The 140,840-nt window shown below is 43.1% G+C and overlaps 1 protein-coding gene across 1 annotated transcript; it reads left to right on the forward strand.

The window, feature by feature from the left end:
• The first annotated feature begins 31,693 nt into the window (after positions 1–31,693).
• Positions 31,694–74,282, forward strand: TNFSF11 (TNF superfamily member 11). Its single transcript, XM_061133067.1, has 5 exons — positions 31,694–31,909; positions 39,046–39,213; positions 65,751–65,796; positions 65,877–65,975; positions 72,795–74,282. The coding sequence occupies exons 1-5, from the start codon at positions 31,694–31,696 to the stop codon at positions 73,214–73,216; spliced, it is 951 nt and encodes a 316-aa protein (XP_060989050.1). The 3' UTR covers positions 73,217–74,282.
• The last annotated feature ends 66,558 nt before the right edge of the window (positions 74,283–140,840 follow it).

The raw sequence follows: 140,840 nt of genomic DNA on the forward strand, positions 1-140,840 counted from the left end.
AATCACTGTCTCCTTAAGAGTGGAAAGGAAACAAATATTTCTCTGAAATTTCTTAGAGGAAAGTCAATCTTCTACCCATTACATTAAGGTAGAAAAATCAATCAGTGCCAAATCCAAGTCCTTTTCTTTTTTAGTTTTTCATGTGGAAGACTCATCAATAAATCTTCCAGAGGCGTCATTGTTCTTACAAAGGTAAAATCACACACTTTCAGAAATGGCAGAACAATGATAATGTAAGGGCAAGGTGGACTTTGGAAAAGAAATGAACCTGTGATGTGATAAAACATCAAATGCTTCTGGTTTCTACAATGCAGACCATTATTATGGCAATGATACTTCCTCAGCATGAAAATGTAGAGAATTGGTATTCACTGATGGAACATAGTTATTGTAGCTCTTTTTTATGGTTGGTGTTCTGACAATCACTTATCCTCACCTGTTCTTGCCCACTCGCCTGCTCTCTCCTCCTGTTTCTGGTCTGCTTTGTGAGATCACGGATCTCCTATTCTTTAAGAAGCCGATGTGGTGAATCTTATCTCAAAACAAGTAAAGCAAGCAACCTTCTCCATGAAAATGAGAAAGAAAGTCTGCAAAAGAGGAACAAGTGGTAGAGAAATATTAAGGAAGGTTTACTGCCTGGGGACCGTGACTCAAGTCACCCTTACCCTAGAGGTGCTTAACAGTTAACTTTTTGGAGAAGCTAACTTTTTTTGAGAAGGCTTGACTAACCCTAGAGCTGACTGGGAGGTAACTTGTCTGGGAGCCACTGGGAGAAGGTGAATGTTGGTAAGGGAGAGGTGAAGTAGGAGCAAAAGGGAAAAGTGAAAAGGACTGGGGGTCTAGTCTTCAATTTGATTGATGTAAGGTATCACCAAGTGCCACGGGGCCCACAAAGAAAGAGTAACTGTTGTTTGATTAGAAGTAATATGAAAGGTAAACCGTTGATTTGAAATACTACTTTGGGATAATTATGCAAAGGACTGATTAGTAAGTTTCTCCCATATTTCTGCACTTCAAAAATCCCTTAGCTTATCTCCTGAATGCTCCCCAAGCCTGAAGGTAGAGTTATTTATGGGCCACCCACGGGGACAGCAGAAACGAGTCTACACACACTGGGCAGAAGCGAAGGAGAGACGAGTGTTTGGAAGCCAAGGGCAGGATGAGTCTTGAAGCCCTCACAGACTTCGGGACAGATTCTTGCAGTCAGGAAGGGGAGGAGGAGGGAAGAGAGGGAGGGAAGGGAAGACGGGAGGATGGTGCAGATCGCCCTCACCCACAACAAGGAGCTTCCTTTGAGCCAACTGGGAGCTTGCTGGATGCTGAATGGCCCCCGAGTGGTCCTTCCCGCTGCTTTCCGATGGACAATGCTCTTGCCATGACTCAGTTATCTTCAGGGTGATGTGAGTGGGACTGAAAAGGGACAAGGCGAATCTAGACGAGGCTTTCTAAATTGGGGTTTTATTCCAGTTTGGGGTTGAATAAATTTTTGTTGCACCGCTGTTCCGTGCATTGTAGGATATTTAGCAATACTTCAGAACTCTAGCGGCTAGATGCCATTTGCACCCCCAATTTCAGGTGAAATAACCCTGCGTATCACTAGATATTGCCCCGTGTTCATTGGGGGGCATCAGTGACTGCCAGCTGAGAACCCTGGTCGCCACTGAACCAGTCTGAAATCTCCCTCTGAGCCACCATGGTATATACATATTTTTTTCAAGTATAAGGTTCTTTTTTAGTAAATTGGAGTTTAATGGCTTTGCAATGTTGTGTTCATTTCTGCTGTACAATGACTCGAATCAGCTGTGTATAAATATGCATCCCCTCCCTCCCGGAGCTCCCGTCACACTCCCCATCCCACGCCTCTAGGTCATCCCAGCGCAGAGCCGAGCTCCCTGTCCCCCCCGTGCAGTGCCTCCCCACTAGTGATCTGTTTACATACGGTGGTGTGTTTATGTTGAGGCTCATCTCCCAGTGCTTGCCACCCTGCCCTTCCCCGCTGTGTCCACACGTCAGTTCTCTAGGTCTGCATCTCTCTTCCTGCCCTAGAACTAAATGCATCTGTGCTATTTTTCTAGATTCTACCTACATGTATTAATATACGATATCAAATTCTTTCTCTTCATTCTCCCTCTCTCTTTTTTTCTCTCTTGCTCTCCATCTCTTTCTCTCCTCCTGTCCTCCCCCCGCCACCTCCTCTCCATCTCCGCTGCCTTAGTCTAAGATGTAGTCTAGTTCAGCCTGCACAGCTGCTATAGCTTCCATCCTAACTGGTCTTCCGTATCCCCTTCACTCTCCAAAAATCAGTCTACACCCTGAAGTCATGGTGATTAAAAAAAAAAAATCTCTGTCCTGTGCTTAAAACCCTGTGGGCCTTCCCATCTCCTTAGCTTCCTTAGGATGAAGACCAAAGCCTTTGCCATTTGACCCGAGTCTATGCAATCAGGATTCTCTGCAGACTCCTCACTCCCTCGTCCTCTGGGCTTCAACAACCCTGCTCTTTCACTTTTTAGGTGGACCATGATTCATTTAATCACAGGGCCTTTGCACACACTGTTCTTCTGCCTGAGACCCTCTCTCTCAATGTAGCCTCCTGATTAACAGGCAGTGTTTCTCTATCAGCTCAAGCATCGCTTCCTTGGGGAAGCCTCTGCGAATGCTCAGAAGGAATCAGGCTCCTCCTGCTGAATGTCCTCTTATCGGTATGGAAAGCGCTCTGTAGCAGTTATCACAGTTGTGATTTTACACTAGAGGGTTGTAACCTCGTGAATCCTATCTCCTCCTCTGAGCTGTAAGATGTAGGAGACTAGTGCTGACTGACTTCCTTCCTGTCTCCCTCTCATCTTCATTCCTTCTTTGCATCTCCCTTCACTTTTTGTGAACACAAGTCCACATGGGTCTACTGAGCCCCAGTCTGTAGCCCCCACACTGAACTCTCTAGAACTCTACATCTGTTCTTTCTGTTATTTATGTTTCGACCAATTTCTAGCGACCTACCATCAACTCTCTGCTTTTTTTGTGGGCTAAGTTTTGTGAAGGAATATTAAGTTGCTTAAAAGATGCCACTCAAGCTGTCTTTGTGGGTCCCCTCCAAGGCACCCGCCAGTCTTTTGTTCAAAGCAAAAGGAATCCTGCGCCTTCCAGTCATGTCTCAGCCATAGTACTGCCCAAGCCTCTAGCCTATGCAGCTGATAATAAAAACGTTAAATCCATGGCTGATTCATATCAATGTATGACAAAACCCACTGGAAAAAAAAATAAATAAAAGCTCATGGAAGAATGCAAAAAAAAAAAAAAAAATCAGAGAAAGGCAGAAAAAGGACTCATTATATTTGTCAGGCAACTCTGCTTTAGCCAGGCTTTTGACAGTAGGCAAGAGAAAGCATAGTTAATGGCAATGACTGATAGCAGTAATGCAATGGGTCGTGAACTTGTCTGGCTCCTTTGTTTCTGGTTTGTGGTTCTATCCCAAGTCTGTAATGACATATAAAATAATAGACTGCTTATCCTCGTCTTTCTCCTTCATCGCAAATCACGTGTCTGAAGACAGTACGTGGGATTTCCAGGATGTGAACTTGTCACTAAGCATGTGCATCATTCAATAGGTTGCTACTGAATCAGGACATCACACCTCATGTTTAACTTAAACCTATTTCCTCCACTGGTTCTGCTAGAAACAAGCTTTCCTTGTTTCCCTTTCGTCTTTCCTCCTCCTCTTTAGGCTGTTGAAATTCACTATTTCCGGGAGAAAAGGGCATTACTCTTTAGAGTAATGAGGCTGTGAACTCTTCCAGTCTTAACAAGACAGTGCTGGATATCTAGTAATCATAAGGCAGGGATATCAATGGGGATTGTTACAGGTCTTGACAGGGAGGAGGCACTTTTCACGTCCCTTATTGCATTGCAATGGTACTGGCAGGATCCTAAGAGAAAACTCAAGGCCCCAGGCAGAGACGGGAGAGATGTTCACCTCAGTCGGAAATTCCGTCTTACTAGGATTTCTACTGTAAACACCTGGGGCCACAGTCACGTTTGCTTTACAAACTCCAGGAGAAAGGCTCACTGAGAAAATTCACAGAAGAGCTAGAGGGGAGCATTGGGCTGCTGTCCTGGTAATTGGTCTAAGCTCCATAATTGCAGTGACTGTCTGTTTTCTTCAACATCACATCCCTAGAGCCTAGCAGAGGTAATGTTTCCAGCAAATACCTGTCGATCTTCTGTGTGTGTAATACAACAGGGAGATGGGTGGGAAGCTTCCAGTGTTAACGGGAAGCAGGGAAGGAGAAAATGTGGAGAAAGAGGGGAAATGACAACAAATAAGCTTACATTTGTGTAAGCTTTATTTTCTTTAAAAATATTTTTTCTAGTGTTATATTTTCCTGAGAATGTCTTTAAGATGCCTTCTTATATGATGGTTAGTATTTCCATTTTTTTTTTTTTATAGCTTGAGAAGGAAAAACACAAAGTGTAGATTCCCTTGGGTCATGTGGTGAATCTATTTAATCCTTTTTCTGTTTTAAAATATGCTTGTAAAAAAAAAAAATAAAAAAAAAAAAATAAAATATGCTTGTTTCCTGTTTGATCTTAAGTAGGTTCATGTCTGTCTAAAATGATTTGTGTTGTGAGACAGGGACAACACCATGCTACTGAAAAGTTTAGTGTAGTTTCATGTACCACAAGGTTACTGAGATTTAAGAAGAGTCAAGAGTTATTTGCATAAAAGAGGCAGCTATGATTACAGGAGTGGTCATTTCTCAACTCGTGTGAACAAGTTAAAATTCTCTTTCTGACTTTCCATGACACAGAGGTCCTTGTTCTACTGCAAGAATTTTTCTGACGTTTGGGGATAAAGGTTTATCCACCTTTTGTTTGCCTTTTCCCTAGCATATGGTAGACATCATAGCAGGAATATATTGTAAGGTTTTTCTTAAGAAAGGAGGTGAAGGGCTTTCCTGGTCACTTAGTGAAGAATCCACCCTGCCATTGCAGGAGACACGGGTTTGATCCCTGTTCCAAGAAGATCTCACATGCCACAAAGCAACTACGGTCACGTGCCACAACTACTGAGCCTGTCCTCTGGAGCCCACGTGCCGCCACTGCTGAAGCCCACGTGCCTTAGGGCCTGTGCTCCACAACCAGGCAAGCCGCCCCGAGGAGAAGCCCCCGGGCTGCAAGGAAGAGGAGCCGCCACTCACGGGAAAGTGAGAAAGCCCGTGTGTAGCACCAAAGACCCGGCACAGCCAGAAAGAAATAAAATTATTCAAAAAAGAAAAGAGGTGAGACAAAGACAGATATGATAGGATATCACTTATATGTGGAATCTAACGATACAAAGGAAATTATTTACAAAATAGAAGTAGACTCAGACATAGAAAACGAACTGACGGTCACCAAAGGGGAAGGTGGGAAGCTAAATTAGAAGTTTGCAATTATACTTATTACTATATATAAAATAAACAAGGACTTACTATATAACACACAGAACTACACTCGATATTTTACACTAACCTATAAGGAAAAAGAATCTGAAAGAGCTATATGTGTGTGTGCATGTGTGTGTGTGTGGCCGAATCATGTTCCTGTGCACCTAAAACGAACACAACATTGTAAATCAACTATAGTTTAATGGGAAAAAAAAGAAGGAAGGTGTTTGTTAAGCAACTAACTGGATGCCCAGGATATAAAAAATTGTAAATGCATGGTTCCATTTTGGAGCTGAAATGTGGATATGAAGCTAAGTATCTAGCTGGGGACAAGATATTTGCATAATAACAATGTTGAGGACTGATTCTACTTTCTGTCTACTCAGCGTCTCGCTGATGGTCTCGGCCACTCAAACTTTTTATTTCTGTCACTTATATTGCTTCAGCTTCCTTCTCTTTTCCAATTCCCAGGCTACGTCATGGCACTAAAGATACAAACTCCCACTCACGAGTAGACACACAAGCAGTTCCATGGCTATTCTTTTAAGATCTCACATTTTTTATTGCATGACCTAGCAGTAGTTATTACACTATTTTTGAGTCTGAATTACTCATGGTGACTTTGCAGGGTGATATCATTTAGATCGTTAATCTCTCTGTGTCCATTTTTTTACATTTGCACCTTGAGAATGTTCTTATTTACCCCCACAGTATGGGGCTAGAAGGATTCCCTGGTGGCTCAGATGGTAAAGAATCTGCCTGCAGTGCAGGAGACCAAGGTTTGATTCCTGAGTTTGGAAGATCCCCTGAAGAAGGTAATGGCTACCCACTCCAGTGTTCTTGCCCGGAGAGTCCCATGCACAGAGGAGCCTGGTGGGCACAGTCCATGGGTCACAAAGAGTCAGACCCGACTGAGCGACTAAGCATACAGATGTCGGTCTAGAGGAAGAAATACAAGGAGATATAAAGAGGATGAAGCTAGTCATGTTTCTATTCCCAAAGGAAATCCAAATAAGTTTTCAATCTCTACCATATTTCTTTGAATCTTCCAGCCTTAATTTTTCGCTGAGCAGTATTTCTGTATCACTAAGAAAAAAAAAAAAAAAAAAAAAACCAGGGCTTCCCTGGTAGCTCAGCTGGTAAAGAATCCATCTGCAATGCAGGAGACCCTGATTTGACTCCTGCAGGAAGATCCCCTGGAGAAGGGATAGGGTACCACTTCAGTTCAGTTTTTTGGGGCTTCCCTGGGGGCTCAGATAGTAAAGAATCTGCCTGCAATATGGGAGACCTGGGTTCAGTCACTGGGTTGGGAAGATTCCCTGGAAGAGGGCATGGGAACTCACTCAGTATTCTTGCCTGGAGAATCCCCGTGGACCGAGGAGCCTGGTGGGCTACAGTCCATGGGGTTGCGAAGAGTCGGACACGACCGAGTAACTAAGCATGGCACAGCGGGAAAGAGCGAGAAATGTTGTCGATTGAACTATGACCCATGTTTTCTTAAAACATCAATTTTAAGATATGTATCAATGTTGGAGATGTTAAAGCATGAAAAAAATCAACAAAACATGCATGTTTGGCTTATATCATTAGAGCCAGTGGTATGCCATGACCAACCCAAGCTACATTTCAAAAATTATAAGGTAGGCATTATCAACTATGTGTGTTTTTATTTTAGAAGCCTTTTTTTTTTTTAACTACAATTATTGTCATGTGAATCCTGAAAGAACTGAAAACACAGAACTGGTGAGAGCTGTTTTCATGGGCAGTGGATGGACACTGTCTAATGCTCAGTATTTGACTTACATTACAGTTTTATTCAGCTTCTATGACCCATTTATTTATTTTAAATCCAACATTCTTTCTCTGAGAATTTCTTTTAAAATAATAGCCACTCTTCGGTGCCTCCCACAAATAACCATCCTTGCACGCTTGCTGCTGACTCTGCACTGGCAGTTAAACACAGTCTGTTTCCCAGGGCTGTGCCGGCTCTCCCATCCAGCAGGGGGACGCTGAGACAGCCTGGGCCACGGCACTGTGACTCCAATTGGCCTCGGTTGTACAAGCTCATCAATCAGACTGCTGTCAGTCTGCACTGAAAAGTACTGGGAGGTTTATACTTTCCAAGAGAAAAATCTAAACGTGTTGCCTCGTCCTTTTTTCATTTTATAACAGGAATCTTTGCTCAGTGAAGAATACACACATTCAAAACTGTGAAAGGTGACTTAGGAACCACTCTGACCATCTTCATAGTGAACTATAATACAATTTTGATGCGATGCTTACACATCAATCAGTCCAACGTTGCTTTGAAAGCAAGGCAAGAGTGATCAAGACAGATGGGAAGGGTTAGAGAACATTCTATATTCCTTTGTTAATATGTGCAACACTAGCTATGATTTTCTAAATACTTACTATGTGCCAAGCACTGCTGAAAGGAAATTAATAAGCTCTGGTGACTTATTTCTTGTAACACGTATAAGAGGTAGGTGATACTATCAGGGACATCTCACAAAGAAAGAAACTGAATGTTGTGTATCGATTTGCATCCCTTCAAAATTCATATGATGAAGTCCAAACCCATGGTGTGACCATATTTAGAGACAGTCTTTAAAGAGGTACAGTACAGCGCATGCATTCCAATCCAAAATTCCAACCCCCAAAAAAGGCAATGCAAAAGAATGTTCAAACTATGGCACAATTGTACTCATCTCACACGCTAGCAAAGTAATGCTCAAAATTCTCCAAGCCAGGCTTCAACAGTATATGAACCATGAACTTCCAGATGTTCAAGCTGGTTTTAGAAAAGGCAGAGGAACCAGAGATCAAATTCCCAACATCCACTGGATCATCAAAAAAAGCAAGAGAGTTCCAGAAAAACATCTACTTCTGCTTTATAGACTACACCAAAGCCTTTGACTGTGTGAATCACAGCAAACTGTGGAAAATTCTCCAAGAGATGGGAATACCAGATCACCTGACCTGCCTCCTAAGAAATCTGTATTTAGGTCAAGAAGCAACAGATAGAACTGGACGGGGAACAACAGACTGGTTCCAAATCGGGAAAAGAGTATGTCAAGGCTGTATATTGTCACCCTGCTTATTTAACTTATATGCAGAGTACATCATGAGAAACGCTGGGCTTGAGGAAGCACAAACTGGAATTAAGATTGCTGGGAGAAATATCAATAACCTCAGATATGCAGATGACACCACCCTTATGGCAGAAAGTGAAGAGGAACTAAAGAGCCTCTTGATGAAAATGAAAGAGGAGAGTGAAAAAGTTGGCTTAAAACTCAGCATTCAGAAAACTAAGATCATGGCATCTGGTCCCATCACTTCATGGCAAATAAATGGGGAAACAATGGAAACAGTGAGAGACTTTATGTTTTGGGCTCCAAAATCACTGCAGATGTTGACTGCAGCCATGAAATTAAAAGATGCTTACTCCTTAGAAGAAAAGCTATGACCAACTTAGAAAATTAAAAAGCAAAGACATTACTTTGCCAACAAAGGTCCGTCTAGTCAAGGCTATGGTTTTTCCAGTAGTCATGTATGGATGTGAGAGTTGGACTGTGAAGAAAGCTGAGGGCCGAAAAATTGATGCTTTTGAACCGTGGTGTTAGAGAAGACTCTTGACAGTCCCCTGGACTGCAAGGAGATCCAACCGGTCCATCCTAGAGGAGATCAGTCCTGGGTGTTCATTGGAAGGACTGATGCTGAAGCTGAAACCTTGGCCAATATCTTGGCCATCTGATGCAAAGAACTGACTCATTGGAAAAGACCCTGATGATGGGAAAGATTGAAGGCGGGAGGAAAAGGGGATGACAGAAGGTGAGATGGTTGGATGGCATCACCGACTTGATGGACATGAGTTTGAGCAAGCTCTGGGAGTTGGTGATAGACAGGGAAGCCTGGTGTGCTGCAGTCTATGGGATCACAAAGAGTCAGATACAACTGAGCGACTGAACTGAACTGAACATAACAGTGCATGCATGCTCAGTCAAGTCCAACTTTTCAACCCCAGGGGCTATAGTCTGCCGGGCTCTTCTGTCCATTGGATTTCCCAAGCAAGAATAATGGAGTGGGTTGCCATTTCCTTCTCCAGGGGATTTTCCCAACCCAGGGATGAAACCCATGTCTCCTGCATTGCAGGCGGATTCTTTACCAACTGCGCCATCTGGGAAGAGGTAATCAAGTTAAAATGGGACCTCTAAGCATGGCGCCTAGTCTAATAAACTGGTGTCCTCATGAGAAAGGAAATTTGGACTCAGAGACAGGCATGAAGGGAGAGCCCCATGTGAACATGAAGACAGCCATCTACAAACCAAGGAGAGAGGCTTGAAATTGACCCTTCCCTCACAACCCTCAGAAGAACCAACCCTGCAGACACCTTGATTCTGGAGTTTCAGCCTCCCAAGCCGTGAAACAATAAATTTCTGTTGTTTAAGCCACATTCATGGTACTTTATTATGGCAGCCTTAGCAAACCAGTCAAACCAAACTAATGGAGGTTATGCAGTTTACCAAAGATGGCCCAGAGAACAGGGTCTGTAGCTCACACTTGCATTTCCGTGCCTGAGTCTACAGCCTTGGCTCCCCTTCACACCACTCCCTACAGCCTCTACTGAGGCAGAGTGGACTCTCTTCCCTAGGCTACATGCTCTGCAAAAATGGATGAGCCCATCAGTGAGAGGCTGGTGGTTCCTGTAAAAATTTAAATATCACACTGCCATTATTGACCTGCCATGCCATACTACTGGTGAAATACTCCCCAGGGAAAAGTGAGAGCCAAAGTGACCCCATCCATCTGTCCTACAGTCTGACAGTGGGGCCAGAAACAGTCTTCAGGGACACTCTTGCCCAAGTCATCTCCTGAGTCTGATCGTTAGGGTCTGCAACCCAGGGACACTGCCTGAAGATATATCAAATCTCAAAGTCCTGATCAGGTCATTCAACTGCTCAGAAACCTGGATGACCATCTACTGCCAAGCCGTGTGGAATAAAGTCACTAATCCTCCAGCTCATATAGGCATTACCCTGGCCTATGTGTGCAGACCTCATTAGAGCTCTGACCCCATTCCTCCCCACATGTGGCATGTGCAGGTGTGTGCACACACAGAAACACACCTGGGCCCACCCGCTCCCTTCAGGGTTCTCCATGCACTCTCTCACACCTGGGCTCTCAATCCAGGAACTTCCTTGATCTAAAGTTTCCTTCCTTTCCTTTGTTCATCTATTGACACTCTGCTCACGACTTGCAAAGTCCAGTTCAAACCTCACACTCGCCAAAGACATTTCTTCTAGCCCTTCAAATAGAATTATTTCCCCTCTAATTCAAAGTCCCAGGCCTATTTCCCAGTCTGTCTTCAAATGGGGATAATTATGAGTCTGTAATCCCATGAAATCTTAGGGGAGAGAGACTTTGTTGTTTTGATTTTTCTGTGTCCTCCACAATACCTAGAAAGGATGTCTTTACACAGTAGGTACTCAATTAGTTTTTGCTGGATTTTCTGTAGTCTCCCAGGTTATCTCCATAAGACTTCTAAACTAGCTCCAAAAACTTCACCAACCTTCAGGAACAAAAAGCAAAACCCTGGAGTCTTGCCCTTGGCTTTCATTTTAAGTAGAGCCAGCTCATAGGGGCAGAGAAACTCTTTCTCATGTTTTTCCTGGAAGACAAAGTATGGGCCTGTGATCACTAAGTATGCTTTGTGGTCTCAAGTTCATTGTCTACCAACTCACATCATTTTATTTTGTTCCTAGACTTAACTACTTCGAACTCCAGGAGTTGGTAGTACAATATACTCAACAATTCCTTCCATTTAGGTCAGGTGACAAAATGACAACTCAGATAACATGGTGGCCCTAAACAGAAATGACATGCAGTGTCAGAGTGGACGCTGCATGTGGTCCAAGTCTATGTCATTTCTCTAGGTTGCTTTCTTCTTAAGAAATGTGAAGAGAGCACAAGATAAATCTGTTTCCCAGCTCACAGGCCTCATTGAGGCTGACTGTCCAGTTTAAAACCACACTAATTACAATTGCAACAACTTCATGAGCAGCATGATCAAAAACTTAAGTCTCTTTTTCCTGCAATATGTTGCTTTTGAACTTGACAGCAAGTATTCAGCTCTCAATGGCGCTCGTGCGTGTTCAGTTCCTCAGTCGTGTCTGACTCTTGGTGACCCCATTGACTGTAGTCCACCAGGCTCCTCTGTCCGTAGGGATTCTCCAGGCAAGAATACCGAAGTGGGTTGCCATGCCCTCCTCCAGGGGATCTTCTTGACTCAGGGATCGAACCTACGTCTCCTGTGTCTTCTGCTGCGGCAGATTCTTCACCACTGTACCACCTGGGAGGCTCTCATCGGTAGCTGGGTATAATTGTTAATTTCATGGAAACTGTAACCATCTGCCTCCAAACAAATCCTGGTAGTAGCACTAACTAAATCTTAGGGATCTTTGACTTTCTGGGCCTCAGTTTCATTATCTTTAAAATGGAAGCAGAGGACTGTTTTAAAGGAAAGAATGATGGCTTATTAACTGAGTCAATAAAGAGTGAGTCAATAAAGAGAAAGTACACTGACTAGTAGCCAGAACACAGTCAGTGTCGGATTTAATGTTCACTGTTATGATTTCAAAATGTTCCCTTCACCAGAGACAGGAAGCAGCAGAGAATGTTATTGGCTTCTGTTATGGATGCCATCTCAAACTTCTTCTGCTTTTTTTTTCTTTCCAGAATATGTTGGAAATTATAAGCAAACATGCAAGTGATGCATGTATATTTAGTTTCACATACAACCTCATTGTTACTTCCTGGCGTGCTTCCAAGGTATCTTACAAGTTATCAATCTCACCAGCACAGAGTGTGTTTTCTGACCACTTCCCCTTTGCAATTAAGGACTCTGACCACTCGCTTACGCAGACTGAGACCAGCATCCGTAACCCCAAAGGAGGTCAGAAACCCCCAGCTCTTGCCGCCGAGGGGGCTAGCTGAGAACCCGACACCGTGTGTTTCAGGGCTGTGGCTACAACTGTGACCATAGGAACTGGGAACACCCACCAACACCCCGTTTCCCCCAGCCCCACTTCCTTCGCTTCAGTGCCATTAAGTATGGTTGCAGTGCCTTTGTGAATGTTTTGAGTGGAGTTAGGTTTCTGGTGTTTATTATTGAATTGCTAAAGATCTGGAGAGAAGACAAACAGACAAATGGACCAGCAAAGCGGGAGACAGAAGACACCCTTGGCGGATGAGCACCAAGTGTGTATCTGGGGTCCATGAAGGTCTGGGCTCTCACCAGAGCCTCAGGCTTTTGTCAGCTGCTCTGCAAATAAAACCTGCCCTAGACACACAGACAGGAGGCTCTGTTTGACTAGGAAACCTGCCACTCTGGCCCTGAAGATAGCAGGTCATAATCAGGGGGGTGGTGAGTTTTCCTGTTTACCTTCCACCTTCACGCAAGTATTGAAGGCAGGGCCTGGGGAGGGCCTGGGAGGGCCAGCTCTTCTCCTCTTTTCCAGACTGGGGTCTCGATTAAATCTCAGCCATTGCCTGTTTGCTCTCTGTATCGCCTGTCCTCAGCAGCATGTTGAACACAGAGAAGATAAGCTCACAGAGACTTCTCTTCTGAGTTTGTGGGAGGGCTTGAGAGTCGGGCTGGTCAGGCTAGCAGCTGAAAGGCCAGGCTGCACTGTGTCGTCCACAGGCTCTCCCAGCTGGGCAGGAAGGCTTCCCCATCTGACTTCTTGGTGCCTCTTACATAAACTCACTCAGCCACAGGAACTAAATCCACGTAGGTGGAGGCTGTGTCTATGCTCTTTGCCATTTGCAATCCCAACATCTACCACATATGTGCCTGATGCATATCAGATTCTTCGTGCATGCTCGTTGAATAATAAATGAATGTCTATTTTTTAACTTTTTATTTCATATTGGAATATAGCTGACTGACAATGTGATGATAGTTTCAGGTGTCCAGCAAAGTGATTCAGTTATACACGTACACATATCTATTCTTTTTCAAAGTCTTTTCCTATTTAGGTTGTCACATAATATTGAGCTGAGTTCCCTGCGCTATACACTAAGTCCTTGTTGGTTATCCACTTTAAATATAGCAGTGTGTACATGTCAATCTCAAACTCCCTAACTATCCCTTCCCCTCTGGTAAGCATAAGTTCTTCTCTAAGTTTGTGAGTCTCTTTCTGTAAGTTCATTTGTATCATTTATTTTTAGATTCTACTTAAAAGTGATATCGATAGCAATATTATGCAATATTTCTCTTTCTCTGTCTGACTGACTTCACTCAGTATGACTATCTCTAGTTCCATTCATGTTGAACAAATGTCTACTAATAGACACATTTGGGCCATCTGCTGCAAAGAACTGGCTCATTTGAAAAAATCCTGATGCTGGGAAAGATTGAAGGCAGAAGGAGAAGGGGACGACAGAGGATGAGATGGTTGGATGACATCACCAACTCAATGGACATGAGTTTGAGTAAACTATGGGAGCTGGTGATGGACAGGGAGGCCTGGTGTGCTGCAGTCCATGGGGTTGCAAAGAGTTGGACACAACTGAGGGACTGAACTGAACTGAACTGAATAGACACATACACAACAATCAATATAGTTTAGACTTAAAATATCCAGTCCCACTGTCTTCATATTTATATACAATCATGCTAGAGTTTTTGGTTTAGTCAGTATAGTCACTGTGCCTGTTTTCTCTTGTTTATTGTTGAAACAGGGATGACAACCTTCCAAGGACTGGGGAGAGAATACGTTTGAGAGCATCTCATGATTTCCTGGGAGAATGGACTCCAAAGGCTTTCCATCATAGTTGAAAAATCTTGAAGTGTGCAGGCTTCTGCATCTAAGACAGACTATATATTCCTTGGGAGTCTAGAATCTTATCACTCCTTTGAGAGGGTATTAATGTTTAAAGAAACTGAAGTCACTGGATCTGGTGGGGGGAAACTGAGTGGCACACTTTAAGATTATGAAAGATCATGCTCTTTGAGAATGATGTTGGCTGCAAGAGTATAAATTATAGCTTAAACAGCCTTAAAATTTTATCTTTTCATCTCAGAATTCTTCTAGGAATATAGCCTAAAGATATAATATGGAAATCAGCAAAAGATCCATACCCAGTAAAGTTCATCACATCATGACATATGAGAGCCAAAAGCTGGAAACAATTTTAAAGTCCAGCAAGGGGCAATGGCTATGTAAATTATGGGGTGTAATCATTAAAGTGGATGATAGAGCACTTCTTTGTGGCCATGGATATTTTCTGTCCCTAAAGAACAAACTACTCAATTCATAAGTTTAAAAAAAAAAAGTGATGTACTTAACACGTGTTCCATCTCTGGAACACTACATCTTCCTACTCTGACCCTAACCCTAGGACTTTAGGGATTAGGTGGATTTTAGAGATAAGATGAGTCTATTTGATGCACAAATAATCTGTAATTTAAAATCAAAACTTAAGGATTTATTTTTAGTGTCACCAAATAGCTGTGGATGTTAAACATGACAGCCAAAAAAAAAAAAAAAAAAAATAGGGCCCAACTTTTACTTATCAGGGTAATATTTATTTATGAAGAGTATTTTTTCATTTGGGCTTCCCAAGTATCTCCAGGGCTTCCCTGGTAGCTCAGATGGTAAAGAGTTGGCCTGCAATGCCGGAGACCTAGGTTTGATCCCTGGGTTGGGAAGATCCCCTGGGGAAGGAAATGACAGCCCACCCCAGTATTCTAGCCTAGGAAATCCCATGGACAGAGGAGCCTGGTGGGTTACAATCAGTCCATGGGGTTGCAGAGTTGGATATGACTGAGCAATCAAGCATGCATGTATTTATTTGTGGAAAGGAATACTTAAAACAATTTCAAGAAAAAAGCAAGACACACATATTCTCATACAATGCAATCTAAACAATGCAGATATTTATATGAATATACAGATAGTCACATGCTAAATTATTTACGTGAATTTCATCAGTGAGATACGATGAGTGATTCAGTTCAGTTCAGTTCAGTCGCTCAGTCGTGTCCGACTCTTTGTGACCCCATGAATCGCAGCACGCCAGGCCTCCCTGTCCATCACCAACTCCCGGAGTTTACTCAAACTCATGCCCATCAAGTTGGTGATGCCATCCAGCCATCTCATCCTCTGTCGTCCCCTTCTCCTCCTGCCCCCAATCCCTCCCAGCATCAGGGACTTTTCCAATGAGTCAACTCTTCGCATGAGGTGGCCAAAGTATTGGAGCTTCAGCTTCAGCATCAGTCCTTCCAATGAACACCCAGGACTGATTTCCTTTAGGATGGTTGGATCTCCTTGCAGTCCAAGGGACTCTCTAGAGTCTTCTCCAACACCACAGTTCAAAAGCATCAATTTTTCGGCCCTCAGTTTTCTTCACAGTCCAACTCTCACATCCATACATGACCACTGGAAAAACAATAACCTTGACCAGACGTACCTTTGTTGGCAAAGTAATGTCTTTGCTTTTTAATATGCTATTTAGGTTGGTCATAACTTTCCTTCCAAGGAGTAAGCGTCTTTTAATTTCATGGCTGCAGTCACCATCTGCAGTGATTTTGGAGTCCAAAAAAATAAAGTCTGACACTGTTTCGTCTCCCCATCTATTTCCCATGAGGCGATGGGACCAGATGCCATGATCTTAGTTTTCTGAATGTTAAGCTTTAAGCCAACTTTTTCACTCTCCTCTTTCACTTTCATCAAGAGAGTTTTTAGTTCCTCTTCACTTTCTGCCATAAGGGTGGTGTCATCTGCATATCTGAGGTTACTGATATTTCTCCTGGCAATCCTGATTCCAGCTTGTGCTTCTTCCAGCCCAGCATTTCTCATGATGTACTCTGCATAGAAGTTAAATAAGCAGGGTGACAACATATAGCCTTGACCTACTCCTTTTCCTATTTGGAACCAGTCTGCTGTTCCATGTCCAGTTCTAACTGTTGCTTCCTGACCTGCATACAGGTTTCTCAAGAGGCAGGTCAGGTGGTCTGGTATTCCCATCTCCTTCAGAATTTTCCACAGTTTATTGTGATTCACACAGTTGAAGGCTTTGGCGTAGTCAATAGAACAGAAATAGATGTTTTTCTGGAACTCTCTTGCTTTTTCGATGATCCAGTGGATATTGGCAATTTGATCTCTGGTTCCTCTGCCTTTTCTAAAATCAGCTTGAACATCTGGAAGTTCTCGGTTCACGTATTGCTGAAGCCTGGCTTGGAGAATTTTGAGCATTACTAGCGTGTGAGATGAGTGCAATTGTGCAGTAGTTTGAGCATTTCTTCTTAATATTTTAATATATTTTTTCATAGAGGGGCATATAGCTTTTTAAGTTAAAAATTTATAGTAAAAGTATTAAAATGACATTGTGCTGGATTGGGTTAACTACCAAGGAGAACATATTGATGGAAAATGCTTTTAAATACTTGAAATGAGATCCTTGGGTAAAATGTGTGGCTACTTGCTCCCGAGGGTTATGGAAAAAGGATACCCACTTTTTTCCCTGAAAGTTTAGTGAATCTGAGGGGTGGGCAATCTAGATCATTGATACCTCTTGTGTTCTAAATATCTGTTAAATTATGGAGACAGAGCAAGTATAATTTAGTGTTGCAGCATGCAATGATCATGTTTTTTCTCTTGACCATGGTTTTTCTGGCAAGTGCTTTACTACTGACATGGCTTGAAAATTTATCCCAAGGACAGAGCTCTGTTGGTAAGTGCTCTATTGTTTACCACGTTTCTACATTCAAGTCCCCTTTCAGTATAAGCCCCTGTTAGAGATGGTGGAACCCTTGAGGGCTGAGTTCATCTACTTCTCCCAAGGCTTCCTCTGCATTGTGCAATGTGAGGTGCTAATGGATTAGATGACAGCTTTAGATAACAAAGCCAGAAGCAGCTTAAGCTGAATGTTTTCTTACCTTGCAATTGGCTGTGACCTCTACTCTCAAACCCTGAGGTCCAGCTTTCTCAGGAATATAGACCCAGACTAGGATAGGCATCAGAAGAGGACAGGAGAGTCTCCTAAGGTTTTCAGTTGCCTTTGAGGTTCTCAAAATATGGCCAGCTCTCTTTGTGACCCTGTGGACTGTAACTCTCCAAGCTCTTCTGTCCATGGGATTCTCCAGGCAAGAATACTGGAGTGGGTTGCCATTCCCTCCTCCAGGGGATCTACCCGGCCCAGGGATGGAACCCACGTCTCCCACACTGCAGGCAGATTTCTTTACCATCTGAACCACCAGGGAAGCCCAATATGGCAACACTAAATAACAAATGGAATCACATACTTGGGCAAGAAAATACATATCTCCTGAATAAAGTTAAAGGCAATATCATTCATTTCATTAATAATTTCAATTATTTGGGGGCAGGAAATGGAAGAGAGTGTGTTATAGAGCAGGAATTTTATTCCCTGGGATCCTGACAAACTAACACTTGGACCAGAAGCAGCCCATGGCAGTCTTCATTTTCCTAAAGCCAACTTTGGGAGAATTGGCTTGGATGCTGGGGACCCCTCAGAGCCTTCCTGGCCTCTCCTGGGACAGTCTGGATCCTGAAGATGCTTACTAATTTATTCTGTGCAATGGGAAAAGAGGGAGCCAAGAGAGAGAAGTAGCAAATGAATTGTTATAACTTACTTGGCGACATTTTGGGTAAAGGTGTCCAGGGGAGGAAAAACAGCGCCTTAGTGTTTCTTCTGGCTGTGTGTTCAGGATAGTAAAAGGAAGATGGGCGGTAAAGAGGTCAGATCCCTACCAAGAAGTTTATGGCCCTATACAGAGATGGAGCTGGAAAAGGTCTGTGATCATTTACTGGGGCTGCCGTAGCAAGGTCATGGACTAGGGGCTTAAACAACAGAAATCCATTTTCTCACAGTTACAGAGGCCAGAAGTCTGAGATCAAGGTGTCAGGAGGGTCTGTTCTTCCTGAGGGCAGTGAGGGAAGGATCTGTTTCAGGCCTCTGGCTTTGGCTTCATGCCATATGCCCTTTGTATGTATTTATATCCAAATTGCCTCTTCTTATAAGGACCCCAGTTACATCAGATTAGGGCCTACCCTAATAATTTCATTTTAACTTAATTACCTCTCTTCAGACCTTATCTCTAAATATGATCACATTTTGAAGTACTGGGGGTTAGAGCTTCAAAAAATACGAATTTTGATTTGGTTTCTACGGCATTCTCTTCCATTGTAAGTAAGGTGCTTTTATGTATAAGAGACTCATTGGAAAGTACCCTGATGCTGGGAAAGATTGAGGGCAGGAGGAGAAGGGGGCGACAGAGGATGAGATGGTTGGATGGCATCACCGACTCAATGGACAGGAGTTTGAATAAACTCCAAGAGGTAGTGAGGGACAGGGAAGCCTGGTATGCTACAGTCTATGGGGTCCCAAGGAGTGGGACATGACTCAGTGACTCAGCAACAACTTGTAAATAGGCTAGAGTAGACAGCCTTAGAAATATTCCACAGTGCCTTAGAAATACTGGTGTTTTTTAATGAAAACATCTTTATTTTTCCCAAGACATAAGAGTTTGCCAAATTGAATAAAATTAGTTCTAATCTCAAAAAAATATAAATTTGGGAGGATATACAATTCGAGCCATAACAAAGCCCATTCATTTCTGGCTGTGGTAGACTCTGGCAGAGGAGTATTTCTCAGTCTTTAGAGTCTATAGGTCTGGGGTTCTCCACTCTTTATACTAGTGGGAGAGGGGTGGAGAAAACCAACCAGCAAACACATTGCATGCAAAACTTCAGTCTTACAACAGGCACTGCGTGAACCACCCACTCAACCCCAGCCTAGACTGGGGACCTGCTCTCCTTCTAAATGGAGCAGTTGCAGAAAAAGCAAAGTTCTATGGTGAATCCAAAATAGTCCGAAACTATGAAGCTGGGCAGTTTGGCTGTGTGGTGGAGCCCATTAATTATAGTGTGTCCTGATCCTGTTTATTTGTCTAAACTCTTCTTGGTGTGGCAGAACCGCCCCGCTCAGGCATTAAGCAACAAGAAAGCGAGAGCCCGTGCAGCGATAGTCGTCCGCCTGAGGCTGCAGGTCTCGGTGGGGAGGAGCGGGAAGGCACGCCGCATCTCACTGGGCTGGGGCCCTGGGTGACAGAAGTTCAAGGGTCCCCTGGAGAGAGACGTTCCTGAGGGCCGTGGTGGGTTGCCCGGAGTGGTCGCCAAGACCAGCTGCCATCTTGTTTATCATCAGTCAAATGCTTTTCGAGCAGAAGTGATGGGTTGTGAGCCAGGGGGTTGGGTGACGAGGTGAAAGGAGCACAAATCCTTTCCTAAAATGCCTTTTGTCCCTGTCCCAGACTGCGGTAAAAGAGAGCAAGGACCAGCTGGTCAGACTTGTTTGTTTAAGCTGTTGACTAATCTCTGAGTTCATGGGCTGAGTTGGTTCATGAAGTTCTTGAACTTTTATTATCCTTGGACCTTCCGTGCAGTAAAAATGAAATAAGAAACTGGTGCTTTTCTTTAAAAGAAATGTATGGGATGGAGTGAATGAGATGTTTGAATTCAGAGACTCAAGGGATTAAAAGAAAATTTGTGTGATGTTTTTTGACAGATACCCTGTGTCAGGCACCGTGCTAGGATATGGAACTGGAGTCAAGTTGAATTTTCTTCTCAACTCTGTCGAGAACTCTACTCATGTGGGCTGGCTCTAGAGTTATCGGGTCATAGTGATGCTGAGTTTCTGTGAAATGATGTTTTAAATGCAAAATACTAAGAAGCATTTCTAAATCAGCGTTAAAGAAAAATGAATATAGATCTGTACTTTCCAATATGGTAGCCACCTATCTCAATGGCTGACGAGGGGCTGAGAAAACTAATTTCCTCAGTTTTGCTAGCCACACTTCAAACGCTTCCTAGCTATACTTGCCTAATGGCCACCATATTGGATGACACAAATCAAGAACATTCTCATCACAGTAGAATGCTCTGTTGGGCAGCACTGGTGTAGACAATGAACAAAGAAATATAGATTCATGTGGAATATTTATCACTTCAAAACATTTTGCCAACTGCTGCCTATGACATCTGGAAAGGCCAGGTAAGATTTTACATTTATATCTCAAGACTAGAAATAACTTCAAAGATTACCTAGATTATCTACCTAGCTGACGATTAATCCACTCTGCAACAATCCTCTGTCTATTTTGGGGTTGAAAATTCTGAGAACTGCTTTACAAGGCATTGGATTTTGTTCTGTGAATTCCCCCTAGTCCAAAATGGCTGGTATAATTCAGTACAAGGCCCTTAGAAATGTTAGTTTTTTTCTTTGAAAATATTAAAGAAGTCCATATTCTTATTATACCTTTTATAGATGCCTCGCACAATATTATTATAATAGTGTATAGGAAGAATAAATGTCAAATGCAAATACGAATGTCAGTAATAAAATGAGGTTATGCGTCAACAAGGACCCACTGTAGAGCACATGGAAATCTGCTCCATGTCAGGTGGCAGCCTGGATGGGAGGGGGGTTTGGGGGAGAATGGCTATGTGTGTATGTATGGCTGATCCTTCCACTGTTCACCTGACATTATGACAACATTATTTGGTAATTGGCTATTCCCCTATGCAAAATTAAAAAAAAATTTTTTTTTTTAAATGAGGTTATGCAATTGTCTGCTCTGTGTCCTATGGTATGCTTACAACAATTTAAAATTAGGTTTGGACATACTTACACAGAACGCCAAACAGATGACTTAACCACTAATACTGATCTTACACATTTCTCAATGATTTTCTTTCTCAAAAATATTTCACTATTGAAAAATGAAGGGATTTTCCAAAGAAAAAGTTAAGTTTACTTTTTACAACTCCCATGTCATCAGAATGAAGAATTCAAGCATGATGGAAATATGTCCATAGAAGTCTAGGCTTAATGAAGCAGGGCATGCCGACACAGCCAGCCGTCGATGAAGGTCTTGTCCTCAGCCCTGGAGTACTGACCCTGGTCATCGCGCCCCGAGGCTTACCGGCTGGGCAGCTCTGCAGCCACTGTGCTGTGCAACCCTTACCTGTTCAATCGTTCTTCCAACTCATCCACTGCTCTCGCTGACCATTTCTCACTGCGGCTGGCTATCCTGTCCTATAAGGGCGATTTTCTTGATTCAATGCTTCTGTTTCTTAGGCACAGAATTTATGTTTAAAGATAAGAACCTGAAACAACTATTCTTCTCAGATTCCTAATTACTTCCACTAAATACAGTGCAGAGACTTTGGGACAGATCTCTTTCTTAGTGCCTTTCCTCTTATTTCCAGTCCTGACTGATGATGACAGAAAATCTCCCTGGCTGATAAATGATGCTGCATGGTACTCACAATAATAATATCAAAAAGAAGAAGAGGAGGAGTTAGGAGGAGAAGAAAGAGAAGGGGGAGCAGGGGAGGGATGAGGAGGAGCAGGAGGAAAGAAGAAAAATGAGAAAAACCGCCACATGCATGGCACCACTCACTGGCAGGAGACTGAAACCTGTGGGAATCTTTGACTTGGTCCCTATTCCACACTGTCCACAGCCAGCCAGTCACCAAATCCAATGCTTCCCATTTCCTAAATGGCTCTGGAACCCATCACTTCTTTCTACTCCTCTTGCCATCACCTGTGGACCCAAGTGGGCGATCAGAGAGGAGACCATCTGAAGACAGTATTAAATGGACTCCATCCATGTAGATATAGAGAACACACTTATGCACAAGGGCGGGGGAGAGGAGAGAAAGGGTGAGATAAATGGAAAGAGCAGAATGGATGCATCTACACCAAAATACGTAAACAGACAGCCAATGGGAATTTGCAGTATGACTCAGGGAACTCACGCTGCGGCTCTGTAACAACTTGGAGGGGTGGGAGAGAACGGGAGGTCAGGGGGAGATTCAAGAGGGAGGGAGTGTATGTTCACCTATGGCTAATTCATGTTGATGCATGACAGAAATCAAACCGATATTATAAACCTATCATCAATCAATTAAAAATAGATAAATATTTTTTAACAGTAAAGTCAAAAAAGTAGCATCAAAAAATTAAATAAATAAAAGGACTCCATCTGAAAAAGGGCTTTCAGCCAGAGACAGACTGTGGTCAGAAGACAATGGGATGTGGTTATTAGTTGTAGAAACTGAGAGGGAGATTATAAATATTTAGCCAGTGGAGGGGGAACAATGGAGACAGTGAAGGGGAGATAATGCACTTTTTTTTTCTTTTTGCATTTATTAGGTTTCTGTTCTTTCAATGTAACTGTGACATCTGTCTTAGAATGTAAGCTCTATGGGGACAACATCATACCTCCTAGGCCCACCACAGTGCCAGGCTCATCGCTGGTGTTCAGTAAATGCTTTTTGCATGAATAATTATCAGCATGAACAAAAATGCAGGGGTTTGAAATAAATGGCACAGTGTATAGGGAAATTATAACTTATTCTTCATGTTCTAAAACTAGAACTTCAAGTCCAAGGTAGAGAGAGGGGAGATGAGGCTAAAGGTACAAGTGGGAAAAAATTAAGAAGGCGTTTGTAAAGAGCTTGGATTTTATCTGAAGTGATCATAGGCCACTGACCAGTTTCAGATGGGAGAACGACACAGCCAGCTGCACATGATAATTAGATTCTTCTGGAAGCAGGCTTAAGTAGCAGAAGGTTGGCGGCCAAAAGGACAGCAGGGAAGCCATTTTAGTACGATAGGCAAGAAATGACAAAAGGCTGATTTAGAGACAAATAGCAGGGAACAATAACTTTGGGACGATGGCAGCGTCAGCAAATACCTTTGTCACCGTCTGACTCTCAATAAAACAGATAATATGCAGGAGGTTTACCTGAAATTTCACATCCTGAGGACTCAGTAGAGAAACAGAAAAGCACAGATTAATTTCTGGACAAAATTACTCATGGCAATGTGTAGATCTAAGAATTAACAGATTCTATAAAATCTTAAAAAATAAATCCATGGCTGATTCATATCAATGTATGACAAAACCCACTGAAATGTTGTGAAGTGATTGGCCTCCAACTAATAAAAAAAAAAAAATTAAAAAAAAATAATAATAATCCCATAGCTTACTGAGAGATTCTGGCCAGGTGATACCCATGTATCCTGAAACGCACTGGGAATTACCTGAATCCCACCAGCCCTTCCTAAGTCAGCATCCTGGTGAGGAAACAACTTTTTTAAACAACAACAACATTGGAGTATAATTGCTTGACAATGCTGTGTTGGATTCTGCCGTACAAAGAAGTGAATCAGCCGCATGTATACAGACAGCCCCGCCCCCTTGAGCCTCCCTTCCGACCTGGCCGGTTCCACCCCTCCAGGTCAGCACAGAGAACCCAGCTGAGCCCCCTGCACTATACGGCTCCCCTTTCATCCCCACTTCCTGTGTGTCCACCACTGCCTAAGACGCCTCCAGTAACCAATACACACAGGTCAAAACGCCACTGAAAGGACCTCAGAAACTTGAAAGAGGAAGCAGCCCAAGTAAACAAAAGAACTGCCTTGCAGAGAAGAGATGAATGTAAAAATGGTTGTAAGGAGAATTCTTAAAGAGACGTAAGAAAGTCTTGCAAAAGATCAATCAGAGAGGGAAAAAAGACTTCTTAAAATAAAATTTCATTCCGAGTTTAAAAATTCAACAGATGACCTGAAGAATAGAATTGAAACTGCTGAAAAATGAAAACAAAGACCTAGAAGATCAAAAGAAAGTGCATGTTCATGATGAAAAGTAAAAATAAAACAAAAGAATATTACAAGTTAAATGATCATGAGATCATTACAAGCGATCATGAGAGATACATCTGAGAGACCCAATGTAGTGAAAATAGGATTTCCAAAGGGGAGGAAAGGAGAAATAATAATTACTTTCTGAGCAAAACTGAGGAGCGGAAAGATTCAGAAAACGTTTAGGAGATAAATACAGTGAGGTTCTTCACTATCATTAATCCCATTTGATGATGTTTTCAGAAACAGCTACAATCCCTTTAATTTCTGTATTTCCCAAACCTTTAGTTAAGAAGTCTAATACTCTAGATGATTTCATCTTAAGAATAAGTCTGAGATGATGTTAATTAGTTAAAAGCCTATCAAACACAAACAACAGGTCCCACTGCACAGCATACGGAAATGTATTCAATATCCTGTGAGAAATCTTAATGGGAAAGAATATGAAAAAGAACAGATAGATAGAAAGATAGATAGATAGATAGATCTCAGTCACTTTGTTATAGAGAAGAAATTAACACATTATAAATCAACTATACTTCAATAAAAAATTGTTTTAAAAAGCCCTATCAAACACTGTTGCTTCCTAAAAAGCTGGAGCTAAAATTAATTTAGATAGTTCCAGCATTGTGCATCAAGGAAACACACTGCTGCAGGCCAGTATACTTCCTTTGTACATGATCAAGATATTTTTTCACCTCCGCTTTGCCATTCAAGATTCCTTAGAGTCTCATAATTTACCATTAGCCATGCACTCCTGGACTTTCCTGGTGGCGCAATGGATGGGAATCTACCTGCTGATGCAGGGGACACGGGTTTGATCCCTGGTCTGGGAAGATTCCACATGCCGAGGGAAAACTAAGCCTGCATACCACAACTACTGAACGCTGCACACTCAAGAGCCCGTGCTCCGCAACCAGAGAAGCCACCACAATGAGAAGCCCATGCACCGCAACTAGAGAGTAGGGCCTCTCTCTGCAACTAGAGAAAGCCCACAGACAGCAATGAAGACCCAGGGCAGCCAAAAATAAATAAATAAAGTTTTTTGAAAAAGAAATGAACTCCTTTAGGGATACGGCAGTAAATTTCAAGACTGCATGCAAACACAAAAGCTTAATTCAATTGCCTTTCGGCACAAATCAATGTTAACTTGTTAGTTTATTAGTTCATTTGTTATCACAAGGGAACTTGATGAGAACAGATTGCTTATAAAGGGTAATGGAAATGATGGGTTAGATTTTTTAGGAAGGTCAGACCCAGATGGGGGATTTTAATGGCTCCTCAGAGAATCATTGAACAGCTTGGACCTGAGATCAGAAGAGACAGAGAGGCTCAGGGGAGAAAGAAGAGCGCGTCCAAAATAAAACTCACCATTTCTTTTTGCCCCAATTTACCTAACACCTAATTTTTCTCTTGTGTTCTCTTTCTTTAAGATTCACAATGACTTGGGAGTTCCCTGGTGGCCCAGCAGCTAGGATTCTGGACTTTTACTGCCTTGGCCCAGGTCCAATCCCTGGTCTGCACAATACAACAAAAAAAGAAGATTCACAATGTCTGACTTCATCACTAAAAGTTCTATATTCTTTATCTGGGTTTAGGGCACATCCACCCTGCTACCCCAGCCAATAGTCCTGCAAGCCACCTTTCATGTTCAGCCATCGAGTTCTGTTTTCTCTCTTACATATTTAAAAATGTCTCCAAGACCTTTTGATCAAGTGTTCGCCATATCTAACAGAACTAGGCTGTACTGTGTACAAAGTGCCAAGGTGTGCCTCTATCCAATGGATTAGTGGTTCTCTAAATGTGGTCCTCAGACCCCTGAGGTCTCCAAGACCTTTACAAGGGCTCCTCAAGATGTAAGCTACCTTCACAGTCATACTAAGATCATAATTTGCTTTTCTAGTCTGTAGGCATTTGCGCTGATGCGTAAGATGATGGAGCCATGGCATAAAGTAGTACAGTTGATGTGGAAACGGTGTTATCGGTCATGTGTTCTTTACTGCTACACACTTCAGAGTTGTTTTTTTGACAGTTTCACTTAAGAATATCCTTGATGGAATAAAAACTATTATTTTTACTGTCTTAATACTTGAATACACATCTTTTTATATTACATGGAACAAAATGGGAGGTGTGCCGTTAAGCACTTCTGCTGCATAACCATGGCTGTCGTGAGAAAGAGCACTCAAGTGATTGGTTCAGGTTGCAAGATGAATTAATGACAATCATTATGCTTTTCAGACTAGGGTATTTGGCAGATGTTGTCTGAAAAATGAACAAAGTGAGTCTGCCAATCTAAGAAAAGCAACTGGCAGTATTTTTTGCCAAGACCATGCAAGCTTTCAAGGACAAATTAGAATTTCAAAAAACTCCTATTTGCCTCTCTGAACTTAACAGCTTCCCAATACTAAAGACTTTTCTGATAAACTCAGTGGTGATATTAGTGAATGCAGGTTTTGATATTGTATAATGAAGTAGGTCAATACTTAGAAAATCTGTGGAACTCAGTGAATGAATATTTTCCAAATGACCAATGCCAAATGTTACAAAATCATTCCTGGGTAAAAGATTTATTCAAATAAAAATAGAGATAAAGACAGTCTTGAAATAGAGGAGGAAAGTTTCACTGAAGGTTTTAGATTCCATAGTACAGATAATGGCTAAGAAGTGACCAGTTGTTGAGTTTGGCGGTAATAGAAAAGGAAAACACCTTGTATAATTGTATCATGAAAAGCAACTAAAATATTCCTCTTTTTTCTAATTATATGTTTGTGTGAGGCTGTATTTTCTTCATACACATTGAGGAAAAAAACGTGCCACATCAGAGTACAGAAGCACTTAAGAAAATATAGGTGTCTTCTATTAAAGAGACTTGCAAGCATAAACAATCCTATTTACCTTTATTTTTATTTTGAAAGTGATACACATTTCATAAACAATGTTATATATTGTTATCACAAATGAGTAGACACTTCTCTGAATTTTTAATATGGTAAATATTGACAGCTATAGCCCACATTTTTTAAAAAATGCTTTTGGAAGTTTGCATTGTAAGAAAGTAAATTCTGAGACCAAAAAGTTTGAAAGCTGCTACAGTATAGATAATTAGATAAAACTGAAAGTCACCCAAGTTCAAATTTTCTTAAGTTCTATAAGCTTGATATTAAAATTTTACAGAATTAGCATTAAAATTTCTATATTTATGCCTCCTTATTGTCCAGGTATGATAGACCCTCACATTTGCTGTGTGTTTCCCCAGTTAAATTAGGTTATCAGTATAATTAGAGAGTGATGTTATTTGAGGCAGTTTCCTATTTAATACTTGGTGTTCAGCCCTCTGTTATCAGAATGTCAAACATATTATATTCTTTTACTTATTCATTCATCCCACAAACCTTCATGAAGCACTGTGAGAAGGCAGAAGGAATACAAAGGACATGACTTCCCTCACGCAGCCTGCAGTCTAGTGGGTGAGGCAGAGACAGAGAAGAAAACAAAAGATCATGAAAAGAAGTTTCACAACTATGATAAACATATGCACATCGTGTCATAAAGAATCAGAAGTAGTGCTCATCCTGGGGGTGGTGGGCTAGCAGGAAAAGCTTCATAAGGACAAGGGACCTTAACTGAATGTTTGAAAATAAGGCCATAACCAGGTGAAAAAGTCAGGGAAGATCAATCCTGGCAGATGACATTGAATGAGCCAAAGATATAAAGGCATGAGGGACTTTCCATGTGGCTCAGTGGTACAGAATTCGCCTGCCAATGCAGGAGATGCAGGTTCGATCCCTGGGTCGGGAAGATCCCCTGGAGGAGGAAATGGGAACTCACTCCAGTATTCTTGCCTGGAGAATCCTAAGGACAGAGGAGCCTGGCGGGCTACAGTCCCAGGAGGTTGCAAAGAGTCAGGCTTGACTGAGTGACTGAGCACACACAAAGGGAAGAAAATGCGAGGGTGCAAGCAGTCCTGTGTCGCTGGGGCATAAAATGTGAGGCTGGAGGGGAAAACATGAAGCAGGAAAGCAGTAGGAACCAGAAGATGATCTAAGACACGGTAAGCAGCTTGAGAGTTCACCTGATGGGCCAGTGGGGTTTCAGGGTGCTCCAAGAGGCCCTGGCGAGAACAGAAAACTGCAGGCCTGTGGCGATAATTTGGACAGCCAGTGTGATGCTTTAAGAAGGATTAGTATTGTACAGCACAGAGAACTCTGCTTGATACTCTGCAATAACCTAAGTGGGAAAAGAATTTGAAAAAGAACAGAGACATGTGGATGTATAACTGAATCATTTTGCTATACACCTGAAACTAACACAACATTGTCAATCACTATACTCCAATACAAAATTAATAAAAATAAATGGATCTGAATGGTTTTCTCCAGTTTGACACAATCTTAAGCATCCTCTGTGGCCTCATTCAGGTCCCTCCTCTTCCTGTTCCTTCAGTCCCTCTCAGTTCCCCTGGCTACTGACTGTTTGACCGACATTCAGGCCATTTGTGTTGCACTGTCCATTCGTGTCCTATAGATGTTTCTCACCCTTTTTTTTTTTTTTTGACCCAACTTTGTTTCTTAAACCCTTGGTATGTGAAGCCTCCCTCCCCCTGGAAAAAAGATGAGAACTCTTTGGAAAACAGAGAATTCCAAATCCCCTTATTGTAGATTTACAAAATACATGTGTACATTAATGCCGCTGATAAGATCTGTGTTAAACAAAGAGCAACTACTGTAATTTTGTTCAATGCAGGATTTTCCAAACGAAGGCAACCATGGGGCCACCCCATTCATTAGACGAATGTCAAGTAATTAGGGAGTGAAATGTTGCCAAATGAACACATAAATTAATAGGTCGGAAAGTTTCATTACCATTGAAGAAGCAACATGTGGATTGACAGTGGACTTTCCAATCCAGCCTGTGGATGTGGGAACATCGTGGGATGGCATCTTGGGGATAAGAAAGGAAAATAACTGCCATGCAGTTAAGAGTGTCACATGAAGAATTCTGTAGGAATGTAATTTATGGGCCTATACATGAAGCTATTGGGTCAAACGTTGTTGCTGCTGTTTAGATGCTCAATTGTGTCCAACTCTTTTGTGAACCCACGTTCACAGGGTTCACAGGACTGTAGCCCGCCAGACTCCTCTGTCCATGGGATTTCCCAGGCAAGAATACTGGAGTGGGTTGCCATTTCCTCCTCCAGGGGATCTTGCCAACCCAGGGACTGAACCTGAGTCTCCTGCACTGGTAGGCAAATTCCTTACCGCTTAGCCACCAGGGAAGTGTGGGCCAAACACGATTCAGAGAGTTGCGGGAACTCCTTGTAATCTGAAGAGCAAGATGCCAAGGAATAAAAGACTTGTATAAAGCACTGAAAAAATGGGACTTCCCTGGTGCTCCAGTGGTTAGGAATCTGTCTTCCACTGCAATGGACACAGGTTCCATCCCCGGCCCGGAACCTAAGATCCACACGCCCAGGGCATCTAAGCCTGCACACGGTAACTACTCAGCCAGCCAGCAGGGCAACGAAAGATCTCACACGCCCCAACTGAGAGACCCGAGGCAGCCAAAAAGAAAGAAAGATTTTTAAAAACACTGAAAAAGAATGGATAGGGCTATACATTAAAATCACTGCGGGTTTAGTAGTTATCACACATTTTAAAATTCTTTGAACTCAATAAAGATATGCAAAAAGGATGAAATAAAGACTTGTTTCCCAAAAGAAGAAAAATAATGAAGAGGAAGAGAGGAGAAACAACCCTGATCTCCCAAAGTGAACAAACGAGTAGGAAGAAACCCAGGACCTCGTGAAACAGACCCATGTTTGCTGTTTCTCCACCGGAGTTTGAAAGCTGTTTTCCCGTTTACCCCATCAAACTTGAGATGCATACACATATAAATGCGAAACGCAATTTTAAAAATTTACTTATTTTTAATTGGAGGACAATTGTTTTCCAATATTGTGTTGGTCTCTGCCATACATCAACATGAATCAGTCACAGGTATGCATACGTCCCCTCCCTCTTGAACTTCCCTCCCATTTCCCACCCCATCCCACCCCTCTAGGTTGCCACGGAGCACTGGGTTTGATCTGAATTTGAACAAATCATTTCATTTGTTTGGGTCCTTTTCCACCCATCCTGGTTGCTCTTCTTCAAAGCGTGCTGAGTTCTAAGTGACCAATTGAGAACACAAACTTTGGTGACTCAGAGATGTGCCATTGTGAAAAATCTCCCCTCTTGGAAGTGCCCTTTAGAAAACTGTGCAAAAAGAGGACACAAACTTAAAACACACGGACACAAAGTGAAAACATCCGAACTTTTTAACCGTGTTTATGTTGGCCAGCACTTCCATTCTCGCCTACTGAAAAAGTATCAAAATCTGTGAGCAATGTTCATATATTCATTTTCTCACCAAGGGGCACAATTCTGAAGAGAGACTTTTAAAAAGCCCCAGAAAGTTTTCCTTAGAAAGGAAACCCAACATTTAAGGCCACCTCAGCTTTGTTCAACATTCTCCTTTCGTGATTGGCAGCAGGATGGGCCCGCCTGGGTGGCCCACCTCTGGAGTGTATACTCTTATTTTTAGGACATTGAAGGAAAATAACTGCTAAGCGGTAGGAATGGCACATGACCCAACTCTCTTAACAGCTATGGTCCTATATGTGACGTTACTGGATCCTCTCTCTGTACCGTTTCTTTCTTCTTCTTTTTTTTTTTAAGTCTGACTTGGTTTCTATAAGCTTCCTGCTGCCAGATTCAAAATCTGGCTCATTTAAAGCCACTTTGAGGGTGCAGAAACCGGGGTTTGGGGGAGAGGGTTCTGGTTTCCTAAGCTTGCCAAAATACATAATCAGAATCTATATTTGGAACCTGTATGCTAGAGGCTGCACCCTCAGTATTCCTGAGGATGCTTCCTGCAGAAAAAAAAATTGGGGGGGGGGGGGGTCGTGGGAGGGAAGAGGAGGTGAGACAGACAGGAAGGGCCTTCAGACATCACCAAGTCCGACTTTTTAAATCCTGTAGGGGAAACTGAGGTTCAGGGATGCGGACGGACTCAGGAACGTCTGTAATGTCACCTTCATCCTTGACCAAGGCATTCCCTCGCCTCTCCCCCTACCCAGCTCTTGGACTTTCAGAAAGCCCATCTCCTCGACGTTCAGACGACGGGAACCGCTGGACCAACCCACAGCCTCCACCCACGAGGGCCCCGACGGGGAGGGAGGAGGCCTGTCAGTGAGAGAGGCAGGGAGGGAGGGCGAAAGGAAGGAAGGCGAGCCCGGGGTGGGAGTGGAAGAGGCAGCTTCGCCCGGGGCGGGCTGGCTCGCGGGGCCAGCCCTCCCGAGGCGGTTTATAAGAGTTGGGGCGGCCGGGAGCCCTCCCCGCCGGTCCGCGCGCCCCCGGAGCAGCGCCCGGTTCTGAGCGCCCCGCGTCGAGGCCCGCCTGGCCGCGCGCCGGCTCCGCGCCGCCTTCGGACTTGAGCGCGCGGCAGCCCAGCCCGGGAGGGAGGCGAGCGCCCGAGCCAGGGGGCCGAGCGCCATGCGCCGCGCCAGCCGAGACTACACCAAATACCTGCGCGGCTCGGAGGAGATGGGCGGCGCGGGCGCCCCGCACGAGGGGCCGCTGCACGCCCCGCCGCCGCCCGCCACCCCCGCGGCCGCCGCCGCCTCCCGCTCCACCTTCGTGGCCCTCCTGGGGCTGGGGCTGGGCCAGGTCGTCTGCAGCGTCGCCCTGTTCCTCTACTTCCGAGCGCAGGTGAGTGCTCGCCCCCCAGGGGCGCGCACACGGGGAGCGCCCACCTCGACCCTCCAGCACTTGGCAGGCGGTGGAGTTTGGTTCCCCCCGGCCGGGCTTCCCCGGATCTTGCATATTCCGGAGGGGAAAGGGACTTTTCAAAAAGAGAGAACGTGGGACTGGGGGGCAGCCGGGCGCGGGGCCCGAGCGCTGGCCTCAATCCCCGCGCGCGCAGCCTAGCCAGGCTGGTGCGCCCAGGCTGGGCTCGCCCGGCGTGGTGCGTTTGAATTTCCCCCGGCGAGACCGCATTGGTCGCTCACCTCTTTTGGAAACGATTACGCACTTTTCTCCCCTTCTGTATCCTCCTTGGAGCAAAGATTAAACTTATTGATGTTCACTTAGGAACAAAATGGAGCGTCTCCAGTTAGGCGTCACCGACCGTTTCCCTTCCCACCCACCCCGGGGAGGTTGTGGGGTCCTGGGGCTGGTTGCCTTACACCGTGCCGGGCTGCGCGCGGAGCCGAAGGCCGCAGTGCGTGCGCTGGGGCAGCCTCTGGAGCATCGGGTGGCGATGCCCAAGGCAGCAGATGGACCGAAAGCCACAGCGCGGCCAGGGACGCCTTGTCTTAGGAGACGGGCTCCTCTCGCTCGGGGTGAACAGAGAGAAGGGCCCACGTGTCTTCCCACGAAGGTGGGCGGAGGAAGGAAGCGAGACGTGTGTGGAGGTGGTGAAGTTCTCTGCCCTGGCACAGCCTGGCGACGATCTAGCGAGTAACCAAGCTTTTCAAAGATGGGGAAACCGGCTAGGGACTGCAGAGAGATAGTAGAAAGGAAGGGGTAAATTTGAAGGGGTAAATTTGTAACATTATGCTTTCTGGTGGTTTCTGCTCTTGTGTTTTCTTGGAAATTGCTGTGCAGTTGCTTGGATTCATTCAAATATTCTTGTCTGGTGCTGTGAACTCTTTCTCAAAGGAAGTGGGGGGCTGACTGTGCATTTTTTTTTTTTTTTATGGGAAAAGAGAGTTGAGTTTGGACTTCATTGGTTTTCAGATTCAAAGGTGATTACTAAACCAAATTGGATGCATTGAAACATGGCATTGCCTGGGTTGTACAGGTTTTTGACATGTGCCAGAGTCCTGAACTTGTAATCACAGACTTTTTGCCAAGTATTCAGTATCCACTCATTTGCATTTTGTAGAACTAGTTTATGAACTGAGACAGAAGTAGACATACTATGCACAGTATTTTAGAAAATGTGTATTTGTATATTAATAAAAATATTTTCTGGTTGAGAAAGTTACTTGCAACTCAGTCCTGTCCCACTCTTTGAGACCCCACGGACAGCAGCATGCCAGGCTTCCCTGTCCTTCACTGTCTCCCTCCCAGAGTTTGCTCAGACTCAAGTCCATAGAGTCAGTGATGCCATCCAGCCATCTCATCCTCTGTCACCCCTCTTCTCCTCGTGCCCTCAATCTTTCCCAGCATCAGGGTCTTCTAGATTACACAAATCTATATGAAAGTGATGAAACATTTTTCTTTCATTGGACTGTGCTGCAGCCAAGAATGACTGATTTATCCATTTTCTCATCCGGTGTGTGGTCCTGCCCCCTCCCCCATTTAATACTTATATACTGAGTGCCCGCACTGCACACGACACTATTCAATGGTACAGAATATGAGTTAAGAATCATTTAGTCAACATACAGTGTCCTCCTACTGTGTTGCACGCATGATGTCAGGTAATGATGGGGACTATAACAAAAGACTTTAAATTCCTAGTCGAATAAGAGAGAAGCATTGAGAAAAGAGAAGATGCAGTCGTTCTCTCTTTTTTAATTAAATTAATTAATTAATTTTTACTTCTTGGTCCTGGGGCATGTGAATTCTTAGTTCCCTCACCAGGGATCAAACCCAACTCCCCTGCATTGAAAGGGCGGTGTCTTAACCACTAGACCACCAGGGAAGAAGCCCCAATACTTCTCCATCTTTTATCTCTTCTAACACCTTAGCATTGTGGCATTTTCATAGCAGGAAGTGAGTATTCAGCACTGAAAGACCTAGGGGATGAATGGATTGTAGGGACCAGGAATAGCTTCGATTGACAGGAACCATGGAAATGTGACCATTTCAAAAACAATGACTTGTTGGGCTGTTGAAGAAATTGACTTCTTTGTAGGGAGTCCCAGTATTAATGGTCTGGTGGGCTGAGAAGTCTAGCCTTCTCATGATCGTTTAGCAGTCTTGACGTCACATGGATAACAGTGAAAACTTTCAACAATTTTTTCCAAAGTCCACATGTAAGTTAGTAAGCCTGGCTAGAAAAATTTCATATGGAGAATTTAATGTCATCGAATTTCTGGGTACAGTTTTCATAGATGTAATGAAGATGGGGATTCTTCAAAATTTATGCACAATGTATTAGCCATTATGCTGAACCCAGCTTTGGGCTGCATTTTTAAAAAGTTGCCTTCTTCAGTAACGAAGTAATATTTGGAGCAATGTTTTCATAGGAATATGGCACTAGATGTGGTTAGGTTTTGCTGAGGATGATATCTAAAGGACTCCTAGACATTTAGAGATACATTCAGAAGAAGTTACAAGTGAAATAGAATGTTTGGAATTAACAGGATGTACTGCTAACTGTTGAAACTCCATGGTCAGTACCTGTAGGTTCAGTCTACAATTCTTTACACTTTTACATTTGCTGGAAGCCTTCTTTGTAAGTTCTAGCTGGGAGAATAGACCCAGTTTGACCTGACACTGGTTGAACGTTTTCACTTACATCACTTCCTTTGGATGAGAACTTGGTACCAAATAAGAGATAGACTAGACTTTTGATTTCCACTCAGTTTGTGGGTCACTTACTTGGGATTCCTGAATGCTTTTGAGTTAGAATGAAATCATCTAATATCAGGTAGCATGTTTGCGGTTTACAGTAAAAAAAGAAAAGAAAAGAAAATGGAGCCAGTTTTATTGTTTTTGTTTAAAGGTGAGAGAGGGAAGTCCTGAAAATCCTCAAGAATCACAACATTGTTAATTAGCTATATCCCATTAAAAAAGTTCAAAGAGAAAACAGTTCAATTTAGTTTTCAATGCATTTAGAAAAATACCCCCCAATAATGTAAAAAAGAAAAAAATTATAGTGACTTAAAAACAAAATTTCCCTCTCTCAAGTCATGTTTGAATAGTTAAAAGTGAATCTGCCTCCTGAATGTTTGCAGACTGTTTGTGCCTAGATTAAGAAAAAAAAAAAAAAAAAATGAAAGTACTAGATCCAGTGTAGATTGGCTTTTCCCCCACCAACCTTGCCAAAGAAAAAATAGCATGTGGTTTGTGCTATATATTTACCACATAGTATTCATACTTTGGTTTACAAAGAGAAAAAACCCTTCCAAAAAGTTGCTTTTAAATATTGATGTGTATTTAAAAACACACATATACACACACAACATCCATATAACCATATTCAAAGTTTAGAACTTAGCTATAAGATAAGTTTGTCAGAAAACTCAATCTCTCTTCCCTTTTAACTCTTTCCCCAAACCCCCAGCATGCACACCAACCTCCCTGCGCTGTTCTTTACCCAAGAAGGAGAACCATCACCACCAAAAGTCTGATGTGGAGGTGTGTGGGCTGTCGGCTTGAAAAAACAGAAAACAAAGTAGCACAGATGGCAAGCATCCTGCCTCATTTAACCCTACAAGCGATGAAGCGTCAAGGAAGCTCTCAGACTGAGTTACTTTCATATGAACCACACCATCTGATAAATGTATTTTTGAAGTCCAGTTTAAATCAGATATTCAAGATTCACTTAATATTTTCAGCCATTTCTAGGTACAGTGAACTCATTTGTAAGTCAGTTTACTGTGATTTGGGGATTCCCTGGAGGCTCAGACAGTAAAGACTCTGCCAGCAGAGCAGGAGACCTCGGTTAGATCCCTGGGTGGGGAAGACCCCCTGGAGAAGGGCATGGCAGCTCACTCCAGTAATACTTGCATGGAGAATGCTATGGACAGGGGAGCCTGGTGGACCACAGTCCGTGGGGCGCGGAGAATCAGACACGACTGGAGCAACTTAGCACGCACGCACATGGCTGGCCCTGCACCGCTGCACCTCCGCCCCGCCCTTTCTCCTGGTCTCCATTTGCAGGCAAGGAGACTTGCAAGGCCACCGGAATAACAAAGACATTTGGTTGTAGGTTAAAAATAAGTTTCTAAGACACTTGTACCCCAGTGTTCACAGCGTCACTGTTTACATTAGCCAAGACATGGAAACAAATGTCCACTGACAAATGAATAGATGAAGATGTGGTGCATATAGATAATGGAATATTACTCAGCCATAAAAAGAATGAAACAATGGCATTTACAGCAACATGGATGGATCATTCTAACTAAAGTAAATCAGATAAAGACAAATACCATATGATATCACCTATATGTGGAATCTGAAGCATGACAAAGGAACTTATCTACGAAACAGACATAGATTCAGAACCAGAGATCAGACTTGTGGTTGCCAAGACAGAAGGTGTAGAAGAGATAGATTGGGAGTTTGGGGTTAGCAGATGCAAACTACTATATCTATCTATCTATTTATATAAAACTGAATCACTTTGCTGCACATTAGAAAATAATACAGCATTGCAAATTAACTGTAATTCAATAAAATAAAATTTAAAAATAAGTTTCTAATGTATGACCCTTAAGTAAACAAAATAAGTGAGTATAATATCAAACTTAATGACATCACACTTTCATTTGGGAAAATAACTGGTGATATTTATATATGTTTAGCTCTAATTGTGCTTCCCAGAGGACTCAGCGGTGAAGAATCCACCTGCCAATGTAGGAGATTCGGGTTTGAGCCCTGGGTCAGGAAGATCCCCTGGAGAAGGAAATGGCAACCCATTCCAGCATTCTTTCTTGGAGAATCCCAGGGACAGAGGAGCATGTAGACTGTGGGCTACAGTCCATGGCGTTGCAAAGAGTCAGACACGACTTAGCGACTAAACAACAAACAAGCCCTAACGAGACTGTCTGCAACAGTGGTTCTCACTTGCACGTTAGATACACTCCGGGAGAGAGATTCAGCTGACCTCAACTCTTAGGGATATTAATTAAATTGGCCCAGGGTGGGACCTGGGCCGGGCTGTTTTTTAAGAGAAAAGAGACTAAAATCTTTGCATCATATTTCTCTTCATTAAACCTTTAGGCATCATTGACCATATCAGTATTTTTGTGCTAGCTGGTATTACTTGTGAAAAAACTTTAAAGTGGGTGTCCAAGGAACTTTGGAGATATTTTAATAGTAGACAATTGATATTTGTACCTTTGGTATTTGAAAGCATTACTTCTCAAACCTTAATGTGCATGAGAATCACTTGGAATCTGAGTTAGAATACAGATTCACAGGCACTGCCCAGGGTGGGGCCTGGGCATCTGCATTTCTAACAAAATCTGGCTGCGCTTGTAACGCTGAAGGTGACAGGACTATACTGCCCATAGCAAGAGTCGTGGGGACTACTGTTTCTGTTGATGGCACTCAGCTTGTCAGCAGGGCTGGAGCTTAACCAATGTTAGGGTCCCCAGGCGTTTCCCCACTAATACCACACTGTCCCTTTAGCTCAACGGCTTTCTGGTGGTGAGCCAACTGAGGCCTTCGCAGGAATCTTCTTTCTTGAGGTCTAAACCCAGTGACCCTTCATATCAGTTGCCCAAGCCTTTCTGGTTTTGTGGGAAACTTACTGGTGTAAGTGAGCTTTTTAACAGAACTATGGAATTGAAAGCTTGCCATATATGAAGTCTCAGATATTATGATTTGTACTCATTATCTTAAAGACATAAAAGATAAGTATGGATTGCAAGTAGTTTTGCGTCCTGAGTGACACCTCTCCCGTGATTATAGACGTTACCAATCCTTTAATTTACAAGAGTGGAATGATAAAATTTGCATTGGTGGGTGCACATGTGTTGAAAGGTTATCATTTTGTTTTGAGAGTTTTGGATATGGATAGGGTACTTAGTTTACTTCTGACAGCTGGTTAATAAACCTGCACATCTTCCACTGACTTTTAGAAAGATAATTAAACCAGGAATTGAGAGACCTGGTCTTAACTGACTGTGCTTTGGTTATTGCAGACTTATGTAATTTCCCCCCCTCCTTTTTAAATTTTTTTAAATCTAGCCTGTACCTAAAAAGCAAATGCACATGAAGTACCTTGAAGTTTTTGAAAGAAGAGAATGATAAATTAGGCGACTATTATTAAAACAATTAGGTAGCTAATTACCTCTCCTCTTTACTTGGCAGTTGAAACCTCTACAAAGACTCGTCAGGGCCCCAGGAGGAGCTGGCAGACAATTTTAAGAGTAATACTTAAAGAAATGCTTGTGCTGGTACCTGTTGTAACTAGGCGACCAGCTGATAACTCTGCGGGGATATATTGGGTGAGACTATCCCACGCACATCAAGAATTTTAGCATTCCCTCAGCATGAATATGTATGGGTTACTCATGAGCCCTCTTCACCCCAGCTGATACCGAGTATCACCAAACACGTTTTCAGTCACCTTCTGACAGATGTAGCTCTCCTGTCTAAGAAAACTGGTGAGAGGTTCAACAAAAAGGGAAACTGCTTCTGGCTTCAGGATTTCTCTGGGGCTAGGAAATGGATTTCTTCGGCTGATTAAAACACACATTGATTAAGGGAAAAGGCTAGGCAAACGCGGCAGCTGAACATGATGTTAATTTCACCTGATTTATGTAAGTTTCATGCTTTGAATATCCAAGTGGGCTTCATAATCCCACATAGCGTGCTCCTTAGGACTTAAAAGGCTTGCTCTTCCTGTATTCAACACCGGTAATTTCATCGATGCCTTTCCCCTCAGTGAGGACTTGAATAACATCAGACAATTTTGATAATTTCCCCATGAATTGCATGTGTACGCGTGTGTTGTGGATGATAGTCAGAGACTCATAAAAACAAATTAGAAGTCAGTGTTTGCACCAGCTCAAGGGTAATTGTATTAGTTGTTAGTTGTTGGGGACCTGTATTCATTCTTGCAAGAATGAATTCTGTTGTAATAGTCACACTTGACTCAACAGCAGAATGATCAATGATAACCACTCTTATGTCCTCACACTTTTTTCCCCTCTCAGATGGATCCTAACAGAATATCAGAAGATGACACTCACTGCATTAATAGAATTTTCAAGCTCCATGAAAACACGGATTTGCAAGACACAACTCTGGAGAGTCAAGACTCAAAATTAATACCTGATTCGTGTAAGAGAATTAAACAGGCTTTTCAAGCAGCTGTGCAGAAGGTGAGTCCACATTGAGATGATAAGTCAAGGGCCCTCACTGACTCTACTAATACTGAAAATTAAAATTGGCTAAGTGCTGTTGACTTTGTTCTTTTTTATTTTAATAATTTGTAAGAGAGCTAAAGAGAATTTTTTTTGAGGGATTAGCAGAATTCTTTTGAAGTTGGTAGTGGTTAATTGGGCTTCCCTGGTGGCTCAGATGGTAAAGAATCCGCCTGTAATGCAGAAGACCTGGGCTTCATCCCTGGGTCAGGTAGATCCTCTGAAGAAGGGAATAGCAACCCACTCCAGTATTCTTGCCTGGAGAATCCCATGGACAGAGGAGCCTGGAGGGCTACAGTCCATGGGGTTGCAAGGAGTCGGACATGACTGAGTGGTTAATTATAGTGACCAGCGGTGTTCATGTAAATATTCTTTCCTGTCTCTTCCCTTCCTCTCTCTCTTTCTCTTATTTTGGAGGAGGCATTTAAATTCACTCTTGGAAGGAGGACATGGATGGTTTGTGGTTCAGTGAGTCAGTGTGCTAGTTTGAATTCCCTGCCTTAGAAACCATTATCTCTGCTCACAGGATTCTCTACTGGCTGCTTCCTTTATGTTGGGTTTTGGAATGGGAAGATCCCCTACTCCCCATCTGTGGATCCAGGGCTCTGTGGAGAGCAAGTATTAGCTGGTCCTCTGTTGTCATCTGACTTTCCGGCGGGAAGAGGAGTAGAGCAGGAGTTGATGTTGGGGGAGAGTGAAATTCTCTGGTCCTTTTCTGATCTTCCAGGAGGGCTGAGTGAGAAGGGAGGAGATGGGGACACAGAAAACAAATGACTTCTCTACGCTGACAGCCTCAGTGGAGAAACGCTGGAATAACTGCCTGTTTTGTTTTCCTGGATACAGTCCCTTGAGAATTCTGCAGGCTTGGTGTTATTCTACTTACTGACTCCACCAAGGACTGGTCCACATTGCTTCCTCGCATAACACACATCTGCATGGGTTCCTGCGTCTGCTCGGACATCCCAACCTCTAGTTTGCAACTCCCTGGGCTATCTCTGATCATCTCACAGTAAATTCTTAATTTCTCAAATGCCTCAAACTTAAGTTGAAATTTGATTAGTTTCTTTTTAAAAAATTCACAAGTAGTAATCGCATTTTTTTAAAAGAGGATATGTATTGGATATAGAGGCAGGGAGAGATAAAATTGTTTTGTATAACCCTTCAGGCTGGTATTCCCTATATTTCAACAAATTTAAGGTACCACGAATTTTCAACTTACTTTATGATTTCATGCATCACAAACAGAGAAAAAAAATTTGACTAAAGAATTAAACATAATCATTATAGATTCTAGTTGCATCCAGTTCAGAGATTCTGAAATATAAAAAAATAAGTATCATAGAATCAAGGAACTATATATTGTTCTAATATCTATAAGAATGCTGTTTAAAAATATTCCATTTTCATTATAATTAGTGTGTATGTGCTTAGCTTTATGCAGCAGATGCCTATTTTAAATTGTAGGTTTAAATTTGATCTTTTGATCTTCTATTGTAATTTTTGAGCTATATAGCAACAGTAATTCCATTAGTCTAATTCATTTTTAAATGTTCTAATGCATTTTCTTTCTCTGCTTTTGCAAAAAATTAAATGACTAAAAATAAGAGAAAAATGAGTAACATCTGATTTTTCACTACTGGAAGCAATTAGAATTTGAATGACTCTGCTATACTTTATTTACCTCATCCTAGGTTAGGTGGCACAGCGGTGAAGAATCCGCGTGCCAATGCAGGAGACATGGTTCAATCCATGGGATGGGAAGATCCCCTGGAGAAGGAAATGGCAACCCACTCCGGTACTCTTGCCTGGAGAATCCCATGGACGGAGGAGCCTGGAGGGCTACAGTCCACGGGGTCACAAGAGTCAGACGCGACTGAGCAGCCAACACTTTCACTGTCACTTTCAGGTCTTTCCAAGGAGTGCTAGTGGTAAGGAACCCGCCTGCCAGCGCAGGAAATGTGAGAGATATGGGTTCGATCCCTGGGCCAGAAAGATTCCCCTGGAGGAGGGCACAGCAACCCACTCCAGAATTCTTGCCTGGAGAATCCCACAGACAGAGGAGCCTGGCAGGCTACAGTCTATAAGGTTGCCAAGTGTCAAACACAACTGAAGCGAGTTAGCACGCTCTTGTATCATCTTAAGTCATGTATATTTTGTGGGAGAAATTGTAGCATGTGAAATCAGACAGATTTATATTTGAATAAATGTGATCTTGGGAAAGTACTTAATATTTCTTCACTCCAGCTTCCTCACCTTTAAAAGCTGGAGTTCCCAATCCCTCTGTAATAGGAGTGTGGTTGATTTGAATAAAAGATGTAAAGGACCTAAGCACAGTCCTGGAAATAGAGTATGCCCTCATTAATGTTTATATATTACTTTACCACCATTATTACTAATTCATTGTTATTGTTGATGATTTAATCAAATATATATTTTTAAAGTTTAGATAGAGCACATTTGATCATTTTTCTAAAATTGCATTAGTGAAGTCGCTCAGTCGTGTCTGACTCTTTGCGACCCCATGGACTGTAGCCTGCCAGGCTCCTCTGCCCATGGGATTCTCCAGGCAAGAATACTGGAGTGGGTTTCCATTTCCTAAGACAATGCAAACACTGAAACAGGTTACAGAAAACCGTGATGTTTTTATTACTAGCAGCAGTTAACGTGTTAAGTACATATTATCCTTAGGAAACTTCCAGGTCTATTTAAGACTTAGGCTTGATTTAAATAATACAGTAATTTAGAATGTAGAGAGCCTGTTCTTAAGGCATTTATAAGCTGTGATGTGAAGGACAGTGTATTAGGGTAGGAAAGACATAACATTTGCAAGACCCTTAATTTAAAATTCTCTTAAAAAATTCTGATCCACACTTACTGAGGGGACTTCTGAGCTGTACACTGAAATCTTAACACTCAATTTACTATTGAAGTACAGTTGATTTAGAATATGATGTTAGTTTTGGATATACAGTGATGTAGTTCAGTTATTTTTCCCACATTGTAGTCCATTATAGATTATTACAAGATATTTAATATAATTCCCTGTGCTATTTTATATATAGTAGTTTGTATCTGTTAATCCAGTACTCCTAATTTGCCCCTCCTTTCTTTTATCCCTTTGGTAACTATAAGTTTATTTTCTGTCTGTGAGTTTATTTCTGTTTGTTTATAGATTTATTTGTATTATTTTCTAGATTCCATGTATAAGTGATATAATATTAAGAGAGAAATGAAATACTGCCATTTGTAGCAACATGGATGGGCTTAGAGAATATATATATAGTGAAGTAAGTCAGACAGAGAAAGACAAATTCTAATTCATTTTTATTATTTTGTTCTATGTTTCATTTTTATTAGTCTGCTTTTAATCCCGCCTCTGAGATATTGAGTAACCTATCTATAAACAATTACATGTACTAGAGGTAATGTATTAGTTCAAAACTGAACCCCTAATTAAGGTAATTCTGGTTATGTAAATGATTGCTTCCTAATTTTCTATTTAGATCAACATATATTGAATCTCCTTACAATGGAAAGAAGACAAACTTTTAATTTCATTGGTACCCTGGTTCTTAAAAATTATACTTTGGGTTTCTTCTGGAAAAATGAGTATTCAAAATCAGCCACGATAATTTAGAAAATAAGTAATATTAAGAACAGATACCATTGATGTTTACTTATGGGAATGCAAGGATGGTTCATTTTAACAGGTCAAAGAATAAAAACATCATTTGCTAGATACTGAGAAGCGAGTGACAAAATTTTGCACATATTTCTGTTTAAAATCCATTAGAAAGTAGAGCTAGTTGGATTCTTGATGTTATCCTAAATAGCTCAAACTAAAAGTTAGCTAATGATGAAAAATAGGAGCATTTCTCTCACTATCAGGAACACAACGAAGATATCCACTGTCCCCATGTTATTTAACATTGTTCAGAATGTGCTAGCAAATGCACTTACATATAGGAATGAAATAAAATACAGAGAAGGTAAAATTTGAATGTGATGTGATTGTATACTTGGGAAAATTCAAAGGAACTGAGAGGCTACAAGAAAAATAAATCAGTTTACAAAAGTAGTAGGTAATAATCACTAGCTGTCCCCATTTCAAACAATAATTAGAAAACATGAATGAAAGATTTCATTCATAATTTTTAAAAAGCCCAAAAAATGCATTTAACAAGGAGTATACAAAGCTTATAAAAATAAAACTAGAAAACTCTACAGAGACATTTAAAATAGAATTGGATAATGTAAAGATGGAACTGTGCAAAGTTATAATCCATAAAAGAGAACAAACACCTTAAAGTAGACCTCATTGCATGTGTGTGTGAATATGATTGTGTGTAAGTATATATATAGTTTAATATAATATAAAATTATTTTGTATAAGTGGGTATAGTATAGGTTATTAAAGAATGGAATTAGGACAGTTTGTTTGCTATTTTTAAAAAGTGATAGTGTTACCTTATGTCTTCAGTGCGTGCTAAGTCACTTCAGTCGTGTTCAACTCTTTGCAACCCCATGGACCCACCCCCATGGAGCCCACCAGGCATGGACTCCAACCCCATGGAGTCCACCAGGCTCCTCTGTCCATGGGATTCTCTAGGCAATAATACTGGAGTGGGTAGCTGTTCCCTTCTTCAGGGGATCTTCCCAACCCAGGGCTCAAACCTGGGTCTCCTGAACTGCAGGTGGATTCTTTACCATCTGAGCCACTGGGGAAGTCCATGGGATGAGTAGAACTTTTTATTAATTTCACATTTATTTTTGTTGTGCTATAGAATTTTACCTATTATTAATTGGTAGCAATGTTCCACACAGGTAATCCTTTTTAAAGAATAAGAAGCTGTCATAATATACCATTGTGTGTTTGAAAGCAGAAGATGCCATTTTTTCCCCCCAGACAAGAGACTCTTTAGGCAGAAGATGTGTGCTATTCATATCTTATCATTAGAGTCAAGCAGTGTTTATTAAGGGTGCTACTGTGCTAGGCACTTTGCTGTAACTTCTCCAATAACCAAGGATTTACCTTTCCCTTGAAGTGAAGTGAAGTGGAAGTTGCTCAGTCATGTCTGACTCTTTGCAAGCCCATGGACTATACAGTCCATGGAATTCTCCAGGCCAGAATACTGGAGTGAGTAGCCTTTCCCTTCTCCAGGGTATCTTCCCAACCCAGGGATTGAACCCAGGTCCCCCTCGTTGCAGGCAGATTCTTTACCAGCTGAGCCACATTACCTTAGCCAAATAGTGATTTGCCAAATGTGTTATCCTATGATAAAGATTATTGGTTAATGTGACAGCCTACACATCTTGCCAGAATAATCAGATTTCTCATTTCTCTTGCTGATGCTAAAAATAGAATAGTTGTAGCAGGCATGCATAGGTAGGTGTGTCTCTTAGTTTTAGATCTAATACAGATATTGGGTGAACCCATGAAACAAAACGACATTGGCGGCTGCAGTCATTACTGAGAGCTCGCCCCGTCCAGTGGTAATAAATGCTAGACATAAGCACAGTATCACATTCTATGTGTGCAAAAGCTGGTGTTTACCCAGCCCGTCTTTGGTCAGACTAGTAATGCTGTTTTTCTCCCTTTTTTGTTTGTGGCTGGGTTTTCTTGGCTTTTTTTTCCCTTTAGCACAGAACTCTGAAAGCCTCTTAGTGATCCAGCCCTACCAACCACAATTTACGAAGTCTGTCATAACAGTCTATGACAATAAAGAAAACACTAGCACAAATACGGTGTCCAATTTATAAAGCAGTTCTTGTTCCGGCTTTGGCGGCCTCTCTGGCCTCTGCCAGGCTGAAGAGCGATGTGGGCGCTCAGGCCTGAGCAGGGGTGCGTGGCCCTCAGACCTCCCGGCCAGGCTCAGTTTATACACTATTTATATATCCTGAGACCGGGGAGGTAACTCTACTTATTGTTACTGTTAACTGTTAGTCGCTCAGTCTTGTCTGACTCTTTTCGACCCAATGGACCGTACATAGCCCCCCAGACTCCTCTGTCCATGGGATTCTCCAGGCAAGGATACTGGAGTGGGTTGCCATGCCCTCTTCCGTGGGATCTTCCTGACCTGGGATGGAACCCATGCCGATTACATCTACATTGACAGGCTGGTTCTTCACCACTAGTGCCACCTGGGAAGCTCTGATTGTTTCTGTGCTTGCTTGCTAATTTCACATGAAAAAGTTCCCTAAACTTATTTTGAAATAGATCTGAAAGGATGATATGGGGCAGAGAATCCATATACAAATCATATCAATCACCTTGTTCTCCAGTGTGAGGGGTTCAGTGCATTCAAGGTGACCCTCTAGGTTGTGGGAAGGAAGGATGGTGACTTACGTGTATGCATGCGTGCATGCTAAGTGGCTTTGGTGGTGTCCCACTCTTTGTGACCCTATGGACTATAACCTGCCAGGCTCCTCTGTCCATGGGATTCTCTAGGCAAGAATACTGGAGTGGGTTGCCATGCCCTTCTCCAGGGGATCTTCCCAGCCCAGGAATCGAACTGGCATCTCTTACATCTACCTGTCTTGATAGGTGGGTTCTTTACCACTAGCGCCACCTGGGAAGCCCTTATATGTATATGTATTTTTTAATGTTAGTGTTAGAATATTTTTGTGAATATTTTATCATGTATCTAATATTCAACAATGTTTTAATACTTAAGTAAAAAATATGTAAGTTTGGGAGCATTGAATTTTTTCCTTCTCTCAAGAAACTGCCCAGTCAGAAATGTTTAGAGGTTTTGGAACAAAACTGCTGCTCCTTCAAGACAAGAGCTGTAGCCTTTTTGCTCACATTTGAATATATCACATCTGACTTAGGCTCAAGATGGAAGGAGAAAAAACAAATAAAGGACTGATGACTTCTTAAATTCCGTAAACTAATTTTTTAATTAAACATGGGTCATCAATCAATTCATAAAGCCATTCATAAAGTTATACACCTGGTTTTCATTTGTTGGTTGCTTACCAATGGTATAGTTGGTAACTGTTACTATTATAGCCTAAAGCAATAATGCCTCCATTGTTGCTATTGTTCACTTGCTAAATTGTCCAGCTCTTTGTGACCCCATGAACTGCAGCACACCAGGCTTCCCTGTCCTCCACTATCTCCCGGATTGTGCTCAGATACATGTCCATTGAGTTGATGATGCTGTCTAACCATCTCATCTTCTGCCGCCCTCTTCTCCTTTTGCCTCTATGCAATCATATTTTGTTGAAAGTTATCTTCAGCTGAACCTCTTGCTTTAATCATGTTTTTTGCCCCTTCATGGCTTGTAACCTATATAAAGGCAGGGCTATAATGGGAACTGAAAACAAGGCTCTTACTTCTTATATGCTTTTACAAAACTCTCTATTTCACCCCAGAATATAAAAGCCAGTGGTGATGACTACCAATAAACTATGTTGTTAGCACATTCCTAACTAACTATTTCATGGAGTCAGTAGGTCACTGAGCCTCAAAAGATTTAGCGAAAATGGGGAGTCAGACCAGAGTCAGAATCACTGAATTATTGATTCTTATTACCTGGAATTCTTATTTTCTTCCCCAGGAATCAGCACATTAGTTGGCCTCATCTCCTTCAGGGTTCACAATATGTGTGAAACTATCTCCTGATACCGAGAATGATGTAGCCAGAGATTTGCAGTCCTTTGATCCTTTGTCATACGTTCGCTTGTTTAGTGCAGTCTGTGCTGCTGTAACAAAGAGACCCATCACTCAGTGGAAGAAACAAGATAGAAGTTTTTTCTCTTATGTGCAAAAATCTGAAGGTGGAAGTTCAGGGCTGGCAGGAAGGCACGTCCATCCTCAACAGGTACTTTCATCTCTGATCCAAGCTGTCTTCTCCATACGTTGTCATTCCGATAGTGAAAAGGGAGAAAGGAAGGATCAAGGTGGTACTTGGAAGCTGAGACATCATCATTTCTAGTAGCGTCTTTTTGTCTGGAACTTACTCATAAGAAGACACTTTGATGCAAGGCAGACTGCACATTGTAGTTTCTGGTTTAGCAGCTGTTTTCACCAAAGCTTGAGAAAAGGTGGTTGCCTGTAACTAGTTGCAAAGAGGAAAGGATGGATTCTAAGAGGACAATGACTTGTCTCTGATATTCACTAAATCCTATTTAGGCAGGAAAGTAGGCTCACCATGTGAACAAGAGTTAATTCTATGTATATACAAGTATACAAAAAATTGGAACAGTCAAGAATTTATTTTCTAAAAGTTAAAGTATACTTCAGGATTATTTAGATTCCAAAAGAGAGAGAAATTTGAAAGTAGATTTAATAGCATGCATCTTTCTGAGGAACTTCCAAAGCTTTGTTTAATCCTATGCATCTGAGATCTTTGAATAAATTTTGATTCTCACTTTCCCAGTTTTTGGTAGGTTTTGTGGGTTCAAGAACATAAATTTAAAACCAGAAAGTCCATCAGACTGAGTGGTTGTTTTTCCCATCTGTAAAGCCGGGTCCTTAAAATTCCGATGTCAATTATTACAGGAAGCATATTTCCACTTTTAAAACCAAAGTCTATGAAAAAGCAAGTAAAACTGAGTAGATCTTAACTACTTATGAAATTATAATCATTGCAGTTGTTAATATAGACATTATTTTTCATTTGCTTTTTAGTTAAATTCACATGACAAAAACAAGGGGAAAAATTAAACCCCATTCATTATCTCTTTGCCTTTGTATATAAGAGTATGTGTCCCAAGAAAATTTCTTGTAAACCCACAAGGCAACTTGGGGTTTGGGGGCACTGACGTTCCCAAGTCAAGATGTTAGTCATGTAGTGGTTTTCCAATGGGATTTCATCTCTGCCATAACAGTTTTGGGAACTGCAATTCCATCAACCCCAATCATATCTAGCATTTATAAAAGCTGCCTTTATGGGAAAGCCAAAGCATGACCCACAGAATTTTCCTACAAAACCAAGCCATCTACTGGTTTTTGTCCAACAACGACCCATTAGCTGTGATGGGCTCAGTCACAGGGGAGACACAGGGCAAAAGGTAGGAGGATTTGCAGAAGGGACATAACCAGTGAGTGATGTTGTGGGAGGTGGGCTTATCTTCATGCCAGAAGTACTCCAGGGGTGGAAGAAGAGGTATTCTGGCTTGACATTAAAAAAGAAAACAGAAGACCAAGGGCATGCCTAAAAGAGGAGCATCTCATAATGTGACATAGGCTCTCGGGCTGCAGTTGCGGAAGTCGGTAAGACTGAGGGTCCTCAGTTGGAGGGGACCTGGTGACGGATGCTTGGATTGCTCCACCAGGAGTGTCTCATCCTAGGAGAGGCCAGCCTGCAGAGCTGGAGAGAATGCTGTGCCCTTGAGCGGCATTTCCCAAACCTGGCTTGATCTTAAAAATCACTTGGGGAGCTTGTTTAAAACAGAAATGAAAGGCTCCCAGATCTGTTACAAAGATTCTGATTTGGTAGTTCAGGAGTAGACTCTGTGATTTGGGAAATCTTTCTTAGAAGGGCTGGTCTGTCTCTAAAGGAAGGCTTCAGGGTAAATACTGACCAAAGAGGTGTTCTAAGTGTCTTATGGAGAAGGACATGGCACCCCACTCCAGTATTCTTGCCTGGAGAATCGCATGGACAGAGGAGCCTGGTGGGCTGCAGTCCAAGGGGTCTCAAGAGTGGGGCACGACTGAGTGACTAAACCACCACCAAGCATCTTATGAAGAGGTGAGAGCCACTGGGGGCCAGGGAAGCCACTGGTGAGTGACATGCCTGTATTTGAGAAGCAGGATTCATCCCGTGTGGTACGGGGAAGACGGGTTTTGGAAGCTGCACAGAACAGTCAGGATCTGAGACGTGTGCTGTGCTGTCACTGAGTCCTGTCCGACTCTTTGCGGCCCCGTGGACTGTAGCTCCTCTGTCCATGGGATTCTCCAGGCTTCTCATAACCTCCTTCAGTGATCTTCCTGATCCTGGATCAAACCTGGGCCTCCTGCGGCTCCTGCATTGGCAGGCAGATTCTTGACCACTGCACTGCCTGGGAAGCCCATATCTGAGATGACCAGGCAGCAAATATTTGCTTGAACTTTTCAAGGTCTGAGAGGTCCATCCTCATGTAGCTTCCTTATCACTAGAGTGCTCCCTCAGTTCTCAGGTTTTGCTCTTTGAGTGCACTAGGTGGTGATGGTAGTGATGGCAAGGGTGATGGTGGTGATGATGGTGGTGGTATTGGTGATGGTAGGGGTGATGGTGGTGGTATTGGTGATGGCAGGGGTGATGGTGGTGATGATGGTGGTGGTATTGGTGATGGTGGTGATGGTGGTGGTATTGGTGATGGCAGGGGTGATGGTGGTGATGATGGTGGTGGTATTGGTGATGGTGGTGGTATTGGTGATGGTGGTGATAGTGGTGGTATTGGTGATGGTGGTGGTATTGGTGGTGGTAGGGGTGATGGTGGTGATGGTGGTGGTATTGGTGATGGTAGGGGTGATGGTGGTGATGTTGGTGGTGATGGTGGTGATGATGGTGGTGGTACTGGTGATGGTGGTGGTATTGGTGATGGTAGGGGTGATGGTGATGGTATTGGTGGTGGTATTGGTGTTGGCAGGGGTGATGGTGGTGGTATTGGTGATGGTAGGGGTGATGGTGGTGGTGGTGGTATTGGTGATGGTAGGGGTGATGGTGATGGTATTGGTGGTGGTATTGGTGATGGTAGGGGTGATGGTGATGGTATTGGTGGTGGTATTGGTGATGGTAGGGGTGATGGTGATGGTATTGGTGGTGGTATTGGTGATGGCAGGGGTGATGGTGGTGGTATTGGTGATGGTAGGGGTGATGGTAGTGATGTTGGTGGTTGTATTGGTGATGGTAGGGGTGATGGTGGTGATGATGGTGGTGGTATTGGTGATGGTGGTGGTATTGGTGATGGTGGTGATAGTGGTGGTATTGGTGATGGTGGTGGTATTGGTGGTGGTAGGGGTGATGGTGGTGATGGTGGTGGTATTGGTGATGGTAGGGGTGATGGTGGTGATGTTGGTGGTGATGGTGGTGATGATGGTAGTGGTACTGGTGATAGTGGTGGTATTGGTGATGGTAGGGGTGATGGTGATAGTATTGGTGGTGGTATTGGTGTTGGCAGGGGTGATGGTGGTGGTATTGGTGATGGTAGGGGTGATGGTGGTGGTGGTGGTATTGGTGATGGTAGGGGTGATGGTGATGGTATTGGTGGTGGTATTGGTGATGGCAGGGGTGATGGTGGTGGTATTGGTGATGGTAGGGGTGATGGTGGTGATGTTGGTGGTTGTATTGGTGATGGTAGGGGTGATGGTGGTGATGTTGGTGGTGGTATTGGTGATGGCAGGGGTGATGGTGGTGATGTTGGTGGTGGTATTGGTGATGGTGGTGGTATTGGTGATGGTGGTAGTGGTGGTATTGGTGATGGTATTGGTGGTGGTATTGGTGATGGCAGGGGTGATGGTGGTGGTATTGGTGATGGCAGGGGTGATGGTGGTGATGGTGGTGGTGGTATTGGTGATGGCAGGGGTGATGGTGGTGATGTTGGTGGTAATGGTGGTGGTATTGGTGATGGTGGTAGTGGTGGTATTGGTGATGGTATTGGTGGTGGTATTGGTGATGGCAGGGGTGATGGTGGTGATGTTGGTGGTGGTATTGGTGATGGCAGGGGTGATGGTGGTGATGTTGGTGGTGATGGTGGTGGTATTGGTGATGGTGGTAGTGGTGGTATTGGTGATGGCAGGGGTGATGGTGGTGGTATTGGTGATGGTAGGGGTGATGGTGGTGATGTTGGTGGTGGTATTGGTGATGAGAGGGGTGATGGTGGTGGTGATGGTATTGGTGATGGCAGGGGTGATAGTGGTGATGTTGGTGGTGATGGTGGTGGTATTGGTGATGGTGGTAGTGGTGGTATTGGTGATGGTGGTAGTGGTGGTATTGGTGATGGCAGGGGTGATGGTGGTGGTATTGGTGATGGTAGGGGTGATGGTGGTGGTGGTGTTGGTGGTGGTATTGGTGATGAGAGGGGTGATAGTGGTGGTGGTGGTATTGGTGATGGTAGGGGTGATGGCGGTGGTATTGGTGATGTTAGTGGTAATGGTGGTGGTATTGGTGGTGGTGGTGATGATGGTGGTATATTGGTGATGGTCGGGATGATGGTGGTGGTATTATAGCAGAAGCAGCAGTAAAAATAATCATAATTAGAAACTGTAAAGCTCATATTCATCAGAAACTTGATGCACTCAGAACCTTTTCTCCTCCATGCATATCTCATCTGATCTCCCCTTTCATGGTGAAGGACAGATCTGTCATCCCCATCACCCCAAACCAGAAGCCAGAAGATGGTCTTGCAGGCTCCCTCTAACTTTTTTACCTCACCCTCACCTTGGGGGTTCTCCCGCCCTCCTAAACTTTCAAGCGCTTCTCTCTGCTCTCTGTCACGACCGTTGGCCCCTCAGTACAGGTGTCACCGTCCCCATCATCACTGTTCATCTGGACCACTGCTAGGCAGCCACCCTGTCCTACTCACACTGCCTCTAGCCCACCCTCTACAACTCAGCGATTTCTCAGATGCCAGCTGGAACATGTCACTTACTTTCCTGCTTACAAAAATCCTTCAGTGGACCCTGTAGTCATCAGGATAAAGTCTGAGCTGCTGAAAATGGAACACCAAGTCTTTTGTGTTCTGGGACCCTCCTTCCAACCTCTGCCTCTCCAGCCTCATTATCCTCTGGCTCCATCTCCTCACCCTCCCTTGGCTGTGCTCAGCGGCCCCATCTCACTAAAGGGTTAGAAGTTCCTAGCCTGGCTGTGCCCTTCCCCTCCGCCACTTCCTGCCTCCTTGCTGTGACTTAAGTGCAGTGAGGGCGGAGAGGATGTTTGTCCTGGGTGCAGAGCGTCTTGGCCTCCTGCAGGACACCCGGCCCTTGCAGCCATCAGCGAGCTCTGTGGAATGGACGGATGGATGGATGGATGAAGTATAGGTCTTCGTGCATGTTCTGTATGTGCCATTCCAGGCTTCTCTTTGTGTACAGTTTTTATTTGTCTTTCAAAATTTAGCTCAGCCATTACTTTATACACAAAAAAGTGAAAGTGTTCATCACTCAGTCACAGCTGACTCTTTGTGACCCCGTGGACTGTAACCCCCCAGGCTCCTCTGTCCATGGGATTCTCCAGACAAGAATACTGGAGTGGGGTGCCATTTCCTTCTCTGGGGGATCTTCCCCATCCAGGAATCAAACCTGGGTCTCCTGCATTGACAGGCAGATTCTTTACCACCTGAGCCACCAGGGAAGCCCCCCGTGATGCCTGCCTGCCCACCTTTGGGGTCAGGAACCCCTGTGGTGCACACCTAGGGCTTCTTGCATTCACCCCAGCATGGCATCGACGCCAGGGGCCTGGTGCTGGCCTGACACACCCAAATGCAAGCTTTCCAAGGGCAGAGACTCTGTGATGTTGTGTTTCTTTACCCGGTGGCAGGCATGCAGTTGATGCTCAAGGAATGTTTAAAGAACCAGCTTAATGAATTTATGAATGATCTGTGCTCAGCCCTGCTCTTGATGTCATCAAGCAGCTGACGGTTTAATATTGCCAGAAGCTGGCCACATTATCAGTGCCCAGAAGATTCTCCTTAAGGGCTGGAGTGTGTTCCCAAGCATGGTTCTTTAAGGCATGAACGTGACAGGGATTGTGAGGCTAGAGAACCCTCATGGCCAAGCTCTCCCCTCCCTCCCTGGCCTCACTGGTCCACAGTGGCTGGCCTGTACCTCTGTCCCACTTCGAGCTCCATTCCTAGCTGTCAGAGATACTGTGGGGAGAGACTATGTGAATAACCTTCCTCGGCAGAGGTGGAGGGGTGCAGGGATGAGGCTTTGTGGATGTCAGAAACCCTGCCAGTGTGCAGTGGCATGATTATGTTGAAAAGTAGCGAAAGAGGACTTCTCTGGCAGTCTGGTGCTTGATCCACCTGCCGATGCAAGGGACACAGGTTCGATCCCTGGTCCTGGAAGATTCCGCATGCCGTGGGGCGCCATGCGCCACAACTGTTGAACCTGTGCTCTAGAGGCGGGAGCCGGTGTCTGGTAGAGCCTGTGCTCTGCAACAAGAGACGCCGCCGAATGAGAAGCCCACGCACCACAATGAAGAGTAGCCCCTGCTCACCGCCGCAACTGGAGAAAAGTCTGTGCACAGCAACAAAGGCCCATCGTGGCCAGAAGTAAATAATGAATTAATTAATCAAAAAAATAAAAGTGGCAAAAGAGAGCAGAGACGCAGTAAATAGCACAGTTAGCCCAAGATGCTCCACTGCAGTTAGTCGGCTAAGCCCTTAGATGAAACTTTGCAACAAGTACCTGAGCGCAAGGCATTTTAAAACTGAGCTCTTTATGAAGACTAATATTGCTGTCATAAGGCTACTTTATGAAAACTCGAGGGGACCTTTAACTGTAGCAGAAACTTCCTCATTTAAACCATGAAGGTTAAACAATAAAAACTAATTTTCTATTCCCAGTATAGCCATCGCCCGGCCAGGAAGGCATCACTCTGCTTTAGGAAAACAAGGGCACTGTATTCTTCAGCCCTTCGGTGGGTAGAGTCCATTATCTGTGTGCAAAGACATGTCTTTTCCAATCAGCAGCCTCTTCTGGGAGAAATGAGCCCCCGCTCACCAGCTGTACTTAGCGGGGGAGGAGGAGACTGGTCCGCATCTTGGTAAAGCTCTTCCCTGAGAATTTCCAGGGATGGTTGTGGCTGGGGTGGGTGATTCAGTGAGGAGACAGAGATGAGGAGATTCAGAATGGGGTGTGTGAGGGCGGGGAGGTAGAACCCCTGTTTGGCTTTGAGGGATTTTTTTTTTTTTTAATTGGAGGATAGTTGCTTTATAGTTGGAAGGACTGATGCTGAGGCTGAAACTCCAGTATTTTGGTCATCTTATGTCAACAGACAGCTCATTGGAAAAGCCCCTGATGCTAGGAAAGACTAAGGGCAGAAGAAGGGGGTGTCAGAGGACGAGATGGCTGGGTGGCATCACTGATGCAATGGACGTGAACTTGGGCAAGCCTCGGGAGATGGTGAGGGGCAGGGAGGCCTGGTGTGCTGCAGTCCGTGGGGTCTCAGAGGTGGACACGGCTGGGCAATTGAACAGCAGCAACACTTGCTTTATGATGTCATGTTAGTTTCTGCTGTACTGCAGAGTGAATCAGTTCTGTGTGTACAGACCATCCCTTCCCCGTTGAGCCTCCCTCCCACCCCCTCACCCCAACCATCTGGGAGAGAGAATTTTTTAAAGCAATAGTGTTTGGTTAAAAATAAAGAGTTTTAGGGAACAAAGGGTAAAATTACAAATTCAGGTCTGAGATGGCTCTTACCTTCAGGGTCAGTGGGGCATCTGTTGTATCTCCTGCCCCCGTCCCCCACCCAGACACTCGCTGGGCCCTGGACCCCTCCCCTCTCCCCCCTCCCCCCACCCCCGGGGGATGGGTGGAGCTGCCCCTCCCCTTCCCAGTGCTCCCGCCCTCTTGGTCCTGGTACCCCCATACCCTGGGGGCTCTGGGCCTGGAAGCACAGGCTCCATTCTGCCTGAATAACAAATGTTTAGGTGGTGGTGTGCAATTACCCAAGTCATGTCTGACTTTTTGTGACCCCATGGACGGCAGCACGCCAGGCCTTGCGGTCCTTCACCATCTCCCAGGGTTTGCTCAAATTCATGTCCGTTGAGTCAGTGATGCCGTCCAACCATCGCATCCTCTGCCGCCCTCTTCTTTTGCCTGCAGTGTTTCCCAGCATCAGGGAACCCCTTAATGGCTCCTGCCCTTAAAGTTCTTTGCCTTGAGGTGTTTTCAGAGTGTTACCCATTGACTCTTCACAATAAGCCAGGAGGTCTCCGGCTTCATCCAGGTGCATACATAGTGTCCCCTGACATCCTGTGGATTAGAAATTCGAAGCAAGCATTAGGGGAGGGACAAAGAGGGGCTGAGACGTCGATTCTAAATCAACTCTAACCTCATCAGGGAACTAGAGCCCACATGCCAGTTGGCTCGGCCTAAAAAAAAAAAATCCTGTCTCTTTGTTGTTCCATAGCTTCTGGTGCTTTTTCTTTCTGTGCTTTGTGAGCCAAGAATGCCATGGGAATAAAATCTTTACGACTAAAGATGAGCTATCCATAGGACAGTAAGATCCCTCTCCAGGGAAGGAGCTGTGTGCCACGTCTGTGTGGATGGAAGCGCAGGAGACCTGCAGAAGGAATGACTCGGAAGTGGTGCCGTGCGGCTTGAACGCCCAGAGTGTTCTCAGGGGTGATGGGCTTTGGGGGTGCAGGGAAGGAATGGCAGGAGAGCCTGGGGTGGTAACCAGCCCGGTCATGCGCGGCCTCACAAGTCCAGGTTAGGAATTAGACTTGTTCCTGAAGTCTGCAGGCAGCCCCTGCAGGGTTTTCAGAAGAGAAGGGACTTCATCAATAGAGGGATGGATAAAGAAGATGTGGTACATATACAAGGTGGAATATTACTTTAGCCATAAATATTAATATTTATACTAGTTATCCATATATATATTTGTATATAATTGACCAATATCTATAATTTGGCCATAATATTAATTGGCCATAAAAAGAATGAAATAATGCCATTTGCAGCAACATGGAGAGATAGACCCAGAGATTATCATACTAAAGGAAATGTCAGACAGAAGAAGACAAATACCATATGATATTGCTTATATGTGGAATCTAAATAAAAAGACATAAATGAATTTATTTGCAAAACAGAAATAGACTCACAGACATAGAAAACAAACTTATGGTTACTGTCGTGGTCTGGGCACGGGTTGGAAAAGCATTTCCAGACACGAGGCAGAAGGAGAGGGAAATAAAGTTTATTAGAGAGGGAGACACTGTTAGAGCAGCGGGCTGGCTCAAGGGGGAACCGACGTTGAACAGGGGTCCTTAGTCCACTTTTATACCCGGGATACAAGGAGTGGGGTAGGGGTCTTGCGGGTCGTTTGGATGAGGCACCTATACTGGGTCGGGAAAGAGTAAGGCAAATGTCTTCTCCCTGTGGGGTAGGAGGGGAAACAGGTTATACCGCTCAGGAGGACCTGAAAACCATTAATAGTTACAACACGGGGGAGGGAAGGATGATAAGGGTCTGGCTTTTTTGTTCCTACAGTCCACGGCCCTCCTGGGTTTTGTCTGCTCTTTTGTCCTTGGGTCACCACAGTTACCAACCGGGAAAGAAGGGGGAGGGATAAGTTAGGAGTTTGGGATTAACATATACACACTACTATGTATAAACTAGATAACCAACAAGGACCTACTGTATAGCATAGGGAACTTTACTCAGTATCTTGTAATAATCTATAATGGAAAAGAATCTGAAAAAGTTTATCTACACCTGATGCAAAGAGCCAAGTCATTGGAAAAGACGCTGACGCTGGCATCACCGACTCGATGGACATGAGTTTGAGCAAACTCCGGGAGATGGTGAAGGACAGGGAAGCCTGGGGTGCTGCAGTCCATGGGGTTGCAAAGCGTAGGACACAACTTAGCGACTAAACACACACGTATATATCTACATATAGATACATAGTATCTGATTAATTTTGCTGTACGCCTGAAACTAACACAATATTGTAAATAAACTATATTTCAATAAAATTTAAAAACAACGCCATTTTTTAGAAAACAGAAGATAAGGGCCTTGCTCCCTTTCGGACTTTCTGACGTTTGCTCTAGCAGCAATGGGCTGGTTTGAGGAAAGCAGGAGCCCAGGAGAGCGGGTAGGAGGCTATTATTGTAACCCTAATGAGAAATGATGACAGATTGAAGGAAGGCAGTGGTCCTCTGGCTGGAGAGATGAGGATGGATTTCTGAGCTCTTTACAAGGTGGAAGTCTGCAGGATTTCTCTGCAGGAATAGGAAACTGGCTATTCATTTTCAGAAGCAACCCGCGTGTGACATTCATGTGCTAACTCGGCTGATGAATACACTATTCTCGTAACTAGGTTGGAGAAGAATTACAGGAAGGGTATCATTAAGATGTTAAAATGAATGCATTACATATGTTAACAAGAGTATGAACCCTGTATTATATCTGGCAAACGGGGTGTTAAATCCTTGCTCAACCAGCCAGATGTCCCTGCAGCTGCCTCTGGGATTGCAGAGGGAAGCAGCCACCTGAGACCCCAGCTAGGAGCTGGTGCCAGGGGCATCTGGCAAGACAAATCTCTCCTCTTGCGCTCTGACTGACAGGTACCGCATGGATGGCGCCAGTCACATCACAATGCCCAGGTGGGCTCTTCGGTCTGATGAGACCAGACTCCAGCGAATTGACTTTTCTCAGGGTCATCTTTACAGTTGGGAGTATCCTCAGTGAAGATTTGTATCTGTTTATCCATGTGATTTTATAAGACCAAATTAATAACGTTCACTCTTGAATTGGAAGGCTCTCAAAGTCTTGTTGGGGGCGGTTATCCAGCTGAGTTTGCAGAGGCTGGTTTAAGCGTTTGCTGTCAAAGTTTAAATAACCTGGAGCAAAATTCCCATGACTGCTCAAAAGGAGCTGAAAGTACTGACAGGTGTTTATTTTTATTGAGTACGATCTCTCCTAAGTGGCTCTGATATATCAAGATTGAGCCAGTTCTGGGATGTCTCTCCCCCGCTTCTCTTTGGCAAAATGATCCGAAAATATTGTAAGATGTTCACGGGTGCCTGGCAGAACAGTCTCCCCATCACACTCCCAGGAATTGTACTTAGATGTTGAATTAAGGAGGAAGTTGAAGAGAAGCCATCCGAGAGACCACATTTACACAATCCTATTCATCTCTTGTGTACTCTCTCTCTTGAAGGAGAAATTGTGAAATCCCAACATTTTTCAATGAGTGAAATAAAAAGTAGAAATTAAAGAAAAAGAAAAAATCATACCGGTTGTTTTCTTGTCTGTTCAAATGTACTGTGACGGCAAAGATGAAAAAGTCAGTGCAGTCTAAATAGGAAAATACCACAAGGAGAAGATTTTTCAAACTGTTTTGTAATTTCCTCATCTCTATTGTTTTTAGAACTTTGTGGAGTCGGGTCAGATGGCAGTTTCAGACCTGGAAGTCTGGCTTGTCGATGTTAGACGGTGTCCGCTAGGTGGCAGCATGTCAGAGGACTTCTTTTATCCTTGAATTGGCAGTGATTTCTTTGGCAGTCTGCTAGTAGTTCGGTTTTTCTCTTTTGTCCTACTTTGAAAAAGGGTTAAATGAAGCTCTCGCAATTTAGACGCAAATTATGCTTATTTTAAAATGCATAAATTAGCTGAAAAGCCTAGTTGTTATAGTGTGACCACAAATAGTTTCATTCGTTCATGGGATTTTCCTAGGAACTTACAGGTAACGATCCTAATGGTCCTGAGTAGATTCTGGAAGCCAGGGGGTAGTTCTCTTTGTCCTTGAATGTGACAGATGCTAAACATGCTCTCTTCTGAGAAGGCAGATCGCCGATGTTCCTGGGGAACAGTACGCTGGGTCCTCTTTAGGAGTTCTCAGCCAACAGAAGATAGCAGAGAGGGCAGTCTGCCCAGCTTTCTCACCCTGGAGACTGTTTTTGGCTTCTGCTGGAGGCTGTTTGCTGGGAGCTGTGTCAGAACTCTCTATACTTTTTTATACATAGCTGTGGGCATTCTGGATGACAGGAGGGAGACAACATATGATTGTATTGTGTGTGTCAACTTAAAAACTGTTCACAACCTAGAAGTTGAGAGTTATGTTTTATTCAATGGGAATTTTTAGGACTTCAAGCCTGGAGACAGCGTCTCAAGTGACCGTGAGAAAACGGCCCTGAGGAGACGAAGGCAGGAGCCAGGTTAGACAGAAGTTTCGTGACAACGGGCAGGGAGTCTGAACGTCAAAAAATTACTGTTAATTAAAGGAGACGGATAACCCAAGTTAAGGCATTTAGTGTTTTTCTATGTATGGGGAGATGCAAGAGTCTGGGCTCACTCAAATCATTCCCTTGATATGCCCCTCAGCCATCTGGGCTTCCCTGCTGGCTCAGATGCTAAAGAATCTGCCTGCAGTGCAGGAGATTCAGTTTCAACCCCTAGGTCCGGAAGATCCCCTGGAGAAGAGAATGGTACCCACTCCAGGATTCTTGCCTGGAGAATTCCATGGACAGAGGAGCCTGGTGGGCTACCATCCATGGGGTCGCACAGAGTCAGACACAATTGAGAGGCTCACGCTTTCACTTTTCACGCTTTCAGCTATCTGGGGCCACACTCCTGTTTTCCGGTCCTGAGTGTCTCACCACAGGGAGTGACTGCAGTCTGGTGGCTGCTCGATGGCAGGCGTTCTCCCCTTCCTGAGCTCCCTCACCATCCCATCACCATCGGTGGTGGCTACGATCACCGGTGAACAAGGTGGCATCCTTGTTTACTGATCCAGCAGGAAGTATTCCATTTCTCAGTGTGTATCCAGGGAGTTAACTTTTTGAAAAAAGAAATTTACAACTGGGTTTAAAATAAGATAAAACCCATATAACATTCTTTAAAAGATCTCTTTCATGTGAATAATTTGTTCAGAGGAAAGGAGTTGGGATGTTCTTTGTAGTGTCTTCCCCAAATTAGACAGATCAGATCTTTCTGAATTCAAAGAAACCAGAAGCAGTGTCGGAATGATAAGATTTAGGACTAAAGAACTCTGCGAATTTTAAAACACTCTAATTAATGTGACAAAAAGAGAGGACGACTGTGGATGAAAATAAATGTAGATGCAAAGCTTGGGAGATAAATAGAATTGTACTCCTTCAGAAGAGTCTCCTATAATCTTGAAAATTAAGAATACTAGGGGGCCATTCAAGAGAGAACTGCATAGTATGCGCACAGTCAAGCATCTGATCTTTGAGAAGAGTGACCGAGCTGGCCCTGCTCCGTGGTGGGGCCTTGATGGAGTCACTAGTGGAGGTGTGAGGCCCCCATGCCCGGGGCCCTCGTGGCCGAGTCTGGGGGCTCCGCCACCCTGCAGGCAAGCTCTGAACTCGCCTGGGTAGGTTCTGAGCCTGCTGTTCTCTGAAGACTCCCTTCCCCCCCGCCCCAGGAATTCTGAGACCATGTTTCCTGATACTGAGGTTCTTTTTTGTCAGATTCTTGGTCAAGGTGGGCCTCCTTTCAGAATTACTATTTCAGGGAGGGAACCACCCTCTAAGGATTTCTTGACAGGTGGAGAGAGGGGAAAAAACAGACTTTTTCCCTCCCCCCACTTAGGTTCACCAGTGGGGGTCCTATAAATTAGACTGACAAAAGACAAATTAATAAGAGAAGCCATCCCAGTTTATTTAATGTAAGTTTTATGCGACACAGGAGCCTTCATAAGGAAATGAAGACCCACAGGAATAGTTAAGCTGAGTGGTTTTTATACTCAGTTTGATGAAGAGTGGAGAGGTGTAGGAAAAAATGGGACAGGACAGGACAGGGTCTGAGTGAAGGCGGGTACACTGGGGGAAACTTACCAAGGCCTGTTCCTTCATTTTTTTTTTTTTTCTTCATATTTAAGCTAGATCTTGCAGCAATCACTTTTTCCCCAAATAGAAAAAAACAGGATAATGTTTTTATTAATCAACCCCTGACACAGCTCTGTAATATGATTTTTCCAATATTTGTTGCCCACATAGTCTTTGTTCCTTTATACGAAAATTGTGTAACCTTTTTTTTTAAACTTCTTATTTTATATTGGCATATAGTTGCTGATTAATGAGGAGGGCATGGCAACCCACTCCAGTGTCCTTGCCCGGAGAATCCCCTGGACAAAGGAGCCTGGTGGGCTACAGTCCATGGGGTTGCAAAAAGTCAGACCTGACTGAAGCAACTTAGCAGGTATGCATGCATAGCCGATTAACAATGTTGTGATAATTTCAGACGGACAGCAGAGTGACTCAACCATACATACACATGTATCCATTCTCCTTCAGTTTCCTCTGGGTGTCCTCACTATCTTAAGAGATAAAGAGGCTCCTTTCTTCCAGATGGGGAAGGTACCTCTCATCTGAGGGTCTATGACCTGCTTTAGGGGAGGAGAAGGAAGCCAAGTAGTTCCTCCAGCATCTGCCATTTCTCAAAATCATATGGTTTAAAATATTCCATTTGCTAAATCACTATTTTGGGGGCAGAACTCCATCACAGGCCACTGATACTTTCCTGCCAGCCTCCTAGAGTATAGTCTTTTAAAGAGGAGCATGTGCGTGCTCAGTCATGTCTGACTCTTTGTGGCTCCATGGACTGTAGCCCACCAGGCTCCTCTGTCTGTGGGATTTCCCAGATAAATCGTGAGAATATAATAAATGACTAAATGGAGCTCTCACCAAACCACCATTCATGGAAATGCTCAAATAGTAGTGTTTCTCTATGCCTGCTACATATTAGAATCACCTGGGGAGATTATTGTAAAAAAAACTAGCAAGTCAATATCAGACTAATTGAATTGGCTGGAGTTGGGCCAGGGCACCCCAAAACTATAGTCTTTTTGTTATGTTCATGGTTAATATGTGTACACATAAATAAGAGTGATCTTAGAGTTCAGAAGATTGGAGGTGGGGTAAGAATATAAGAACAGACATTGAGTCTACATTTTTTGTACTTTGCTTTTCATGTGGATGCTTCCCTATATGGTTTTTGAGAAGAAACTGCAACTCTTGGATACCCAAAATTGTATAACATGGAAGTAGCATTACCTCATGGGTGTTTAGCTTGAATTTTAATTCATCCTGGGTCATGACACATTTTTTTTTTTTAAAGCAGACATTGAACGTGCTTCTGAATGGCTCTGGTTATTGAATGTTCTTGTAATAAAGAGATTCTATGACAGCACTGACCTAGCAGCTGCTGATTAAATGGACAGAAGTTCATTCCCAGGTGGGAGAGAACACAGTTTCTCTGCCCACTTAATCGGTGACTTTTGTCTGCTGCTTCTTTGGCCGGTCTCAAGCTTTGAGAAAATCTCAGAGGTGCACACCTCTGAGATCTTTGGGAAGGAGAGTGGGATTGCTCTTCTCAAATGGAGGCCCCAGGCCATCCACGCCAGCTCATCTGTGAAAAATGTGAATTCTCAGACTCCACCCCGGGAAGTCAGGCTTCACGTGCAAGGTTGAGAACCGCAGAGCTAGCACGACAGTTCTTTCCTTGTCTTTCTCAAGACCAAGTGTGCTCTTCTCAGTAGGAAAGCCCCGAGCAGACCTTCCCTGGCCTCTGTCACACTGGGCCCTGCTTCCTTCTTCCCTCCCCCACTGCCTTCTCAACAGCTGGTTGTGGTTTGGGGACTCCGGCAAGAGATGAGTGCATCCTTCTACTCCACCCTCTTGAACCCCGTTGCCCCCTCTTCCTTCTGATGATGAGGTCCATCAGGGCTAGAGGGAAAATGAGAGGCAGCTTGAAGTCTCAGAACTCCTGTCATCCAGGTTCCAACTCCTGTTCAAGTCTTCTCAGAGGTAGTGATCAGATGAAGTTTCGTTATAGACGCCTGTATAAATAGATAAAGAGATACACAGTGTATAAAGATATATTTAACCATAAGTATATAAAGCTATATACACTGTATATACATTTCATATGTTGGGGTGGCCAAAAGGTTCATCCATAAGATGGTACAGAAAAAATCTGAACAAACCTTTTGACCAACCCAATATATATCTTCATTTTATATGTATAAATATATATAATGAATACAGATACATTATGTATGCAATATATTACACATTTGCAAGAGATGTATACAATGTATCATTGTGTGTATATATAAATGCATAAATACACACACACTGTAAAATAGGTAGGTTGTGCATGTATAAATCTTTGTTGAGATTGCAGGGAAGACTAGGAAATTCCAGAAATCAGGGTCCCATTGGGAACCCAGAGATCATGAGAAGAGAGTTGAGGGATGGGCAGTCAGCAGGGGAGAGAAATAAATCTTGGATGGAGTGGGGAGAGGGAAAGGGCCTGGTGAGGACCACTGCACCGCACAGCCCCAAAGCACCAGCCACCATTTGCCTAGAAATGTCCTGCAGTGATGCCCGTGAGCAATAAGGGCAGGAGGTAGCCCTGGATGAGGCTGAAAAGTTTCCTTTAAAGTCAGAGAACAAATCTATGGATACCAAAGGGGAAAGGGGAAGATGGGAGGAATTGGGAGCTTGGGACTGACATATATACACTATCAATACTGTATATAAAATAACTAATGAGAACCTGCATACAGCATAGGGGACTCTCCTTAACGCTCTGTGGTGTCCTGAAGGGGGAGGACGTCCAAAAGGGAAGGGATATGTGGATATATGTTCATTTTGCTGAACAGGACAAATTCACACAACAGCGTAAAGCAGCTATACGTCAATAAAATTTTTTTTTAATGATCCCAATGAGCAAGAAAAGAAAGTTAGGCACACTGTGACTTCTTTAGGCTGTTAGAACAGGTGATTGAAGACAGCTCTGCTGTGTCCTCCAAGGGCCTTTAAAAATAAGATTCTCCATGCCTGTGTCTCCATTGCTGTGCTGCAAATAGGTTTATCAGTACCGTCTTTCTAGATTCCACACACATGTGTTAACATGTGATGTTTGTCTTTCTCTTAGGGGAAGAAGGGAGTGGGGCGGGTTGAGAGAATAGCACAGAAACAGATACATGACCACATGTGAAACAGATCGCAAGTGGGAATGTGCCGTGTGACACAGGGGGCTCCAGCCGGTGCTCCGTGACAACCTAGAAGGGTGGGGGGGGGAGAGGGGGGAGGGAGGGGCTCAGGGGGGAGGGGACCTGTGTATGCCTGTGGGTGATGCATGTTAAAGTGTGGCAGAGGCCAACACACCATTGTAAAGCAATTATCCTCCAGGTAAAAAAAAAAATAGAAAAAAAAAGTAGCATAGACTCTCTTCTCTCTTGGGGGTCCTGAAGGCAGACAGGAGAATCAGTGTAATTTTATCACTTCTAACTGTTAGCAGTTGAAACTGTGTTTCTGCCTCTATCTACCCATCCATCATCTGTCTCAAAGTCCTTGTCTCCAGACACTCAAAGAACTTGAGCTATCTGGCCCATCTTTTAAACGTTGTGGAGGGTGGGGTAGTTAGCATGGATCATCACCCCAATAACACAGAAATTCGGATTCTCTCCAGAGTGTTTCTAGTGTTAATATGACTAATTATTTATTTTTAAAGTATCCATTTATCTATTTATTTGGCTGCATCGGGTCTTGGTTATCACATCATGCGGGATCTTTCCTTGTGGCAACAGGCTGCACAGTTGTGGCACAAGGGCTTAGCTGCCCCTCAGCAAGTGGGATCTTAGTTCCCCGACTAGGGATCGAACCCGTGTCCCCTGCATTGCAAGGCGACCAGGCAAGTCTCTCTAGTAGTATTTACATGTATGGATTTACCAGACCCTTTGCTAAGTGCCTACGTGTATGAGCTCACTGAATCTTCACAACCGCCTCTGATAGAGGCCACCTATGATCGAGGTGCTGTTAGTATGTATGTGAGTACATCCAGGGGACTGGGAAGGGATTTGACCTGAAGTCAAAGCCTGAAGCTTCATCCACATCGCTTTACTATGTAATAGGAGCTAAGGTCTTGATTTCGGTGGGCCTGCAGTTACCTATTGGCCCTCTCACTGTCAGGGCCAAACGGAGATATCCACTTACCTATGCTCTTTGTGTGGGGTTTCCCCAGGAGCCAGCTGTAAAGAATGTGCCTGCCAGTGCTGGAGGCGTGAGTTCGATCCCTAGGTCGGGAAGACCCCCTGGAGAAGGGAATGGCAACCCACTCCGCATTCTTGCCTGAGAAATCCCATGGACAGAGGAGCCTGGTGGGCTACAGTCCATGACATTGCCAAGAGTCAGACACGACTTAGCGACTAAACAACAACAATGCTTTTTATGTACTTGAGCTCTTTCTGTTTCTGCCTTGAGCTTCTACACCTCTATTTGTGGCAATATTTTAAGTTAATTATTGGTAATCTAAAAGCTCCTGGACGTCCATGTAGTACTTTAAATACACTGTGACTTTTTAAAACAAAAAATTAACCACTGGGAGCCAGGCATCTTTCTCTTTCTTATGGGCTGAGCTTCAATGTTATAACGGGAATTCACTAATGAAATAGACATAAAAAGAGCCTCCCTAAAGATTTAAGATGGTCATATATTCTGTGATAATTGGTATTTTCCTAGTTAACTTCATCTTCGTTTGTGTACCTGCTACAAATGTTTAATTATGTTTGGTGACTCCATGTTTTATAATTTACACTGTCTTTTATTTCCTCTTACTGTCCGAACTATTTTGTTAGATAGTATGTGTATAATCTACTTTTTAAGCACATCAAGATAATTCTTTGGAGATGAACGTCCCCTGATGGCTACTTAGAACATCAAGAAATTTTACTACCTATGTATTTTTGGCATCTTTTGAGGGAAAGAGGATTACTTTATGGTATGTCTAACAATCCTGAATTCTTAACTGCCTTATCAAAAGAGTGAGTGTATAAATAAGATTTTTTTTCTTTTTATTGCAGGAAATGCAACATATTGTTAAATCACAGCACATTAGAGCAGAAAAAGGTAAGCGTGGACCTGTACAAATATTTGAAAACCCCTAAGGTGACTCCTCCTTGGGCTAACATGACTTCTTTTATCTCCAGCCATGGTGGAAGGTTCATGGTTAGATCTGGACAGAAGGAACAAGCCTGAGATTCAGCCCTTTGCCCATCTCACGATTAATGCCACTGACATCCCATCAGGTAAGTTTCGATTGCATCCAGCCTGAACAATATTTCAAGAATCATTTGTCAGCCCAACTGAATACTCAGTCTATTCTTAGCCTGTTACCAAAATTTTGAGAGCCTGTAACTTCTAGACCAGAAGAAAAGTCCTCTGGTCTTCAGTTCATCATCCGCACCACGAAAACAGTGCTTCTCAATCATGCAGGAATGCACAGCATCGCTATATTCATCTGGTCTTCAGCTCGTCATCCACACCATGGAAACAATGATTCTCAATCATGCAGGAACACACATCATCACTATATTCATTTTCAGGCCATCAGAGTGACTTTATGTTAAACAGCTGCCAGCTGAGGTGGCATAGCGGAGAAGAAGGGTCTCTTGGTATACTCATCTCGGTTTACCCAAGCCAAAGTTGACATATCCCCATGGTTGGCCTATGAGGTGCATGAATTCCTCCAGGTGGTCATATACTCGGGGCCTCCCAGGTAGTTCAGTGGGTAAAGAATCCACCTGCAATGCAGGAGAAGTAGGAGATGTGAGTTTGGTCCCTGGGTTGGGACGATCCCCTGGAGGAGAGCATGTTAACCCACTCCAGTACTCTTGCCTGGAGAATCCCATGACAGAGGAGCCTGGTGGGCTGCCGTCCACAGGGTTGCAAAGAGTCAAACACACCTGAAGTGACTGAGTACACACGCACAGTCATACATTCAGCTGTCTCCTGCAGAGTGCCAGGTGGAAGCTTAGCAGAGTGATATTTCAGGGGCAGGGGCCCTCTAGAAAATGAGACTCTCTTCTTCTCCAGGGGTTTCTCACTTTTTTTCAGGCTAGAAATTTAGCTTAGTGGAGTGGAGACCTGATTTTCTTTTGGAAATGAGGAGACTCAGAGCTCTGCGTCTACATGTACCCAATGTAGTCCGTCGTATAATCCCCAGTGGTTACTTCACATCAGGTTAGGTGAGCATAAAAAAGATTACAAGAACCTTATGATAGTGTCGACTCCATATTGGCACTTGCCATCTGCCTCTACAAGGATTAGATCATGGGCTGCTGTAGCTGTCGGCCTTCAACACCCCCTGAAGGGAGTTCAGGGTGGAGATCAGGAGTGAGGCACTCTGTGCTCTGGGAAAACTGGCAAAACATGTCTTTAGATAGATAGATGTTTGCAGGATCTGATTTTATGAGCTTGATCCATGTATCTTCTCATACCCAGGAAAGCACTAAATCCCTTCATGGTGACCTCAGCTCCTCGTGACTAACAGAAAACTTTTGCAAAGATATTGCTTGATTGCACTGAACTCCCCCTTCACCAAAACCATATATATTGACCTTCCCCCTACCTCTGTGGAGCAATTTTTCAGAGCTGTCTGAGGTGCTGTCTCCTAGGCTGCAGTCCTCATTTTGCCCCAAATAAAGCTTAACTCGCATACAACTTAACTTGTAACTCTCACAATTGTGAAAATTTTTTAAGTCAACAATAGAGTTAACATGGAACATTACTATCGTTATACTATTGTTGAATACACACTATCTGTCAAGCATTTTGCTTTGTATTCATTATCTCTACGTCTAATTATCTCTAATTCTACAACACTGCAAAATAGTGATTATCAGATTTTGCAAATAGGGAAACCAAGATGTACCTAGTGTAAGTTACCTGATCCAGGCTACAACATGGCAGACTTAGAAACTGGATTCCTCTCTAGTTGATTCTCAAGTCCGTACTTTTTGCTCTGTAGATTATCACATAAGTACCTTGTGGCCGTTGGCTTTGTCAGAGGGAAATACATTCAGTGTTCTTATGTTCCTCTTTTCCCGTAAGAAGTAGATGAATGCCGTTTTAGTAGCAGGTGTCTCAGGTCTGACTGCCTGGGTCTGAGGCCCCACTGAACTACTTCCTGATTGGGTGACCTTGTGTATATTATCGAAATCCTTTGTATGTCAGCTTCTTCATGGGGACGGTAATAGTATCTACTTCCTGCAGCAGCTATGAAGATTTAACCAGCTCATGTACTAACAAGCTTACATGGAAATGAGCATAGAGTAAGCACTCAGTGAATGTAATTTGTTATTTAAAGTTTAATTAAATAAATATTCTTTTTTTCCCCAAAAAAATGATTCAAGGCAAATTTTTCTTGTGCTCTGCTGTGCTCAGTCACTTCAGTCGTGTTCGACTCTTTGCGACCCCGTGGACTGTAGCCCGCCAGGCTCCTCTGTCCATGGGATTCTCCAGGCAAGAAGTGGGTTGCCATTCCCTTCTCCAGGGCATCTTCCCAACCCAGGGATTAAACCTGAGTCTCCTGCATTGCAGGCAGATTCTTTACCCACTGAGCCACCTGGGAAACCCAAAAGGTTACCGCTCCCATACCAGGAGTTGAACCTGGGCCACCTGTATGAAAACCAGGAATCAAGACCATATGGGAAGTGCTATTTTTTTAGAAAAATCCAAGTTTTAATAAACAGTTTGAGGCCACTATTATATTTAATAGTATGGACCACAAAGGAATTTTGCCTGACTGCAGACATAGAAAGTGAGCAACCAACTCTTTGATTTTTCAGAAGATTTTCCTCAACTATCTCTCCTGTCCCAGATATTTGCTTCATAAACAAATTTACTCTTTCTCTGTCTCTTTCTCTCTCTGTGTATGTGCCTTATGGAACTGTTTTAATTTTCTGAGTGGAAAACGATTTTGCATGTTAGCAGAGGCAATCAAATTAATACTGATCTATCATCTGTGTGTGCTGTGAATGTACTCTGCATTTATCTTTTCAGTTCATTTTAAATGGCATATGATAAATATTGCATTAGACTGTGTGCCAAAGTCTATTTGGCAATAACAAGCATGTTTTAGTTATAAAGCTCTCCCTCCAGGCACATAGCATCAAATCATTGCCAAAAACAAGGCAAAAATCCTGGACATTTTCTGATGGTTATTGAGCTTGAGACAGAGTGAAATGAGCTAGTGTATGCTTCTGTTTAAGAAAATAGAGTTTGATCTTCCAGCTTGGTCAGTGCCTCCTTGAATTCATCTGTCTCCTAGTTTGGACCAGGATTGGACACTTGGGAGAAAGATGGCTTTACGTTTGCATGTTCACTTGGCGTCTCTGTTTCATGCTTGTGCTTAGCTGCTCAGTCGCGTCCGACTCTTTGCAACCCCAACCCCTTGGACTGTAGCCCGCCAGGGTCCTCTGTCCATGGGGATTCTCCAGCAAGAATTCTGTAGTGGGTTGCCACTTCCTCTTCCAGCGGATCTTCCCAACCCAGACATCAAGTCCTGGTCTCCCACACTGCAGGTGGATTCTTCACCATCTGAGCCATGGGCTTCCCTGGGTGCTCAGATGGTAAAGAATCTGCCTGTATCGCAGGAGACCTAGGTTTGATCCCTGGGTTGGGAAGATCCCCTGGAGAAGGGAATGGCTACCCACGCCAGTATTCTTGCCCGGAAAATTCTGTGGACAGAGGAGCCATTTCATACTTATTTGTACTTGTTTACACATATGAAAGAAATCAGAATCTGCCTTATACTGATATATTAAAAGCTTCTTGAATTTTTATTGGGGAGTATTTTTGTGAGTATTTTGTGAGTATTCATGGCTTTCTTAGGGGGATTTCAGGCTAAATAGCTGGAAAGACTTCTCTAATAGCTAATAGCAGTGACTCTAGGGGTTGGGGAGGCTGGGGAGGCTGAAGGTGCTCTAGCGATAGATGCTCAGGCTTGCGTGGTGAGGTCCTCCAACCTGATGGGGGCGCTCTTCTCTTCTTTTCTCCCACTGGCATCTCTTCATGAACCCTTCAGTTCACACTGATGGTTTTTCTCCTTTCTCCTCTGCATACTGTGCGCATTCCATTCTTTGCTTGAACAGTTTCTCTCGCTCACAATGCTCACAATACTCTGCCTCTTCTCAGCCCATCCACATTTGACCCAAGTCCTCCCTGTTCTCTGTCACTGGGCTGAACTCGCCTGATCGCCATTAATTTCTGCAGCTTCCACTTGCAAGTTGCTTTAACTGCAGTTCAACCGTGTGTTATGTGACATGCAGAGATGAAAATGTTACATTTTTCATTTTGCATGCCCATTTCTTATTTTCTTCACTTCTAAGTCGTTAGTGCCTTGTGGGTACTCTGCTTGATATAATTCTTAATTATGGGTAGAATGAATGCCCATAGGAAGCACCAATCAAATATTTACTGAATGACTGAATCAATCAGGAAATGGATAAAAGTAAGTCTGTAAAGCAGGAAATTAGGGCACTCCTTCCACTTGAGGTTAACAATGAGAGTGGCATGCAGCCAAGGTTTCTATATTCTTCCCTGCCTTCCCAGACCAATCTCCCAGCCGTTGGTCTAAGGCGAGCTGAACCATCCCATTGAGAGGACAGACCTCACCTTAGACATTCCTTTGCTGTCTGTTAAAGACCATCATGAGAGGAAGATAAAGTGTAAGGTCAATAACTGGTTGGATAAAGGATTGAATACACAAGTAGGGGAAGAAGGAGGTAACCATGTGATGATCTGAGATAGGAAACACCTTGAGTTTCATTAGCTTTGTCAATGGACTAGGTGGCTGTTTACCAGCCCAGAGAAGTAACTTTGCTAGTGTTAATGAGCCTGAGAGTCTCATTTCTGAGTCAGTTGGGACCATGGAATGATACTTATATTTGGGGTGCTTTAGTCTGGGATGATCTGAAGTAGGACCTTGGATGAAGAAGGGTGTGTGTTCTGGTTCTGGAGGCCGCAGTGCTTGTGATGGCGTCTCAGACTCACTCTAGCGCCCTCCTGTGGATAAGATGTGCAGTTCAGGAAGTCTGTCCTATTTCTGAACAGACGGATTGGAAACATTGACTTCTTTGCCTTTGAGGCCTAAGGATGGGTGGCCCTACTGTAGCTTGGATCCTCCTGCATTTTTTTTTTTTTCCTGGTGGAGGAAGAGCCTGGTGTTGAGGTTCCCCAGACAATATTCCAGCTGCCCAGTGGCCCTCTGCAGGTGTTCTAGAAAAAGATGATGTAGGTGTTCAGGTTTCCCCAGGATTCAGGCCAGTCTTGAAAGGTTCTGATTCTACAGGGTTTGCCCAAGGACCCACTCTAACCAAAGGGTTGTCAGCTCTGTGGATCCATGGAATCTACTGTAAGTGTAAGTTTCATAGACTGATTTCTCTTGGCTGACAGGCAGCAAAGAACTCCCTGGCTGCAGAAACTACTCCTAACCCCATTCTGAGACTCCTCAGCTCTGTTTTGCCTTGATGGAATTCTGGGAGATGACAACCTTGATTTAGCATAAGTATTTACAAAATCCTCTGGTGGAAAACTTTGGATTTTCTGCAGTTATGACAGCTTTTTTCTCCACTAGATGAGACCTTTTCCAGTTGGATAATGGGTGTCCACATAAATATAAATATTTGATTAATGGGGTTTATCATGGATTTATCATGTCACAATTTTTAAAGAAGGGCTTCCCTGGTGGCTCAGTGGCAAAAAAAAAAAATCAGCCTGCCAATGCAGGAGACATGGGTTTGATCCCTGAGTTGGGAAGATCCCGTGGAGAAGGAAACGGCAACCCACTCCAGTATTCTTGCCTGGGAAATCGCATGGACGGAGGAGCCGGGTGGGCTACAGCCCCTGGGGCCGTAAAACAGCCGAACATGACTTAGCAACTCAACAGCAACAACAATCGCTAAAGACCTAGTAAAATGCACTGAAAGGCCTGAAACAGTCAAAGCATTGGACACATTTAGATGACTTCTAGAAACTTCCACTACTCCAAAAACAGTGGCTTCAACATCGGTTGTCACATTTCAAGTGTGAGAAGGGGCTAAAGGAGAATTCTGGTTTCTCAGAAGACATTTTTACCATCCTTTGGTCTTCACAAAAGACTGCATGAAGTTGTGAACCTGGGGAGGGCAATGCCAAGGATGTTTTCTCTGTGAACTTCCCTAGGGGAAGCTTTTCACTCCTGTGAACTTGGGAGGCATTTGGGCTGTTGGAGGAGGGGAGAATCAATGGTGATGAGAATATAGTTTAAGAGTTTGACTTTTTAGTCAAAGTCGCTATGACCCAGATTTTCAGCTCCTTCTATGTACCTTTCTCCATGAATTAAAAGAGAAGGTGGGACCATGTGAAATCTGGATATTCTCTTCCTATACTTGTTTTTTGCTTTCTTGACTCAGCTGCCTTTGGCTGATTCTCTTCCTTCCACCTTTATGCTCTATAGACGGAATCCTATTACTTCTTTAGGTTATTAGGCTCAGTAGGGCTTCCCTGGTGGCTCAGCAGTAAAGAACCTGTCTGCAATGCAGGAGGCTCGGGTTCGATCCCTGGGTTGGGAAGATCCCCCAGAGAAGGAAATGGCAACCCACTCCAGTGTTCTTGCCAGGAAAATCCCATGGACAGAGGAGCCTGGCGGGCTACAGCCCCTGGGGTTGCAAAGAGTTGGACTCAACTGAAGCGACTGAACACACAAGCCCAACAAAATCATTCTTGATCCTTCTGGAAGGAAGGAATCTCTTTCCTTTGAATTCCCTTTGCAACATCCGCACCTATCTTATCCAGGCCCGTGCCTTGCTTCCTGTCTGAACATATATCATGCTTATCTTTTGGTGCTGCAGGCTCCTTGAGGGAAAAGTGAGACTGTGTCTTTATCCCCTCTCAGGTGCCCAGCAGACAACACAGGGACATCTTATTGTACTTGTACTTTCCTTTCAGAAAATAAATTTTGAGAAGTCATTCTCCCAGTGGAACAATGACATCTCGGTACGTCTTTCTGCAACCTCACAGAATTGTGAGGCTATGCTTCTCGTTGCAGGAGTAAGTTTCAAATCGCATGCCTCTCCTTTCCTCAGGTTCTCACAAAGTGACTCTGTCCTGCTGGTACCATGACCGAGGTTGGGCCAAGATCTCCAACATGACCTTCAGCAATGGCAAACTAATAGTTAACCAAGACGGCTTCTACTACCTGTACGCCAACATCTGCTTCCGACATCATGAGACTTCGGGAAACCTCAGTGCGAATTATCTTCAGCTGATGGTATATGTCACCAAAACCAGCATCAAAATCCCCAGCTCTCACACTCTGATGAAAGGAGGGAGCACCAAGTACTGGTCGGGGAATTCTGAGTTCCATTTTTACTCCATAAACGTGGGAGGATTTTTTAAGCTACGGTCTGGCGAGAAAATAAGCATTGAGGTCTCCAACCCTTCACTACTGGATCCAGATCAAGATGCAACGTACTTTGGGGCTTTTAAAGTTCGAGATATAGATTGAGCCCCATGTCGGGGAGAGTTTTCCCGTGTTTCCTAGGATGTATAGAAAACTTCCAAAACAAGCCAAGAAAGATGTATATAGGTATGTGAAAGTACTCAGAGCTACGACCCACAGGGTACAAGAAGACCCTACCCATGCCTTTGACTCTGTAGGGAGTAAATATATTTACAGCCAATGGGAGATGTTGGACTCAAGGTGTATAAAAATCTAAGGGTTTTCTTACATAATGGTTCATAAATTTTGTAATGAATTCCTAGAATTAAAGCAGATTGGAGCAGTTATGGCTGCCTTTATGAAAAACTGCCTTTGGGCAATGGGAGGGGTTAATTCTCTGGCTCTATAATCTGTGGGTTGTATACCATCATGCAGTTGAAGTGGAGAGGGCGTCTTCTAATTGCAAAGTGATGACCCTCTGAAAAAGGGTTAAATTCTTTTGAATTGTTACATCTTGCTGGAACCTGCAAATAAATACTTTTTCTAATGAGGAGAGAAGAATATATGTATTTTTATATGATATCTAAAGTTATATTTCAGATGTAATGTTTCCTGTGCAAAGTATTGTAAATTATATTTGTGCTATAGTATTTGATTCAAAATATTTAAAACTGTCTTGCCGTTGACATATTTAATGTTTTAAATGTACAGACATATTTAACTGGTGCACTTTGTAAATCCCCTGGGGGAAAACTTGCGGCTAAGGGGAAAAAATGTTGTTTGCTAATATCAACTGTATTATATTTCTCCATTCTTTTTAACTTAATAGATTTTTCAGACTTGTCAAGTCTGTGCAAAAAAATTAAAATGGATGCCTTGAATAATAAGCAGAATGTTGGCCACCAGGTGCCTTTCAAATTTAGAAGCTAATTGACTTTAGAAAGCTGACATTGCCAAAAAGATACATAATGGGCTACTGGGCTCCGTCAAGAGTATTTATATAATTATTAAACAGGTGTTTTTTTTCTACAAGTGCTGCAAATTGTAAATTTTTTTTAATGAAAAAGTTATCAGTGGCTTACAGCAAAGAAATTCCATTTTTAATTTAGTGGAAGTCATTTTATACTATACAATAAAAACATTGCCTTTGAATGTTATTTTTTCGGTATGAAAATAAATTTATAGGAAAACCTGCCTTGTGATTTTGTGCATCTCTTTTATGTCTGTCTTGTTCTGTGATCCTTTCTCTCCAATATGGTAATGTGGCTTCTATCTTTCCAAAAGTTATTTCTCCCAGTAGGGAGAAATGCAGATTTAATTAAAATTAGGAACAGATTCAGTTAAATTAATGAACCTCAGAATTTGAAAAATAATTTACAAGGGATTTGTATGCAAGACTGTAGCCAGATAAAACATAGAGACTTTGCCACTCAAAAAAGAAAAAATTGGTATGCTTACATCGTGAGAAAAAATAGTGCTTTGCACACGTTCATAAGGCCCCATAGAACAATCATTTGACCTGGAGGAACCCCTGAACATTGCATCCTTCACTACAGTGAAGAGGCACTAACAGTGTGTGTTAACACTGAACAGGACAGGATGTTAACTAACAGGACATATGCTTGTCCTCATGGAAATTTATGTGAGGGAGCTATCAATCCCATGTTGATTACTCCACATGAGACAGAAGAAAGTGAACGCTTGGGAAGACAAGGGAAGCTGTAATTCAAGGCACTTGCCATTTGTGGATAAATGTGTCTTGATGGTTGTAACAGGATAGAAGGAGAAAAGAAATACTAATAGCAGAGGTTACAAAGAAAAAAATTGTAATTTTTTTTGATGGTGGGACATTGATAGTGGGACTTAACCATTGACCAAAATACACCTATTGTTTTCCAACTGTCAGTAAGTCTGAGGTAGATTGGTATAGTCCCTTGGGCTGCAAGAAGATCAAATAGTCAATCCTAAAGGAAATCAATTCCTGAATACTCATTGGAAGGACTGATTTTGAAGCTGAAACTCCAATACTTTGGCCACCTGATGCAAAGAGTTGACTCATTAGAAAAGACCCTGATGCTGGGAAATATTGAAGGCAGGAGGAGAAGGGGATGACAGAGGATGAGATGGTTGGATGGCATCACCAACTCAATGGACATGAGTTTGAGCAGGCTCCAGGAGATGGTGAAGGACAGGGAAGCCTGGTGTGCTGCAGTCCATGGGGTCACAAAGAGTTGGACACAACAGAACAACAAGATTGGTAAAAAATGCCAGTTCAGTGCTACATATCCAAATTGCTGGTCCTAATTATTCTTCATTTAATAAAATATTAACTTGGAGGGGTAGTTGGAGAATTTCTTTTTTCTCCACTGACACAAAATCTTGTCACATAGAGAGTCTTATTAGCTCCCCAGCTTCTAGAATATGATTCTATCTTTTCCAAAGATGAATATTCAACATTCATTCAATCACTTGCAGCAACAACTATGTGCTAGGAATTTTACCAAGCATTGTGGATACCATGGGCTTCCCAGGTGGTGCTACTGGTAAAGAACATGCCTGCCAATGCAGGATATGTAAGAGACACAGGTTTGACCCCTGGGTTGGGAAGAGCCCCCTGGAGGAGGGCATGGCAATCCACTCCAGTATTCTTCCCTGGAGAATCCCATGGACAGAGAAGTCTGGTGGGCTACAGTCCATAGGGTTGCACAGAGTTGGATACGACTGAAGTGACTTAGCATGCATGCATGGTCTTGGATATTCTTCTTGCCCTGAAGGAATCTTCATTTCACTGGAGAGCCAGCCTAGTAAGAGTGTGGTGAGTTCCAGGGCTCGGGCCCCTACAGAATTCTGTAGGAATAGCAAGGAGGCCATTGGACCCAATCTTAGGGATCACAGAAGGTCTAGAAAGGAAATCAAAGTGGATGGGAGGGGAGCTGCATGACTCCAGAAGTGGATATAGAATATCCATCCCCACTTTTAACTTAGAGGCAACTAACTTGCAGTCTCTCAAAGGTGAATCTAGTAAGATGATAGATGATGGCACCTGCCAGACTGGAGAACTAATGTGGCGGATGATGGGTAATGCTAAGAGAGATCGAGAAATCCTCTAGAGGAGACCTTGGAAATTGAGCTGAACCATAATGTGAATTTTGTATATGTTGACAACCCGATAGGTCAGAGATTTTTAGAGCTTCACTGGAATAAATCTGTGACAATGAAATGTTGGCTTATGTCTTGAAGGAGGCAACTGATATGTAACTGATATGCTGGAACAAGTGGATATGCTAGGAGGTCAGGGAAAGTCTGTTCTCTTCTGCAGTGATGCTCAAGGCTTTCCAGGATCTGAATGTGAAGTGAAAAGTGGAGGTTAGTCTCAGTTGTGTCTGACTCTTTCTGACCCCAAGGACTCTAGCCCACCAGGCTCCTCTGTCCATGGAATACTAAAGGCAAGAATACTGGAGTGGGTTGCCATTCCCTTCTCCAGGGGAATCTTCCCAACCCAGGGATCGAATCTGGGTCTCCCACATTGCAGGTGGATTCTTTACCGTCTGAGCCACCAGGGAAGCCCCAGTTTTCCCACTCACATGCTACTTTTTACTCCTCCTGCCTTTTCTTCTCATTCACCCCCTTTCCCTCTTCCACTCTTAGCATGTTAATCCTTTCCTTTCTTCTTTTCCCCCGATCCCTGGCTCTGGCCTCAGAGGACCATTAATTCTCCCAGGGCCCTTGGGGAACCGAAGGCCTCTGCACTTGATTGCGATGGACCACGTGGGCACTCGGCAGAGCGCAGTGAATGTTGAGGGTGACACCGTATGTCAGGAAAGCAACACGTACTGGCTGCTGTGAGACCATTTGCTCATTTTAACTACTCCATTTCAATTTTCCTCCCAACACCTGCCAAATGTGAAGCGAGGGAAGCATGTCGAATTTGAAGTCATCCGTCTTCTTGAGTCAGTTTTCACAACTATCCCAGGTCCATGCATCCTTGTGTCTTCCCCAAAACACTGTATGTGCAGCCATCCTTGTCTAGCAAATTTTCTTTCCTCCTGCTTCCTTTTGTCTCATTCGTCTCCATCAGGCCATGCTAGAGAACTTTCCAGAGAAGATCCATTTCCCCAGTGACCCGGGGGGAACCTAAGCACCTCATGCTTCACCTTCTCTCTGTGTTTAATTATTGATGTGACTAGAGATGGTGCATGCACGCTCAGTCGTGTCTGACTCTTTGCACCTTATGGGCTGTAGCCCACCAGGCTTCTCTGGCCGTGGGATTCTCCAGGCAAGAATACTAGAGTGGGTTGCCATTTCCTCCTCCAGGGGGTCTTTCCCGACCCAGGGATTGAACCTGAGTATCCTGCATTGGCAGGCAGATTCTTTACCACTGAGCCACCTGGGAAGCCCGGCTGGAGATAGTTGCCTGGGGTTATACATGCACATTTTAGGGACTCAGCTTTGACTCAACCTGCAGTTCCATGTTTGCCTGTGGAGTCACTGGGGGCTCTCCAAGGATGTGCTGATTTCCTACTTAGCTTTGTTGATAGATTCTCTAGCTTCCTTGCAATGAAATTGAAATATGTTCCCTAGCAGTTGCATTTATAAATGCTAATTAGTTATTGATTCACATTATTATGATTTAACCGTGTGTCACTTTGTACAATAAAAAAATTTGTACACAGTGAGTGTTAGATGTTAACTATAAAACAGAAATCTATCCTTTTGATTAATAATACTTTTATGATACTGCTACTCTCCAAGTCTTATAATTTAAAAATTCTATTTCCTAATCATCTACCCTCACCTTCCTTCCCCTTTGTTGACTGATTTTTCTCCTGTTCTTACTGTACCTTGACCAGTGCTCTGGTATTTGCAGTGAGAAGCTCTTTGATATGATCAGATGTGGACTACTTACATCATTATTCATATGCTACTGGCTTTCCATATCTATAGAAAAATCCTGTAGAATCTTCTGTTTTGAAACTTCAAAGAGGTCTCCCTTGCTGCTGGCAAAGGAACGAGCTAGAAGTTACTTACTCCATTGGTAGCACCCAGAGCTAAGATATTGGGGATCATGACTGATTTCAGAGACAATAAGTTCTCCTGATACAAAATAGTAGAAATTTCAGTCTCCCTTCTCAGGATCTTAAAATCATGAGATGTCGTTCTGTTGGGCAAAGTCCATTTTCTTCCTTTTCTTATGGATTCTGAAGAAGCTTCGTTTCCTCAAAAGACTGATCTCAACAATCCCAGGTTGGAATGAAAGCACCTCGTGAGACATGAAGGTATTTTGGAAGAAGAATCGCAGATGTGGGCATCCACCAGACTCAGGTTTGGGATCTGAGCTCTGTCGCCTAGAAGCTAGCTCTGGGCAGGTTGGCCACAGTTTGAATTTCAGTTTTCTTCCTTGTAAAGCAGGAGTCTCCCTGTGCTGAAGAGTTGTCAGGATCAGCAAGGTACGCTGTGTGCTCAGTCGTGTCCGGCTTTGCGACTGCACTGTCACCCACCAAGTTCCTCTGTCCATGGAATTTTCCAGATAAGAACACTGGAGTGGGCTGCCATTTCCTACTCTGGGAGCATTGGAGGAGCTCAAGTAGGAGCCACCGCTTTTATCCTTTCATCCCATTTACTGTGTCTTGAGTCCCAGGTCAGGACACAGTGGTCTTTCTCTCTAGCTGCCCAGGCACGGCCTGTCCCGAGCAGAGCACTGTGCTCCACACCGTGGGGAGAGCAGGGGAGAGACGGTGTTCATCTCCAGGGCATCAGGGTGGTCACGTGGCTGATGGCAGGAAGGGCGGGGCGGGTGAGAGCTCAGAACCATACCCTATGGTCACCCTTTGGTAAGTTACCCGTGAATCTTTGGTAAGTTACCAGCATCCTCATGAGTTTGGTTTTATTGCATTTCTGGTGGGAACCAGTGGAAGGACAGCGTTTGTCCAAACACCGTGAGATACAGAACAAAGCCTGCAGAAGCAGGAGTGGAGGGAAAAGCTGGCCGCAGCCGTAACCTCAGGGTGGAAGTGCTGGTACTGTGAGGCGGGGTCCTTGAGCCTTCTCCGGGTGGGGAAACCTGTCCTGAGGACATCTGATCAGGTTGAAGAAAGAGTATTCAGATTTAGAAGGAAAGCATCCTGACCCTAATAAGTAAAAGGAGAAAAGTTCACACACAACTCAAGAGGAAGCACAAATACTAAATAGATAAGTCTTACCAAAAATGTCCAAATGAGGAAGTACATCATGAAATAGGCTAGGGATATCTAGAGGGGTTTATTCAAATCCCAGGGCTTCCCAGGGGGCGCAGTGGTAAGGAATCCGCCTGCCAATGCAGGAGAAGCAGGAGCTTGATCCCTGCGTCAGGAAGACCCCCTGGAGGAGGAAATGGCAACCCACTCTAGGATTCTCATCTGGGAAATCCCATGGACAAAAGAGCCTGGTGTGCTACAGTCCAGGGGTCACAAAGAGTCCGACAAGCACTGAGCACGCACATATTCAACCTACGGAAATATCCCAAATCCCAACCGTTAACTGGACCAGACGCCCTGGTATCCTCCTTTCAAGGGCAATGGTGTCCGGGGCGGGGCTGGGAAGAGGTTGGGAGTGGGGAAACTGTAACTATAGGAGTGATCCAAATTTCCCAGATCTGTGACCTGCATGGAGGCAGATCCCAGAGGGGACAGCCAAATATGAGACTGTTGCTGTGTTATGAAGATGGGATTATGGATATTTTGTTCTTTTCAAAACTTCCCTGACTGTTGTTACACTACCATTGAATTAAATAATAAAGAGCATTAAAGCTGATCTTTTCAATAGAGAAACAACACTGAAGCTTTTGGCACTAAATGAGTCGAGAGCCCCATGATGTAGCCCTGTGTGGTTTTTTTTTTAATTGAAGAGTAGTTAATTTGCAATGTTGCGTTAGTTTCAAGTATACAGCAAGTACATTCATTCCTTTTCAGCTTCTTTTCTGTTACAGGTTATTACAAGATATTGAGTATATACAGTAGGTATATGGTACTATATAGTAGGTCCTTGTGGTTTACCTATTTTATATATAATAGTGTGTATATGTTAATCCCAAACTCTTAATTCATACCACCTCACCCTGCTATCTCCTTTGGAGGCTGTAAGTTTGTTTGCTATGCCTGTGAGTATATTTCTTTTTGTAAATAAGTTCATTTGTATCACTCCTTAAGATGCTACGTATAAGCGATATTATGATACTTATCTTTTTCTGTCTGATTTAGTTCACTTAATATGATCATCTCTAGGTCAATGGGCTGTGATTCTTTTTTTTTTTTTTTTTAATTAGTTGGAGGCTAATTACTGGGCTGTGATTCTGAAGTGGAATGCCCTAGAAACTTGGGGAAACCGTGTTTTAGGATGAGAGGAAGTGACTTCTTCGTAGTGTGTTGTCTCTGTTTACAGCCTTCCACTCAGATTGTGTTTGAAATTAGGGGCCAACATGCCCTGCAGGAACCTGGCTTAGCATCCAACATTCATTCCCTCCTGACACTTATCTTTTTACCATCGTCCTGATTTTAGAGGACAAGATGAGGAAGCAGGACAGTTTAAGGAAGAATCTTTTCCTAAATGTGTTAAACCCAAGAGGCTTGAGTTAATTTTTTAAAGATGGCTTGACAACTTGTTCATCTTGTTTTCTGCCCTCAACAAGGGACTAAGCTTGACAGACAGGGACAAATTAATTGAAATGTTTCCTTAGCAGGCAAGCTCCTTGGGGAGAGATGAAAAGATGACATCCTTGTGGCATGGCTGGTTAATAAAGTGTGTGGAGCTTTCTTTTTGTTTTTTTTTAAACTAGATTGTTAAAAGAAACTCAACAAGTCAGCTGAACACTTTTGTTTGTGATATAATAAGGATTGGTGATAAAGACTTCTGTTATAAACAGAAACTTCAGGGACTTCCCCGGCAGTCCAGTGGCTAAGACTCTGTGTTCCCAAGGCAGGGGGTCACAAATCTGATTCTTGGCCAGAGAAGTGTGATTCCCACATGCTGCATGGCGCGCACGGCCAAACAAACACACACCAGAAATTTCAATGTTTTAAAATCTGGGAATTTTTATTTAAATCTGAAAAATTGGCCATAGAAGTCCAACCCTGTGAGCTATAATGTCTACAGAACATCTACTGGCCTGAGAAGACGGTTAAGCTTCTGACCCAAGCACAGTAAATGAGTGAATGAAAGTCTTTAGTTGTGTCTGACTCTCTGCGACCCCATGGACTGCAGCGTTTTGTCTCCCTTGTCCGTGGAATTCTCCAGGCAAGAATACTGGGGTGGGTTGCCATTCCCTTCTCCAGGGGATCTTCCCAACCCCTGGATCAAACCCAGATCTCCTGTATTGCAGGCAGATTCTTTACCATCTGAGCCACCAGGGAAACCCTCTGACCCAAAACCATTGCAAAATTTCTGCTTTTTCTATCATTAAAAGCTGGCTAAAGGGAGGAAACAGGCATACATGGTAGAAAATCTTTCTTATCTGTGCTTTTTCAGGCTTCCCTGGCAGCTCAGATGGTAAAGAATCCATCTGCAGTACAGGAGACCTGGGTTCAATCCCTGGTTCGGAAGGTTCCCCTGGAAAAGGGAATGGCTACCCTCTCTAGTATTTTTCCTGGAGAATTCCATGGACAAAGGAGTCTAGCATGCTATAGTCCATGGGGTCACAAAGAGACATGATTGAGCAACTCTCTTTTTAGGTTTTTGAGAGCCTCCTGTATACTGAACATTATGCTAGGGCTATTTTTACATAATCTATTTTAATCCTCACTGCAATTCTATGTAGTGACTCTTATGATCGCATTTTAGAGACTCATAAATAATGAATGATGTACGTGTGTATGTGCCTGCCTATCTGTGTGTGTGTGACTGGGATTTGAGTATAACAATGTACCAGGCTTTCTTCAGCACTCCTCAGTCATAGACAATGTGACTGATGCCATTCCTTCTACCTGAAATGTCCCCTTCCTTCTCCCTGGCCACACTTCCACCACCCTTCACATCGCCGTGTGAGCCCCACCGCCCCCATGAACCCACCGGTCATCTTCTCCTTGTGAACTGAATTTCCATCGTTTGTTGTGGTTGTGTGCGTGTGTGCATGTGTGTCTGTCCCAGTGATTCCTCTTCTCTCCTTAAACTTTGACTGACGTATACTGTCCAAGTCAACTAATGTGAGTATTCAGTCTAATAATTCATTCATTTAACCAAGAATTATTTAGCACTGCTCTTTTTGTGTTTTAACCAAACCTGAGTCAGGTTTGGAAAAGACCCTGATGCTGGGAGGGATTGGGGGCAGGAGGAGAAGGGGGCGACAGAGGATGAGATGGCTGGATGGCATCACCAACTCGATGGGCATGAGTTTGAGTAAACTCCGGGAGTTGGTGATAGACAGGGAGGCCTGGTGTGCTGCGATTCATGGGGTCACAAAGAGTCGGACACAACTGAGCGACTGAACTGAACTGAACCTAAGAGTCAGGTATCTCTTGTCTCCTATCACCTTTAAAATGCATATGTATTGGCTGCCCTGGGTCTTTGTTGTTTTGGGCAGGCTTTCTTTGGTTGCAGGGAGTGGAGGCTACTCTCCCATTGTACAGTATGGCTCTAGGCTACGTGGACTCAGTAGCTGATCCAGGCACGTGGAATCTTCCCAGAGGAAGGACTGAACCTGCGTCCTCTGCTTTGGCAGGCAGATTCTTAACCACTGGACCACCAGGGGAGTCCTCTTATCAACTCTTGATTGTCTCCCAAGTTTTGGTCTTACCTTCCAAGAGGGCTGTGAGCTGCTTCACTACAGGAGAGTCATTCTCTGTGCCTCTCCTATATTCCCAAACATGTGGAGCAGAGAGTGGGAGAAGGGTGAAAAGAATTCGATACAGATTGTTGAGTAAATGATTTATGACGTCACTTGGGTCCTCAGTCAATCGTGAGCAGCTACAGCCCAACTTGTGCATGTGGTTCTTAAAAGCTCTCTGAATTTTGGCCCCAACTTCTTGCTGAGGCCCCCCCAGGACTGGGTGAGTGGTGGGAAGGGGAATGAAGCCAGTGGGGCCAGGTCCACATTAGGAGCTTGTCCAGGTGTAGTGCCTTCACATCAAATCCCGTGGCAGGGGGGAGATAGGACCGAATGGAAAAGAGAACAAATTTGATGTTTCAAGATCAGAGAGACAGTCTGCCTCTGCAATAACTGTCTCAAACTTTGGATCAGACACTTAACCTTTCTGTAGCTCCACTAGTGTATTCACAAAGTTAAAATAGTAATAGCCACTTCACCTACCTTATGTGTTTCAGAGTTCAAGTCAAGTGAATGCACAAACCTGTCAGAGGGAATAAATTGTACTATGGTGTCAAATGTGTCATAATTCTTGAAGGCAGTTAGACCAGTTACACAACTGGACCTGATGGGCATCTAGCAGCTGTCCTGAAGTCCAGCTCATTCTCGCCCTCTTTAGCACCATCTCCCGACTAGGAATCATTTCCGGGGAAGATTTTAAGGGTTCGTGTGATCGGTTCCTGTGTTGGTCTCTTTGTTGACTCAGATCTTCAAAGGAGTTCTATCTCAGTTTGACACTTGAAGTGGTTTTTCTCTTGTTGAGCTCTGGTTTCATATCTCAGAGGCTGAGCTCATTTCTTCCCACCTTTCCCTTTTTAAAGTGGAAGAGAAAGGAGGCAAGGCAGAGAGTGTATTTTCACCATAGTAGCAATGGATCACTTTCTTTATCCTGCAGGCAAAGTAAAAATGTCCTCGACGTAGCAATGAATTAGAGTCTCAGGACCAAATCCATCTTCTTCTCCCCTTCCACCAAGCCCTTCTTTACTTCCTTCTCTCAGCCTGGGGGAGCTGATCAGCCTTCCAGTAAAAATGAGGGGAGTCCATGGAGACAGCAGCTGAGATAATTCTTCTTCATTTAAAAAAAAAAATGTGTCTTTAAAAACCATCCCCATCTAAAATCTTCATAAGCTTACAGTGTCTAGCATTTCATAAGGACTCAATAAAATATTGAACAAAATTTAAAACAATTTTTAGGAAAGTAAAAAGTCTTAGGATCTCCTGGAGATATATGTATTACATTAGAAAGAAAATTCCCCGATAAAAAGAATAGCTCATAAAGAGAAGCATTTCATAAAGCAAAACTTGGTTAGAAAAGAAATATTTTGTGATGCGCTGCTGTGTATTTGGGAGGTATAACTCAGGATGCTTAAATCTGCAAGTAACAAAAGACCCCCAATTCGAAGACCCCCTCAATGTGACTTAAACATTGAGGGGACTAGGAAATTTGATTTTTTTGCATCATAAGAAATCCAACAGATGATCAGACTACAGATACAGTACGTCAAGGCTCCGGATTTGCTTCTTACTGTTCCCTCTGATCTGTTCTCTGTGTGTTGGCATCACCCTCTAGGTATCAGAAGATGGTCACAGCCATTCTGGGCACCCAATCCAGATAAACAATGTTCAGAGGAAAAAATAATAAGCACGACTGGCCCAGGTTCAGCCAGTGCCCGTGAGGGACTCCCAGTGTGAAGGGAGTAAGTTTTGCAGTTCCCACAAACCGGCTTCTAGTCAGAAACCAGATGAGAGCAGAGGGAACTCCATGCCTAGTTTCTGGAAAACCATATTTATAAGGGTTTTTATGCCACTGTTGTGTGCAGAAGGCAAACTGGAAGATTTCTCTGCAGCAAAGCCCTGTAGAGCACTCATCCACTCCCAGCTGTGTGACCTTCACCTGAACCTTTCCCTCCCTGCTTACTTGGCTTAAAAGTAATGCTTTGGGGCTGGATTTCCAGCCTGCACACATTTTTCTGAAATCTGAAATTCTCCTTCAATTTTCCGCTCTAGCCAATACACTTGAGGCTCTGGTACAAAAACTTCCTGTTCTTTGAATAAGCACCCTTCCTGGCTTGCCAGAGGCTTGTTCTTCCAAACCTGTTTGGCTGCTCAGAATGTGAACCCAGTAGTCATGTCAGTTCTGAGATGACTTAGCAATTGCTTTGGATCAACTGTGCAACTGGCCCAAAGAACTGCAAAAATTGGTCGTTTAGATGATGGAGGAGAAACATGCTTTAACTGACTAACAGTCGGATTCGTGTTGGCAAGTTGATGTGGCCAAACCCCCATCTGTTCTTCCCTTCCCAGCCCCCAGCTCTGCCGGCTTCCAAACCTCCTTCACATCCTCACACGACAGGACAGTTTTCAAAAACGCGGTCACAGTCATGTCACTCACTGGAGTCATATATCATTCTCAGTGACAGCAGATGAAGTGCAAAACAGCTCCTGGCGTCAGCCTCTTTTTCTGCAAGCTTTTCTCCTGAACGCTGTGTCCCCTGACCTGTCATAAATGCTGCTGCTGCTAAGTCGCTTCAGTCGTGTCTGACTCTGTGTGACCCCATAGACGGCAGCCCACCAGTCTCCTCCGTCCCTGGGATTCTCCAGGCAAGAACACTGGAGTGGGTTGCCATTTCCTTCTCCAGTCCTAAATGCCAGTACTCCTCATCTCCCTCTCGAGTCTTATCTCTAGCCAAGAGTATAATGAAGACTGCGGGTACTGCAAAGATCTGAACCGTAGCATCTGGAGGGTGTCTACCTGCCCCAGGCAGCTCTTTAATAGCCGGCCTAAACAGCCCAAGCCACAGCCTTCCCTCTGTAGAACAGATGCTTCTCACTTGCAAATGTTACACCAAGAATCTTTTCTGTGCTAGGCATGTGCCAAGTGCCATTAAAAAAAAAAAAAAAAAAAAAGAATTAGACATGGCCTTTGGTGGCCTGTTTCAATTTAGTTAGCTCAGTCTTCTCTTCTGGATACTTCAGATTCCATCTGCTTTTCTCACGTCATAAACTTCCCCTTCTCTTTAGTTCTGTGTCATTTCTGAACCCTGGATGTCACAACACAAAGTCCAGAGAAACGCCCCTGTTTTCACATCTCCCTGAGCCTGAATGCAGAAGTCGGATGATCAGGCTCTTTTTTGTTTCTCTTGACTCTCCTTCCCAAGTCAGCTTCTCACAGTATCCTCTCTCTCCTCTATCTGTAGGACTCCAATCACACGCACATTAGGCCGTTTGCTATTTCCATGTGCATCCCACACTCCCTTCTGCATTTTCCGTCATTTTTGATCTCCATGCTCCAGTCTGGGTATTTTCTACTGTTTTCCAGCTCTCTCATCCTGGCTGGCGCTGTGTCTTACTGCTGCTTACCTCTTTTGAGGAGTAAATTTCAGTTATGGTGCTTTTTAGTTCTAGAATTTCAATTTGATTTTTTTCATAAATAGTTTTCTGCTGAACTACTCTCCCTTGTCATCTATTTTTGAACTGATTAATCTGTGTTTCATATGTTCAGTAACTTCAATATTTGTGTCACAGCTCTGATTATTATTACTACACACACACACACAACCAAAACTTCACTGTGTAAAGCAACCATTTAGCTGAAATCATTTAGAGATGTCTTCACTCATGGCTGGCCATTGATGCTGTTGGCTTGAGGGGCTTTCTGATAGCATGGCTGCCTCAAGGTGGCTGAATTTCCTACATGATGTCACTTTAGAAGCTAAATAGAGATTATGGGGACCAGAGGGTGGGAAAGTAAGAGTGTGGGGAGAACAGTCAGATGGTTCTGGCTGCAGGGTCAGATTTCAGCATCCAAAATACTGATGTTCAAACAGTAAGTAGTAAGGACACATGAACACATATCTCATCCCACCCCCACTGCCCCCACCCCATGCCAAGCTGTAAGAAAGTGAGAGATTGCATTGTAACAATAGTTTATATACTATTACATAAAGATAATTAACATTTACCAAGTGATTACCAGGTACCCATCAAGCCTAACATCCTTCCAAAATAGTTGCTATTATTATCCTCACTTTAAAGATTTGGAAACTGAGGCAAGAGAGGTCAGAAACTTGGCTAAGTGCACATAGTAAGCGGCAGAGCCTGATTTCAAATCCAGGCAGTTATAGTCCACAGGTCACTAGGCAACACAGTATTAGACACAATACGATGGGCCAGGTATACACGGTCTTGCATTTTCTATCCACATTCTGTCTAACAGCAGGCAGCAGGAGTTACTGGGAGCTAAATGCAGTCATTACCTTTAGGCAGGAGAGGTCAGACTTCATCATCCTTTATGGTTTCCTAATCAAGGCCCCCAGTGACTCGCAGCGGGGGAAGGCTGGATTTGGAATCTGGATTTAGTCACAGGATCTGGCTCAAGTCTGTGCTCTGGCATTTGCTAGTTCTGTGACCCCAAAGAAGCCATGTAAAATGAAGATACTAATCCTGTAAATGATAACTGGGGCTTCTCAGGTGGTGCTAGTGGTAAAGAACCCGCCTGCCAATGCAGGAGACACAAGAGGCAAGGGTTTGATCCCTGGGCTGGGAAGGTCCCCTGGAGGAGGGCATGGCAACCCATTCTGGTATTCTTGCCTGGAGAATCCCATGGACCGAGGAGCCTGGCAGCTTTTAGTCCATTGGGTCACAAAGGGTTGGACACTCTAGTGACTTAGCACGCATGCATCTTCATGACTATGGAATTGTAGGAGAAAGAGAAAGAGTGAACAGGCTCACCCCCTACGGCTGTGAGAGGCAGGGAGAGCGGCAGCCACCAGCCAGAGGAGGACAGCATTCAGACAGAGATCCCTCTGACCACACAGCCGTGAAGTAGTAAATGATGTGGTGAAGTGTGTAAGAAGACAGTGCATAAGCGGACAGGAACTTCTTGCACAAAATGAAAATGAGGAAGTTGGTCTTCTCTCTCCCCTGCCTATGGCTGCTGGGGGCAGAGGTCAAGGGCTGAGGGTGGGCTTCTCCTCCCTCCCCAACCCCCCACAATCCCGTCACCATCAGGGTGTCCTGGAAGGATGGGGCAGGGATGGGGGAAGCAGCGGCAGGTGGGACCACGGGTGAGCTGACACTCCAAGCTCCCAGCTCACGTTCCACTGTCCTATCAAATATTAGTTGTAAAGCAAAGCAATCCAAAGATAAAATTACTAAGAAGGGTAAGCCAGTGCCCGCAGAGCCTTAAAACTCTCAGTGGCAGGACCGCATAGACCTGACCTGGCTCAGGCTCTGGGCAGCTGCGGTTGGGTGGGAGACTCGGCAGCAAAGCCCGGCGGGCTTGGAGGAGGACATGGGGCTGGGTATCTGTCTGGAAGTCTTCCAAAGGTAACATTATAGATTGAAAACACAAAGGATTGTTTTATTAGGTTCCCTGCCTTGGATCTAGAGGTTCAGCCACCTCTGTCCTCTCCAGACCAAGAATGGTCTTTGTATTGGCTTTTGCTGACCACCCTCTGTTGGGAAGGGGGCTTCCCTGGTGCCTCAGTGGTAAGGAATTTGCCTGCCAACGCAGGAGCCACGGGTTCAATTCCTGATCCAGGAAGATCCCCTAGAGAAGGAAATGGCAACCCACTCCAGTATGCTTGCCAGGAGAATCCCATAGACAGAGGAGCCTGGTGGACTATAGTCATGGTGTCGCAAAGAGTCAGACACGACTGAGCAACTAAATAACAACCACCTATTTTGAGGAGGGTTTTTACACTGATGTTCTAGCACTGAAGTGGTTATGCTAAGTGAAAATAAACGTAAGTAAATGCTGCCTTCCACACTGGGGTCACATGCTGGCTTTAGGGAGCCATTTACATCCATCTATATTTTTCACCGAAGCTTCCGGTGGAGAAGAAATACTATTCACATGTCACTGGTCGACATGCATATTATTAGATGAAGGACCGCTGAAAAAACGTCACCCTCTGGTCAGTTTTAACTCTTCTGTTGCCATACAATTGCTGCTAATGTCACCTTCAGGGTTAGACAGGGCCACTATTTTTTTTTTGATCTGATTCATTTTTTTGAAAATGGCTCCTCAAAATAAATTGCTATGGGTTCCAGATATATTCCAGATATAAGGATCAACTTTAATCTGACTATAAGATGCAGCCAATGATATATAATATAAAAACACAAACATATTGCATCTTGCATAAAATCCCATGGCTGTCTGTAATAGAAGTATTCCTCAGACAGTTAAAATTTATCAACATTGCCTAAGAATGCCTTCCTTATGAATTGTATATTTTACCTAAAATTGTAATATTGGCTCTGGAACATGTTAAATTCTTAATTAATTATTAGAATTTGAGGGGGCTGAATTTCATTTTTTCCAGCCTTATTGAGATATTGACATAACATATGTAAGCTCAAAGTATACAAGATGATGATTTCATACCTGTATATACTGCAAAATTATTACTAGAATTTTAAAAATTAATATTATTCTTTGGATAATTCATATTTCTTTAAAAAAATGTGCAGTCAAAATGTATTGTTTCCTAAAAAGTCAGCATCTTTTGACAGAGAAATTCTATCATAGAAGAACCAGTATGAGAGAGAAACATATATGTAAAAAGATGTTTATCAAAGAATCATTAGTTACAACTGCAAAATACAGAAAAGTACTTAGTTATCCAACAAAAAGTTGGGTTGCAAACTCAGACAAGTTCAGTCAACTTTGGCTGCCTCCAAAGTTCATTCTTAATCTTGAGACCATACCATTTTTCTAATACCATCACTTATATAATTATTCCTTTGTTGGATAACTAAGTACTTTTCTGTCGGAAGATATGTAAGGATCTTCCTACTCTGCTATCTTGTTCATGCCCCTCCGGGGGAAGTTTTTTAAATATAAAAATATTAAGTATTGGAGACTGATTATATGGGAAGGCAGATTTACATACTTAAACTGAAATTACAACCCACTACACTCTTTCCATAAGGCAAGTAGTCAATTCTTTAAAGTGTTTGTATGTGGCATTCTCTTTCCAAGTATACCTCTCTTCAGTAAGTCAGCCAGAGATGTATATCAAAACTGTTAAATAAAGAAGATCAGTAAAGTATTACATAATATAGCCTGCATTGGGAATCAGTGATTCATTGGTGTGGAAGAGCTCTATTTGCAAGCTTGTATCCATCTTGCATTGAGTATCAGACCCCCACCCCCTAAGTTTTAACAGGACACAGTGGTCTCCTACTATCCTGACAATGGAGTAGTGAATAGAAATGATGTGAGCAACTTGAGCTGCTGCTAAGTCGCTTCAGTCGTGTCCGACTCTGTGCAACCCCATAGACGGCAGCCCACCAGGCTCCCCCGTCCCTGGGATTCTCCAGGCAAGAACACTGGAGTGGGTTGCCATTTCCTTCTCCAATGCATGAAAGTGAAAAGTGAAAGTGAAGTCACTCAGTCGTGTCTGACTCTTCGTGACTCCATGGACTGTAGCCTACCAGGCTCCTCCATCCATGGGATTGTCCAGGCAAGAGTACTGGAGTGGGGTGCCATTGCCTTCTCCAGAGCGACTTGGGAGTCACGCCCATAAAAGGAACGGAATCACCTCCCTCCATTAGCCCCCAGCTAGGGGGCAGGTATGGTGCCCATGAGCGAACAGATCACTTGTCTACAGCAGGAGTCTAGCAGGTGAAGGAACAAAAACCAGAAGAGACCTGGGTCCCTGGATGATGTCATGAACAGAGACACTTTCATGTCCCAGAGTCCGTATTTTATGAGAGAAAAATTCAATCTATTTTGCAATATTGTATTTTGGGGTCTTCTGTAACAGTAGCTTAGTTTTGAATCATTAAAAAAATATACATTGGGATCAGAAATACTATCCTGCAGGCGTTTAAAAAAAAACAACAACACTATATCACTTTAACAATTGTGTGATCCCTTAACAATTGTGTTAAGATGGGTCCTTTAACAATTGTGGGACAGGCAGTGAGATGATATTGCGGGCAGAAAGGCTGATGACCTTTGGCAAACCATAGCGAAACACTGGTCAGACTGGTTCCTGTGATGACCTAGAAGACAGGTTACATGCCTACCAGTTCTGCCGCTCTGGGGTAAACAGTGAGACAAAACTAGAATGCTGGTTTCTGGTGGCTGATTCTTGCTGCTTTTAGCAGAGGGCGACACAGTTTGGCAAGGATTTGTCAGTTTCCAGCTGAGACAGGAGGAAATACAACCCCGGTAGGGATGTCCCCTGTGCTTGGGGCTGCCATCTGAACTGACTAGAAGTCTTGTAATTTAGGCCTCATGGAGCTGGAAAATTGAACTGCTTCAGAACCATAAACAGAAAGAGATAAACTGTGTCTCGGAGCCTTTCTCCAGGGCCTGTTGTTAATGGAACCAGAGGAGCCAATACGATGGCAAATATAGAATTAAGCGTGTTGTTGTCTCACCCTAGCCTGTTATTTTCAATGACCTCAAAGTTGCTACTGAATTAGAGAGAGAATGGTCCAAGTTTAGAGATGAGTAAACAAATGCATTCATAAACTTGAGACCGATGCAGACGAGATCGTGGGCTATCCTTACATGTTCATGGCAATGACTGGGAGCAGACAGTCTAGGAAACTGCTAAGAACTTTGAAAGAATTATGGGATCAAAGAAACCACAAACCTGGCCTGCCGAAGCTGTAATTTTCTGGTCCTTAAAGCAACCCTCAGGAGAGTTGTGTGTCCCCAAGTAAGGCATGCTCCCCCACACTCACTGTAGCTGTGGCCACAGAAGTTAATGGACAGGCAGAGTCTCTGAGAGGTCAGTGGACAAAGGGCTGTCTCCCAGAGAAGAGAGGCAGTGTCTACAGACCAAGGAATTTTCTTCCTTGGCCATGGTGGAGACTTGTCGTAGCTCCTTCCCAGTAAGATTTCATCACTCTTAAGAACCATAATGATTTTTTCTTCCTCCCATTTACCCTTTTTCCATTTGGTTTTGTTTTTAAATTGCAGCTATCTTGCTTGACTCCCCTGTTGAACACTTAAGTATGGGGAAGATGCCAGAAAACATGTCCATGAGTTTAAAATTTCCCAGATCTGGGCACCTCCAGCCCTGATGGAGAGGACTTAATGCCACCCAGAAATCTTGAACTGTGGGTTGGATCCAGTAGTTGAATGGTTTTTGAGGCTGTCCCCTTGGTGAAGGAGTGAGTGTTCTATGTGTGGTCAGCAGGACACAGACCAGTGATCAGGAGACTTGAGAGCCAGGATGGCAATTGCTCCCAGTATCAATTTTCTCCTTACATTTAGTAACAAGCTATGCCATGCTGGGGTTTTACAAGATACATGGTGGGGCAATGGGGCGCTAGCCTTTTCCAGCTTCCCTTAGAACTAAATGTAGCCGTGTGGTTGAATGTTGGCAAATGGCAAGTGGGCAGAATTAAGAAAAGAACAAAATCACTACCAAAGCACATCCTTAAAAGAGGGAAGCTGCTTGCTTTCCTCTTCTGTACCTCCTTCACTTTGGTTGCCCTGCGATGTGATGCTGTTAGATCTGCTTCAGCCACGTGGACCAGAGCAGTGCCTCAGGGATGTGGGCGCAGACCTGGGTCCCTGGGCAACCACAGGCACAGGGCTGCCTTAGGCCCCTGGAAACCCTGTCCACCACGCACCTATCATGGAAAACAAAAAGGCAGGTATCATGATGGGACCACTGCACTGGGGGGTCTCGTGGTAATAGTAGTCAAGCTACCCTAAAAACTCAGGACACAAAAGAAATCCCAAGCCAAAATGTGCCTTTAAATATATACACTATACATTAAATATATACACTATCATGTGTAAAATAGACAGCTGGTGAGAAGTTGCTACATAACACAGGGAGCCAAGTCTGGGGCTCTGCGAGGATCTAGAAGGGAGGGATGGGGGAAGGGGAGGGAGGCTCAAGAGAGACAGGATATATGTATCAGTCAGTTCAGTTCAGTCACTCAGTCGTGTCCGACTCTTTGTGATGCCAGGCCTCCCTGTCCATCACCAACTCCCAGAGTTTACTCAAATTCATGTCCATCGAGTCGGTGATGCCATCCAGCCATCTCATCCTCTGTCATCCCCTTCTTCTCCCTTAATCTTTCCCAGCATCAAGGTCTTTTCTAATGAGTTAAGTCTTTGCATGAGGTGGCCAAAGTATTGGAGTTTCAGCTTCAGCATCAGTCCTTCCAATGAACACTCAGGACTGAGCTCCTTCAGGATGGACTGGTTGGATCTCCTTGCAGTCCAGGGACTCTCAAGAGTCTTCTCCAACACCACAGTTCAAAAGCATCAATGGCTGTTTCATGTCAATGTATGACAAAACCCACTACAATATTGTAAAGTAATTAGCCTCCAGCTAATAAAAATAAATGAAAAAAAGAAAAAGCATCAATTCTTCGGCACTCAGCTTTCTTTAGAGTCCAACGCTCACATCCATACATGACTACTGGAAAAACCATAGCCTTGGCTAGACGGACCTTTGTTGGCAAAGTAATGTCTCTGCTTTTTAATATGCTATCTAGGTTGGTCATAACTTTCTTTCCAAGGAGTAAGCATCTTTTAATTTCATGGCTGCAATCACCATCTGCAGCGATTTTGGAGCCCCCCCAAAATAAAGTCAGCCACTGTTTCCCCATCTATTTCCCATGAAGTGATGGGACCAGATGCCATGATCTTAGTTTTCTGAAAGTTGGGCTTTAAGCCAACTTTTTCACTCTCCTCTTTCACTTTCATCAAGAGACTTTTTAGTTCCTCTTCACTTTCTTCCCTAAGGGTGGTGTTGTCTGCATATCTGAGGTTATTGATATTTCTCCCAGCAATCTTGAAGCTTGTGCTTCTTCCAGCCCAGCATTTCTCATGATGTACGCTGCATAGAAGTTAAATAAGCAGGGTGACAATATACAGCCTTGATGTACTCCTTTTCTCTTTGGAACCAGTCTGTTCTAACTGCTGCTTCCTGACCTGCATACAGGTTTCTCAAGAGGCAGGTCAGGTGGTCTGGTATTCCCATCTCTTTCAGAATTTTCCACAGTTTATTGTGATCCACACAGTCAAAGGCTTTGGCATAGTCAATAAAGCAGAAGTAGATATTTTTTTGGAACTCTCTTGCTTTTTTGATGATCCAGTGGATGTTGACAATTTGATCTCTGGTTCCTCTGCCTTTTCTAAAACCAGCTTGAATGTCTCGAAGTTCATGGTTCACGTATTGCTGAAGCCTGGCTTGGAGAATTTTGAGCATTACTTTACTAGCGTGTTAGATTAGTGCAATTGTGTGGTAGTTTGAGCATTCTTTGGGATTGCCTTTCTTTGGGATTGAAAACTGGCATTTTCCAGACCTGTGGCCACTGCTGAGTTTTCCAAATTTGATGGCATATTGAGTGCAGCACTTTCACAGCATCATCTTTCAGGATTTGAAATAGCTCAACTTCAATTCCATCACCTCCTCTAGCTTTGTTTGTAGTGATGCTTTCTAAGGCCCACTTGACTTCACATTCCAGGATGTCTGGCTCTAGGTGAGTGATCACACCATTGTGATTATCTGGGTCGTGAAGATCTTTTTTGTACAGTTCTTCTGTGTATTCTTGCCACCTCTTCTTAATATCTTCTGTTTCTGTTATGTCCATACCATTTCTGTCCTTTATCAAACCCATCTTTGCATGAAATGCTCCCTTGGTATCTCTAATTTTCTTGAGGAGATCTCTAGTCTTTCCCATTCTGTTGTTTTCCTCTATTTCTTTGCATTGATCACTGAGGAAGGCTTTCTTATCTCTCCTTGCTATTCTTTGGAACTCTGCATTCAAATGAGAAGATCTTTCCTTTTCTCCTTTGCTTTTCGCTTCTCTTCTTTTCACATGAATCAAGGCAAATTGGAAGTGGTCAAACAGGAGATGGCAAGAGTAAATGTCGATATTCTAGGAATCAGCGAACTAAAATGGACTGGAATGGGTGTATTTAACTCAGATGACCATTATATCTACTACTGTGGGCAGGAATCCCTTAGAAGAAATGGAGCAGCCATCACGGTCAACAAAATAGTCCAAAATGCAGTACTTGGATGCAGTCTCAGAAATGACAGAATGATCTCTGTTCGTTTCCAAGGCAAACCATTCAATAGCACGGTAATCCAAGCCTATGCCCCAACCAGTAATGCTGAAGAAGCTGAAGTTGAACGGTTCTATGAAGACCTACAAGACCTTTTAGAACTAACACCCAAAAAGGATGTCCTTTTCATTATAGGGGACTGGAATGCAAAAGTAGGAAGTCAAGAAACACCTGGAGTAACAGGCAAATTTGGCCTTGGAGGACGGAATGAAGCAGGGCAAAGGCTAACAGAGTTTTGCCAAGAGAATGCACTGGTCATAGCAAACACCCTCTTCCAACAACACAAGAGAAGACTCTACACATGGACATCAGCAGATGGTCAACACCGAAATCAGATTGATTATATTCTTTGCAGCCAAAGATGGAGAAGCTCTATACAGTCAGCAAAAACAAGACTGGGAGCTGACTGTGGCTCAGATCATGAACTCCTTATTGCCAAATTCAGACTTAAATTGAAGAAAGTGGGGAAAACCCCTAGACCATTCAGGTATGACCTAAATAAAATCCCTTATGATTACACAGTGGAAGTGAGAGATAGATTTAAGGGACTAGATCTGATAGACAGAGTACCTGATGATATATGTATAGTTATGGCTAATTTGCATTGTTGTTATATGCCAGAAGCCGCCATAACATTGTAAAACAATTTTCCTCCAATTAAAAAATAATGTAAAAAAATGTATGCAGGCATAAAAAGAAGCTGAAAAATTAAGCATCAAAACATTTATTTCTGGATAGTGATAGTATGAATAATTATAGTTTCTTCTTTGTATTTTCCCATATTTTCCTGATTTTACTTTGCATAAATAGTATTTTTATAATCAAACAGGCACCTATTGGCTATTTTTTTCAAGATATATAACCACAATCACACGTTTCTCTCCCTCCCTCTTCTGTACTCATATTTTCCCCAATGGCCAATGCTTTTTCAAAGCTGGAAGCATTAGACCAAAAAAATGCCCCGAGGAAACTCTAAGTGCTTTTCCTTATCTTTTAATGCCATAAGACCTGCTCAATGCTTGGCTGACATCTATCAGAAGACTTCAAATTTCACAGGAAAACTAGAAGAATAACCACCAGCCGATTGCCAGAGCTTAAAAACAGCCCTCAGACATCTGCTAAGGCACCCCCAGACTAACAAAGTGGGTAGTTACAGGAAGACAAATGACCTATTGAAAATTTGCCCACATTTTCTTTCTCTCCAGAAGCCATTTGGCAAACATGCTTCTCATGTTTTATACATGGCTGTCATGATTGTTTTCAGAAAGTATTTTCATGATCTGCTTAAAATCCTTTTTCTCTTCATACATTCAATCATTCATTGGAAAGACTTCAGGTTAAATCACCTCTTTACCCCACCCACTTTCTGTGTCCTTACATAGGTATTTTGCATCAATGACACCAGCAATGACTAGCCTCCCTGCTTCCTGTCTCTCCTCTTTTTAGTACAGTCTCTACTCCGCAATCAGAGCTGTCCTTTAAAAAGACATGTCTGATTCCATCACTGCTCTTCTTAATGGTTTCTATTGCTTTTAAGATCAAGTCTAATGACTCACAGATCTTTCATGATCCAAGCTGTGCCTGCATCTACAAGCTTCTCTGCAAACACAATTCCTTAATCCCTCTGCCCCAGCAAACACACCCTAATATTCAATGATTATGATAATAATTCTATATCATTTATAATATATTGTGTATGCTCATTTGCTAAATTGTGTCTGACTCTTTGTGACCCCATGGACTGTAGCCCACCAGGCTCCTCTGTGCATGGGATTCCCCAGGCAAGAATACTGGAATAGGTTGCCCTGCCCTCCTCCAGGAGATCTTCCAGAGCCAGGGATTGAACCCATGTCTCTTGCATTGGCAGGTGGATTCTTCACCACTCAGCCACCAGGGAAGCCCCATCCTGCTCCTTAGTCACTTAGCAATCACCTTGGTTTTCAGATTGATTGTCTTGGTATCATGGTGCCTGTGTAGAAGTAATCCTTATTTTATTTAATGATGTTCTGAAGGAAAATAAAAGCCAAAATAGTGGTGACAGTTTGGATATGCCAAAGAGAAGCCATAAAGTGCTTCCTTTAAGTAAAAAGATGAAAGTTTTTGACTTAATAAGGAAAGAAAGAAAACTATGCTGAGATAACTAAGATCTATGGTAAGAATGGATCTTCTATCCACAAAATTTTAAAGAAGGAAAAAGATATTTGTACTAGTCTTCCTGTTGCACTTCAAACTGCAAAAGATAAGGCCACAGAGCACAATAAGGGCTTAGTTAAGATGAAAAAGACATTCAATTTGTACGATGTTTGAAGAAAGACCACATTCACATAACTTTACCAGAGTCTATTGTTACAATTAGTCTATTGTTTTTATTGTTAATCCCTTACTGTGCCTAATTTATAAATTGAACTTTATCACAGGTATGTATGTGTAGGATGAAGAAGTATTCTTGTATTCTTGCCTGGGAAATCCCATGGATAGAGAAGCCTGGTGGGCTACAGTCCATGGGATCACAAAGAGTCAGACATGACTTAGTGACTAAACAATAATGTGTAGGAAACAACAATGTGTAGGAAAAAAAACACACAGTATATACAGGGTATAGAACCATCTGTGGCTTCAGGCATCCACTGGGGGACTTGGATCGATTGTATCACTCATGGAAAAGGCTGGGCGGCTATAACCCACTCTGCCCAGATATATCCCTGGAGAGCTAGGGAAACAGCACTGAAGTTTGTTTCTAAAAGAAGAAAAGAAAAATCCTGAGGTTTTCAGCGATGTGCTTGAACTCACCTAGTTGGAAGAGATGGTAACAGAGAACAACCTAACGCACAAGAGTTTTGCCTAGTATAACCCACCACCCTGCATACCCTCCGTCACTTGCTTAGTAATCAGTAGCTTTGGAGAACTATCCCACTGACATTCATCACTCTAGACTCCAGTTCTCGAACCATCCTACCAGACATTATTTCCTCTTTTTTTTTTAAAACAATAATTGCAAACCTAGAGGCGTTAAATAACTTTAACGTCACAAAACCACCAGGTTGCAAGTATCCAAGGTCCTGTAGTTTAAAGGGCTGTACAGGCATAGCCGGGTGATGTTGCCGACTCAGTTCCAAACCACTGCAATACGGTGCACGTTGCAATAAGGTGAGCCACGTGAATTTGTTGCTCCCCAGTACAGATACACATACATAACATATGCACAGTTGGGTCTACACTGTGCTATAGTCTATTAAGTGTGCGATAGCATTATGTTTATAAAAAGAATGCACACACCTTAATTTAAAAAATGTTTTATTGCTCAAAAATGCGAACCATCATCTCTGCCTTCAGTGAGTTGTCATCTTTTTGCGATAGTAACATTAACAACTGTTGATCACAGATCACCATAACAACTACAATAATAACGAAAAAGGGTGAAACACTGTGAGAATTACCAAAATGTAACTTTGACACAGAGACTTGAAGTGAGCAAACAGGGTCGGAAAAATGGCACTCATAGACTTGCTCAATGCAGGGTTGCCACAGATCTTCAATCTGTAAAAAATGCAGTATCTGTGAAGCACAATAAAGCAATGTGCAATACAATGGAGTACGCCTGCATTGTCTTTAAACCCTCACTGACCCGCTGTGCTGTGCTGCCTGAAAAGACCATATGCAGTCTTCAGCAACACAGTGAAGCCCGTAGGGATCACCGAATTCTGAACCATAGCCTGGATGAGAGGTAGAAGAAGAATGCCACATATATGACCTCTCTTACCTCTCCATGAGTTGACAAGATGATTTATAGATGGAAATCACATGTGAAAAAAACACTGGAATACATGTCAGCATGGTGTGTGAATCGCATGGCCATAGCCACAGATACCTATGTGTAAACTTATCTATACTTGGAGAGGGGGGTAAATGAGACGTAAATAGGCCTCTGTTCTCCCCTAAGCAAATTCAGATACTGACCTTGGGTTTTGCACTTCTTTGGGTCAGACCACTGCCTTGCTGAGCGCCATTCTTTTTTTTTTTTTTTGTGACTTTCTTTTTTTTTTTTCCCATTTATTTTTATTAGTTGGAGGCTAATTACTTTACAATATTGTAGTGGGTTTTGCCATACACTGACATGAATCAGCCATGGATTTACATGTGTTCCCCATCCCGATCCCCCCTCCCACCTCCCTCTCTACCCGATCCCTCTGGGTCTTCCCAGTGCACCAGGCCTGAGCACTTGTCTCATGCATCCAGCCTGGGCTGGTGATCTGTTTCACCCTAGATAATATACATGTTTCGATGCTGTTCTCTGGGAACATCCCACCCTCGCCTTCTCCCACATTCTTATATGAAAGAAGTTGGGCATTTCACTGACTTGTTTGCGCTATGAACCAGGGGCTACCAGGGAATAGGATGGACACTGTGGAGAGTCTTATTGGAATCTGTGACACAGAGAGACGATCTAGTGTTGATAATACCTAAGCGAGTGCTGACTTCATGAGGGCCATTTTGTTCTGTTCTTAATGAATTTTTATTGGAGTATAGCTGATTTACAAGGTTGTGTTGTTTTCTGCTGTACAGAAAAGGGAATCAGCTATACACACTCATACACCCACTCCTTTTAAGATCCTTTCCCCATATAGGCCCTTACAGAGCAGTGAGTTCCCTGCGCTGAATGGCAGGTCTTCATTAGTTATCTATTTTATGTATGGTGGTGTATATATGTCAACCCCAATCTCCCAGTTTATCTCTCCCTCCCCTTGCCCCTTGGTAAACATCCGTTTGTTTTCTACATCTGTGACTCTATTTCTGTTTTGTAAATAAGTTCATTTGTACCACTGCTTTAGATTCCACATATAAGAGATCTCATACGATATTTGTCTTTCTCTGCCTGACTTACTTTACTCAGTATGACGAACTCTAGCTCCAACCACGTCACTGCAAATGGCATTATAATGCGTGCCATTTTGAATCTTAAAATCCTTGAAGTCATCTCAAAACATCTTGTTATTTGAGAAAATATCTCACAAGTACAGAAGAAGTTGAAAATTACCATTTCAGTCTGACTAAAAGGCAATCTTTATGCTGGTTTGGAGTGAGTATTTTGAAGTCAAGCTACTCATTTTACACTGAGAGTTGATTTTTATCAACTCACCCTTTATGAGTCACTTCATCCCTTTATGTTGTGAGCATTAAGTGATACAATGTGTAGAAAGCATTTTGTACCACATCTGGGCACATAGTGAATGGTAGATCTCAAAAAGTGTTGATTACTGAGCAAGCGGGTGAGGGAATAAAATGGATGGGGTTATGCCAAAGCTCAGACTTATTGGGAAGTTCTCTTTAGGCCTTGAAAACTCTGTGGTCTAGTTTGTTACCATCTCTTCATAACTAGACAAGTTTAAATGAATCGCTGAAAATGTCAGGATTTTTCTTTTCTACATTTTGACAAGGACCATGGCATTTCTGTGGCTCTCCAGGAATCTTCACAAGTGGGGTAACTTACTAGCACCATATACAGGGTTCACGTGAAGGTACCTTACAGCAGTGGAAATGTCTACAAGATTTCCTGGTAGGATCAAGAAAGAAAAACTGAGAATTCTTCACACTGCACTCCCCGTGGCTTCCCAGGGTAGACTGTGTTTTAGAATAGAGAAAACAGCAGGGTGTAAATGTTCTCTGGGAACCACTTGCGCGCACGTCTAGAAAGCACACCAAAAGAATAAACTTCTCATATGCGGTCTTCAGTCCCTTCATCAATAATTTTAGCTTCAGCCCTGTCAGACTCAATTGGTCTGGCTGTAAGTATAGCTTTGCAGGCAAGCTAGTTCTGGTTCAGGCAGCAATAAATCACTGATAAGCACAAGTGAACTGGGTTTTCTTCCCAGAACCTAGTCTCAAATCATCTCTTAGCACATGCCCCGAAACTGGCATATTTTAGCTGACTGCCAAAAAAAAAGAATATATCAGCAAGCCAACTGGCCTCTGACCTGCACCTAGTGATGAAAGCTCTGCCTCTAATGACTTTCATCTGAAGCTTGGAGAAAAACATAAATGTGAACAGAAAATGCAGTAACATAAAGATTGGCCATGTGAGAGAAGTCCTTCTCAAATGTCTTCAATAGTTCAGTGATCCTTGGACGCAAGCCCGCTGTTCAGAGCAGGAAGACCATAGATTGCAACTTCTTCAGGGTCAGTGCTTCAGGCTTCTTACCTCCTGTTTACTGGGGCAGAAGATAACTTAGGAGACTGAGCAGCTGTGTCTGTTAGACAAAGGCTTATACAGACTCTATGCGGGTCCTGCATGTCTATACAGACTAGATCAGGATCCTGCATGTGGTGGGTTATCACTGGCAGATTCCAAACCCCAGAAAGTCCCCCTCTGCTCTTCATCTGCCTCCTTTCTTCCCATTAACAGTAACGACCTTAAAGAAAAGAGAGGCTGCTTCTAATATAACTAAATTACATTAGAAAAATATGCCTTGGAGACAAATGTACTAAAATCATAAGACAGTTCAAATTGTAGACGAGATCCAGGTGGCAATTATCTCACCTAACAACCTCCTTTCCATGATCAATTGTCATTGTGATTGACAGCTGGCTGCGAAACGCCTGTGTAAGTCAGAAAGCTGGGGAAATGCTGAGGCCAGACGTCTGTGAGCCTGCTCGGGACAGTAGGAGCTGAAGAACATCCCTTGGATGACAGTCTCTCACATCCCAAGAACTGTCACTTTCAGGACATGATATCTCTGTGTGTAGCACAGAGGCTGCTTGTCTGACACGCCTGCTACCCATTCTTGCTTATACTAGCCCCCTGCCAGTCAGATCATGACCCTGTCTTAAATACAAGCCCCACATCTGTCCATTGAATCCTCTGACCTAGAGGGTGGCTAAAGCATAAATAACTCTTAATGTGGTATTAAACTGGGATTTGGGTCTGGCTTCTGTTACTCACTATCTGGGTGACTAAAGTGATCTAGTCTGTGAGATGGGGACAAAATGGGGATAGCCTTTGCTCTGCCCAGTTTATGAGGTTGTGAGAGGCAAGTGAACATATGGCTTTTATGTGTTTTGTGGATGAGAAGAGATGTAGGATGGAAGAGGTGATGGGGATGCTGAGTTATAGAGAGTGTTTGCGTCAACAGTTTTCAGTACAAGTCAGACCGTGGGTGTGGGACAATTTTGTGCCCCCGTCTATTCATTTCAACAATATAGAATGACTAGTCTTTCATTTGTATTGGCTTCCCTGGTGGATCAGATGGTAAAGAGTCCGCCTGCAATGCAGGAGACCCGGGTTCGATCCCTGGGTCAGGAAGATCCCCTGGAGAAGGAAATGGTAACCCACTCCAGTATTCTTGCCTGGAGAATTCTATGGACAGAGGAGCCTGGCGGGCTACAGTCCTTGGGGTTGCAAAGAGTCAGGCACGACTGAGCAGCTAACACTCAGTCTTTCATCAGATTGTTTTCCTTTTGCTCCTTGGTGCACAGCTAGACTGAATTTCCCACCCTCCTTTACTCTTCGATATAGCTACCTAGTAAATTCCTGCCAGTGGAATGTGGATGGAATAACCGCAATTACTACTGGGATGTGTATGTCGTTTGGGCACTGCGCAACTTCTTAAACCTGGGGAATCTGACTGGACACGGCCACTCTCATCTCCTGTTGTGCATTGATTTCCACATGGAAACTGCTTTTTCTAGCAACAGTGGTTGAAAACCTAGATTCAAAAAGACAAAGCATTATCAGTGATACTGGCATCACACTGGTGTAAGGTGTTCCTCTTTTTATCCTCTCCTTCTGATAGCAAAATAGACATCCATTCATGAACAAAAGCACCTTTGTGGGTATTGTGGGATCTAACATCAAGAGCCCCAGGACCTGAGAGGAATCCTGCCCACCCATGCACCCAGTAATAGGAAGACAGACCTTGGAATGGGCTGTGGAATGAGGTGCGCCAGAAAACCTGCCCTAACCCCTCTTGCTGCAATCAGAAAAACAAACAAACAAATCAGAAGAGTGCTGACTCAGCAGATACACAAGCAGGAGACAGATTTGCAGAGGCTCAACCACCTGGGAAGGAGAGTCCAGCGAAACATTGGAGCAAAATATATACATATATTGGTATATATATAGTCATGTATGAATGTGAGAGTTGGACCATAAAGAAGGCTGAATGCCAAAGAATTGATGCTTTTGAACTGGGTGTTGAAGAAGACTCTTGAGAGTCCCTTGGACTGCAAGGAGATCAAACCAGTCAATTCAAAAGGAAATCAATTCTGAATATTCACTGGAAGGACTGATGCTGGAGCTGAAGCTCCAATACTTTAGCTACCTGATGTGAAGAGCCAACCAACTGATGCTGGGAAAGACAGGAGGCAGGAGGAGAAGGGGGCAAAAGAGGATGAGATGGTTGGATGTCATCACCAACTCAATGGACATGAGTTTGAGCAAGCCCGGGGAGATGGTGAAGAACAGGGAAGCCTGGCAGCTGCAGTCCACGGAGTTACAAAGAGTTGGACATGACTGAACGACTGAACAACGACAACAAATATATATATATATATGCATCCATGCTAAGTCACTTCATCTGGGACCCTGTGGGACCCCATGGACGTAGCCCACCAGACTCACCTGTCCATGGGATTCTCTACGCAAGAACCCTGGAGTGGGTTGCCAAGCCCTCGTCCATGGGATCTTCCTGACCCTGGGATCGGAACCATGTCTATTACATCTTTTGCACTGGTAAGTGGGTTCTTTACCACTAGTGCCACCTGGGAAGCCATATATATATATATATATATATATATATATATATATATATATATATGACTTAATCATAGTGGAGGTGGCGGTGAAATACATTTTCTCAGCCACTTCTACCAAGGAACATTGCACAGAGTTTGATGCATATGGTGGTGGCAAGCTCTCCCTCAGGAGAAAAGGATAGCAGTGAGTGAGTGCCTGGCAACCCCAGCTGTGCTGGTCATGCCTGGAGAAACCCATTTCTCTCCAGGAGCACCCAGAGTGCTGAGTCAGAAACTCCATGACTAGGGGGCGGGGGAGATTGGGGAGGAGGCAGGAAAGGGACAAGGTTCCTGCTGACTGTGGTCATTAGGAAGTCCACCCAGGACCCTCTGGGATACCATACGCAGGAATCTCCCCAGGCCTGTGGGCACCCCAGGAACCAAGTGCTAAACCTGCGCCTCCTCCAGTTCCGCGGCTGCCTCCTTGCACATGCGGCCATGTGTGGTGGTGAGAGCTCTGGTAGGCAGGGAGCATGCTCAGAAAAGAGGACACAGGCTGTGGGCAAGAGAGAAACCACATACTTGAGCCATAGCACCACCTTCTGGAAAACAAAAAGAAGACTCCAGTAGTCAGCTTGGGTGACTTAAAAGAACCAGAGAAAATGGGAAAGCTTAAGAATCCAGCCACAAGAGGGAACAAAAAGAATGGAGCAGCTGTACCCATACAAAGACAGATAAACCCACAGATAATACCACCAAACATAATACCCGTCACTCTGTTCTATATGACCCCATGGACTGTAGCCCGCCAAGCTCCTCTGTGCGTGGAATTCTCCAGGCAAGAATACAGGAATGGGTTGCCATTTCCTTCTCCAGAGGATGTTCCCCACCCAGGGATGGAACCCGGGTCTCCTGCATTGCAGGCAGGTTCTTTACCATCTGAGCCAGCAGGGAAGCCCACCCATTCTGAAGGCAACAAGCAGAGAGGAGTTGGGCTTCCCAGGTGGCACTAGTGGTAAAGAAACCACCTGCCAGTGCAGGCAATGCAAGAGACGCAGGTTCAGCTGCTGGGTTGGGAAGATCCCCGGGAGGAGGGCATGGCAACCCACTCCAGTATTCTTGCTAGAGAATTCCATGGACAGAGCGTGGCGGGCTACAGTCCATGGGGTCACAAAGAGTTGGAATGCATGCACTTTCTCTTCAAATGCAAAAGCAGCAATGCAAAGCTACAAGCAATGAGAAAGATCAAGAAAACCCGCCATTGCAAAAAGAAAAATATCTTCAATTATCATATCATACCTTCAATTATCATATCATTGTTATCATAACTGAGCTCAAAGGCAAGGAATTCTGTGATGTGGTGATAAAGAATTCAAAATATATGTTTTGAAGAAACTCAATAAGCTACAAAAAACTCAGAAAGATAATTCAATGAAATCTCAAGAAAAAAATACAGATCAAAATGAGATTTTTTTTCCCCAAACGTATAGATATTATTTAAACAAACAAACAAAAAAACAGAGGTCTGGAGCTGAAGAACCTGAAGAATGAAATTTTTTTTTAAAGTGCAATAAAGAACATCTGCACTACAGTAGAGTGAATAGAAGACAGAATTAGAGGATTAGAGGAGAGAAAATTTGAAATAGCCCAGTTAGAGGAGAACAAAGAACAAAGAATGAAGAATGCCCACATGATCTATGGGATTCCATAAAAAAAACAAGTGGCTGAATATCTGGTATTATAGAAGGAGAAGAGAGCAAATCATTTATTTAAAGAAATAGTAGCCAAGAAGTGTCCAAATCTGAAAAGAGAATTGGACATAAAATATCACTAAGCTAATAGATCACCGTATTGTATCAAAGATCTTCTCCAAGACAATTGTTCAGTTGCTCAATCACATCTGACTCTTTGTGACTCCATGCACTGCAGCACGCCAGGCTTCCCTGTTCTTCACCATCTCCCAGAACTTGCTCAAACTCATGTCCATTGAGTTGGTGATGCCATCCAACCATCTCCTCCTCTTTTCGTCCCCTTCTCCTGCCTACAATCTTTCCCAGCATCAGGGTCTTTTCCAGCGAATCAGTTCTGCACATCAGGTGGCCAAAGTATTGGAGCTTCAGCTTCAGCATCAGTCCATCAAGTAAGTATTCAGTGTTGATTTCCTTTAGGATTGACTGACTTGATCAATTATAATATAATTGTCAAAAATTTAGGATAAAGAAAGAATTCTAAATGCAGCCAGGGGGAAAGAAAGACATTACAACCTACAAAGGAACTTCCATTAGCCCATCTATAGATTTTTAGCAGAAACCCTACAGACCAGGAGAAAGTAAAATGACATAATGAAAATGTTGAAAGAAAAAAACTGCCAGTCAAGAATACTCTATTCAGGGAAGTTATCATTCAGACACGAAAAGAAAAAAATCTTTTTTTCCCCTAAAAAAACAAAAACTGAGGCATTTTACCATACTATTCCAACTTTGCAAGAAATGCTGAAAGGAGTTCTCAAGCCGAAATGAAAAGATATGAAAACATACAAAAGTATACCACACACTGGCAGAGGTAAATATAAACCAGACGTAGAAAACTTAATAATCTATAAGAGGATAATGTGTTAACCACTGAACTATAGTATAAATATAAAAAAAAGACTATTAAAAATTATAGCTAGTGTACTGGGTCAAAGAATACATGGTATAAAAAAGTAAATAATGAAATAAAACTATTAAAGGAGAAGAGTGAAGGGAAAAGATTTTGTACATGATTCAACGAAATGTGCTATCAGCTTAAAACAGACTGTTTTGTCTACAAGATGTCTTATGTAAGCCTCATGGTAGCCACAAAGTAAAAAATATAATACTTAGGAATAAATTTAACCAAGGATGTGATAGCCTTTTCCCATCAAAGGAGCCAGGATGCTCTTCAGTTCAGAGACCAAATCAATATAGAAAAAAATCCTAAAATTTGTGTGAAATCATAGAAGACCCCTAACAGCTAAAGTAATCATAAGAAAAAATAAAGCTGGAGGCATTGCACTTTCAGATTTCAAGCAAAACTATAGTAATTTTAATAAAATAGAATGGTACAAGTAAATAGATATACACACTAGTGATACAGAATTGAGAGCGAAGAAATAAACTCCTGCATATATGGTCAACTAATATTTGGCAAGGAAACCAAGTCTCCTGCATTGTCAGGCAGGTTCTTTACCGCTAGTGCCACCTGGGAATCCCTTGGCAAGGAAACCAAGAACATTCAACAAGGAAAGGATAGTCTCTTCAGTAAGTTGTATTGAGAAATTTAGATAGCCACATGCAGAAAAATAAAATTTAATCCTTATATTACACCACTCATAAAAATTAACTGGAAGTGGATTAAAAAACATAAGACTTGATACCCTAAAACTCCTAGAAGAAAATATAGAGAAGAAACTCCTTGACATTAGACGAGGCAATAATTTCTTAAGCATGATAACAAAAGCCAAAGTAACCAGTGGAAAACTCAGTAAGTGGAACTATATAACACTAAAAAACTTCTGCAGAGCCAAAGAAATGAAAATGAAAAGGCAACCTACAGGATGAGAGAAAAAATATTTACAAGCCATATATCAGATAAAGGGTTAATATAAATATATAATAACTTATATAATTCAATGAGGAAATATAAAACAATACAATTAAAAAATGGGCAGAGAAATTAAATAGAGCTTTTTCCAAAGAAGACATTTAAATGACCAACAAGTACGTGAAAAGATGGTAAACATCACTAATTCTTAGGAAATGCAAATCAAAACCATGAGACGTCACCTTATACGTGTCAGAATGGTTATCATCAAGAAGACAAGAGGTAACAAGTGTTGGTAAGGATGTGGAGATAAAGGAATCCTTGTACACGGTTGGCAGGAACATAAATTGGTGTAGCAACTATGGAAAACAGCATGAAGTTTTCCTAAAAGATTAAAAACAGAACCATCATATGGTTCATCAATTCCAATCCTGGGTATATATCCAAAGGAAATGATAACAGGAGTTCAAAGAGATATAAGTATTCCCATGTTTACTGCAGCATTATTCACAATAGGCAAGCTATGGAAAGAACATAAGTGACCATCAATGAATAAATGGATAAAGAAATGTAAGCCTCACACACACACACACACACAGAGGAATACTATTCAGCTGTAAGAAAGAAGGAAATCCTGCCATTTGTGACAACATGGATAAACCTTGAGGGCATTATGCTAAGTGAGATAAGTCAGATAAGGAAAGAGACGCACTGTATGATATCACTTATATATAGAATCTAAAAAAGCTGAACTTGTAGAAACAGAGAGTAGAATGGTGGTTACTGAGGGCTGGGTTGAGGGCGTGTAGGGGAAGTGTGGAGGTGTTGTTTGAAGATATAAACTGGGAACTAGTAGATAAATAACTCCTGGAGAGCTAATGCACAGCATAGTAATGACAGTTAACAATACTGAATTATAAACTTCAAAGTTCCTAAGAGACTAGATCTTAAAAAACACACACAAAAATGATGTGATAGAGGTTTAGCTAATGTTATAGTGGTAATTTATACTGCAATATAAATATGTGGCATGTCAGTACATCATATAAATTAACCTTACACAATGTTATATGTCAATTGTATTTCAATAAAATAATAGAGGACTTTATAAATGAGTAATGGTTTAATGACGAAACTGCAATTACCTTAAGCTAGCAGTTTTCGCAGTGTTCAACAAAGGCATTGTATAGCTGTGTTTCCTTAAAATGTTTTAAATAGCGTGTGGCACCCCTGTAAATTCACTGCAGCACCCCATGGCATGGCGTGCACACTTTGGAAATCATGACTCTCTTGTTTTTCTCCAACTATCACTTGGATGGAAAGAATTTGAGGGCTTAGAGACTGGAACAACAAGATGGAGGCTGGACCCCTGTGTCTTCATGGAAGGGGAGGCATTCCAGAAAAACACTTAAAAAAGGAACTCCTGCTTCAGCCTGGAGCTAGAATGAGATATAATTGCTTTTGACACGCTGCTGCTGTTTGAGGGTTGTTTGTAACAGCAGTTGGCAAATGCTGACTCTTAAATTTCCAAATTGATGAAACATCTGTAGGCCTAGTTTTGTAGATCCAAGCTTTGCTTCACATTGGATGGTTCATTCCTACAGGGAGTGAATGTCAGATTACTTAGTCTCCAGCCTTGGTGACTTGGTTTATCTATAATGTCTTGGGAAAGCACATACAATACTCTGAGGAAGAGGGTCTTTCTCTGGAGACAGGTGTTCTCTGAGTCAACGTAATATTTGCGAAGTAAGCAAGAGTGTTCCTCAGTGACCACATTAGCAACCAAAATGCAAATGTTCTTGGAGGCTTTGGGGATGCTTGTTTTCCAAAAGAAGAAAGTATTGTTAAAAAAATATATATTCAAGCAGGAGAGTGGGTCAGGCTTCATCCGTGAGCAAGGACATGCGCTCTGGGTGGTGAGATGTAGAACACACCATCACAGGAAGTGACTAGAGCAAACTGACAGCCCAGCTCACACGTGCAGCATCAGCATTGGAAGCTGGTGCTCCGGCCCAGTGCTGGGGACTCAGGGGCTCCTTCCTCTGACATAGGTCACGTTTTCAATTTAGGTCTTGTTTCCTGACCTACCTAGAGAAGACTGTAGTTAAAAAGCAGGTAAATGTTTCTGGGAAAGTTTCCATTTGATTTTAACCTTGTTAGTTACAGCTCTGAGAATCCCTCCTAATTATTCTGGAGAAGCATAGAGCTAAAAGGATGACTTTTCTTCACATTCTTGTAAATAATTAAATGTCACTATGCTTCTAGAAACCTCATGGCATACTTACATCTACCACATCTTGATGATTTTAAGCAAAATACTGAGGCTCTGTGATTTCACAAGTTTAGCACAGATCTTCCCCCTTTTCACCTGTTTATCAACTTACTTCATGCCCAGACTTCTGAACAAAGGTCATTCACTGCTGGCTGTGGATGGAAGAATCTGGAATGGACCTCCTTGGTCCCATGACTTTTAGAAAATATTACAGAGAACGTGTGGTTCTTTGCAGGTGTTTTCATGAAGATGATTTGAGAATCTGTTAGCCTTAGACCCATTCACACCACTGAAACCTGCTTCCATGGTGTCTCCCAGAAGAGAAAATATGTATTGTACCTTTCAATTGCTTTCATCTTTATTAAGGTATAATTGACAAATAAATCTGTAATATATTTAAAGTCTACATCATGGTAGTTTTGATGTCTGCTTTTTTAATGTTGTAAAAAAAATTTAAAAATAGCTGAATTTTTAAATCTTTTTTTATGGATGAGTATTTTATTGTTTATCTGTGGCTAATTCCACTCTATTAGTTATCTATTTTGGCATGATAAGTTACCAGAAAATTTAGCTTAAAATCACACTTCTGTGAAACATATACAGACTCACAGTCTTAGACGATGGTTGCTGGGGGGAAGGGTAGGGGGAAAGGATAGTTAGGGAATTTGGGATGGACATGTACACACTACTATATTTTAGATGGATAACCAACAAGGACCTACTGTATAGCAAATGGAACTCTGCTCAATGTTACGTGCCAGCCTGGATGGGAGGAAAGTCTGGGGAAGACTGGATACATGACATGTATATGTATGGCTGAATCTCTTTGCTGTCCACCTGAAACTACCACAACTAGTTAATCAGCTATACTCCAGTATAAAATAAAAAGTTTTTTTTAGACTCACATCTCTGTGTTCTGAGCTGTGCTCAGGTTTTCAGGAATCTGGTACAGCTGGATGGTGGGATACAGGGAGGAGGTGGGGAGGAGGGCAGAGACTGCTGGGCACTGTTGAGAGCCTGGTAACTGGGGGTGGAGCTGGAGGTAGGGGAACATATTACTTTGACTTAGGTTATCATTGCCTGGGGTTGAGCCTCCCCAGATCAGCACCGCATGCCTTGGGTTCTGGCTCATATCTGTCCACAGTTACAGTGATTCCAGCAAGGCTGGGGGAGCCACCTTCCCCCAACAGAAGCCACAGGGCAGGAAGCTTCTGGGGAGACACAATGGAGAAGGAGATGCTTCTCTTCCCAGTCTTTGCACTAGCCTCTCTATCACGTACCCAAAGAGCCATGGTAGTCTCCACAGCAAGCATCGATTTTTTTTTAAAAAATATTTTATGAGTTTTATTTCTCTTGCCATTGAGTCAAATTAAAAGATGGCAGGTCAGAAAGCAGGAGGCTGATGCTGAGGCTGGAAATTTGACTGAGTAGGATCTAGAGTGCTTGGTATGGAGATCACTCATCTATCAGAACTGAATAAAGGACATGGGTTATTGTGGTTCTGTTCCTGGACATTTAGATGACCATAGTTACTTCTCACCATTTTCCGTTTCCCCATTTGTAACAGATTAAGTGGAAGAACTCACATTGTTATTCCACAGGACACATCATGTACTCAGCAGACTTTTTGCCTCCATGACTTTTACCATCTGGTGTTCTACGCTTGAATATGCTCTGTTATATGGCAAAAGGGACTATGCAGATGTAATTAAGTTACTAAACAACTGACTTTAAGGCAGAAAATGACCCTGAGTTACCTAGTTAAGTCTGATACAATCACATGAGCCCTTGAAAGCAGAGCTTTCTCCCAGCTCTGGGCAAAAGAATTCAGAGAGAGTCGAAGCACAAGGATTTGATGTGCTATTGTTGGCTTGAAGATGGAAAGTGTGAGAAGAGACTGAATTCTACCAATAACCAGTGGCCTTTTGGAAAAAGACCCTGAACCCCAGATATGGACTGCAGCCCCAGCCAACACCTCGATTTCAGCCTTGTGAGACCACACGCACAGAACTTCTGACCTACAGACACAGAGGTAAAACATTTGTGTAGTTTTAAAGTACTAAGTATGGGGTAATTTGTTACATCAGCAAGAGGAAGCTAATACACAATATGAAGTTCTTTTGGATCAGAGATTACAACCATGTGTTAAAGGGGAGGGTTGCCTCTCAGCTTGTTGAGGACCTTCATGAATGTAGAGATGGGCAGAGGTAAAAACAAATAGATTCTTTCTGCTTTTCTATCTCACCACTAAGTTCCATTTGTCATTTATTTATCACTTACTATGTACCTTACACCAAATGCTTCCCATGTTTTCTTTTGTTTAATAGTCATGATTACCCTGTAAATAATAATTTACCTTTTACTTAAGAAATGGAGATTCTGAGAATTTAGATAATCTGTTCAAGATTCCACCCATAGCATTTGTGAAATTTGAGCCCAGATAGCATTACCGTACTGAGCTAATTTCCTGAGTCTGTGGGGGTGACCTAAATATTAGTTGACAATCAAGAAGATAAATAGAAATTTGCAAAAAAGGAACTATGGCATCTTTATGTTAATTAAAACTATGGACTTTATGTTAAAGTCTATCTTTATGGACTATGGTACATGCACTAGATCAAAAAATTTTAGATTCTTCAGCATGTTTGAATATTTGGCTCTTTGTTAGCTGCCAGCAGTTGAGGGAAACCCAGAATTCTTATTTCTCAGTTTCTGGCTTCCAAAAGTTATTTCCGTAGGAACATATCAGAGCTGCAAAAGCAAGTTAAGTGCCTTAATATCATCACTACCTAATGGCTAGAACTTCCCATGTTTCAGTCTAGCTAGTATCTAAGGGGAAAAGGGAGGAGAAATGGAACCATGGACTTTAAAGGAAATGAACTTATTTCATCCCTGTGGTCTCTTGCTGGCCAAGCATAGAATCTTTGCTTTCTAATTGGCATTTGTGTGCATGCACAGTCGCTCAGTTGTGTCTGACTCTTTGTGACCCCATGGAATGTAACCCGCCAGTCTCTTCTGACCAAGGGATTCTCCAGGCAAGAATACTGGAGTAGGTTGCCATTTCCTCCTCCAAGGGATCTTCCCCACCCTGGAATCCAACCTGCATCTCCTGGGGCTTCTGCATTGGAAGGTGAAATTTTTACCACTGAGCCATCTGGAAAGCCCTCTAATTGCCATTTTAGGTAAAGAATAAGAAGAGAAGATGTCTGTGAACTCTGCCTCAGGGGATAATTATCAGGAATGTTCTATTTCTTTGTATCATCAGTAATTGTTACTTGCTGACATTATTTGTTTATTGCTATGTTGATGAAAAATTAATCAGCTGATCTAAGAAAGAAATGGAAAATTTTACTAGAACCAAATCTTAACATTATAAGCTGGGAAGAGCATCTCAGAAAGCTCTGAGAAATGTTCTGCCCCTTCTAAGTCAAGGCAGTTATATAAGGTTTTGGAGACAGAGGGCTATAGACAGTTTACACAATCCAGATCTAGGAATCATCATGGCCTCTTACGAGATCAAGAGGGAATGCTGTTTTAAGGATTTGTCTTGTTTATCCTAAGAAAATGTTGCTTGTTGTCTTTGAGCAGGTATTTCTGCCCATGGGAGAGGTTTGGACGTTACATAATGCAGATACACAATGCACAGTAAGGAAGAGAGAGGAGCCAAAGGGCAGAAAAAAATTTTATGTTAAAATTTTTCTTGTTGTGCCACAAAATATGAATTTTATTTCTCAGCTATAAATGTCGAAGATCAATTTATGCACTCCAGACATTAGACACTATAAAAGTATTTTAAAAATAGAATGATTACCATTGGTCAACGAGAGTGAAGGTTTCCAGGAGTAAGGGAATCAGAGGTTTCTCTGTAATAGTCTTATGGATGTCACCAAAGACATATATAAAGGAAGCTGCATATCCTCTGTAGTTGATCCTTTTATATAGAGGGTTAGATCACTCTCAAGCCACCGTAGGAGGGTTAATCAGACAATACATCTCAAAGGCTTTAGATGCTCACAAATTGACTTTCTCTTGAGAAGGCTTGTAAACAAATACTGTGTCATTATAAGACCATTACAACATCTTGGGTGGGCTCTGGCTTTGTGCCCAGAGTTTGGAAGAAGAGATAATCAGCAAGTGTGATCAAACCACTCTGTGGCCTGTGGGTTCCTGAGGCTGTTGAAGCTCTCATTACATCCATCAGCTGGTGACAACTCCGGGGCGCCCACTGTGTGCAGAGCACTCAGCGCTATGGGAAGCATTTGAGCAGAGAGAAGATGGTTCTTCTGCTCTAGAAGAGTTTTGACTTTTCTGGGGCAGTCAGGAGCACACACATGAAAATTAGTAAGAAGATAAAAGAGAAACAACCATTTCGCCACACCAAAAAGCTCAAAACCACATTTTCCTGACACAGCTATCTGTCGTCAGCTTGATTCAAGTGACTGCGTGGTCAGAGTTAGATGGAGTTAAAAAGGGAGGTAGATGGAATTGTGGAGATTTGGGGAGGGTATGGGGAAGAAGGAAGAGAAGCAGCAGCAGCATTCACAGAAGGAGTCGAGGTTAGTGTAGGCTCTCAGAGTTAAGAATGAGAGGTAAGAAAGGAGGAGGTTAACAAAGGTTGCTTGGGCTTCACTGGTGGCTCGGCGGTAAAGAACCCACTTGCCAATGCAGGAGATGCAGGTTTGATTCCTGGGTCGAGAAGATCCCCTGGAGAAGGAAATGGCAACCCACTCTAGTATTCATGCCTGGGAAATCCCATGGACAGAGGAGCCTGGTGGGCCACATTCCATGGGTCGCAAGAGTCAGACACGACTTAGTAACTAACCAACCAGCAAAGGGTGCTTAGATAAGTGCCATGAAACCAATACTGGGAGTGAGGATAGCTCAATGTCATGGGGACAGTCAGCTACGGAACCCAACATCTTTAAGTTCGAGATCAAGAATTTTCTTTTGCTTTGAGGAAATTAGGTATTTCTACAGGTTTCTGAGAAAGGGCCAGACTTCACAGAACAGAGCCAAGAATGGAAGCAGAACAAGAAGAGATGCTATCTTCTGGATCACCCAGTGGATACCATTTGGGTCCCAGATCTTCTGTAAAGCCTGTCATGCCTCATCTTTTCTCTGAACATTTATCATGTTTAGAGGTTACACTACATAATCTATCACTTGATCATTCTCTTGTTTAGCTTGTTCATATAACATGAAATCAATGTTAGGACCATGACTGACACAAATGTTATGCAATTAAATAACTGTTACCATAAAGGAAGTGTTTTCTATAAGAAATAAAGGGCTATGCAATGATTTTTGAGGTTAGGCTTGCTTGTGGGTGAGCTCAATTAGCTTCTGATTACAGTGTGAACTTTGGACCTTCCAGGTGGCACTAGTGGTAAAGAACCTGCCTGCAATGCAGGAGACAGAAGTGATGTGGGTTTGATCCCTGGGTCAGGAAGATCCCCTAGTGGAGGGCATGACAACCTACTCCAGTATTCTTGCCAGGACAGTCAATCACATGGACAGAGGAGCCTGGCAGGGCTACTGTCCATAGGGATCGCATGGAGTGGGACATGAGTGAAGCAACTTAGCATGCACTCACAGAATATAAACATCACAGGACTGAGGGCATTCATTAACTTGCATACTGGAGCGAAACGACGCTACTGGTATTTTGTCATTTATTTTGCTTATCACTGACATTTTAAACATTAGCTATGACTCCTGTTGTCTTCTACTCTTGCTCTCAATTGCCACACTACCCAAGAAGAAGGAGGGGCCTGGACCCGGGTTCCTTTGTCCTGTCAACTTGAGGCTCTCTTATGACATTGATTGTTGATTTAACCAGAAGAAGACCTTGGTTAAAATAAATTATCGTAGGGAAGGGAGTGGGGCTCTGTAAGCCTGGATCAGACCCTGGGGAGAAAGAGAAGGATGGAGGAGAGTGGGGGTGGGGGGGCAGGGTAGCTGGGCAGATGGTAACACTCAGAAGATCTGTGGGGCAGCCTAAGATCTAAGATCTCATCTCCCTCCTTCTGCAGGGAGATGAGGGCCCCAAGCTCTTTGGTTTGAAATACAAATAATCCATGCAAATGTGGAACAGTGCTTAACCACAGCAAGGATCCAGTAAGTGGAAATTAGAAAAGATTGGGTTATTTCTGAAAGGTTTTTGAATGGGAATGATTTGGTGACAGCACTTTCTAAATGACAGCACCCTCCATTTGATCTGAAATTTTAACTCAGTGTTGAACTGTCTAGGTACAGCTTGCAATCCAGATTTCTAACATGTTACAAACATTATCAATATATATTTCTGTACTGATACCACTCTAAAGGCAGAAAGTGAACTAAAGAGCATCTTGATGAAGGTGAAAGAGGAGACTGAAAAAGCTGGCTTAAAACTCAACATTCAAAAAATGAAGATGATGGCATCTGGTCCCATGACTTCATGGCAAATAGATGGGGAAACAATGGAAACAGTGACAGGTTTTACTTTCTCAGACTCCAAAATCACTGCAGATGGTGACCGCAGCCAGGAACTTAAAAATACTTGCTCCTTGGAAGAAAAGCTATGACAAACCTAGATAGTCTATTAAAAAGCAGAGACATCACTTTGTGACAAATGTCTGTATAGTCAAAGCTATGGTTTTTTTCAGTAGTCATATATGGATGCGAGAGTTGACCATAAAGAAGGCTGGGTGCTGAAGAATTGATGCTTTCGAATTGTGGTGCTGGAGAAGACTCTTGAGAGTCTTTTGAACTGTAAAAAGATCAAACCAGTCAATCCTAAAGGAGATCAACCCTGAATATTCATTGGAAGGACTGATTCTGAAGCTGAAGCTCCAATACTTTGGTCACCTAATGTGAAGAGCTGACTCATTGGAAAAGACCCTGATGCTTGGAAAGATTGAAGGCAGGAGGAGAAGGGGGTGGCAGAGGATGAGATGGTTAGACAACATCACTGACTCAATGGACATGAGTCTGAGCAAACTCCAGGAGATAGTGAAGGACAGGAAAGCCTGTCGTGCTGTAGTCCATGGGATTGCAAAGATTTGGACAGGACTTAGTAACTGAACAATAACAGCAACTGAAAAATGGCACGAAAGACCAGCATACCAAAATCTGACTGCAATGACTGCTTCTGCAGATTCAGCTGAAGTCAAGCACACCTAATTCACGTTCCTACAGTCCATGATAAAAACAGCCAACACTCATCCTGTGCCAAATACTATACCATGTCTTAACAGGTCATGATCTCATTTGATTTTCATCATGATCCTGTAATGTGGGTTCTTTTACTTTGTCTCTTTTCCTGAGGAGGAAAGCAAAAATATAGAGAAATTAAAGATGAACCATGTGCAATTGCTAATATTCAACTGGTTTGGAACTTCAGATATGGCAGTCTCATATGGTTCAACCTGATTAATGTGTCCAAGGTCACATGATGGACAAATGGTGAAAATTAGCCAAAGCATCTCACTCTCAAGCCCTGGGGCCTTATCCACTAGACAATACTGACTGCATGTAGCTGAAAGATGAAGGTGAGTGAGCCAGGGGTCAAGATTATATGATAAGCCTTTGAAGGCAAATCATTTCAGGGCAGTTCAGAAAAAAACTATTTGTGTAAAGTCTAGGGAAGCAACATGAGTCAGTGTGTGTTAGCAACAGGGTTTGATTAAGCAGAATTCTGACCACTCAGCTTTGTATTTGCCACCAAATCGCTGGAAGTGACCTCCTCTTTAAATCTCATATTGTTCTGTTAATGGATATGATACCAATGGTCCTCTCGAGGGATGCTTTCAAAGGGGTACCTAAGATGAATGGACCAGGAGACAGGAGCCACTCAACATTTCCAGCAAAGAAAGTTCAAGCCCTAAGGATGCTTCCCAAGAGGTCAGCCTCACTGTGTGGGAGGGAGCCCTGGGCCAGGCTTATCTTAGTATTCAGCAGGATGAATGAGCAGCCATTTTCCCTTTCTAGATTGTTCGTTCCTTCAGAGCTGGAAATTTACAATGATTCAAGAGTTCTGACTCATTTTGATGAGCCTGCTTGTCATTAACACAAATCAGATGAAGTTGAAAGCCCATCTCAACATCAAGAGGTCAAACACAGGCTGCTGTCACTGGAAAACCCCCCCAGGCACTTGCTTTCACAAGGTCGTTATGAGGAAGAGTTTCAAAGAAACGTTAGGCAAAAGAATGTTTGTACTTCCCATGGTGTATGCAGCCAGGCTGCAGATGAAAATGATAGCAATTTATTTTGAAATTTGCTCTTTAATTCTGACGGATTTTCTAAGCAAATGATTTTGAATCCAACAGCTGCTGGGTGAGCAGAACGTGCTAGAATAAATCAATCTTCTGCTACCTCCAGAGTGGTGAATAATATGTCTTGGTTAGTGCAGTAAAGATTCCTACATTCAAAATACAGAGCACCCGGCACAACTTGCATGTGATTGCAAATATTCAAATGACATGTACAGATCCTGCAAAGACTGAGTAATAAATCATACAGCAACCAAGCGCCTTCCCATTTGCACGGGTTTCTATTGGCTTGAAAGAAAAAAGAAACAAATGAGGACAAGCATAATCAAAAGCCAACTCTGGATATCTATCACTGTTTCTGACCTGGCCTGGTCTTGCAAACATGGGACCTAGCCTAGTCTTAGAAAAATTTAAATACAGCATAACATGGTCTCTACCAGGGGAACAGCTTGTTGAGAAGCAGGTCCTGGAACACTCCCAAGCCTACTCCCACCAGGGTTCATCCTACAGGCTTTGGGCAAGGAGAACACACCCCTAATGCATCTCCAAATGGAAAGGGATATGATGTCTTGCTCTCCTCCAAAACAGTATCTTGGAGTGAAGGGAGTGATGGGGAAAAAGAAAATGTGCTCATTGTAAGGAAGGGAAAATAAACAATGGCCAATGGGAAAAGAGGAAAAATCAAGGAACCAGGACAAGGAGGTGGATTTTTAATAGTAAGACACCCAAGTTTTCACAATGCAAATGCTCATAAGACTAAAGGAAAAGTTTGCACAACATAATAAAGCACTTATTTATTTACTTATTTATTTACCTTTGAAATCCCTCTAGATTTAATATGCATAGGATTTTATTTGTTTATTTATTTGGCTGCGCTGGGTCTCAGTTGTGGTATGCAGGATCTTTGCTCCATCATATGAGGTCTTTCAAGGCCCTGCACAGACTCTCTCTAGTTGTCACTCGAGGGCTCAATTGCTCTGCACCACGTGGGACCTTAGTTCCCCAACCAGGCATCCATCCAACCTGCATCCCTTGCTTCAAAAGGTTGATTCTTTACCCCCAGGCCACCAGGGAAGTCACAATATTTAGGATTTTAAAATACTATATCTAGCTATTCCTAGAAGGCCCACTGCCTATGAATAAAAGAATATTCTTTTTTAGAAAGTCAGATGGGTAAGAGTAAGCCTTTACCCTTCTTCTGCCTGATCCCCTGTTATTTATCAGAAATCAGAAGGATGAGTTGAAGAATCCAGGGATCTGTTTTTCAAATCTAAAGATTTTGATGCAAAAGGAAAAAAAAAAAGGTGTAGGACTATGGAAAATAAATGACAAAAGGAATTATTGTATGTATTTTGAGCCTTTGGATATCTCTACAAGATTATCCAGGTGGTTGTAAACTTGCAAAATACAGAATATGTCTGTGTGTAGAAGCTAAACATGATGCCTTTCTTTTGGAAACCTATTATTCCAGGACCTGGGTGTTTAAAGTGCTCCCTGCAGTTTGGGTAGATTGCTTTTCAGGCTCCTCCTTCTCCGTGACTGGGCAATCGTGAATGCATCCTCAAATGGGAGGTGAGGCAGTTTTGTTGTGGCAGCAATGGAAAGACTTGAAAAGGCTTCTACTTATAACAAGAAACCATAATTCCCCATCTTACATTTCATGTCACTTCAATCAGATTGCTTTAGGCCTCCAGGTTCAAAAGTTAGATTGAGCAGCTGGTGTTCCTTCTCCATTCATCATAAATATAGAATCAAAACACAGATCCATCACATCTGTTAACAGATAAATAATATAAAACATACCCTGAGTAATCGGAAAGTTAGTGCCACCTTTGTCCATTCAACTGTCAGACTGTGCTCAAGACCTGGTTTTGCTAAAGAATATTCAAGCATATCTGTACACATGAAGAGACTGTGATGGAAAATCGTAGATACCATGCATTGATCTATTGAGTTGGCAAAAAAGTTTCCTTCAGTTTTAAGGAAAAATAAAAGACACATTTTTCATTTTCACAAAGAACTTTATTGAACAATGTATTCACCATTTTGTTCCACTACTTTCTGCCATTTTTTCAGGCAACTTCATAATTCCATCTCCCCAAAACTTTTTATTTTTTATGCAAAGAATTGTTCTTGGTACCTTGTACAGTCTTCCAGGGAATTGAATTTTTTCCATTAAAAGAATCTCGCAAAGACTAAACCAAATCAAAATTCTGGAGGTGCAATGTCTGGTCAATACGGTGGATGAATCAGAACTTTCCAGCCAAGCTGTAACAGTTTTTGCCTGATCATCAAAGAAACATGCAGTATTTCGTTATCCTGATGGAAGATAATGTATTTTCTGTTGACTAATTCCAGATACTTTTCATCAAGTGCTGCTTTCAGTTGGTCTAATTGGGAGCAGTACTTGTTGGGATTAATCATTTGGTTTTCCGGAAGGAGCTCATAATAGAGGACTCCCTTCCAATCCCACCATATACACAACATCACCTTCTTTGGATGAAGACCAGTCTTTGGTGTGGGTAGTGGTGGTTCACTACATTTGCCCCCTAGTCTCTTCCATTCCACATCATTATACAGTATCCATTTTTCATCACCCATCACAACTGTTTTTTAAAAAACAGAATGTTTTCATTATGTTTCAGTATAGAATTGAATGAAGAAATATGGTCAAGTTGTTTTTTGCTTAACTTATGTGGAACCCAAACAACAAAGTGATTAACATAACTAAGCTGGTGCAAATGATTTTCAATGCTTGATTTGGATATTTTGAGTATGTTGGCTATCTCCTGTGTGGTGTAACACTGATTGTTTTCAGTTAATGTCTCAATTTGACCTCTATACCTTCAACAGGTCTACCTGACTGTGGATCATTGTCCAGTGAGAAATCTCCAGCATGAAACTTTGCAAACCACTTTTAACATGTTCGATCAGTCACAGCACCTGCTCCATACATTATGCAAATCTTCTTGTGTTTCAGTTGCGTTTTAACTTTTTTTGAAATAATAAAGCATAATACGCCCAAAATGTTGCTTTTTCTCCTTCCATCTTCAGTATTAAAGTGGATACACACAAATTCACTAATTATAATAAGTATTTTTACAGCTGTCACAATACAATCTAACAAAATTGTTTCGAATGAAGTTAAAGACGACCAAGTGCTACTACAGCCATCTTATGGAAAACACCGAACTTTTTTGCTAACCTAAAAGATTCGGTCTACATTTGCATGCTGCTAGCTCACCCAGAGATTCCAGCTGTATTCCTGCTGGATGTTTTAGCTTCTAAGTCTTACTACTTATAGCCTTGGGGAAATCACTCACTGAGTCTTAGTTCCCACGTGTATAAAAGAAAAGGCTTGGATCTCCAGACTTTAGACCTCATGCTAATGAGTCAGATGGTGCAGTGGCAAAGAATCTGCCTGCTAATGCAGGAGATGCAAGAGATGTGGGATCAATCCCTGGGTTGGGAAGATCCTCTGGAGAAGAAAATGGCAACCCACTCCAGTATTCTTACCTGGAAAATTCCATGGACAGAGGAGTCTGGCGGGTTACAGTCTATGGGACTGCAAGGAGTCAAACACAACTACACAGCTGAGCACAACAATGAGTTTATAGCAAACCTCTATACAGAGTCAAATTTCTTTGGCTAAGTCGGATTACTGTTGGGAAATAGTAGCCTCACAATGACCCTGTCTGCTGCCTGGCCCAAGTATAATCTATAGGAAATGCTCACAAATCCTTTGCTCCTAAAGCTCCTTGTAGTGTAGACCCACAGCAGTGCAGTCATCACTCTCCACCACTGTCATGGGCAACTGGAACTTTCCCAGAAGGGGGTCAGCACTGGTCCTCAGGGTGTATACTTTCTAAGCAGTTTCCAGAAAGTCTTCTTCATTAGGCTTGGGGTGAGGGAACTAGCAACATTTCTCTTGGAGGAATTGGAAGGGAGGAGTGTTGGAGAATTAACATAGCAATAGTTATCAAATGAAATTGCTTTGAGAGCTTCTCTTGCTCTTATATTCTTTCAGAGTTGAAGGGGTTCCAAGAATATTGAAATACTACATGTGGGGAGGCTCTGCCTCATAGTTTGGTATCTGAACTAGGAAGACACTGATTTTAACCTTCTGAAAAATACATAAATCATTTCAGTTTACATTGAAATCACTTCTTCAACTACTCAAAGAGATGCTCATTTACACTCAAAATATCTCCTGAGCAAAAAGCCTTCTACTACCAGGTTCCAGGATACTGGGGATGGCAGAGGGTGAGATAGTTGGATAGCATCACCGACTCAAATGACACGAATTTGAGCAAACTCCAGGAGATAGTAGGGCACAGAGCAGCCTAGCCGCTACAGTCCATGGGGTTGGGACATGACTTAGTGACTAAACAACAACAACCACAACGACCAGTCTCAAGATATCTTTTATGATTTTTTTCAAAGACTTCTAAAAAACAGAACTGACTCAACTAAGAACCATGCTTTCATTCCCATTTAAAATAACACCCATCAATTCAGAAAGCGTGCAGACTATCCACAACAAGCATTCAGAAAGGTCTCATGCACTTCTGTATCTGTGCAAGGATGTATTGCTTAGTCTTTCTTAACTGATCTTGCTGTCATTCCTCAAGTTCTCTAAAAGTGTGACATTCAGCCATTTAGAGGGGTACAGAAAAAGGCACAAGATCAGTGTGAATGATGCTGGTGATATTTGTAGAGACGTAAACTGAGGACAAAGCCTCCTTATTCTGTATTCAAATTAAACAATCTTCACAAGAGGAGGAGAGTGTAATTCCTTCCAGCAGAGGGGTGCAATGAAATAAACTGATGTGACAGATGGCCACACCATAATCCACCCTAATTACCGTAATTCATTAGGATACCAGGTTACATCTTGATCAGGATTGAACATGAAGTGTGTGCAGAAACAGCATTTCCATTAACCCTATCCAGAAAAGATGCACTTCTTCACCTTGGTGGGGGAACTTGGTAGGAAAATGAAGCCATGATGATCCATGCTGAATCCAGTTCCAAGAGCAGACAGGGTTTCAAGTTCAGGCTGAGCCCACCCAGAGAAGGGCAACTGTTTCCAAAGAGAAACTGAGGCTGTGTAGGACATAGTATGGTGAACCTTAGGGGACCTGAAGACCCTCATATGGGACAAGGTTTAGAAGGGGAAAGTATTGCTTTCATCTTTGTACTTGAAGAAAGGCTATTTCCTGATAAGAGGACAAATCTCCTTGTTTGTGTATCATTTCAGTGTATGCTGTCTCTGCTGTTAGTGTGAAAAGCCTTTTAGCTTGAGTTGAAAACAAACCAGTGGAGAGAAAGAGAAAAAAAAATAGAAGGAAAATGAGTGTACACGACCACCTGCTTTCCTGGGTAGATAGAAAGCGTCAAAAGAAAATACATTTGAGGTGCTTGGGGGCATAATAAATATATGGTAGTTTTTTTTAGTACTGTCCTTCAGGATGTTGTTGAAAAAATGCTTTCATCTCCTAGGGCTGTGTGATCATCAATTTAAGGGAAATTGCTTCCACCAGCTGATGACGCCCAAATCCATATCTCTAATTTCAGACCCCTCTTTAGAGCTTGGCGCCCATATATCTAGGGTTTTATAGGACACTCATTCATATAGGCATCCAACAAGCATTTCATAGGGTGTGCCATGTGGCAGGAATTGTGTAGTGAGGAATCCACATGGTTCATCACTTAGTGTGGGAGACAAAGTAAAAAAAAAAGTTTAAAACTTACAAAGCTGGGGAGCAGAAAGAACACAGTGCTGGGGAGCAACAAGCAGGGGCCTGACCTGCCTGGAGTCATGGAAACCAAGGAGGAAATGATGTTGAAGCCAAGACCTGAGATCTGAGGAGGGATTACTCAGGGAAACCCGGGAAGAGAGGCCACGATGATGGAGGAACAGGGAGGGGACACAGTCTTTGCAAATGCCTAGAAGGAATAGAGACTGTGGGATATTGGGGGAAAAAATAGGGCAGTTTGGGGTAGCAGGAACATCAGTCATGCTTCAGGTCTGGCTCTCCTTTTGTACCTCTCTTCTTGTGAATGACATGACCATCTTCCCAGGGACCCAGGGCGTCTTCCTCTTTGCCTCCTGCAAGTATAATAAATCACCACCTTTCTTCTGAGAGCCTTGCAAATGGGTTTCCTCCTCCCCAAGCCCACCATCTCTCCCCAAGCTGGTGCTGACCGTCTCTGTGCTCATCCTCCTGCCGTTGTCTTTCTTCCAGCGATGACTCACATCACTGACACAGGGCTCGCTCTAGAAGACGGACGGTACCATCTCTTTTCCCACCAACGAATACTCATGGCCCTCCAGGTTAACACCTGCTCCTTCCTGGGCCAGATGAGGTCTGGTGTGATTTGCCCTCTGCACAACCTTTCAGAACCACCTGGTCTGCACATCGAATCTAAGATCCCACTATATGGAGCTGCCTCAAAAGCGTGAAAGTGTTAGTTGCTCAGTCGTGTCCCACTCTTTGCGACCCCATGGACTGTAGCCAGCCAGGCTCCTCAGACAAGAATACTGGAGCGGACAGCCTTTCCCTTCTCCAGGGTTCTCTCTGGCCCAGGGATCGAACCTGAGTCTCTGGCATTGCAGACCGATTCCTTACTTTCTGAGTTGCCAGGGAAGCCCTGACCAAGGAGCTGCTTCATGTGAGGGTTGATTTTATGTGTTAACATGAGCAGGTCACAGGTGTGCCCAGATATTTAGCTACACATTATTTCTGGCATGTCTGTGAGGGCGCTGGGATGAAATTTGCATGAAAATCAGTGGACTCAGTAAAGGAGTGCCCTCTCCAAGGTGTGTGGAACTTGTCCAATCCATTGAGGCCTTGAAAAGAACACGAAGGCAGATGGAGGAAGAATTCCAGCCCTTCCTGTCTCATTGGGGGATGATTTCTCCTGCATTCTTGGTTCTCAGGCCTTCAGACTAGGACTGAATGATACCAGTCTTTCCTGGGTCCCCAGCTTCCAGATGGCAGATCATAGGACTTCTCAGCCTCTGTAAGTACAGAGCCAATTCCTTATTTTCTATCTACTTACATAAATAGATTAGGTCCAACTTTTTGTGGCCCCATGGAATGTAGCCCACCAGGCTCCTCTGGCCATGGGATTTCCCAGGCCAGAATCCTGGAGTGGGCAGTCATTCCCTTCCCCAGGGGATCTTCCCAACCCAGGGATCAAACCCAGGTCTCCTACATTGCAGGCAGATTCTTTACCATCTGAGTCACCAAGGAAGCCCTAGATACCCTGGGAAATAATAAGCATGAAATATGAAACTTGAGAGTCTGGCAAGACCTGGTAACTGAAATATATTAGTCAAGGTTTTCTAGAGAAACAGAATGAATATTTTATACACATAGCTCTCAAGTTTCATGTGTCCTGCTTTTTCTTTCCAAGATGTCCCCACATTTCCTGTCTAGCTAACTCTATTTATTCTGCAACTCTCAGTAAAAACATTGCCGTCTCTGGACAGCCTCTTTGGTACACCCATCCCCAGTCTGAATGGGGGGCCCTGTGTCTTTCTGGGCAGTCTGTGCTTGCTTCTCCAACAGCGTAAGTCACAGCATATCTCTAGACTGAGTCTGTCTGCCTTCCTCACTGGGTTCGAAGTGCTTTGGGGGTAGGTTTACAGTATTTAATCTCATATTAACTTGAGCACAGCATGGTATCCCCAAGCATTCTCTAATTCTATCCTGCTTTCCAGATTGTCACAAGACACATTTCTATGTATTATCTGCTCCACTGTGAGGCAGGCTTTGTGACGCCAGGGAGTTTGTCCATTTGTTCAATCTTCAGCTTTCACAATGATACCTGGCACAGAATAGGTGTTCAAATCGTTGTGGATTTATTGAATGCATGAATGAAGTTAACATTCAAGCCCATATCCTGGCTTTGGCTCATTATTTTTTCAACATGGCAAAACACTTCTTTCCCCCAGTTTTCTTTGACATGAGATCGTCTAGTAACTGACTGTGTAACTTAGGACAATCCTTTCTCTGGTTCAGTTTTCCCATCTGTGACATCATGAATGTTTTAATTAAAGTTTTATTTGTCTGCCTCACAGGGATGTGGGTGTGTTTCCCATCTTCGCATCGCTAGCCATGATGCTTGATAAATATTTTTTGAGTGAATGAATAATGGAGGTGTGGCATCATGATTATAAAACAACCTCCTTCATTAAATTTTCATGAGGTTTAAATGAATTTATAGATGTACAACATTTAAACAGTGTCTGGCACATGGTAGTTGATAGGTGTTAGCTATCCTCTTCATCATCAAAATTATTTCCATTTTCACTTTATATTCCCTAATCCTTTCAAATCACACCTCTGAAAGGTTTCTCCTATCACAAGACCTTCAAATAACAGCTATCTCAATAATTTTAGGGACCATAGGACTGTCTCACGCACAGTTCCCAGCACAATGCTTTGTTGTTGCTCGGTCGCCAAGTCATGCCTGACTCTTGGTAAACCCATGGACTGCAGCACGCCAGGCTTCCCTGTGCCTCACCATCTCCCAGAGTTTGCCCAAGTTCATGTCCAGTGCTAGGTGGTTGTTAAATGCTTCAGCAAAACAACAGTTTGGAATCCCCCTTTAAAAATACTTCCATCTTTATACACAGGTCATCTCTTTAGATTGCCCACTACTGAACCAACCTGCACTTTTCAGTAGAAAGAGAGTTTTGGTGAAACAGGTTTTTTGTGTCTGTTCTTCCCACTTTCATTATGAATAACAGTTATGAGCAGGATAACAGCAGCATTTCTATTTTTATACATGACATTCATCCATCTGCTTTTCCAAACCTGACACCTGAGCAAGATACATTTCATCCTAGATTTAGAAATGAGCTGAAATTGGAAAAAAAACATCCTCAGGTGTTCCTAGAAGCAAATAAACACAAGGTTGGGCTGTAGCAGCCGTTTCCACAGAGATGTTAAAAGGCCAATCTGAGTGTGCAGTCCGGGTACAGTGGAGAGATGCAAGTCACACTATTTTTAGAGCTGGTGGCTTGCAATCCTCTGGTGCCAATAAAAGTTTTCATACCCTGGAAATTTACTACTAATAAAAATGAGATCTTTCTGGTGTCTGTGATGAATGCTGGTGGGTCCTGAGTAGGTTGTCTGATGCTGGTTTGTGTGACTGTCTATAAGCATAAAGTTTAAGCATCGTCCAAAAGATGGCACTGTTTATTTGTGTTTTTATCAAGCTTAATTACAAATGTATCATGCAGGCACATTAATGAACTAAATGAAGATGGAACAGAGATATCATCCGACACACAAATCAAACTGTCGTTTTACCATGGGTCTTTTCTGACTCTTCATCTTGTTCTTTGGCAGATGAATATGCCCAAGCTGTTAAATGTAGTAACTGCAATGTCAGCAAAACTTTTACTTATTAAGTACTATTTTTTTTTTTTCTATCTAAAGGGGATTCTGGAATCCACTTTTGAAATCATTACAGATGTATCATAGAAGAGGGGTAATCAAGACATATTTAACATTTTAATCCTGAAAAGCTTGATTTTCAAACGTGAGTTCTCTAATGATCTCAGGGAACCCAGAACGGGTAGTTGTGGGTCACTGGTTACTAGAAAGCATTGTTCTCTTTTTTTCCCCCTAGATTCCACACATATGCTTTAATACACTGTATTTGTTTTTCACTTTCTGACTTACTTCACCCTGTATGACAGATTCTAGGTTCATCCACATCACTAGAAATGACCCACTTCCCTTCCTTTCACAGGTACTGACGAACCTATTTGCAAGGCAAGAATAGAGACGCAGTTGTAGAAAATGAACTTTGGGCACAGAGTGAGGAGTGGCTGGAATGTATTGATAGAGTAGTGCGGACATTTATACACTGCTGTGTGTGAAACAGGTGGCGAGTGGGGTGCTGCCTACAGCTCAGGATCTTCACGGCGCTCTGTGACGGCCTCGGGGGGTGGGATGGGCGTGGGAGGGAGGTCCAAGGAGGAGGAGATGTGTGTATACACAGAGCTGGTTCACTTTGTTGTACAACAACCAACACAACATTGTAAAGCAATTATAGTCCAATTTTTAAAAAATAAGAAGAAAGCATTGTTCTTTGAAATTACTTGGGAACAAAAGGTGAACATTTCAAAATGACTTTAGAACAAATAGGCGATTAGGGATGATGACATTGGTTAAATCCCAAGATATACTGGGGGATAGTTCCTTGTAGGAGGGTGGCACACGGTTTCTTTAGGAGCATTTCTGACATTATGACATATATATATATAGATATATATATGTAAATGAATATATATTTTTATTTTTGTGGCCCAGCATTTCTTTAGAAAATCATCTTCCCCATTCCTGAGTTACTTTTACTTATTTTCAGTTTATTGGTTAAGGCAAGTCAAACGACAACCTTACATTTAACGGGGTAGGCAGATTCAGAGCGGCCATGTCCCCGAGGGGAGGAAAATCAAATATTTTGATAATGAGTACTATCACCTAAAATTTGAAGGGGATCTTCACAAGGCTTTAAGCAGAAGCCAGTGAGTGGTTTCACTAAGCTAGTGGGCAAGGGGTCAGGGGGGAATGGATCATCATGTGTGGAAATGAATACAATTCCTGATAAAAACATTTTTTTTTTTAATGAACACAAAATCATAGCAGGAAAGCACACTGAGTGTTCATTAATGCACATACTAGGGTGAGTAGGAATGGTTTTTACTCCAATGCCTTCAAAGCCACTTGTTACCAGGGCTAGATCAGAGCTTTATAGAGTAGAAAACATGTCCCCTGTACACAAAAGAAAACATTCAGGGAACTAGTCCCCTTTCTGATACTAACAGAAAGCAGACAGCATTCATGTGTATTTATTATGGTAGGTAGTACTTGAAATACATCAATTATTCCCAGAACTGCAAGTGAACAGGCAGGTGGTAAACTGCGGGGATGGGTAGCAATTAAGAATTTCCAAGAACCAATAAAGATTTCTCTTATGTACTTTAATAACAGCTGAAATTTTATAGGAGAAAGTGCCAGAAATTTTAATTGTGCCTGTTTTTCTTTATCTTTTACTTCCTATTGCATCCTTCCATATTCGTAATACTGCATAATATGTTCGCAGTGGTTTCCATATAATAACATGTGTAGGTGCTTAGAAGCTCAGTTGCGTCCAACTCTCTGCAGCCCCATGGACTGTAGCCCGCCAGGCTCCTCCGTCCTTGGGGATTCTCCAGGCAGGAATACTGGAGTGGGTTGCCATGCCTTCCTCCAGGGGATCTTCCTGACCCAGGGATGGAACCCGCATCTCCTGTGTCTCCTGCATTGGCAGGCAGATTCCTTACCACTGAGTCACGTGGGAAGCCCACAAGGAATAGAGGTGCATAATAAATCTTACTATATCGAAACACAGTAAAGATGTTAAGTTGTAAGTTTCAGAGTCAGACATAGCTCCATCTGAATCTTAGCTGCTCTTTACTTTCTGCAGGACCTTGCCCACTTTACTTCACCTCTCTGAGCTCTTGTTGCCTCATCTAGAAAATGCTATCAACCTCAAGATTGTCTTGAGAATTAAATAATAGGATTTATGTAAAGGACTTGGCATAACATCAAGTTAAAATTTTTTCCAAAATTTTACATACTTTATCTCCTTAAACCTCATGATAAGTCAGCAGAAGAAATACTATAGGCCTCACCTAAGAAAATGGAGGTTCGGAAAGTTTGAAGTATACTTAGGGAGGTGGGACAAAGCCTAGGTCTACTGATGTCCAGCTCAGTGACATTTCCCTGGCCATTACTGTGCGCGTGACTAAGAAGGACTCCTATTTTTATCTAGTGGTGATGTTGACTTTTTTTTTAAAAAAGCATTTTATTTACTTAATTATTTATTTTAACACCAAAAACATTTGGTATTGGGGTACAGCCATTTAGCAATGTTGTGGTAGTTTCAGATAAACAGCAGAGAGACTCAGTCACACATACACATGTATCCATTCTCCCCCAAACACCCCCCCATCCAGGCTGGCACATAACATTGAGCAGAGTTCCCTGAGCTATATGTAGGTCTTTGTTGGTTATCCATTTTAAATATAGCAGTGTGTACATGACCTTCCCAAAGTCCCTAACTACCCCTTAAGAAGGACTCCTGTTTATATGTATTTGATGGCTAGTTTTATATGTATAAATAGCTAGGGTTTGTATAGTACCTAGTTTTTAAATCAAACATGAATTCTAGGTATTGTAGTGAAGGTATTTTGTAGATGTGGTTAGCATCTAAAGTTAACTGAATTTGAGGAAAGGAAATAGCCCTTATTAATGTGGTGGGCTTCGTTTAATCGGTTGAAGGTCTTAAAAGCAAAACTGAGGTTTCCTGAAGAAGAAATTCTACTTCCAGATTGTAGCATTAAGATCTGCCTGACAGGGGCAGAGATGCAGATGTAGAGAATGGACTCATGGCCACAGCAGGGGAAGGCGAGGGTGAGACAAACTGAGGGAGTGGCACTGATGTGTGTATATGCAGCACCAGCTGTGAAGTGGGCAGCTGGTGGGAAGCTGTTGTGTAATACAGGGCGCTCAGCCTGGGGCTCTGTGGTGACCTCGGGTGGTGGGATGGGGGGGTGGGAAAGAGGGTCAAGGGGGAGGAGATAAATGTATACATAAAGCTGATGGACGTAGAGCAGAAACCGACACGGCACGGAAAAGCATTATCCTCCGATTAAAAAACAAGCAAACAAAAAAAGACCTGCCTGAGTTTCCAGCCTGCTGGCCTGCCTTAAAAATCTTGACCTCGCCAATTCCCACAATCACATGAGCTAATTCCTTAAAGTAAATCTCTCTCTGAACCATGAGTTTTAATCTCAAGTCATTTCTAGGTAGTGTAGTCAGGGTTCTCCATAAAACAGAACCAACAGGATACAAATATATGTATGTATGTATATACATATATATAATATAAATACAGGAGACCTAAGAGACCTGAGTTGGGTCCCTGGGTCTGGAAGATCCCCAGGAGGACGGCATGGCAAGCCATTCCAGTATTTTTGCCTGGAGAATCCCATGGACAGAGGAGCCTGGTGGGCTACTTTTTCACTTTGCCTCTTCCAGTCAGCTACACTGCCTCAGACTGCTGTGGAGTTAGGACTTCTGCACTGCTACTTCAGAAGCATGGCTCATGATGTTAGATGGGTGGACTGTGGCAAGTGAGAATACTTAAATGACAGCACAGACCCACAGATACGTACATCCCCTGACATCTCAGACGTGGGAGCAGCTTCTTGACTTTGGACATAAAGCTCGCATGGTGAGATGATCATTTCCACAACTCCGAACCACATGGCGCTCTTCTGGATCCCATCTCCTGCAGTTGTATCATAAAGGCTCAGGAAATGAAAACTCTGCTGAATATCATCTAAGTGAAACATAAGTAAAACCAGACAGAAAATTGCTTTGTAACTTTCTTCCAAGCCAAGAGGCACAGACATGCCTCTTCCTTCCCCCTTGGGTAAGTCTCTTATGATTGCACCCATGAATTTACCTCACAGCATGGATTCCCAGGACAGCACTTGGATTTGGCATTTCACTCCTTCCTGACCATTCAGGAGCCTCCTTCTGTAACCATCCCCTCCTTCCTCGACAAACCTGACTCATAATGATAAGCGAAAGCGAAAGCATTAGTCAGCCCTCAGTCACGTTTGACTCTTTGCGACCCCATGGACTGTAGCCCACCAGGCTCCTCTGTCCATGGGATTCTCTGGGCAAGAATACTGGAGTGGGTTGCCATTTCCTTCAGAGATCAAACCCGGGTCTCCTGCATTGCAGGCAGACTCCTTATCATCTGAGCCACCAGGAAAGAGATAAGGATGGTGGTAATAATAACCTTCATATAGAAACCATGGCACTGAATCAAGCTGCAAGTCTGTGAAGACATTGCTAACCTTTTCATCGTATAAATGAGGCAACTGCGGCTTAGAGAAGTGGCGTATGTGCCCACGGCTCCATATGCATTTCTTTCCTAGAAAAAAATCTGCAGTTCAAAATCACGTCTGTTTGAATCAAAGAGTATCCAACCACTGAATCCAATAGTAATTGTAGCACAAAAGGCATGGTGTCTTGGTTTCTTCAACCTATTTTAGTTAAAAAGTTCAGCCTCACAAAAGTATGCTTTACAAAGTGTTACCACGGGGTCAGGCACATCCTCATGAATCCCTGGGTCCTGCCTCATCAGGTCTTCAGCCCACGGATCTCTTAGTGTAAGTCAGCACGGTTATGGGAGGAGGTGTCCTCTCCCATGACAACTTTCTCCTCTTTAAAAGCCAAAGGCAGATATTATGTGATCTCACTTATATGTGGAAGCTAAAAAGGAATGATGCAAGTGAACCTATCTATAAAATAGAAATGGACCCAGACCTAGAAAACAAACTTATGGTTCCCAAAGGGGACAGCAGGTGGGGAGGGGGGAGATAAATTAGGAGTCTGGGTTTAACAGATACACACTGCTAAAAATAAAACAGATAAACAACAAGGGCCTACTGTATAGCACAGGGAACTATACCCAATATATTGTAATAAACCATAATGCAAACACATCTGAAAAAGAATATATATATATATATATATATGTATAACTGAATCACTTTGCTGAATACTTGAAACTAACACAACATTGTAAATTAACTTACTTCAATTTTTTTAAAAAAAGTCAAAAAAGCAACTATACTCCAATAAAAATTAATTTAAAAAAATAAAAAATCATTTTATAAATAAGAATATATTTTTAAAGCATTTTGCTAAACTTTTTAACATTCTAAGGAAAGTTTAAAATTTGTTTTAATAAAGAATATGGAAATAAATATTTAAAAGACTCAGTGGTTGACTCTTACAGGTCCACTCTTGCCTATAGAGTAGAAAACTCATGCTTGGGAGTGAGGCTGCTTGCAACCTGGGTTTTCCTGGGCTTTGTAACTATGTTACTGCAGAACACCTGCTCTGTGGATGACAGTCTCCACATTTCTCCACACTTGTTCCCCATCACAGACTCCTCCCACCCCTGCCACAGATTTATCCTGTCTTTTGCTTATTCCAGTGGTCATGTATGGATGTGAGAGTTGGACTGTGAAGGAAGCTGAGGGCAGAAGAATTGATGCTTTTGAACTATGGTGTTGGAGAAGACTCTTGAGAGTCCCTTGGACTGCAAGGAGATCCAACCAGGCCATCCTAAAGGAAATCAGTCCTGGGTGTTCATTGGAAGGACTGATGCTGAAGCTGAAACTCCAATACTTTGGCCACCTCATGCGAAGAGTTGACTCATTGGAAAAGTCCCTGATGCTGGGAGGGATTGGGGGCAGGAGGAGAAAGGTACGACAGAGAATGAGATGGCTGGATGGCATCACCAACTCGATGGGTATGAGTTTGAGTAAACTCCGGGAGTTGGTGATGGACAGGGAGGCCTGGCGTGCTGCGATTCATGGGGTCGCAAAGAGTCAGACACGACTGAATGACTGAACTGAACTGAACTGAATGCTTGGGACGTTCATGAATGGTGAACCTTAAAAGACCCAAACTGAAAGTAAAAAACACAGGCATTAGACAAACTTGAGATGGAATCCCCCCCTTCCCATCTGCTCTGTGCGTGACAGGCTATAAGTTGCTTAACCTACCTATGCTCTGTTCTCCCACGGGAAATGCAACTCCTCACCGCCCCATGGGTTGGCGTAAGGAATGTAGTGGATTATGTATGTGGAGAAGTGTACGGAGCTTAGTGCGTGGCAGGTGGTAAACCCTCACTGCATGTGTTGATTTTCATTCCTGTTGGATCCAGATGTTTGCTCCCATTTTATGTAAATTACCTCCCCACTGTATATAGTCTTATAGTTTCTGTTTATTGTCGCATGAACCAAACTGCATGCTCCCTATAATCAGGAGAGTGATGTTCACCTTCAGGGTTGATCATACCATTGCTCCATAAACACTTATCAAGTTGACTGACTGAACTCCTACTGTATGTGGTACATAAAATTAAGTCCTGGACCCCCAATGTACCTATCTTGGAGGCATTTGTGGTTTAACAAAGAATTTTTAGAGATATAGTCTATTTTGTCCCCCCTCTTCTACAGCTCAAATTTGCTCTCTGCTAGAAATGATCTATGACTGGAAATTTAAGTGCATGCGTGCGTCTGTGTTTCTTCGGTTAACATGGACAGGCCTAGTGAATAGTAGAACCACGACCTGAAATGAAGTCTGGAGAACCCGTTTTCTGGGCTATGAGTGACTCTCTCCCTCGCTGCCTCTCTGAATCCTGGTACCAGTGACATGATGAGGTAGATTAGGTAGATCTACCAGGGAGGTAGATGTCATTTGTTAAGTACTGGGGTGTGCTACCCGCTTTGAGCCTCACAGTTCTCTCACCTGCAAAAGGGGGTGATCATCCTGCCCACGTGATTAACTTAGGCTGTGTTAAAGCGTCCAGCACGCGACATGATTAGGCGCTCAGTGGGTAGCAGCTAACATTCTTCAGCTTCAGCGCGCAGCTCATTCTCAGCATCCTTGATGGGTGGAGCTGCCCTCCTCCATGGGCAGACTTACTGGCTCCCTCTCCTCTCCTCGGCGGCGGCTTCCCTGGTGGCTCAGTGGTAAAGAATCCACCTGCAATGCAGGAAACAACCCAGGATCGATCCCTGTTGGGAAGAGGCCCTGGAGACGGACATGGCCCTCCACTCCAGTATTTTGGCCTGGGAAATCCCATGGACAGAGGAGCCTGTTGGGCTGCAGTCCATGGGGTTGCAAACATGACTTAGTGACTACATAACAACTCCCCTTGGTAGGGATGGCTCCTGTCTTGCTCACCTCCTCTCAGCACCTTCTAGTAAGTGGCGCGTGAGTGGAGCTTTATATTTCAGTGTTTGACAAATGATTCTATTACAGATGCAGGAACCACATGGCTTCTTCCTATAGGAATTTTCTCCATTCACGATATGGAAGGTGCCCAACCTGCCACAAAAGGGCTTCTATAAAACACCTATGAGATTTTCTACTCTTTAAATGCACTTATATTTATATCCATAAATTTGTTCCTCAAAAATTTAAATACAGAAAGTATCATGCTAAGTCACTTCAGTCGTGTCCAACTCTGTGCGACCCCATGGACAGCAGCCCACCAGGCTCCCCTGTCCACGGGATTCTCCAGGCAAGAATCCTGGAGTGGGTTGCCATTTCCTTCTCCAATAGAATTATCATATGATCTTACAATTCCACTTCTGGGTACATTTCTAAAAGAACTGAAAGCAGGGAATTAAATAGATACTTGCACATCCACGTTCATAGCAACATTATTCACAATATCCAAAAGGTGGAAACGACCTAAATGTCAGTTTGGGATGAGCAAAATGTGGTATATATATATACACAACAAAATATCATTCAGCTTTAAATAGGAACACAAAGGGAACTCCCTGACGGTCCAGTGTTTGGGACTCCATGTTTCCACTGCATAGAGAGCAGAGATTGCCTGGAAGGGAAGGCAGAAGGGAGAGTTATTCTACAATGGAGAGTTTTTGTTTGAGATGGAAAATGAGTGGAGATGGATGAGGATAGTGGATTACACAACAATGGGAGTCTACCTAATGCCTCTGAATTGCACTTACAAGTGGCTGAAACGGGAAACTTCATGTTATGTATATTTGCCACAATACAAACAGCCTTACGTAGGATAGTTGAGACCTGTAGGAGAGTCTGCTCTGCTCAGCGGGAGCAGGGGCAGGGAGGAGGCCACCCCGTGGAGACTCCAGCTTGGCCAACACTCCCAGTGCTGCCGGGCGTTCTAATTACCACTGGCACTTGACTGTTCCTCACAGTCTCAACTGGGGGCTATGTCACTTGGCCCCTGTCAGATCCTGATTGCCCTGCAGAGCTGCCTTCCCCGCTGTAATTGTCTTTTCAGATCACCACGGCAGAAGGACAGCAATCATTTGCTTGAACCTGATTGCGTCCTCAACAGGACACTGGCTGCTGGGCATAACAGCATGCACGGAGTTCAGCTGATTTGAAATGTTTCCCCCAACTGACTTTCTCCCCACCCCATGACCCAAGCCTATCTTCTCCACTCCTTTGGCTTAACTGTGTCTTCCACTTTTCTCGATATGGTCCAACTGTCAGGGTAGAAATGGTATCCATGCCCCTCTGAATTTCCCATTGATATCAGATATCCATATCAGAATAAGCCTGTCTATGCTGCATATCAGAAAAGATTTTTTTTTCCTCCTTAGCTGCCAGAACGGTTCCCATCACTGAGAATCAAATCTATTCCACAAGCTCATATATCATCATTACCTACAATACAGATTCTGAAATCCAAGCGGACCTGGCAATTTTATTGATGCTCAGAGCAGAACAGAGCGCAGGTCACCCTGAATCCGTTGTGCTGGCTTTGCCTTGCTGACAACAACAAACATGTCACTGACAAAATTACTGGAGAAAAGATGACTTGGTAAGTTCAGTGCAGAAAGTAACTTGTCAGTGACAGGGGTGGGATATTTTTATCCTTCTAACTCAATGCTAATGAAGTTGGTGGGAGTAACTCCTGCCTGAAAAGGTGTATCTCAGGGAACAGGGAGAAGCAGAAAAGCACTCAAGTCGGCTTGTTCTCAAAGTCATTTTTCTCGATAGAGTTATGATTTAATCAGGGGATCTTAAAAAGAGCCGAGGAGTTGGGGACCCAGAGCAACAACCAATAATGCCGGATTTGTCACTCATAAGCATGGCCCCTGGATCAGCTCTGGGAGGCTGAGCTAATCCATCACACCTGGGTCTCAATTTTCTCATTTGTGCTGTGGAAGTCATACTGTATGGCCCTTTGCTCTTTTGAGGATTATATGCTGTTTATTAAGTGACTGGAGATCTAAGATGAGAAAGACCACACGATCATTTTAACAAGGGTTGAAGTGGGGAAAGAAAAATGCTCGCTCCATCATGAGAGGTTACTGTCTGGCTCTATAAGGGGATGCGGAGGGGGAAGGGAGGGACGGAGGGCAATCAGAAAGGGGAAAGATGTCAGTTGACTGGAGGAAGATGAAGGAAAAAAGAAAGAATAAAGACATCTGTCAGGGGTCCCCAATCCTATCCTCAGGTGTGATGAATCACCAAAAGGACTCACAGGCCACTGAAAAGATGCTATACCCACGGTTATGTCTGTTATGGCAAAAGGATGCAGATTAAAGTCAGCAAAGGAAAAAGGTGCTTCGAAGAGCAGGCACAGGGCTCCCAGCTGTCTTCTCCCGGTGGAGTTTCAGAGACAGCACTCAATTCTCCCAGGAGTGATGTGTGACAACACATTAATTAATACTGCCAGGCTTAGTGTGCAGAGTTTTGTTGGAGATCAGTCAGTTGCATAGTCGTGGAGCACCCATATGAGTGACCTTGACTACTCAGTCTCTAGCCTCCTTTGGAGGTCAAAGTTTCAGGAATACAAAAATATCTAAGCCACAATATTAGCATAAACAATCTATTGTGGCTTAAGGTCTGTACACAATGACATGGCTATCAGGTAGGATATTTCATGGGCCCAGAGGTGACGTCTCAGGAGCCAGTTAAGGACCAGTCCTTTCTTGGATGTGCTGTATGTTCAGGCACCCCTGCTTGTCAAGCTAAGCCTTTATTGCAGACATGGAAAGAAATAGAGTCTGAATCCCTACTACTCACCCATCTTAATGGTTGTTGTTGTTGTTTACTTGCTCAGTTGGGTCTGACTCTTTGGACATCATGGACTGTAGCCTGCCAGGCTCTTCTGTCCATGGGATTTTCCAGGCAAGAATACTGGAGTGGGTTGCCATTTCCTTCTCCAGGGGATCTTCCCAACCCAGGGATTGAATCTGTGTCTCTTGCATTGGCAGGTGGATTCTTTACTGCTGAACCACCAGGGAAGCCCATCTTACGAATGAAGTGAAGTCGCTCAGTCGTGTCCGACTCCTTGTGACCTCGTGGACTGTAGCCTGCCAAGCTCCTCCGTCCATGGGATTCTCCAGGCAAGAATACTGGAGTGGGTTGCCATTTCCTTCTCCAGGGGATCTTCCCCGCCCAGGGATCGAACCTGGGTTTCCCACATTGGAGGCAGACGCTTTAACCTCTGAGCCACCATGGAAGGGGTCCCTGCTAAGTGAGCTTAACTCATGCACATATGTACTAACACATTACTAACATATTACAGTTACTGCAAACACACAATTCATCCATTATTACTTGTTTGTTTCAAGTGTTTCTCAACTGATTTTATTTTCAGGTTAGGAGAATGTTTTACCTTCTCTTGCTTCCTTCTTGTGCATTTCTTTTAAAAGTCAAAGACAGCATAACCCAGCATCTTTCCCTTTTCCTTCACTGCCTGTATGTTCAGGGTTAAGTTTCATGCTCATTGTAGTGACTTTCCTCAGCCTGTTTTCTGGCATAATTGCTGTCTTCTCGTCCCCTTTTCAGTGTGACAGAGTAGAAAAATCAGGACTTTGGAACAAAGGTATGGACTCAAATACTGGCTACTCAACATGCTGGCTGTGTGGCTTTAGATAAGCACTTAGCCCATTCAAACATGCCCTCATTGGTAAAGGGACTTTTCAAAGTTGTTGTAAGGATTAGAGATAAGGATGTAAAATGCCTCCTGTTTGATGGGTGCTAAATAAAGGGTGAAAGTGAAGTGAAAGTCATTCAGTTGTTGAAAGTCATTCAGTCTGACTCTTTGCGACCCCCCTGGACTGTAGAGTCCATGGAATTCTCCAGGCCAGAATACTAGATTGGGTTCAGTTCAGTTCAGTCACTCAGTCATGTCCAACTGTTTGTGACCCCATGGACTGCAGCACAGCAGGCCTCCCTGTCCATCACCAATTACCGGAGTTGACTCAAGTTCATTCCCATTGAGTCGGTGATCCAACCATCTCATCCTCTGTCATCCCTTCTCCTCCTGCTTTCAATCTTTCCCAGCATAAGGGTCTTTTCCAATGAGTCAGCTCTTCGCATCAGGTGGCCAAAGTATTGGAGTTTCAGCTTCAACATCAGTCTGTCCAATGAACACCCAGGACTGATCTCCTTTAGGATGGACTGGTTGGATCTCCTTACAGTCCAAGGGACTCTCAAGAGTCTTCTCCAACACCACAGTCCTAAAGCATCAATTCATTGGCACTCAGCCTTCTTTATAGTCCAGCTCTCACATCCATACGTGATTACTGGAAAAACCATAGCCTTGACTAGATGGACCTTTGTTGGCAAAGTAATGTCTCTGCTTTTTGATATGTTGTCTAGGTTGGTCATAACTTTTCTTCCAAGGAGTAAGCACCTTTTAAGCATGGCTGAAGTCACCATCTTCAGTGATTTTGGAGCCCCCCAAAATAAAGTCTGACACTGTTTCCACTGTTTCCCCATCTATTTCCCATGAAGTGATGAGACCAGACACCATGATCATGGTTTTGTGAATGTTGAACTTTAAGCCAACTTTTTCACTCTCCTCTTTCACTTTCATCAAGAGGCTCTTTAGTTCTTTTTCACTTTCTGCCGTAAGAGTGGTGTCATCTGCATATCTGAGGTTATTGATATTTCTCCCTGCAATCTTGATTCCAGCTTGTGCTTCATCCAGCCCAGCATTTCTCATGATGTACTCTGCACAGAAGTTAAATAAGCAAGGTGATAATATACAGCCTTGACGTACTCCTTTTCCTGTTTGGAACCAGTCTATTGTTCCATGTCCAGTTCTAACTGTTGCTTCCTGACCTGCATACAGATTTCTCAAGAGGCAGGTCATGTGGTCTGGTATTCCCATCTCTTGGAGAATTTTCCACAGTTTGTGGTGATCCACACAGTCAAAGGCTTTGGCATAGTCAGTAAAATAGAAATAGATGTTTTTCTGGAACTCTTGCTTTTTCAATGATCCAGCAGATGTTGGCAATTTGATGTCTGGTTCCTCTGCCTTTTCTAAATCCAGCTTGAACATCTGGAAGTTCATGGTTCACATATTGTTGAAGCCTGGCTTGGAGAATTTTGAGCATTACTTTACTAGCATGTGAGATGAGTGCAATTGTGTGGTAGTTTGAGCAATCTTTGGCATTGCCTTTCTTTGGGACTGGAATGAAAACTGACCTTTTCCAGTCCCGTGGCCACTGCTGAGTTTTCCAAATTTGCTGGCATATTGAGTGCAGCACTTTCACAGCATCATCTTTCAGGATTTGAAATAGCTCAACTGGAATTCCATCACCTCCATTAGCTTTGTTCATAGTGAGTGGGTAACCTTTCCCTTCTCCAGGGGATCTTCCCAACCCAGGGACTGAACTCAGGTCTTCTGCATTGCAGGCAGATTCTTTACCAGCTGAGCCACCAGGGAAGCCCAAATAAAGGGTAGCTATTCTTATTACCCTGTCTTTCCCCCTGTATTAGTGGTTTATTTCTACCTCTTTGCCTGAGGGTTTTGGAGGAGTTAAATTAAATTTCCTTAAATCTCAATTGGTAGTTGACAAGATATAAACATATAAACAGCTTGTGAGAGTCTGGTTAGTCACTTTATATCATGGATGCAAGAAAAGGCCCCTTAGGTCTCTGGTTGCTGGGAGTAACTCTACCGATGGCCCCCTGCTTTTCCGCACCTGAGCTGAGGCCACTTTCTTATGGGCTGCTTCCTGATAAATGCCACAGGAATAGTAAGGCAGCCAATTCTCAGGAAATTTCATATCTCTCTGACAAACAACTTTGCCCCAGTGGCCTTCCTGAACTTTCCTTAGAACTGCACTGCATCGAAGATACTTCCTCTGCACCACTGGTCCTTCCCCCATCCTGTCTCTCTCACTCACGTCAGACCTGTATATGGAATGATGTCTCTTCCAGCTTTTCCTGGAGCCCACCTTATTCTCCTCTCGCAGATGTTTTCCATCATAAGTTTCTTGCATATTTAATCTCATCCTGACATCTGCTTCTTGGAGGCTCCATTCTTGCACTAGACTATTGACCTAGAGCATGGTA

The sequence above is a fragment of the Dama dama genome, chromosome 30, assembly GCF_033118175.1.
Source record: "Dama dama isolate Ldn47 chromosome 30, ASM3311817v1, whole genome shotgun sequence".
NCBI lineage: Eukaryota > Metazoa > Chordata > Mammalia > Artiodactyla > Cervidae > Dama > Dama dama.

Excerpts from the sequence above, each read along its gene's own strand:
- TNFSF11 (XM_061133067.1), top strand. The coding sequence starts at position 31,694 with ATGCGCCGCGCCAGCCGAGACTACACCAAATACCTGCGCGGCTCGGAG. Across the intron at positions 65,797-65,876 it reads GCACATTAGAGCAGAAAAAG|CCATGGTGGAAGGTTCATGG; the intron begins GTAAGCGTGGAC and ends TTTTATCTCCAG. Across the intron at positions 65,976-72,794 it reads TGCCACTGACATCCCATCAG|GTTCTCACAAAGTGACTCTG; the intron begins GTAAGTTTCGAT and ends TCCTTTCCTCAG.